This window comes from Dipodomys spectabilis, unplaced genomic scaffold (genome assembly GCF_019054845.1).
Source record: "Dipodomys spectabilis isolate Male_0828 unplaced genomic scaffold, ASM1905484v1 ptg000051l, whole genome shotgun sequence".
Lineage (NCBI taxonomy): Eukaryota > Metazoa > Chordata > Mammalia > Rodentia > Heteromyidae > Dipodomys > Dipodomys spectabilis.
In genome coordinates, this window is record NW_024870728.1 from 7131638 (window position 1) to 7275816 (window position 144179).

General features: G+C 38.1%; 1 protein-coding gene, 1 long non-coding RNA gene, 2 other non-coding genes and 2 pseudogenes across 5 annotated transcripts; 2 read left to right on the plus strand and 4 right to left on the minus strand.

Annotated features, from left to right (window-relative positions):
• Window positions 1–23644: 23644 nt before the first annotated feature.
• On the minus strand, window positions 23645–23748 carry LOC122107587. The gene has a single exon (XR_006147374.1). It is a non-coding gene; the product is annotated as a U6 spliceosomal RNA (small nuclear RNA).
• A 222-nt stretch (window positions 23749–23970) lies between these two features.
• LOC122107324 lies at window positions 23971–24865 on the minus strand. The gene is made up of 3 exons (XR_006147344.1): window positions 24785–24865; window positions 24091–24204; window positions 23971–23999 (listed from the first exon to the last, which is right to left on the minus strand). It is a non-coding gene; the product is annotated as an uncharacterized LOC122107324 (long non-coding RNA).
• A 749-nt stretch (window positions 24866–25614) lies between these two features.
• Window positions 25615–108066, plus strand: Cul3 (cullin 3). Of its 2 annotated transcripts, none has more exons than XM_042678993.1 (16): window positions 25615–25776; window positions 49549–49746; window positions 69022–69135; window positions 82292–82452; window positions 84005–84119; window positions 86135–86363; window positions 87218–87363; window positions 88202–88378; window positions 90178–90348; window positions 91353–91460; window positions 94328–94452; window positions 94887–94983; window positions 96769–96903; window positions 98874–99060; window positions 103090–103235; window positions 106376–108066. In XM_042678993.1, exons 1-16 carry the CDS (start codon window positions 25711–25713, stop codon window positions 106505–106507), a joined length of 2307 nt encoding a protein of 768 aa, XP_042534927.1. In that variant the 5' UTR covers window positions 25615–25710; the 3' UTR covers window positions 106508–108066. The 2 variants fall into 2 exon arrangements, with proteins under 2 accessions (XP_042534927.1, XP_042534928.1); XM_042678994.1 differs by having other exon boundaries at window positions 25693–25776; window positions 49549–49618.
• LOC122107605 lies at window positions 44048–44141 on the minus strand (annotated as a pseudogene).
• Window positions 44069–44192, plus strand: LOC122107606. Its single transcript, XR_006147389.1, has one exon. It is a non-coding gene; the product is annotated as a U6atac minor spliceosomal RNA (small nuclear RNA).
• Window positions 53933–54050, minus strand: LOC122107603 (annotated as a pseudogene).
• Window positions 108067–144179: the final 36113 nt, after the last annotated feature.

The window sequence follows — 144179 nt, forward strand, 5'->3', positions numbered from 1 at the left end:
GGATCAAGAAAATGTGGTATATATACACAATGGAATTCTATGCCTCCATCAAAAAGAATGACATTGCCCCATTTGTTAGGAAATGGAAAAACTTGGAAAAAATTATATTAAGTGAAGTAAGCCAGGCCCAAAGAAACGTAGGTCCCATGGTTTCCCTTATTTGCAATATCTAGTATATGTATGAGTCAAGCGGAAAAGGTCAGATAATGTGATGTCAGGAAAATGAACCCTTAGATATGTATTTTAATGTTTTTTCTTTCATGCATGTGTTTCTAAGGCATTTATAAGATTATCTCTTTGTTGCTTTGTATGTCCTTCCCCCACAGTATAACCCCTGCTTTCACTATATTTGATGTCAGTATAACTTGTGGAGGAGATGGGGAAAAACCAGTTGTTTAAGGATACAGGTGGACCTGTTGCAACAATGAGAAGTACAAGTTGTCATGTCCAAAACGGAGGGGGGGGGAAGGGATGTGATGGGTAAACCAAAGGAGGAGGCTGCAATGCTTGGTAAGAAATGTACACATTATCCTGCCCATGTAATTGTAACCCCTCTGTACAGTATGTTCACAAATAAAAAAATTATTTAAAAAAAAAAGATTTGCATACGTGCCAGGCCCTGTGTGCTGTGTTTAAGATTTCATTTCATGCTCAAGAGAATTGTTTATTAGGTAGGAAGAAGCTGAAACTATGTGTACAGAATGACATTCCTGGTACCACAAGGCTATGGGCTACTCATCCAGGCCTCTTGTACCAGGATCACAGCATTAGCTCTTCTAGTGTCTCTGCCAGCCACCAGTTTTCTACTAGGAAGAGAAGGGAGCTGAATTCTCACCCAGGCTGTGAAAGATAAGGAAGGGAAAGGCACTGGAGGAAAAGAGATAGCAAAGAGGGGAGGAAGCCACCAGCTCTCCTCTACTTCCTCTCCCCAATGCCTCCTTCCCCAAAGCAGACACTCCAAAATCTATGGCTTTGGTTCCTTCTGAAATGTAGTGGAGAGGTTCAGTCCAGAAATTCATATTCTTCCCACTAAAAAATCTTGACCTTATTTCTTACAAAGTAATAACCTAGTCTTAGGATGTAACTTAACCTTGAAGAAAACACATTATACTAGCTTTCCCAAGACAACATGAGGAAGTATTCCATAACACAGAGCACTAAATCACTTTTGCCAACAGAGGGCACAGAGGAAAGGAGGGTAGAAGAGAGGAGTCTTGACATTTCATTCCATAGTTTAAATGCGCAATGAATTTTTATTCCACTTTGATTCAGGGCTGGAGGCATGACTCCTGCTATCCAGGACCAGCCAAAGAGCGAAAGTGTCAAATACTAAGTTCAAGTCTCAGACTCAGAAAGAAAAAAAAAAGAAAAGGAAAAGAAAAAAGAGAAAAAAAATGCCAGGTGCCAGTGGCTCAACCTAAAATCCCAGCTATTCAGGAGGCTGAGATCTGAGGATTGCGGTTCAAAGCCAGCCCAGGCAGGAAAGTCCATGAGACTCTTAGGAAAACCAGACGTGGTGCTGTGACTCAAGTGGTAGAGCTCTTGCCTTGAGCTGAAGAGCTGAGGGACAGTGGCCAGTCCCAGGGTTCGAACCACACAACCCAAAAAAAAAAAAAAGTTGTATAATTTTCATATATAATCAAAGAGGACACAGGCCCACAGAAAGCAAATGTCTAGAAATGTCTGAGATCTCAACCTTGGCTCCACTCCCGGGCACTGTAAGAGTCTATTGATGAGGGTGGATGGAGGGCTGGGTGGGCCACCAGAGAAAGGCCTGCCAAGCAACCCAAGCCTGCTGCCCTCTGAAAGTTATCCACATGATGGTAACAACAGTGGCTTATAAAAGAAATAAAAACAAACAAGGCAAACATACATTCATACATTCATAATGTATTCAGGGTAGAAGCCCATTCAACAGTAATTGCTAAGCCAATTAACTAATTGAAACACCCACAAATTGTGTTTTAGTTGTGGAGTAACATAAGGCAGTGTGTTAAGTACAAACTATGGCTGACCTGAGAGATATTTTTATTTAAGAAGAGGGAGAAATTATGCTTTAAAGCATCCATTTTTAAAGCTCTCTGCCATCTGTTTGGGTGCAAGACTATATAAAGGCCAGTAATCACCATTATCACTAATTATCTTTCACTAAAATCTTTTTCAGCTTACCATTAGCATTAAATTTGAAGCAAGAAACGGGCTTATTAAATCCTGTAGTAGATGTTTATTCTCCACAGAGACATGTAGTTTACAAAACACTTTGATTCTGCAATGTGGACTTCAGGGCTGATAACGCAGTATGCCAGCCTCTCTGCATGGCCCTTAGACTTGAATGGCTGTCCACTCTGGAATCAGTATTTGTTGGATGGCCAGCTCCCAAGCAGATCTGTTTCAGGGATCTAATGGGTAAGTTTAAGGGAGACTTTATCCCTGCCATTCAGACCAAAGGCAACTCTAAATTGAATGTGGGTCCCAAAAGAAAAAGTTAGTATGTTTAATAGACATGTTTAATGAGTATGTTTAATAGTGGACTAAACACTTACTCACTCACCCTACAGCATTCATATAACTGCCCAGAACAATGTTGAGTCCCTAGAAAAAGTGTAGTAAGTGTTGTTTGTAGTTAAAATAAAATGGCTCTGAGCTTCTAACCTTCAGTTTTATTTAGGTTGTTTCTGATCATCTAAATTTATGGCTAAAACATCAGAAAACCAGACAGACTATCTTTCTTACTTACTACCTTACTAAGCAGACTCTTTTTCCAGTTGTCTTATTATCTACACTGTTTTATTTCATGTCTTGATTTCTCTACCAAGAAAAATCTTGTAAAATTCTTACTGTAAAATCAAATTCAACTGCTGATTATGGATCCTAGAACCTACCCAGAACCAAACACATTGCCTAAAAAAAATTCCCCCACAAAATGACAGTTTTCCTCCATGATGTAGCCTCAGACATTAGGGGTACTTTGTCTAAATGTTTCAATCCGTCATTAAATGCCTTAACGATTGGATATCTGGCCATATTTCCAACATGATAACCACATTATTTGTACATGACCTTCAGCTACAATAAATCTAGATGATATAATGGTCCCTTAAACCTTAGTCTAATTCATCTAGAAAATGTACTTAATCTTTATGGAATAACTTTGTTCTGTACTTTTGTCATGTCATTTGCTCTTTCATTAGTGTTGTGGCCATGTTTTAACCATATGTTCCTCTTCTACTCTCAGCTGGGTAAATCATTTGGGGTACAAAGCTAACCCAAACTGGACCAATTAGACTCTTCTCTGGGAATTTGGAATTAGCCAAATCTATTCATGAAGAAAGCTAGGGGAAAGCTCATGGAGGTCTGCTCTTGAGTTAACACCATATCAAGCTAAAGTTTTATACAAAACGAATTTAAGGAGGGGTAGAGGCCAAGAGTTAGCAAAGGAAGCTGGTTGCAGGAGAGCCGTGAGCATTCTTGGAAAACCATGCAGAGGAGAGAATAATGCAGCCATGGAAAGCAACTGAAGTCCCTGGCAACATCCCAGTTTGCAGCTCCACTTCCAGCTGTGTCTCATTTACATGAGAGCCCCAGAATCTAAAAATAAAGCTCTCTTTCAACTTGACTTGAATCAAGTGGTGTTCTGTCTCTTGCATCTATTGAGGTTTGCCTTGAAACCATAACCTCTTCTCAGTTGAAAAGTCTACCATGGTATTTTTCTCAATCAGCCTCAGCTGGGATGATCCTGGCCTTGCTAAGTAACTTGTCACAACCTGCCTGCTTTCCACTCTCTCTTGATCACTGCTCTAAGAGGCCTGAATTTAGAGCAGGTTCTCAACTTGAAGCAATTTAGTTCTCAGGGTGTATTGGACAAAGTCTGTTAATCACACCTCTTAGTTGGGAGAAATGGCATGTAGAGATCTAGGGATCCAAGAATTTCCCTGCCACAAATGTCAATGCAGGGGTTGAAAAATCTTATTTTAGATTATAGAGCAAGTGACACTGGGCAAGATAATTTATGCTTCAGAATCTCCTTCTAGAAAAATACAAATACATTTCCTATGAGGCTATCATAGACTTACTAAGAAGCCCTCTGCATTCTGCCATAGTCACATAAACACAAAGGAAAAAGAGAAGTCATGTATCATGGTAGAACTATTTTTTCTTTTTTATATTTTTGCTTTTAAAAAATTATTATTGTGCTAGGCACCAGTGGCTCTTGCCTATAATCCTAGCTACTCAAGAGGCTGAAATCTGAGGACTGTGGTTCAAAGCCAGCCCGGGCAGGAAAGACTATGAGACTCTTATCTCCAATAAAACATCATAAAACCAGAAGTGGCGCTGAGGCTCAAGTGGAAGAGCGCTAGCCTTGAGCTGAAAAGTTGAGGGACAGAACCCAAGCCCAGAGTTCAAGCCCCACGGCCAAAGCCCCTTCCCCCAAAAAATTGTTATTGTAAAGGTGATGTACAGAGAGGTTACAGTTACACAAGTCAGGTAATGAGTGTATTTCTTTTTGAGCATTGTCAATTCTTCCCTGGCTTTCTCCTAGATTTTCCTTCCCATCCTTCCCCCACAAGTTGTATAGCTCATCGCTGCTGCATTGGTTCACCATTTGTCCCACCATTTCTATAGTCTCCCCTTACCCTCCCCCAAAGAGATAAACTTACATATAAGACAAAAGGTATGGAAGACAAAAACAGCAATAAAGAAGAAAAAAACAAAATAGCAAAAAAACTCTTGTTTCCATTTTTTGTAGGTCCTCTCCATAAATATCATTTTATATGATCATATGCACATAGCTATTGAGCCTTTTTTGATCCTCTCCTAAGAATATTCTTTCTTTATATGTTGTTTATTTTGGAGTTGAAAAAGAGATGATTTACATGTTCATTAATCAAAAGTTTGATTCTGAAAGCTTTAGTTGTATTTTCTTAATTATTTTCAACTGACACTTTTAACTAAAACATTTCTATTGTGATAAAATGTATCATCCTAGTGATTTCTAAGTCTGGTTAAGTACTATTAGGTATACTCATACTATTGAGTAATTATCAGTGCCATCTATACCCAGAACTCTCCCCATCTTGACAACCTGAAACTCAATACTCATTAACCAGTGACTTTCCATTGTTTCTTTCTTTTTTTGGGGGGGGGGGGGGTGTCTGGTCGTGGGGCCTGAACTCTGGGCCTGGGCGCTGTCCCTCAGCTCTTCAGCTCAAGGCTAGCGCTCTACCACTTGAGCCATAGCGCCACTCCAGCTTTTTTCTTTTTGCTTATGTGGTGCTGAGGAATCGAACCCAGGGCCTCAGACATGCAAGACAAGTGCTCTACCACTAAGCCACCTTCCCAGCTCCTTTCCAGTGTTTCTTACCAAGCACAATTCTACTTTCTGTCTCTATGAATTTGGTGAATGCCTTACATACGTGAAAACTCAGTATCAGTGCCTTTACAACTGGTTTATTCATGGATGACCTCAAGATTCATCTATGTTGTAGCATAGATCAGAATTTCCTTCCTTTTGCAGTTGATATTCCATCCTTGATATTAGCCAGATTCTGCTTATCTATTCATCCTCAATGGACACTTGGGTTGATTCAATGATTTATCTTTTGGGAATAACAATTAATAATTGTTCATATGGGCTGGGAAGGTAGCTCAGTGGTAGAGCACTTGACTTGCATGCCTGAGGCAAAAAGAAAAAAGCCGGAAGTGGCGCTGTGGCTCAAGTGGTAGAGCGCTAGCCTTGAGCTGAAGAGCTGAGGGACAGCGTCCAGGCCCAGAGTTCAGGCCCCATGACCGGACCCCCCCAAAAAAATAATTTTTAATAATAGTGAATAATAGTGAATAATTGCAAACATGGGTGTAAAAGTATCTCTATGTGACTCTGCTTTCAATTTTTAGGATATATCCTCAGAAATTAAACTGCTAGACCATATCTGGTAATTCCATTTTAATATTTTTAAGAAAATGCGACACTGCTTCCCACAGTAACTATACCATTTTCAAATTACAACCAATAGTGAAGAAGGGCTTTGTGGGGTTTTTTCCCATTATCTTCTCCAGCAATTGTGCTTTTCTGACACGTTTATTTAGAGTAACAAACTTACTAGGTATGAAGTAGTATCTGTAGTTTCAATTTGCATCTCTTAAAGATTAGTGATACTGAGCATCTTCATTGGCCAATTGTGTTTATCTGTTTGAGTCCTCTTCCCATTTTGGATTCAAGTTATTTGGTTTTTGTTGAGTATCTGCAACACTCCTTGGAGTCTATGTCTTATTCCAGGTTCCTCTCTTGTCTCTCAGTCTGCTTCCTGGCCTATCGTAAGTATGTAGCACTGTTTCACCCTGTTTCCACCATGATGATTCTGTCTTACCTCAGACCCAAAGCAATGAAGCCAGCCAACCACAGATTAAAGCCTGAAAACATGATCCAAAATAAGGAGAAATTTCCTCCTTTTAAGTTGCTTTTCTCAGGTATTTATGACAGCAACAAAGATCTCACTAATATACTGGCCAGGCCTAGGTATAGGACAGCCAGGAAATGTCGTCTCTTTTTTTTTTTTTTTCCCAGTCCTGGGGCTTAAACTCAGGGCCTGGGCACTAACCCTGAGCCTTTTTGTGCTCAAGGCTAGCACTCGACCAGTTGAGTCACAGTGCCACTTCTGGCTTTTTTCTGAGTGGTTTATTAGAGTTAATAATTTCATGGACTTTTCTATCCGGGTCGGGTTCAAACCACAATCCTCAGATGTCAGCTCCCAAGTAACTAGGATTAGGATTACAGCTGTGAGCCACTGATGCCCATGGGGTGTGTGTGTGGGGGGGGGGGGGGTAGGTGTAGTTTGACAACACAGTTGCTCCTTAGTGACTGCTCTACCCCCATACTGGGCAGCATGGCAGTATGATTTGTACAAGCCGTAGTACTCTGAAGTGTAAAAGGCACACCAGAATTGGAAGGCTTAGTATAAAAATACGAATGACTCAGAAGGCTGAGATCTGAGGATCATGGTTCAAAGCCAGCCCTGGCATGAAAGTCCGTGAGACTCTTATCTCCAATAAACCACTAGAAAACCGGAAGTGGCACTGTGGCTCAAGCGGTAGAGTGCTCGCCTTGAGCCGAAGAGCACAGGGACAGCGCCCAAGCCCAGAGTTCAAGCCCCATGATCCACAAATAAATAAATAAATAAGAAAATATCTCGTTGATAACTTAGGTTGATTACACATCAGATGGCAATATTATATAGTACACGAAAAAAATAGATTATTAAAGTTGATTTCTTTCTTATTTTTAACATGACTAGTAGAAAAAATTAATTGCATATGTAGCATACAGATCTCTATTGGATTAAATATCTGTGAAAAGCAGTCTTCTCTCTTTCCTTTGAGTAGGGCACATCCAGGCCACTCACAGAACTAGAAGAAGGAGTTGGGTCTCTGGAATCAAGATGTAGGCTCTCACATTTTTTCCATCTTCCTCACTCACGAGAGCTACATGGCTAATGGTCTCTGTCTTGCAATTTACTGGTTTATGTAATTATCTCTGTCTGTCTCTTTCACCTCTATCCCAAGCTACTGTGGTCAGGAGAGTAGGGGCATATGGCTTGGGACCCATTCCCAGAAACAGGTCCTCAAGAAGGAAGCATGGGCAGGTCAGACAAACTGGGTGGCATGCTTTGCCCAGTATGGAAATTGTGTAACTATCATGGGGCTTGGCAGCTGCCAACATTCTCCAAGTATTGCACTTTAATCTGAGGGTATGTCATTCAACTCATGTCATCACTAAAGAAAACATGTAACTAATCTTTCTTTCTAGGACTTGTACTTGTGCCCAGAACTAGTTAACATCACTAGCAAGCACTGCCTTTCCAACAATGTACCTGGGTTTAATGTAATTCATATAACATCAGCTTTAGCCCACTATACTAGGCTCATCAAAATACATGTATCAATTATATAAAGTTGTAAATATATGTCACTTCTGTCAGATTGGGGCATTTACATTTTAGTGGTTTCCTTTGTAGTTTAAAAAATGTGTCCAAGTAGATGCTATTAGACATATGTAAATGTTCTAAATAGATTTCCAGATGTTTTATATTCTCAGGAAGCATTTATGTTCCATATCATCATGCAAAATCTATTGCATCAGAAATAGATTTTTAGGGTGACATTGATCAAGATGCATTGTATTTTTAAACCCATTTGTTCAACTGAAATCTCTGTTCAACTACTTAAAGATAATAAAAAAGTAAAAATTTTAAAATAGATAAGAAACTATCTTTTCCCAAGACCAATATAAAAATCCAACAGTAACAGAAACAAAAATAAAAAACAAGAACAACAAAGCCCATATAGAATGGAGAAAAGGAGAGCAACTCATGTGGGAAAATATAGTCTATTGTACTTCAGAGTATATCCAGGAAAGTTGAGAGCTTCAGTGGACCTTACAGAGGAACAAAGGGCAATCAGAGTTTGGACTAGAATCCTGAGAGGGAAGGAACCTAAAAGATAGTACAGAAAGATGAGACAGTAGTGTCAACAAATAGATAAGCATCTGTCTTTAAAAAATAAAATTGCTTTATCATTTAAATGAACCTTGAGCTTTAACAATCACATATATATATATGTGAGCTATACATACATGTGTATGTGTGTCTGTATATATATATATATATATGTGTATATATATATATATATATATATATATATATATATATCGAGAGAGAGAGAGAGAGAGAGAGTAGGAATCAGAGATGTTCCTGGAGTTAAAATACAGGCAACTCTAGAGATACCTGTAGAATCATTGTACATAGATTTAGGTCTCTCCAATAAGCTATAATTCCCTACTGGTGCTATTTAGTTAATGGTAGAACTTTCTCTTAATCAAAAGTTAAGTAGCTGTATTAAAATTCATGAGTGTTTCCTTTGGTGGAATTCCATAGTTACTCTAATGTTGATTCACAGGAGTCTGACATAAATGATACATAGTGCTAGAAAATTGAATTTAAGACACATTTCTCTTTTATAGTGTCAGTCCCATTATAGTAGAACAAAAAAAATGGAGTCTAATGCTACCGTGTTACTGACAACTTCAAATAAGATTTAATTAGTTTCTCTGACAGAGCAGTAAATCTTTAAATTAAAGAGTTCAGGAGTGCTTAGTCCCATAAATTCTCAAAGGAAATTTAAATAGGAGTAGGTCTTAAATACATCTTTCTTGGTGCTTCCCATGTGGCAGCCAATATGGCCCCTTGACAAATGTCAAACATAAATATACCTTGAAGGTAAAAGAGTCCATTGCAGGCGTTCAGTAAAACCAAACTTCAGGATGTGAAGGAATTAGTAGTCAGTCTCTGGACTATCGGAGAACGACATAGACAAACTTTCACTCAATAAGTAAATGCCATGTTTCTATAACAACCTCCATGGCCTGTGTTCTGCATGCATTGAACCTTTAAGTGTTTTGCATGTGTTGAATCTTGAATTCTTTATCAGTCCTGAGTGGTTGATGCTATTGTGACTTCTATTTTGCAAATGAGATAAGAAGCATAAAGAGCTATGAGTAACTACCTAAGTGCTCACAGATGGAGACTGTCTGTTGCAAATGCTGAGGGTGTGCTAACTGTATTCCCTTGGTCACTTTCCATATGATGTGTGCCCAGACCTCACTTCCACCTGCCAGGGCCTGATGCTGCCACCTTCATGGTATGCAGGAAAACTAGTAAATCCAAGAACAAAATTAACACCTAGAATAACATCAGCACCTGTGCAATCCTTCAAGCAGGTGGAGTTTGATGAACAATACCCCAGTTCTCTTACCACTCAGGTAGGATCTCTCTGACATTAACATTCTATATCAAGGAATCCCAACTAGGATTAAACTTTAGCTACTTCCAGCCATAACATACTTGGAAATTCATCAGTGACCAACTACTTTTCTTACTTCTTCACCCTTAACAATGTTCAACAAGAAATGTAATCATCACCTTGTAACTGTAACCTCTCTGTACAGCATCTTTACAAGAAAATAAAAATTAATAAAAAAAATTAGTGATCCTAGCATTGCCACACTCATATCCTTGTCTTAAGGTCTATTTCTAGGGGAAACTACACGAAAGAAAGTCCTGGCTAGGATTAGAATGCTGGGAACCCAGCTGCAGAGTCTTGTTCTCTGTGGTATACTGACGGTTCTTCCAAAACCTTGATGTCTATTTTGCAAAAACTTTCAAAAAAGAAAAGGAGGAATAATCTTTGTCTTCCTATGAAATTCGAACCTCTTGTCAAGAACAGTAAAAAATCTAAGCTTTTACTTCTTGGTGGTGAATTAGCCTGCCACAAGTTTGCTGAAGGCTATTAAAAGACATGAGGCTGCTAGGTCAGAGACACAAGACTTTATCACACTCTTTAGCCAGAGTGTCAGCATTGACACTGCTACCCCAAAGCCCATTTCCCATAAGACAATATAGATGAGTTCAGATAAATGGCCAAACACACAGTGGCTTGTTATAGGATGTAGACCCAAGAGTTAGGGAACCCAAATCTTTTACAATGCCAGGCATGTCTGTCCTGTGCTTCAGGGACAGACACTGTCTGTCCTGCAAAATTGTTATACAAAAAATCCTTGTAAAAATAAGCTGTAATAAAGACAATCACTCCAGGACATGGAAACATGAGGTTTTTTCTCTTTGTTTCTGTTTTCTTTTCTTTTTGTCTTGTTTCTTCATTTATCTGTCTTTAGGAGGTTGGGATGTGGTGGTACACAGAAATGGAGAAAGCCTCCAGGTACTATGTTGAAAATGAGCTGTACAACTTGTGGGTAAGGAAGGGAGGGAAAAACTGGGAGAGAACAAGGGAAGGGGTGACACAGTTCGAAAAGAAACGTACTCATTACCTTACTTATATAACTGTGACCCCTCTGAACATAACTTCTGTAATAATAATAAAAAAGCAGTACCATTAGTCAAGATGCAAAGAAATGCCTTCCAACCCTCCTGTGTTCTGAAATCAAGAAAGATGCTCAATTTTATTACACAATAAAACTGTGTGATTATTCCTGATAGAAATACTGTATAAAAAACAAATTACAACATTAAAAAGGTTTTATTGTTAGTTTTTTTCTCTTTTGCTTTTATATGTTTATAAAACATTTCAGCACATTTTCTTTTGATGCTTATAATAAACCTACTATTGGCTATCAGGTTAGTACTTCATAGTTAACGGGAAAATGTCTCAGAAATGTGTCCTTTTGCTTTTGAATGTTTCCCTTTATGTTTTCTTTTTAAACTAGTTTTTTAAACTTCTAGAAATAAGAAACAAAGAAAATCTGCAAAAAAGTCTTGAGAAATATTAGACATAATATATTTACTCAGATAGTTGCAAGATACATTTATTTCAGAATTTCATGCATTTTTTTTTCTGGCCAAGAAGCCTGCATGATTTCAGTGCATTTGAAAACTTAAACTAATGTTACACATTTTAATACATTGTTTATAGAATATGTGCTTCTGTTTGTGGAGTACTTGATACTTGAATAAAAGATATATATCAAATTAAAATAGTTTAAATGTATTTGTTACTTAAAGGAATCTTAAAAAAAATTTTCTTCCATATATATTTTTATTGTAAAAATACTGTACAGAGGGGTTACAGTTACATGAGTAGGGTAATGAATACATTTCTTATCAAGCATGCTCACCTCTTCCTTTGTTTTTCCCCTACCATACCTCCATACCTTCCTGCTCCACTTCCCCAACTCCTCCCTCCTCCCCCATGGAAATCTTAAAGTTTGTTTTCAATATAGCATCTTGCACATCTCATTGTTACAATGGGTCAACCTGTATCCCTATTTCAGTACGTTGTTTTATCCCTTCCCCTTCCAAAATTATAAAAATGTATATGCAAGATGCAGGACACCTGAATCAGATACAGTGAAAACAGGGGTTATATCATGGGGGAAGAACATACAAAAGAAACAAAAGAAAAGGTCATATAAGTTGATGTTAGGGAAGTGAACCCTAAGATATGTATTCAAATGCTTTTTTCTTTCATGCGATTGTTTCTAACACATTTATAAGATGATTTCTTTGTTGCTTTGCATGTCCCTCCCCCACGGTATAACCCCTGCTTTCACTGTATTTGATGTTGTTATAATTTGTGGAGGGGAAGGGAAAAAACAAATCGTTTAAACAGGGATACAGGTGGACCCATTGCAACAATGAAATGTATAAGTCGTTATGTTGAAAATGAACTTTACAACTTTGGTGGTGGGGGGAGGAGGATTGGGTGGGGGGGTGGGAGGAGGATGGGATGGGAAGGGGAAACAAAGGAGGAGGCTACAATGCTTGATAAGAACTGTACTCATTATCTTGCCCATGTAATTGCAACCCCTCTGTTACAGTATTTTCACAAAAAAAAGAAACAAAAGAAACACATAGCTAATTATAAGTACCTTAAAAACAATAACAAAAATGAGAAAGTCACTTGTGTCCCTGTCTTAGGGTTCATTTCACTTAACATCATCTTATAAGGTCATATGTACATAGCTTTTGAGACCTTTTTTACTTCTCCTAGACATGTACTAGTTAATAAAAAAAAAAAAAAGGAAACCATGGGACCTATGTTTCTTTGGGCCTGGCTTACTTCATGTAATATAATTTTTTCCAAGTCTTTCTATTTCCTAACAAATGAGGTGATGTCATTCTTTCTGATGGAGGCATAGAATTCCAGTGTGTGTGTGTGTGTGTGTGTGTGTGTGTGTGTGTGTGTGTGTGTGTGTGTGTGTGTGTGTGTGTAACATTTTCTTGATCCATTCATCTACTGAGGGGCATCTGGATGGTTCCATATCTTAGCTATAGTGAATAATGCTGTGATAAACATGGTTGTGCTGGTAGCTTTGGTATGACCTTGCTTGTGGTCGTTTGAGTAAAGGCACAAAAGTGGGATTGCTAGGTCATAGGGGAGCTCTATGTGGAGTCTTTTGATGAACCTCTATACTGCTTTCCAAAGTTATGATAAAAACTTTAAAAACCTGAAAAAGGAAATTAAAGCAGAACTAAGGGAGTGGAAAATCCTCCCATGCTCCTGGATTGGGAGGATTAACATCGTGAAAATGGCAATGCTGCCAAAGGCTAAATACAAATTCAATGTGATACCTATCAATATCCAACCTCATTCTTCAATGAAATAGAAGAAGCAATCCAAAAATTCATATAGAACAGTAAAAGACCCCAAATAGCAAAAACAATTCTTAGAAGAAATAACAGCACTGGAGAAATATCAATTCCAAATCTCAAACTCTACTACAAAGCCATAGTAATCAAAACAGCTTGGTACTGACACAAGAACAGACCTGAGGACCAATGGAATAGGACTGAAGACCCAGAAATAAATTCACAGACCTATAGCCACCTGATCTTTGACAAGGGAGCTAAAAAAATAGAATGGAAGAAAAACAGCCTTTTCAGTAAATGGTGCTGGCAAAATTGTTTAAACACCTGTAGAAAACTAAAGCTAGATCCATATATATCACCCTGCACCAGAATCAACTCAAAATGGATCAGACCTCGAAATAAAAGCAGACACCCTGAAAACATTACAGGAAGGAATAGGAGAAACTCTAGGGCTCCTTAGCACAGGCTGAAATTTTCTTAATAGAGACTTAAAGGAATCTTAATATGAGTCCTTTTGGTAACAAACAATTGCAATTAAACAGCATGATCAGTGGAAAATGCTTTAATCAAAGAGTAGAAACTCTGAGATGTTATGTTATTTGACTTTTGTGTCCTTTGTATTAAGGAATGGGCAAATTAAATGGGAAAATCTCTAAAGCTTCTGATTCAAATCTCCTTCCCCGATTGCAGTATTTAAAAATATTGGCTGTAGATTCAGAAGGATATGGTCTCGTCTCAGCTGTGCCTCTTGATATTACTTGCACCTCCCACAAACTAGACCTATTTCTTCACTTGGAAAATAATATGTACCTTAAGTGACTTTTGTTAGATAACAAAAGTTCAATAACATTTAAGTGAAATTTTCCATTTCTGCACATTACAGACAATAATCTGCAACCTACATTGCTATTAATTCTACATTTTTTTCATGCATCAATTGCACATAATGTGAGCTTTTTGTTTTTGTTTGGTTATTTTGTTTTTGTGAGGGTTTTTTGTTAGTTGGGACAAGATTTTTGCTAATATAGCCCAGACTAGCCTTGAACCTGTGATCTTACTATCTCAAACTCCTAAGTGCTAGAATTACAGGCAAGTGCCAAGACGCACAGCTCATTTTCTGACCTTTTAATTTAAAATTTGACTCTCAGCTATATAATCCATGTAGTCTATTGTCAAAAATTACACCTCTAAACATACTTTAAATTTGAAAGAATTGTGTTATATATGCCTGTATTGATTCTTAAATGGATGTTTTACTATACTGCTATTATCATATACGTATGTATGTATATATAAATGTACTAAAAATTCTCCCTTTACTAATGATATTCAGATTTAGTTGAAAACATCAGTATACTTTAAATGTCAGCCTGTATATTATGCAATAGATTTCATTACTTGTGCATTTCTTTATCCCTTTTTAGATAAAATTTAACATAAAATTTTAAGTTTATTTTTAAATTTTTGGAGTGATTTACGTATTTTATATTAAAATAGAATTATAGCATAATGCATTGTGATGCCTTTAAAATTCTAGTATTGAATGATAATCTCATATATGGGCTCAACTACATCAATGTGCCTATAGCAAATCAATATCTGTACAGTAATAGAGTGTGATAAAAATAAGAGTTCCATTATAGTGAAAAAAAAAAAACCAATTAAGCACAGATGGATACTAGGCTATCTCTAAATTTTCTGGTGAACTGAGGAAATCTATTTTGTTCCAAAACCTGAAATTGCTGAGTGCTAGTGGGTCAAGCCTGCAACCCCAGCTACTCAGGAGTCTGAGATCTGAGGATCGCAGTTCGAAGCCAGCCTGAGAAGCAAAGTTCATAAGACTCTTATTTCCAATTAGCCACCAGAAAACCAGAAGTGGAGCTGTGCCTCAAAGTGGTAGATCACTTGCCTTAAGCACAAAAGCCCACAGACAGGAACCAGGACCCGAATTCAAGCTGCATGACTGACAAACCAATCAAACTTAATTCCAAACTTTTGTTCCATATCGAAAGTAAAGATATTCAACAAAACTAAATATTTCCTTGTTAGTTTGTATTTTAAAGTACACAGAGGCAACTTTATATGTAAAGATCATAGTAATATAGTTAGAAATAGCAAAGTTTCAGGTGGCATGAAAATTGACTGACTGTACAACCCCCTTCCTACCCTAAATGAAGCTTACAAGAGTGTTTGCTTTATTGGCTTGTTGGTTTGGTTTGGTCTGGTTGTTGCATTCCCAGTTTCATGTCATTTATCTTACTACAGCATGGAAGAGTGAGCCTGATTCTTAAGTTCTGGTTACTTAAAAGTTTTCTATGTATAGTTCTAAAGTCATTTTGGACACATTGTAAATTTTATAGCAGAGGGTAAAGAGATTGGTATGGGGAGGGGTGGTGGTGATTCATAACTGTAATCCTAGTAGTAATTTAGGAGACTGAGATCTGAGGACTACCACTTGAAGTGAACCTGGGCAAGAAATTCTATAAGACTCTTCTCCAATTAACAAGCAAAAAGCTAGGAATGGAGCTGCAGCTCAAGTTGAACAAAAAAAGATAAGGAACAGAGCCCAGATCTAGAGTTCAAGAACCTGTACTGGCACAAAAAGAAGGAGTTTGGTGTAGGTCACGTGTACTTCCTGCCAGAGCTCTACCTTAGTTACACATCTGGGGTAAACTGCTTCATTTTGTGAAGCTATGGGTGTTACTGTGTATTTAGACCATGACTCAAAATTGCAACAAGGTAGTTTGTTGGTTCTTAGGCATATGCTTTCTATTTGTTGTTCATTCACTTAGTTACTTGTAGGCTCAGAATACTCAAAGTGATAACGATTATGTGTGTGTGTGTGTCTGTTTGTGTGTGTCTGTGTGTGCCAACACTAGGACTTTAACTCAGGTCTTAAGCACTGTTTTCTAGCTTTTTCACTCAAGACTGGTGCTCTACCACTTGAGACACAGCTTAACTTCCTGCTTTTTAGTAGTTAACTGGAGATAAGAGTCTCATAGATTTTTCTGCCTGGGCTGGCTTTGAACTATGATCCTAAGATCTCAACCTTCTGAGTATCTAGGTTTACAAGCCTAAACCATCAACAGCCAGGCTCATCAAAGAAAAACTTTTTTTTTTTTTTTTCCTGATCCCAAGCTTTTAGAAGTTTTATTCTATTATCTTGTGCAATTGAATTCAAGTATCCCAAATAAATGGTTCAACAGAAAAAAAATTGACATAGTTGTAAAACATACAAACTCCAGAGTTGGGCAAGACTGCAATTGGTAAAATGGTTTGAATCTCTCTTATGATTTACTTATTGGAGACCTTAAGTAAGATACTTCACCTCTCTTGGCTATGACAAGCTAATTAATCTTTCTGAGATGACTTTCTTACCTGCAGAAAAGAAGATAACAATGAATCAGGAGCAGACATTTTCTAAGTGCTTATTATTTCCAAGGTGCCAAACTGAGAGCATATGTCTTAGTTCATTTTATTCTTACAACTACATCCTAAGGCAGGCACTGCTATTATCCTTTCTTATACAAGCTTACCCAGGGTCATTCAGCTAATTAGTACAGAGCTTAAAGTTAAACCCAGTGTTTTTCCTCACATTGCTAGTAATAGTTGTGTGGAACTCTTAGTGGAAGAAATGAACAAAGCAAAAGTAAAACATGCATGTAGTAGGTGTTCATTCCATTGTACACTTTCCCTTTACAAAAGTTTATGTTAATAAAAAGTCCAGACACTGCATGTTACATGTTCTTACTTTTTATAAGTTGGTAGATGTCTCCTTCCAAAAAAAAAAAGGAGAAGAAGAGAATCATGAAGCACTCATTAAAAAGAGGTCTGACTTGAAATGCCAGCTTCTATTTCCAAAGTCAGTCCCCTGATTACACCAGCTCTTCATATATTTGGAGACATGTACAATTTTTTGAACAAAGAATAAAGATATAATCATGAGTTTGATTGGTTTCACAATGATGGATAAACATTTTTGCTCTATTCGCTTATATTTTTGAGCTGGCCAATCTGATACAACGCTCTCACATACCTGCTCAAAGGGTAAAAAAAAAAAAAAAAATGAAACAATATGTCACATGTTAGCCTTGTGAGATTTCTTGATGAATTTCCTTTGTGACAAGCCAACCTCTCATCAACAAACAGGAAGTGGACTGAAGAACAGAATCCCAAACTCCCTTTCAGGAGCCAAGCTAGAGAAAGAGATGGACTTAAAGGGCCAAGCAAGTTGCAACTTATTATTATTAGTCTCTTGCAACTTATATCTTTTTTCCATGTGTTTCATAGGCAGACATATCTATCCTTATAGATATCTGGAGTAGATAATTTTTTAAGCTTGGGTGTTTTTATGTCTTTTATTTCCTTTTTAAAAAAAAAACTCGTTATGTGGGCTTAATTTTGTGGGTAAAATGGTTGTGCCAGCAGTCTGTTTTCATGCTATCTTTAGCCTCTCTATTTCTATCTGAATTACTATGATTTGCTCAGAAAGACCTAAAGACACAAATTAGTTGGAATGTGAATGTTCTTCATAGGCTCATGTGTTGGGCATTTGATCCCTCACTGGTGGTGATACTCCTGAAACTTTAGGAGGTGGTGACTAGCGGGAGGAGGTAGGACACTGGTAGCATGCCTTTTTTATACCTGATTCCTCCCTCAGCTTCCTGTCCACCAGGAGGTATACAGACTCTCCACATTCTCCCTCCACCAAGATGTTCTGCTCAGCGTCAGCCATCAGTGATCATGAACCAAAGCCTCTGAGACTATGAGCTTACATAAATATTTCTTCCTTTTCAGTTATTCGTGTGAAGTACTTTGTCATCACGCTGCAAAAGGAACTAATAGAATATCAAGAAAATATTCAATATTATTGAGTACATTCTTCTTCCTCTGCTGCAGTAAGGGACTAACATTTCAAGTTTCAGAGCACAATGAGCTTTCTTAATGCGCCAGAAAAGGGACAGTTGTCTGATTGTAAGCACACTTACTTTTTTGTTTTTATCAATTGTGGGGCTTGAACTCTGGGCCTGGGCACTGTCCCTCAGCTTTTTAGCTCAAGGCTAGCACTCTACCAATTGAGCCACAGTGCCAACTTCTGGTTTCTGGTGGTTTATTGGAAATAAGAGTCTCATGGACTTTCCTGCCTAGGCTGGCTTTGATCTCAGATCTCAGCCTCCTTAGTAGCTAGGATTACAGGTGTGAGCCACTGGTGCCCAGTTTACACTTACTTTTTTATGTGTAATCATTAAGGCTAGCACATTGGTAGCTTAATGTAATACTCTTTCCACAAGCATTTACCTTTATAAACAGAAAGAGCCCACTGTTTTATCATAGGGCAGAAGCAGAAAAAGTAGTTGACCATAGTATTAAGAAAGAACACATGTAGAACTCATGTTACATCCCATAGCTTACTATCTAGCCTCATTAAACCTAAGGATAGTTAGGTTCTTCATAATTTTTATTTTGTTGTTAGAGAAGATAATTTTGTAGCCCAAAGAGGTCTTATTGCCACAGGTCAAATGAGAGTATATAGGTAGCAATTTCATTCTCATTTTCCTATTGCTACTCTAATCTATGGGGTACATGAAGATAACAGGGAATAAAATTCTCAAAGTAGCACTAAAAGAGAAACCTTAACTTTATTTTTGAAATAAGCAACCAAAGTGTCTGTATAAACATGCATGCCCATGGCATCATTTCCTGACCTAGCTCTTCTCCTCTGTTACTGGATGTGATGTACTTTTTTTCTCTTGTTTTGGTCTTATCATCTGTGGTGAGAGTTATCTTTCAGTAAAGTTTGGGAACTAAACTTCCTTTCATTAGCTAGCTATTCGCCCCCCCCCCCCTTATACTCCTTCAACTCAGTTGTTTCCATTAGAATCTCTTTTAACATAGATAAATATGCTTCATATCAAGAGATTGTTCCCCAATGACTGCTATTAGCCATACCTATAAGTACTTGCCACTGAATGAGATAAATTGGGCATGTAGTGTTGGCCAATGAGCCATGACAGTGCTTCCTAGGAGCTCCTCTAGGATCAATTTCCTAGATCATAAAGTGGACCCTGTTCCTCTGGTCTGGACAATATTGAGTCTGTAAGGATTAACTATAATGACTGTAGCCAACTGTCATTAGCTTAAGGAGGAGATCAAGAAAACTGCTACAAAGTTGGACCAGAGCCTAGATGTACAATTTCTGGATCCTATCCTAACTCTGGACTTCTTGTTACATGAAACAATAGACCTGATTATTGCTTATGTCAGTTGTAGTTTGGTTTTCTGTTACCTGCAGTGAAAGGCAATGTAGCTGATTCAGATACATTGTATTTTTAATGGACAGCTTTAATAGTTAGCAGTTATCTATAATTGCTCATCTACTATAATGCTTTGCTATTACAATGCAATAATTGCCAATATTCTATCAGTTCAAAAATGTTTAGCTATTGATATAGAGTTTGATAGTCTACTACAACGAACATTTATATTTATTATAATTGATTATATTTAATTAGTTTTTAATCCTCTATCCCTGACCATGGTGACTCATTACTGCATAGCACTGGCTAATGTAATATTACATGGTAGTAGTACGAACTTATCCAAAACAACTAGAAGAAAGTTGATAAAAGTGGAACCACAGGGATCATTCTATGACATCTAAAATCTGAACACAATTACAGAAGAATTGCCTTCTTCACAGGATGAAAATATTTCAGATAAATTAGCATCATTCTTTTCAGTAATTTTTTTTTTTTTTTTTTTTTTGAGGTCTGGTTGTGGGGCCTGAACTCTGGGCCTGGGCGCTGTCCCTCAGCTCTTCAGCTCAAGGCTAACGCTCTACCACTTGAGTGTCAGCCCCACTTCCGGCTTTTTCTGCTTATGTGGTGCTGAGGAATTGAACCTGGGGCCTCATGCATGCAAGTCAAGCACTCTACCACTGAGCCACCTTCCCAGCCCCCTTTTCAGTAATTTCTTAAGGAATTAATTTGCCATATAGTTAAAATGAGTGTGAAATTTGTTACTTTTCTATTGTTATATTGAGGTAAGGTCTAGGTTTACTGCCTTGTTTTACAACACAAAAATTTCATCAGCATAGCTGAGAAGCAATGTAAGAGCAGAAGTAAGAGCAGAAATAATGTTTTGAATTATGTTTCCTATGTAAACTCAAAATTTACAAGTTTTGTTTTGGAGAGAAATAGCACACTATAAGAACAATGATGATACTATGAAGTGAGAGTCAGGGTACACTGATTTGTGTGTTTAATGTTTAAAGGTGGATGTTTTGTCATCCATACAATTAGAGGATCCAGACAGCAAGACGTTTTTGTGTGTCAAGTCCTGGGTCTTGAACTCAGGGCCTGGGCGCCGCCCCTAAGCATTTTTGGTCAAGTCTAGTGCTTTACCACTTGAACCACAGTTCCACTTCCAGCTTTTTTTGTGTGATTAAGTGGAAATAAGAGCCTGACAGACACGCTTGCCTGGGCTAGCTTTGAACCTCAAATCTCAGCCTTCTGAGTAGTCAGGATTATAGGCATGAGTCACCAGCACCTGGCATGACTTTAAACTTAACTAAATTTTAGTTTAATTGCTAGACCCTTTTTGTATGCCTTTTGTCCTTTTAAAGGTAATTATATTTCATGAGGACTGCTTTACCTTACTAAGATTTTTATTCTACCAGGTACATTTATGAAAAAATAGTTTATTGAACAAGTGTAAAGTCAATGCTATTTTATTACATTTGTTGATGGGTATTATTACAATTTAGGCATTTACTAAATTTACCTAAAAACTTGTACTATTTACTTGTTTGGATATTTTTGGTATTTCGTCTCAAACTCAGTTAAATTACTTCACAAAGAGAGAGCTAAAGACTTCCAAATTTTTTTTATAAATTTTACTTGTAAATGAAATGATATATATTACTAACACATGGGGCTGCTTGATACAGTTACTGCTATCACACTATCAATGAAAAGAAATTCATTTCCTCAAAATATAACTACATTTATGAAATGCCTGTAATTGTTGTGAATTTATATTCTGTTATTAGGTTAGGAACATAGTTTTATTTTCAAAGTATTAATTTGCTGGGTAAACATGAAATAAACAGAACACGTCCAGTCAACTAGGAAGTTTCTACAGCTGTCAGTGAAATGATTTTATTTCCCATGACAGTGTGATGAAAAACAGAGGGGCTTTTGTGATATAATCAGACACTGAAGATTCTTCTCTGGTCCAAGATGTAACTTGTTTCATATACTGATATGTCTCATATGCTCCTTGTCTCAATGATATAAGGAAAATAATAACAAGGCAGAAAAAGTACAGAGAAAAAGCCCAGGGTTCCCATATATTTATTTAATGCCTGTGGTTGGATTGTCAATGTTCTACTCTATTCCCCCATCCCAATAGCCTATCCATCATCTCAGTATGCACATTCACATGCTACTACCCTACATGTGTACAAAGCCACAGCTTGTGGCTATAACTTACCAGTTACCTAGTGAGGACAAGCAAGAAAACAGAACATCCAGCCCTTCTATTTAAAAAGCCACTAATATCTCTACATCTTCATCTTCTAGTCTGAAAAAAATTAATCTTCCCTTAACACAGTCTTGGTCTATTCAAAACCGTTGAACAAATCTTTAATTAAACTGGTAGTCTGGGAGCTGGTTTAATAACCAGTATCTTTACAATCAAATCCAAAGGTCTGTAACAGTGATTTCAATGACTTGGTATCTTGAATACTTAAGAACTCATGGCAAAGAAGAGGCCATATTCCCTTTCATTCACCACTTCATGATGCCATTTTTCACATTGGGATGTAGAAAAAAGGTGAGTTCACTGAACTGCCTGTCAGCCTGTGCCTGCTAGAAAGGATAAATGGAAAGGGGCCTCTGTTTTCCCACATTAGGACACTGTCAGCAGGAGTAGAAATACCAACTGTCAGACATGTGGGATCTAGTGAATTCCTATTCCAGTGTGACTTCCTCTGCTGGGTCAGGTGGCAGTTAGCAGAAAAGCAACCATTATGAAAGTTCACTTTCTATTTGCATTCTACTATGGAATACCACTTGGCACAGAACAGTGTTGCATATATAGGCACACACACACATTTGAGGATACTGCCTTCCTCTGATTTCTGTACTGAAGTGTAGAGGAAATTGTTGCTAAATCCATCTTGGACTGTGGGTTCCAAATTTTAAGATGTGAAAAGGGACTATATATTGTGATGGCAGGTCTCAATTATTTTATTCAACCTAGCGAGTAAATGTCTCTCATCTATATTCTAGCCATTCAATAAATCTTTGTTGAATAAATGAATGAGTAAATAAACACACAGTAGATTTCTTAATGACAAATTCTTATTGAAGAATTTTCCTATTTCTTGGTGGCTAAAAGCCTAAGGAAAGTAACAGTTGATAGGGATTCTTTTCAATGTAGCAACATTTTGTGTAAGTATCACTAAGCATATGAAAATGTGGGCTCACAAAAGAAAGGGTGGTAATATTGTGAAATAGAAACAGCACATTTGTAAAAACTTGCCACTGGTGTTTTCTTAGGTTCTTGGTGAAAAGAAAATGTTATCATAAGGCTAAATTCATTAATGTAAAAAAAATTTCTTACTAAAAAATAATGTTCCTCCATTTTTCAGGATATATATATATATATTTTTTTTCTTTCATAAAATAGTCGTGATAGTGTCTGATGCTTGTCCTGTTCATTTCACTTTCTGGCCAAAATAGTCAACCCTTATTGACTTACAGCTTATTGAAAAAAATTTCATTGGTTTTTGAAATCCAAGTTGGAGACTGGCTTTTAGATATGATCTGCTTTATGAAGTTGATGTATTTGTTTCTTTTAGAAACTTACTTGTTGAAGAAAGGAAGATAGCACAACCTTGGCCTTAATGCCCAGAATGCTAGCCAACAGGTCGTGTGTGGCTGCTCTGTGCTGGTATTGCTCTTAGAGCTTTTAAAATGTATTTACTTATTTGAATTTCACAGTTATGGGAGGCGATATTTTTATTGTCTCCATTTTACCCATGAGAAGCTCTAGGCATGGTCAAGTCTTTGCCACCCCCCCTCCCAAGAAAAAAACACAACACAGCTGGTAAAGTGGTACAGCTGAGTCAACCATTTGAGCTGTGCCTGAGAACATATATTCTTATAACAAAACTGACCCATATTGGGTCAGGGTACAGGGTAACTGATAGAAAAAAACCAAAACCAAAAACAACCCACTGTCATTATATCCTAATGGTTATAGACATGGAGACTGAACTAGTATACAGAGTATAAATTCCTATTCAAGATTCATATTACCTTAAATTGAAGTCAGAGCCTCTCCCATTTTACCTTATTGACTCATTCTCAGTGGCCTATTTTTAGCTTAGTGTCTCCACAGATAGTGCTTTAAGTAACATTCTCCCTAAGCTTTTGTTTTGATTAGATTTTTTTAAAAAAGCCAGTGTGAGAGTGTATTCTCTTTAAAAATATGAATGCTTCATAAGTTCACATGTCACCCTTGTGCAGGGGCCATGCCAATATTTATGCTGTTCTAATTTTAGTATATGTACTGCTGAATGGAGCACCATTACAATATGTTTTCAATGGGCCATACCAACCAAGCACAACACTCACAAATTTAGTTATCAAGAATTAATCCAGGGGAAATCTAATCTTTGAGGAAAAAAAAGACGTATTTCAGTTTATTTGTTCAAAGTTTTGTTTTTGTTTTAGTGCCAGTCCTGAGGATTGAACTCAAGGCCTGGGCAATGTCCCCGAGCTTCTTTTGTTCAAAGCTAGTAGTGCTCTTCCACTTGAACCACGGCTCCATTTCCAGCTTAAAAAATATTTTTGGGTAGTTAGTTGGAGACTTTTTTGCCTGGGCTGGCTTCTCAAGTTTGTATTTTGAAAAGTGTTAAAACCCTTACCTTCAAATGTGGACAGTCATCCCAACAGTAGCTTATTCAAAATGGGAAGATCAACAACTTCAAGCAGGAACTCACACATTTCCACTTCAGGAGTTAGAAACGTTAAGTACAACACTAGTTGAACAAGCAGGCAAACCAGGAAGTATGATTCATGATAAAGAAAAAGCAAAAACTAAGTCAAGCTATTTTTTTTTTCCTCACGAAAACGTGACAACCTTCCCCCCCACAGCAACAAAATTCTTCCAAATATCTAACAACTCAATGTTGGCTTTAAAGATCTACAGTGTTCTTGATAATGGTTTTTTTAAAAAAAAAGCATGAGTTGTTTGGCGGATGAAAGGCCAGGTTTGTGATTCCACTTGACATCATTCAGCAAATGCTGGGCTACCCTAAAGAGTGGTCAAATGACAATGCTTCCATGAACACAAAACGCAGGTTTGTATATCTTGTTGTAACTGGTGATCCCTGGGTCCTGAGTGGGAGAAGTGGCGGAGCTCGCGCAGTTTCAGGCAGCTTTGCGGGTAAACCCGCCGCCCCGCAGTCCCGCGAGCAGAGGTGTGCAGTAATGAATACCTTGTCACTAATTTCCGGTGCTGCAGGTAACTCCCTCACACACACTCTCCCTTTAAGTGTCTGGCTTCGGCTCAAGTACCCATCCCTCGTCCGCATGCCCTAGAAAAACACAGCTACCCACCTAGCACCCCACGCTCGTTCCCAGACAATCCTCTCCGGGCGCCAACCCGGTCCGGCCAGCAGCAGCCTATTACAACCTGGCTTTGGCTACCGGAACTTCCCCCGCCCGCTGCCCACGTGACCAGGTTTCTTTGCCTCCGCCCCCTTGGGACTCCACCAATCAGCAGCCGCCTCTGCCCAGAACCGGGTCTCCGAAGCCCCTCTTTCCAAAAGGCCAGCTGGCTTCTCCCGCGGCTGCCGCTCTCAGCCCCGCCCTCTCCCCGCCTCCCCGTCCGCCTGGCTCCGCCCTCTTCTCGACTCGCCCGTCTTCTTCTTCTCCTCTTCCTCCACTCGCGTCGAGCCCTCCCGCTCCCGGGCTTCGCCCCGCCCCGCCCGGAGCGGCGCGCTCGTCCTTTTCTCGCGAGATCTGCGCGTCCCCCCCCCCCCCCCCCCCCCCGCGCCCCCCCCCGCTGGGGCCGCCCGCCTTCCCTCCCGTCCTCCCACCCCCTCCCCCATCTCCACTCCGGCTCTCCTCCCTCCCTCCTCCCCCCTCCACCCTCCGGGCCGGATCTCGTCTCGCTGAGGCGGAGGAGGAGAAGGAGGAGGAGGAGGACGTTCGGCCTGCGCAGTGAGATGTTTGTCCGTCGCCGCCGCCGCCGCCATCGCGGAGGAGCGCGATAAAGGGAGCCGAGCCGGGCGTGAGGGGGCCCCCGCGGAGCCGCCGCGCCAGCGCAGCCCCCAGCCGAGCCCGAGCCGCCGGAGCCCGGGCCGCCGCCGCCGCCGCCCCGCCGCCGCGGCCGCCCAGGGGCCGGCCTGCTCCCCGGCCCAGCCCGGGGGCCGCGCCGCCGCCGCCCCCGGCGTCGCCCCTCGCCTGCCCGTCCGCCTTCAATGTGACACCGGCGCCTCGGAGTGCGACCCGCAGCCGCCGCCGGGGAGGGGACGAGCACCATGTCGAATCTGAGCAAAGGCACGGGCAGCCGGAAGGACACCAAGATGCGGATCCGGGCCTTTCCGGTGAGTCCCTGCTCGGCGCCCGGGACCCTGGGGCCGGGGACCCGGCCGGGAGCCGCACGCGAGGCCCGGGCTGAACTCCCCCCCAACAGGCCGCAGGCCGGCCTCCCCTCCCCCACGCCGCCGGCCGCGGGGCGCGAGCCTTCCCGGCAACGGGGCTGCGCGGGCCCGCCGCGGCCTCCCTCCCGGGCCGTTCCCCGTGCCCAGCGCCCGGGCCCGGTACCGAGCCTTGGGGCGTCGGCGACGGACTGGGCCACCGCCCGGTCCCGGCACCTTCCCGCGTCGATGGGGTGTAGGCCCGGTTCCCTGCACTCCTTCCCGTTCGGCCTCCGCGCCCCGGGCCCTGCAGGGATGGATGGAGACTACCGAAGTCCTGGCGTGGGGCATGTGCGTAACTTTTCGCGTGTGTTTGCACTGCGGCTTCAAGAACGACCCATCTTAGGTCTGAGGGTGATGGAGCGGACTGCCCCCCTCCACCTCCCCCCCTCCGTACGCGGGGTTAAGCCGTCAGCCCATCCCCGACGCCGTGACAGTGGTTCCACGAAATACTCGGTGCTGATCCCCCCCCCCCCCACGCGTCTTTGTGGCCTCTTTCATTTAAGCACTTTACAAACTCTTGTTCAAGGAGTTGCCATGCAGGGCCGGGGGTGGGGGGTGCGGGGGGGGGTGTTGGACCCTTCCCGTGTCTCAGCCATGGAAGCCCCTCAGGAAGGCGGAGTAGCCAGCCACGCAACCTTGCTTTTTACTGTCAGCTTTAGCCACAGCTAAAGTATCCTGTTCCGAAACTTTCTTTTTTCTTTTTGTGGGGCGGGGGGGGGGGGGTGGACATTTCGTTGAGTGGGGTTCAGTCGATGAGGGCCTAACTCTGGATGTCATGCCTTATTCAGCTAGCTCACGGCAAACAATTAAAATGTATTCCTTGGACAAAACTGGACCTACTGGCTCATGTCGCCCCAGTAACAGGTATAGTAAGTCAAGATAGACCAACTGACACTTGAGCTGGAGAGTTTTAAAAGTAAAACTTAGGAGGAAGGTCTTTACCTTGTCAGATTCATTGTATCTTGTGGGAGAGAGAGAGGGCATTTGTAATCATTTTCTAGGCATGCTTTTTCTGAAGTACAGTTTTGAGTGTGTGTGTGTGTGTGTGTGTGTGTGTGTGTGTGTGTGTGTGTGTAGGGTGGGGGGGGTGACTGACCTTCATATGATGGATTGTTTTAATTAAGTAACTTGGTCCTAGAGAACTTGAGGAAGAAGGAAGACTTCGCTAAATTCTTAAAATGTTAAAGAGAAGAAATGCCTGATGCAGAATTCTAAAATTGCAAGGAAAATATTTATGTCAGTGTGTGGAAACTTCTGGCTTTATGTAAATAGGTAGGGTATACTCCAGAAGAAAGGGGGTTTGAGTGTTTGAATTATTTTTTCTGAATAAGTGTGAGAAACTACACCAGTGTGAGAAATGTTGGCAATAGCAGTACTGAAATTCACTAGCATTTGTTTTGTGAGTATTGTTCAACTCCTTACTAAATCAACCACCCTGTTGATGGTCAGATCCTACCTTTTTTTTTTCAGAATTATTTAAAAAAAAATTGATGTGAGTAGTTCAACACCAGATTTTAACCAACTTTTCATTCTCTGTGGACTTGCCAACTTAGTTCTTGCCTATTTTCCTCTGCCATCATTCATTGCTTCAAGGGATACTGAGTAGCATTTTGTTCCTGGGTATTTGGGATTTACCATGATACCTTGAAAGGCTAAGATCTCTTTTCTGAAGCTGATGCTCTTGGGGATAAGAAGCAAAATATTTCATTCTAATCCGGAGTATAGCATTGTTTGATAGGTTAACACAGTACTAGAAATGATTTTTTTTTTTTTTTTAGTTAGCATTAGAGTATAAACTAGCTTGGATCTTTTCTCCACTGTTGCTCCAAATGTTTTTGTAAGATTCTTAATGAAGTCTTTAGTGTTTGGTATTTAGTAGTGAATACTTACTATTTTTTAAAAACTTAAGATTTTTTTCACTATTACCTTGTAAGTATTGACATCACTTACAGGTGATGAAAATAACCATTACATTTCTTAGCAGTTGTTTGAGTTGTCATCATTTAGAATAGATACATGCGTTAATGATAAGGTACTTAACTGATTTAACCTTTGGTAAATGTGTAGATTTACAGATTTTAAAAATTGCTTTATTCACATTAGCAATCTTTGTGTGTAACTATTGCCTGTTTGGATTGCTAATCAGAAGTTGTAAATGAGAAAAGATGTATGCTTATACATATGTACATAATGACAACTCTTGAATCTTACCTGTACCATTTGGATAGGTAGCTCAATGCTTTATTGCAAATTTTCTTTTACAAAATTATGTGAAAGAAATGATACTAAGCTTTGGAATTGTTTGACAAAGTACAAGTAGGTAAACTTACATTTTTCATAGCTGTGTGAAGCTACTCCACGTATAGAGTTCTTCCATCATTAAATCAGGTTGTTTTTTAGTTTTTTGAATGCATATGTTAAGTATGCTATCACTGCTGTTCAAAAGAGTAGAAATTATAACATGGCAGTTTTTTTTGTGTGTGTGTTTTTTTTTTTTTAAGTGTGTGTGGGGTGCTTGTCCTGGGGCTTGAACTCAGGGCCTGGGCACTGTCCCTGAGTGCTTTTGCTCAAGACTAGCACTCTACCACTTGAGCCACAGCTCCACTTCCAGCGTTCTTGGTAACTAATTGAAGATACAGAGTTTCATGGATTCTTCTGCTCAGACTGGCTTCAAACCACAATTCTCAGATCTCAGCCTCCTGAGTAGCTAGGATTTCATGTGTGAACTACCAGCATACAGCCACAGTTGACATTTTTAAGTAAACCTAGAGGAAATGATTTTTGTAAAGATTGAGAACAAGAAGGGAGTTTCTATACTTAAAGACTGTTAACAGAGGAGAACTTTATATTCCTATTTGTAAGCTTTTTCTGTATGACACAGATATACCTTCATTATACCTTTTTGTTAATAATACATAAAATAACAACATAGAGCCTCAAAAAAAAAGATTTATAGTTGTAAAAGACCTGGAACAGATAATTTTACTCCAAGAAATCGTTTCCCTTGTTGCCATTTGTCCTAACTGCTGAGCTTTTGTTTACTCGATAAGCTTGGCTGGAATTGGTTTTGGCGTGTGTGTGTGTGTGTGTGTGTGTGTGTGTGTGTGTGTGTGTGTGTGTGTGTGTGTGTGTGTGTGTGGTGTGTGTGTGTGGTGTGTGTGTGTGTGTGTGTGGTGTGTGTGTGTGGTGCATGGGTTGAACTCAGGGCCTTGCATTTGCAAAGCAGGGACTCAATCCCTTGAACCATGCCTCCAGTGCCTTTTTACATTTGAGGTAAGGTCTTCTTTATGTCTCCAGATCTCTGCTGCCTCTCAAATATCTAGGTTTGAACCACCTGCCCAGCTTTGGAGGGGTAATTTTTGAATGAAAATGCTCTCCTCTCATATTTGCTTTTCTTGGCTTTGCTTTAGAGTTTAGGGGACATTGTGAAAGCTATTGTTTTTCTACAGTGTGATCTAGTCTGCTGCTTAAGACCGACTTCCTTCTTGAGGGTCCAGTTGTTTATGAAACATGATAAATCCATGACAGAGAAGACTTCTTCCACTTAATATTTTAGATGAGCTCCATCTGTACAGCAAATGATAGGATATACAGTTAATTTTTTGGGTGGAACCCAGGGAGTGACAGACAAAAGTGGAAGAAATGTTTTAAAATTATTGGTGATGTACTTAAAGGCATAAAGAGATAAGGACAGATAAGAACAACTTCATAGTTTTTGTTGTTATTGTTTTAACTATATTAATATTAGCCAGATTTGAGGGAACAATTCATCTTCATAGTAGGTTTCTCTTTCTTAGGGAGGTAATAATTGCTTAGAACTAACTACTTAGTGTACATATGCAGAAGAGCTGGAAAATAGTCTTGAAAATCAGAAAGCTGGGAATTAGCAATAAATTTGTTTTCACTCTCTGTGTTACTTTTGAAATTATGGAGTAAGCTATAACAGATTCATGAACGTGTTGCTTACATTTAGACTGACTCTTCTGTTAATAGTTTTGTGACAACCAAGTTATGTCTGTTAGAACTATATTGGCTGTTAGAAGTTAAAAAAGGGAATGTGAAGCTTTATTTTGTTTATTTTGTATAGTTGTCTTAGCCAGTTGAGAGGAGCCTAGAAAATAATAGGAACTTCTAATAGTATAGGCTATCAAGTGAAAAGTGGGCTTTCACATAGTACATTCATTACAAATCTCATTAATCAAACCAAAGTAGAGAAAGCTATTGTATGTCATTTGTTCATTTGATGTAGGTAAGTAGTAACAGAATTTGTCCAGGAAGAATATATAATTATCACTAGAAAAAATAATATGCTTTCTATTTGGAGAAGAGAGGTAATTATTTTTTTCAAGATTGGAAAGTTTAGACAGTTTATAGGTTTAAATAATGCAGCTTTGAAAATATTTTTTGCTTATGGTAAAGTCAAAGTAAAATTATGAGTAAAAACAAATCACTGAGATAAAATAATGAATTGGAATTAGTTTCTCACAAAGTTTATGTTGAAAACTATTCAATTATAGTCTGTCAGGAAATAATTCATTTTAGTAGCTTTTTTAGTTATAAAAGGGACAGAAAACTGGTAAATATCTGATTTAAATAGAAATTACTTGCAATCTTCTTGGAAATAAAAACATTTTGATGGTGCTTTTAATTTTTCATATGCATTTTTATATTTTTTTAAAAATAGCTTCTTATAGTACATATATTTCCATGTTTGTTTTTTCTTTGTGTGTGTGTAAGAGAGAGGGAGGGAGAGAGTTTGAATTTGGGACTTTGTGCTTACTTACCAGGCAAGTGCTCCACTTGAGCCATATCCTCAGCTCTTTTTCCAAATAGGGCTGTTTCCCCTACCTCCTCCCGCTCTAATGGGGGAGACAGGCCTGGATGTCAGTCCTATTTGTGCTTCTTTCCTAGCTGGAACTACAGGTCAAAGATTTTTCTTTTTTGTGATCTGTTTGCTATTGCTTGTCTTCAACTTTTGATCCTCATCTCAGCCTCCAGAGTAACTAGAAAAACAAGCATTAGCCACCACATCCATGCCCGGAAAGGTAGAAAAGGAAAAGCTAACATTCACCGAATACTTATATTTGTGCTTTACTTGGCTAAAGCTACTTAATTCACACATCTCTGTGCAATGTCATGTAATGAAGCCTCTAGTAGTTAAATAACTCACATAAAGTTGATCTGTGCAAGAGGCAGAACTAGAGATTCTAATCCAGGCAGACTGACTTAAAGGTGAATGAATGTCCCAAGGTTGTATCATTTTAAGCTATTACTTTAGCCACATATTATATCTTAACTATCATACTTGAAAAAAAATAATACTTTAATGTTTTAATTTTCATTTCCTTGATTGTTTTTTGGTTTTTGTCGGTTGTGGGCCTGAACTCTGGGCCTGGGCGCTGTCCCTCAGGCTCTTCAGCTCAAGGTTAGCGCTCTACCACTTGAGCCACAGCGCCACTTCCAGCTTTTTCTGCTTATGTGGTGCTGAAGAATCGAACCCAGGGCCTCCTGCATGCAAGGCAAGCGCTCTACCACTGAGCCACCTTCCCAGTCCTCCTTGATTGTTTGTAAGAATAAAATTATGCATAGTCCAGAAGGAGTTTTTATTTTCATTTAAAGTGGCATATTGAGAATATTTGTTACAGGACTATAACAATGGAGAATAAGTTTAGAATCATACCTAGTGCATTGCTTACTTCAACATTGACTGGCAATATCTACATACTAAAAGTGAGTATTGTTTTTTGCAAATCACATTGAAATGCTTCACTTATTTTGATGATGCTCCTCACCTTTTTTGTAAATTTTTACATTTTGAAAAGCCTGCAGAACAACTTTTGAACCACTCTAAGATAATACTAGTCTCATATATATACATATGTATATATATTTATCTGTTAATACTATTTTTTATAAACATGCACATGTACACAAGCTTGGTACTTTGAGGCACTGTGTAGGAATGCTGTTGGTTCTTGTGGGGAGGGAGAGACTTCAAGAGATAATTTCCAGTGATTATTCTCACATAGTGTGAAGATATTTCAGAGGGCATAAGCACTCCTTTACTATGTACATCTTAATTTTCCATTAAATGTTCATCTAAAGTAATCTTCTCTTTTTCTCCCCAAGCCTCCTCCTTTTGTTGTCACTCTGAGTTACAGTAGGTTGTGGCTTTTTGCCCAGTGCTTATACCAGGCACCATGTTGAACCACAGAGCACTTAGCACAGTGTAGGTGGTTAGAGAATGATTGATTAAATGAAAAACTACTAGCCCTCTAAGCTGAACCCTGTAGTACTCGATTGCCAATGCAAATAATGTTCGAAAATGTTAGAATTACCTTTGCAGTGCTGTGAAGTTTTGATTATCGTACTGTCATTAATGATATCGTGGCTTTTTTGCCTTTTTTTTTTAAGGTGGATATTCTCCTTAGTCTCTGAAGTAGTCATGTGTTGGTGTTAACCTCAAATTGAGCATCAGAAGACTAATATCTGATCTCAGTGTTTTTGTATAGTAACTGAACTCACTTCTTCAATCATGACTTTTTCATCTCCTCCCTTTCCGCTACTTCAATTCCCTACTTTCCTTGTAGATTAATAACTTCATTATACATTGTCTGTTCTCAGAATTCTCTGCTTTTTTGCCATGTGAAAGCTGATTTAACTTTACCCTGAGGGGAACAGGCTGATCTTTTTGAAGTGAAGTGCCTGTTTACCTTAAAATCCTTCAGCCTTTTGGCCCCCAATGGTGTTTATTGCCATATCCATCATTCTCTCATTTGGTGGAAGCTCTTGAGAGCTACTATTCTCTTTCAGACCATTCACTAACTTTTTCTCAGGTTCCCTCAGATATTGAAAATGTTGATGCTTTAATCAGACATTGCCAGTCCAGCCAGCCATTTTGTCCATTGTCATGTTTGACTAGAAATTGATTTATTCAACTTTAAATACTTTTATTGTGTTTAGTGTCTGTTAAGTGTCTGTACAGTGGTGAAGAGCCCTGGCCTCTTTGTTGTAGTCTTTGGAGCTTGTCATTCATTCCATTTACCTTCTGCCTGTTGTCACTTTTATAAAAGGAGAAAATGATGGTACCTACCTCTTAAGACTGTTCAAAGATAGTTAATACATGTAAACGTATTAGAATAGTGCCTGGCGCATAATAAACATAGTTATAATACATGTAAGCTGTTAATTATAATTCTGTCCTATTGCTGCTTGTTTCTTTCTCACATGAGTATGTTCTCAAGCCATGGTGCTATTGTTCCTTTTTTCTCTACATCCCCAGAGTAAGGCCAGTCATACCAACAAAAAAAACTCTTTCACTGTTTAATTTTTATTTTAGTATATTCTTAAGGACAAAAATTAACTACATTTTTTAAAATATAAACTTCTTTTTCTCGTTTGCAAAAGCTGTATTATGAGCCTTATAATTTAAAATAGGAAAGAGTTTTTTTTTCAAAAAAGTCAACTCATATTTTTTCTTCTAAACTATAATTCTGGTCACTTTATTTGAATCAATACACACTAAGCAATTTATATATCTAAACGTCAAAAAAACACAATCTAAAATTTTTGTAACTTCTATTTACATACAAGAGGCTCATTTACTTTGAACCTAGTAAAGCTTAAATCTCTCCAAGAGGGACTTTTTTTGCTTTGTTGGTCATTAGACCTGAACTCTGGGCCTGGGCGCTGTCCCTCAGCTCTTCAGCTCAAGGCTAGCGCTCTACCACTTGAGCCACAGTGCCACTTTCGGCTTTTTTCTTTTTGCTTATGTGGTGCTGAGGAATCAAACCCCGGGCCTCAGGCATGCAAGGCAAGCCCTCTACCACTGAGCCACCTTCCCAGCCCTAAGAGAGACTTTTTTCAGAGTACTGCTCTATACTGTATAAGCTTCAAAGCCCCTGGATCTGCTTGTGGTCAATAATTTAAACTACTCTCCATGTTCCTATTAAGGAAGTAAATTAGTTAAAGATCTACAAAACCATTAACAATGTAATCAGGCAGTGTCGTATAAGGGGAAGAATATAGAATTTTCTGTCACACACAATTGCAGCTCTGTCCTTTGCAAAGAGCCTATATACCAGTTTACTGTATCTCTGAACTCCACTGGCATTTACAACAGGACTAACACTAAACCTTAAACTGTTTTGAGAATTTGAGATAATTCAAAATTTCTTTTAAAAAAATAGCCTAACTCAAGGCAGATATTTTACATGTTGTACTTTCTAATCTTAGAAAGGAAGGTCTTTATTGGAGATGAAAAAGGCAAAAAAATAGTTACAACTTTGGAGAGGTTGAAGTAAATAGAAGTGGTTAAGGATGCTAAACGATGCTTTTGATAAGAATAATTTGCATAGCACTATTTTGAAGCTGGTCCTGGGGCCTAAACTCAGGGCCTGTTGCTCAAAACTAGTGCTCTGGCACTTAACCACAGCTCCACTTCTGTCTTTTTTTGGGGGGGGGGGAGGGAGGTGGGTGGGTAGTCGTGGGACCTGAACTCTGGGCCTGGGCACTGTCCCTCAGCTCTTCAGCTCAAGGCTAGTGCTCTACCACTTGAGCCACAGCACCACTTCCAGCTTTTTCTGCTTATGTGGTACTGAGGAATCAAACCCAGGGCCTCATGCATTCAAGGCAAGCCCTCTACCACTGAGCCACCTTCCCAGCCCCTCCACTTCTGTCTTTTTTGTAGTTAATTGGAGATAAGAGTCTCTTGCACTGCGTCCTTTCTACCTGGCTTCAAACCAAGATCCTCAGATCTCAGTTTCCTAAATATCTAGGGTTACAGGCAGTAAGCTACCACCTCTAGAAAAGTAGCTCTAAGAAATCTTGTATTGGGGCTGGGAAGGTGGCTCAGCGGTAGAGCGCTTGCCTTGCATGCATGAGGCCCTGGGTTCGATTCCCCAGCACCACATAAGCAAAAAGAAAAGAAGCCAGACCAAGTGGTAGAGCACTAGCCTTGAGCTGAAGGGCTGAGGGACAACGCCCGGCCCAGGGCCAGAGTTCAGGCCCCACGACTGGACCTAAAAAAAAAGAAAAGAAAAGAAAAGAAATCTTGTATTTTCTTAATGTAGGTAAAAATTCCCCTTTGAAGCTTATTCATTCACTCAGCAGTAAATACCAAAATTGCAATTAAAGAGCAAAGTTGAGTCCATCTACTTTCTCCCTCATTCTGTCCTAAATGATGGAAGTCAAATTAAGTTTTGTGCAGTTCCTACTTGTGTAATAAGAATATCACATTAGTGCATTCACTCAACACGGCTTACTGTATACTGAATACTGTTATACTGCACCAATAAAGACCAATACAAAGAGGATGGGATACCTCCTCTAAGAAAATTACCTTTCTAAAAATTATGTTTTTAAAAGGAGACAGTCAATTCTTTCTTATTTTCTGGACTGTAAAGACTAGTATGGTAATGACCATGATGATGATAATAAGAAAAAGATTGTCTTCCTTCTCTGAGATCAGGGGGAAAAGGTGATATATAGACTGAAGAACATTTAAAAACAAAAACAAAAAAAGATGGCTGAGCTTTTTATCTACCAACATTATTTTTCACAGTGAAACTGTAGTTAAGAGGTTTCTTCAAGAGAGGTAAGAAAATTATCAATAAATAGCTTAAGGACAATGATTAAAATTGCAAAAGGCTCAGCAGGAATAGGGAAAGGGATCTTACAATGAACACAGAAAAATTGCCCTGAAGCACTGACAAGCCAGCTACATTAGAGACCAGGGTCCTTCATATTGTCTCCAGGAGAGAATAGCCTAGAAAGTATGAGCAGTGAAGGCTGATGATTTGGAAGCACAAAGATAGGTACTTCAAATTAATAATTTATTTCTCATTAAAGTGCAAAGATAAAGGAATGCCACAGACAAAGAAGCAACTTATGAAAACAAATTACTTTTCTCATACTTTGGGAAGCCGGGAAGTTCACAGTGAGTTGGTGGTGGTAAGTTCTGTCATCTGTGAGGTCTGTCTTCCCAGGTTGCACTTAGATATGGCATGCTTTGGAGAGGGAGAATGCTGTGTCTCACATTGCAGAAGGCAGAGGGGTCTCCTCCCTAACCCTTTTATGCTATCACCTGGTCTTACTCAGGAGGGCTCTACTCTCACGACTTAGCCTCCTCCTCTTAGCCCTGCCTCTTAACAATGATAATAATTTTTCACTGAGTTTAGAAAAAATCCGTATCTAACAGATGAGGATGTGGAGACAGACTGATTTAGACAAGGAATATGCGCCTGACTTGAATTTATGGAGGAATATGATTTGGGGGAGCCAGGTGCCGGTGGCACCTTGTAATCCTAGCTACTCAGGAGGTGGACATCTGAAGATTGTAGTTGGAAGCCAGCCCAGCAAGAAAAGTCCCTATGAGACTCTTACCTCTAATTAACCACTCCAAAACCTGAAGTGGCGCTAGAGTGCTAGCCTTGAGGTAGCACAAAGAGGCTCTTGGACGGTGTCCAGGCCCTGAGTTCAAGCCCCACAATGGACCAAAACGTGTGTGTGTGTGTGTGTGTGTGTGTGTGTGTGTGTGATTTTTTATTAATAGTTCTTTTCTCCAGACCAGATTCAAATAAGTATAGTCATAGGAACACAGTAACCTAGTTAATTATAAAATAATTTCTTATTATTAAGCTTCTTGATGATTTAAGTTGACATGGACATCTTGAGTGGAAGGACACTTGAGTTAGGTCTCTTGAATTCCTCCATTGCTTTAACTAGCTTTGTGGTCTTTGATAAGCTTTGTTTCAGCTTTAGATTTATCCTTTTTTAAAATAGGAGTAGCGCTGGGTGCTGGTGGCTCATGCCTATAATCCTAGCTACTCAGGAGGCTGAGATCTGAGGATCATGGTTCAGAGCCAGCCCGGGCAGGAAAGTTCCTGTGTCTCTTATTTCCAGTAAAACACCAGAAAACCAGAAATGATGCTGTGGCTCAAGTGGTAGAGCGCTAGCTAGCCTTGAGCTGAAGAGCTGAAGGACAGCACCCAGGCCCAGAGTTTATGCCCTGTGAACGACAACATAAACAAACAAATAGTAGTAGCATATTTCAGTGACGATTGTTAGGTCCTGTTAGCTGGGTTTTGCATACTGTGTGTGTGTGAGAGAATGAGAAAACGAGGGAAGTTTCAAGCAGACTCCATAGCGGAATTTTTAAAATAAGGATTTTATATGATAGTCTGATGACTCATGCCTGTAATACTACCTGCTTGCTAGGCTGATATTGGAAGGATTGTAGTTTGTGGCCAACTCCAGGTAGAAAAATTGATGGGACATCTTCTTAACTGAGGGAGCCTAATACAGGATCAAAATAACAAGCCAAAGACTGGAATTATTTCACTGGTACCAGCACCTGCCTAGCCAGCACTAGATCTGAGCTCAGAAATACTCCCACATCCACTCCCCACTCCTGGTCCAATTTAATATGATGAGCCTTGTCCTGTCATCACATCTGATTACAGTTAGGTTCATTCAAAAACAAACTAACAGTGGTAGTTTATGCTCTTTGACATTTTTCCTTCTCTCTCCCTTTAGGTAATATCTGTAGTTGATTTGAATATATACACAATTTGGTGTTGTCTTAAAAGTTTAAAGTATTTTATTTCTTAGTGATACTTGGATTTGAACTCAGAGCCTTGTTCTTGCTACGTTGTTGCACTAACCACCTAAGTCTGCAAAGCTGTTTTTCTGCTTATTATTATTAGTAGTATATTTTTTGTCAGTTGTGGGACTTGAACTCAGGGCCTGGGCATTATCCCTGAGCCTCTTTGTGCTCTAAGCTAGTGCTTTACCACTTGAGCCACAGTACCACTTCTGGGTTTTGAGTGGTTAATTGGAGATAACAGTCTCACCAGTGCTTCTGCCCCGGCTGGTGTGGAAGCACCTATGGCATGAGCCTCTAGCTCCTGGCCTCATTATTTTTTGAGACAGAGTCTCCTTAGTGTTTTGATACTCACTTTGATCCCTGAGCCTCTGTGATCCACTTGCTTAGGCTTCCTGTCCTTAATGGAATGACAGGTGAGTGCCACTGTGCACAGTTATGGATTGTGAAGGAGTTTCACAAACTTTTCTGCTCAGGTTGGCCTTGAACCACAATAGTAAGGATTACAGACATTAGCTACCAATGTCCATCTCAGTTCATCATAGAAGTTTTCTTTAAGAAAAGCTGGTAAGTTGGTCATTTCCAAAAGCAAACTTTGTTTTTGTTGTGTTTAGCTTGTTGTTGTTTTAAGCTAGAGAGAAAAAAGTAGTAACAGTGATTGTGATTAAAGTGAATAAACTTAGTTACAGAATTCATGTCTTCACCTAGATATGCAAAATTTTCTTCCTCCCTAATATTAGAGCCACTATCAGGAGATTCTATGTAAAGTACCTGATCCCTACTTCTCCATTATTTCTTTTTGTCCGATAAATGCTTAAAGAATAATTTTACACACATGACTTTTTAATAGTAGTGTTTTAGATTTAATAGCATATTATAAAGCGCAGCATTTTGAGTAAGCTTGAAGAATTACAGTCAAATTATTTTGTATGGATACTTTGTGTTCAGGGAGCCCACCCACAATTTTTTATTTCATCTATATTGAAAACACAGATGATAAAAACAGACACCAACAAATTGCCTCAGTGAATATACTATAGTATATTCCCCATCTAATCAATAGGGGACCAAAAATATTTGGGAAAAATGGGGTGTAACAACATGTATAGACTCTTTGTCTTTCCCTGTAATACAACTATTTACATAATATTTACATTGCATTATCTATTAAAGAGTAACCTAGAATTGATTTAATGTATAGGGAGGATGTATGTACACCATTTTATGTAAGGATCTTGAACTCCCTTATCCGCAGGGGTCCTGGATCAACCCTCTACTTATACCAAGGGATGATTTCTTTTTTAAATAGTCATCTTATTTTAGTCTTTTGTCATCTTATTTTAATAGTCATCTTATTTTAGTCATAACATTGGGATTATGAAATGTCACATATCCGTATGTGTATACATACATACATGTGTGTATGGTTAATCATTGTTGGTACTCAAGTCAATTGTTCTGTAATTTAAATGGCCTTTGGTAAACTAATCTGGACACTTGATCTGTTTCTGAAAAAAATAGTACCACATTTCACAAACAGCTTGATTTTAGGATATTCTCATGTATTAAGGATGCTGATTATAATTGAATCTAGTTGATTAAATTTCTCATTATGAATGCTGCTGCTGTCTGTGTATTTAAATGCTTTTAGAGGCCAGTCGAATAGAGCAAGTTTAGTTTATGATTTCATAGAATTGTTCTAAGCTGCTGTGCTATTCCAGTTGATAATCCTTTCCTTCCTTTATCATATTTCCATTCCCATGATTTCTACTGTAACTAAAGAGTCTTCTAAATATTACTATCTTTACATTCATTTTAAGTCATTAATAAAGGCTGTATGTCTGTTGTGTAGTAAAATCCTGTTGCCAAGATCAAATCATGCAGAAAGAAGCAATAGTATTTATTGAGCACATTCTGTATGCCATATGCTTTATAAAACTCTTTAGTTGCTACAGAGTATACCAGCACCCATTCCTCAGGCCAAGAACAGTTGAGGAAGGTGAGGTTTCGGAATTTTTAATAAAGTCCTATTATTAAAGACTGAATGTGCCAAACTGGGCTGTTTACCTCAAAGTCTGGAACTATGGCCATTTTTGATAGTTGACAGTGATTAAGAATTATTGTAGATGTCTTCTGACAAATGATTTGTCATTATGCCATGTATAATAAAAAAGGTAGAGAGACCATACATATTCTGAGCTGGAGCTTTCTTACATAATGTTTGTACTTGACTAGAATACTGCTATTCCTCAGATATTTGTACCAAGGAAATTGTTTTTGAGGCTGAAGCTTGAATTTATGGCCAAGCATTTTTCCTTCCTTATTTTTTTCTAGCTGTGTCATTCTGAATTGCCTGGAATTTCAAATTTTCACCCTTTTCTCCCACCCACCCTGTTTCAAATTTCTTCATGTAGATGATATTCACAAGGGACTAAAGACTTCTTGTGCTTTGTATATAGTGAAGCAAAGAATAGAGTGCTTTTCAGCTCAGATTCAGTTTGTCTTAAGATGTAGTTCTGTACAACTTTTGATAATTACAGAACTGTCATGATGTGTAAGTATGTAATAGATTTATATGCTTTTAAATTTAGGCATTTTGAAGTTTGTTATCCTTTGAGGTAATGTAGATGAACAGCCCAGGTATTTTGAGAGGAAAACTTTTTGAGTTATTCTTTTTGGCACTTACAAATGAGAAAATAACAATTCTGGATTGGGAGGAGGTAAGGTAATTTTAAAGCTAAAGTATTGATTAGTGTTTCAAATTTTTCCTTAATGTTAATCATTTAAGAATAGTTGATATATTTACCTTAAAACATTTATTTATACTCTTACTAAGTGAATTTGCTTGCTTTCTGATTGCTTTATAAGTTGAGCTTCTTGGGGAAGGGTTGCATATGGATCTCATAATTAATTAGTATACATTAAATGTGAATATGTGTATATACATCTTATTTTACTGTTTTGTTTTAAAATAGAACAAAGCTGAAACTTTGGTGTTCATATGCATTCCTTCCTGGAGGTGTGTGTGTCTGTGTCTGTGTCCGTGTGTCTGTCCGTGTCTGTGTCCATGTGTGTCTGTGATCCTGGGCTGGGATCCACAGCTCCACTTCTGGCTTGTTAGCGAGTAACTAGAGATACAACTCTTAAAGAGTTGTCCTGCTGGCTTTAGACCACCATTCTTAGATCTCAGCATCCTGAGGAGCTAGGTTTACAGACTTGAGCCACCAGGTGTATTTTTTACAGTTACTGCAAACCTCATATCAGTGTCACGAATGAGATTAAAATCCTGCTTAAGAGCCGGGCACTGATGGCTCATGCCTGTAATCCTAGTTACTCAGGAGGCTGAGATCTGAGGATCACAGTTCAAAGCCAGCCCAGGCAGGAAAATCCACGAAACTCTTATCTCCAATAAACCACCAGAAAACCAGAAGTGGCACTGTGGCTCAAGTGGTAGTGCTCACTTTGAGCTGAAGAGCTGAAGGACAGCGCCCAGACCCAGCGTTCAAGCCACACGACCTCCCCCAAAAAACCCTGCTTAAATGATTTATTAGACTGCCACTTTATAAGAAAACATACTTTAAAACATACTTAAGTTGAAACCTTTAAGTGTTATCACTTAGTGAAGTACAGCTTAAGTTTTGTTAACTTATTGAGAGTTGAACATTAAATCTTCAAAAAAGCCTTTCCGTTACAGTTAATGTTTCTGTATCGAGGATTGATCAGTAGGAGATTTTAGGCTTATATGTGACAATTATTTTGCTAGTGTTGATGTTTGATGCCAGAACCAAATCGTGTACATGGAGAGATTTCTGCTGGCACCTTATTTCACTTACTCTGTTGTTTTTGGACTTGTTTATTTAGAGAAACAGACTGTAGCTTACTGATCTCTCTTGAAGGGCATATTCTGTTCCGTTTTTTCCAATTAATATTAATACATTTAATATTAATAAATTAACACCCTTCTAAAGCCTTTAAAGTAAATAGGAAAAGAGTGCTTTTGATAGGTGCATTTGAGAATTGTCTACTTTCACTTGAAAATAATTAAACGTTAAGTTGTTACAGACAGGCACATTCAGATGATTTTCTATACCATTGTAACGAGCAACTATCAACATTTTCAAAATTGCATTGGTATATTATGGGCAAAATAGTATTCATTCAGTAGACATTTATCATCATCTAAGAGATGAAGAAAAATGTAAAATACCTTAAGAATCTCATGATCTAGAAGACGTCTATCCTAATATGGGATAGATAAATCATGAGTACTATGGAATTGGTGAGAATAATTAATTTTGAGGATGTCAGGGAACAGTTCAGTTCCTTAGAGATTATGACATCTGAGCTGGGTACAAGAGAACATGTAAAGAGACAGACAGGGGGGCATAAAGTAAATTTTGAATGGGAAGTAAGGGAGGGAGGTTCTGGAACAGCAACAGAAATGAAAAAATGCAACTAGATCTTGCACGATGTATTCCCCTTTAAGGTACTTACTTCCACCTCATCTCTGCTTCATTGAAGGGTTTGGACCAGGAACATTGGGAAGGTTTATGCTTCTATCTTATAAAACTAGGTGGTATGTGTTGTCATAACTAAGTAAGATAATACAGGAGAAAGGTTTGGGCAGGTTTGGATGATGAATTTCCTAAGAATTTGTACACATGTGTCTGGAGCATTTGGAGATATGCAGAGTAGGTAGTTAAATAATTTTAGGTTTTGGGGAAAATCGAGCTGGCCATATAGATAGGAGAGCCATTAACATAAACCAGTAATGTATCTTACTTTTAAGATGTGGGCTAAACTTTGGAAATTTGATTAAAACTCGGTAATCCTGCCAGGTGCTTGCTGGTGGCTATGCCTGTAATCCTAGCTAGTTTGAAGGGTAAAATCTGAAGATTGTGGTTCAAAGCCAGCCTGGGCAGGAAAACCCCCTGAGACTGTTTTTTTTTTTTCCGTGGGTCATGGGGCTTGAACTCTGGACTTGGCCTCTGTCCCTGTGCTCTTCAGCTCAAAGCGAACGCTCGACAGCTTGAGCCACAGTACCACTTCTGGTTTTCTAGTGGTTTATTAGAGATAAGAGTCTCACCAACTTTTGTGCCCGGGCTGGCTTTGAACCACGATCCTCAGATCTCAGTCTCTGAGTAGTTAGGATTACAGGCATGAGCCACTGGCACCCGGCTCCCCTGAGACTCTTATTCCCAATTAATTATGGAAAAATCCAGAAGTAGTGCTGTGGATCAAGTGGTAGAGCAAAAAAGCTCAGGGATTGTGCACGGGCCCTGAGTTCAAGGCCCAGGATCATGCCCCCCCCCCCCCCAAAAAAAAAAATCGCACCTAAAATCCTAAGAATTTTCTTTCTTTTCCAGAAATGAAATGCTGTACATAGTTTAGACTCCCTTGTAGTCAACCTAACGTTTCTTAAGTTTTGGAACTGTACATGCATGGGAAGTTGTAACCATGATATTGAATGAAAATACATAAAGACTCAATGCAAGAATGAAAAGAGGTAGGGATAGAGTAATGGGGCTGAAAATTATTTATATAGGTCTAGGAAAATGAGACAAAAGGGAGAATAATATTTCTGAAAGAAAACTACATTATGTTTTATGTGATAAAGTTATGCTCTTCCTATGTGTTTTTGCTTTAGCTCATATCTATGTATCTGCAAAGCTTAAAAGTACTACATTCCTTTCTGATTATTTGATGAATGTTGATGAGAGTTTAGGAGATTCTGTAGTCAGTCACTCTGTTAGACCTTGTGTGATAGATTATACTGTGTCCTGGGCTTTGCTAAGCCACTTCTACTGACTGTCTTAATTAACCTTCATGACCATCCTTTGAGATTGATAATGTTATTAAACCCATATTACAAATGAGGACATCTAGGTTCACAGGAGCTTAATAATTTGCCCAAGTTCATATGGCTAGTGAGTAATGGTCCATGATATGGATACAGGTCTTTTGATTGCAAAATCTGTATCCTCTGTTATTACACCATACTGTGTTTACTCAGATAATGAGTGAGTCACATTCTGATACTGCTTTTCAATGCAAGTACGGTGATGTACTTGAGTCTAATGGTTGGATTTGGGGGTATTTGAGTTTTAATTCCAGCTCTGTGATTTTTGAGGAAATTATTTAATGTTGTTGAGTTTTTTTCCCCTTCATTAGAGAGTATTTACTTTGGTAGTCACCAGAAGAAATATAGCTATCCTTTGGCCCCAAACATTGCTTTATCTGTAAGACATGAACACAAAATAATAGTACAATATAGTCTTGGAGTATGAAACAACTTTTTTCTTTTTCCTTTTTCTTTTTTTGGTCAGTTGTGGGGCTTGAACTGAGGGCCTGGCTGCTGCCCCTGACCTCTTTTGTGCTTAAAGCTGTGCTATATCACTAGAGCCATATCTCCACTTCCAGCTTTGGTTTTTTTGTTTTTATTTTTTTGGAAGGGGGGCAGGGGTTGCATGGTTAACTGGAAAGAAGAGTCGGGGAATACTCAGATCTCAGCCTCCTTAGTAGCTAGGATCTCAGGGATTAGCCACCAACACCTGGCTTATGAAACAACTCTTTAAAAAATTTTAAACTGTATGGGTGTTGTCAGGCCCAAGGGCATCTTCCATCCTTGTCAAGGGGAGTGCTGACCTTCTCTCCTTTCATACAATGTATATGGTTAAGGCATTGACACCTACTTCGTGGCATCTAACCATCGTTTTTTTTTTTGTTTGTTTGTTTTGTTTGTTTGTTTTTTTGGTCCGGTCATGGGGCCTGAACTCTGGGCCTGGGTGTGTCCCTCAGCTCTTCAGCTCAAGGCTAGCGCTCTACCACTTGAGCCACAGCGCCACTTCCGGCTTTTTTCTTTTTGCTTATGTGGTGCTGAGGAATCGAACCCCGGGCCTTAGGCATGCTAGGCGCCACTTCCGGCTTTTTTCTTTTTGCTTATGTGGTGCTGAGGAATCGAACCCCGGGCCTTAGGCATGCTAGGCGCCACTTCCGGCTTTTTTCTTTTTGCTTATGTGGTGCTGAGGAATCGAACCCCGGGCCTTAGGCATGCAAGGCAAGCGCTCTACCACTGAGCCACCTTCCCAGCCCCTAACCATCGTTTTTATTTGCAATAACCAGTGTATGTCTGAGTCAAGCAGAAAAGGTCAGATAAGTTGATGTTAGGGAAATGAATCCCAAGATAAGTATTCAAATGCTTTTTTTTTTCTTTCATGCAATTGTTTCTAACATATTTATAAGATGATTTTTTTTGTTGCTTTGTATGTCCCTCCCCCACGGTATAACCTCTGCTTTTACTGTATTTGATGTTGGTATAATTTGTGGAGGTGAAGGGAAAAAACAAATGGTTTAAATAGGGATACAGGTGGACACATTGCAACAATGAGATGTACAAGTCGTTATGTCGAAAAACGAACTTTACAACTTTGGTGTGTGGGGGGGAAGGATTGGGTAGCGGGGGTAGGGGAGGTATGGGAAAGGGAAACAAAGGAGGAGGCAACAATGCTTGGTAAGAAATGTACTCATTATCTTGCCTATGTAATTGTAACCCCTCTGTATGGTATTTTCACAATAAAAATAAATAAATAAATTTTTTTAAAAATTATCTTTTAAGTAGTTGTCAAAAGGGATTTCTATTCAGCTTGCCAGTTTTAAGTGCAGTGCATCTTAATCGATATCATCCCTTTCATCATTCTCCCCCATCTCTCCCAACCCTTCCCCTCCCATCAATTTTTCTAGTTTCCTAGGATATGCATTGAGTATTAATCACTTCATTCTTCCTCCTCCTGTTTTCATTCATCTGTCCCTCTCTCTAGTTGACATCCCTCAAACCCCCATCTCAAGTACCAGCTTCCTGGTATTTATTTTGTTGAACTGAACTTTCCTAAGGAATGGATTACACTATTTGAATTCTCTCTTGCATATACTATACTTCAGTTAATATGTTTGTGTACACTTGGATATGTCCTTGTATGTGTGTAATATTCTTAATTTATATTTGTAGAAATTAGTTCTTTTACCGTAATAATATGAGAGTACTTGTATAATACTTGAAGACTCCTGATTATATTTTAAAATTTCTTTAGTTTCTTATAGAAATCTTAGTTAAGCTGAATGGAGACATTTTGTGGTTTTCCTAGCTTATATTGGTCTTTAAAGACCTTAAAAAAATCACTTGAAATGTTGCTCAGCTAGTAGCAATATAGGAATCTCTGTTTTTCATATTCTCCTTTGTATATTGGTTAATTCAATTTCAGGAGAAAATGTCTTAGTTTACTTATAACTTTTATATATTCTGTCAGCAAACTAAAACCAGATTGCACATAGTATTTGAGACCATTGTTGTCATATAGGCTACTTTTTTTTTTTTTTTGTCGGTCTTGGGGCTTGAACTCCGGGCCTGGGTGTTGTCCCTCAGCTCTTCAGCTCAAGGTGAGTGTTCTACTGCTTGAGCCACAGCACCACTTCAGGTTTTCTGAGTGGTTTATTGGAGATAAGTGTCTCACAGACTTTCCTGCCCGGGCTGGTTTTGAACTGCGATCCTCAGATGTCAGCCTCCTGAGTAGCTAAGATTATAGGCATGAGCCACAAGTGTCCCGCTACATGCTCGACTTTTTGGGGGGTGAAAAATTACATAGAGGTCCACACCTTTACCTTTTTACATGAATGTTATTCTGTGTATAAGGGAATCTGGTTTAAAAAATACACAGCACTTTTTAAATGTAGGGGTAGATTTTTTTTTAAGTAACTTGTGTAAAAGTCATTGATGGACTAGGACTTGGGTTAAAAGAAACATCTATTAAAGCCTTAAAAACAAAACTCCACATAAAAGATTAAAATAAGACTTAGTTTGAATCACCTGCTTAAGGATCTTCTTGATTTACAATTGATCTGATCTTTTTCTTTTCTAGCTAGAGTGAGAGAACTTGCTCTTGCACATTCATATCTGTCAATAAATTTTGGCTAGGATTGAGCTAGCTCAATAGTTTTTATTGCGTTCAAGTGAGAAGGTATAATCCCTAATTATATTCTGACTAGTGTTACTTAATTCAAGGTTTTCTTAGTCAGATATCAGCAGAAAGTCACTCAGCAGTGCTTGTTAGGTGTCAGGTGTAGATTTAGCAACTAAGGAATTCAGCTGATAGGTGTCAGGTATAGATAGGAACTAAGGAATTCAGCTGTTTAAGTAAATCATGCCAAGTGCTTGTTATCTTAGCTACTCAGGAGGCTGAGGTCTGGGATCCTGTTTTAAAGCCAGCCTGAGCAGGAGAGTCCTTGAGACTCTTACCTTCAGTTATAAGCCAGAAGTATAACTATGGCTCAAGTGACAGAGTGCCTCAAGCAGCCCAGGCTCTGAGTTCAAGCTATAGGACTGGTGCTTGTGTGTATGTATAAATGTATTTTTCACACATATTCACTGTGTGTGTACATACATACACACATACATGTACACATAGTAAATATGTGCACTTACATTATTCATATATGCATACACATATACATAGTCTTTGTGGAGCTGACATTTGGGGAAGAGAGACCAAGAAAATAAAAAAGAAGTGAGATTGAATTTGGTCTTCAGTAGTGAGGGGATGTTGATACTCTATACATAGAATGGACATTTAAAAATTGATTCTGAGATAACAAGTAGAGGTTTGGTTCATTTGGTCATGCAGATATCCAAGTGAAGAGCATTCTAAAGAGTATCAAATACAAACAGTTTGTGTGTTCTAAAGAATAGTTAGGAGACTGGTGTGTATGAAATGGTGTGAACAAGGAATAAAGAGATGGATTAAGAGGTAAGAACATAGCGGGGTGCTGGTGGCTCAGGCCTGTAATCCTAGCTACTCAGGAGGATGAGATCTGAGGATCGTGATTCAAAGCTAGCCCAGGCAGGAAAGTCAATGAGACTCGTATCTCCAATAAACGACCAGAAAACTGGAAGTGAGACTGTGGCTCAAATGGTAGAGCACTCGCCCTTGAGCTCAAGAGCTGAGGGATAGCACCTAGGCCGAATTCAAGCCCCATGACCAAAAAACAAACAACAACAGCAACAACAAAAGAAGTAATGGCATGAATAAGGTGTTGTGAGACTTTGACTTTAATTCCAAGGGAAATGAAAAGTCATTTGGGGGTAATGAACAGAGGGGTCATAAGATTTCATTTATGTTTTATAGCAGACAGAAAAGTGAAGAGAGTGTTTGCCTAATCTGATGGTGGTTTGGACCATTATGGTGGCAGTGGAAGTAGTGAGAGGGTTATACCCTGGATGTATTTGAAGGTAGAGACAACAGTATTTCTTGTCAGGCTGGAAGTGAGGTGAGAGGGTAAAGATGGTAATCTTTGTCTCCTTAGTAACTAGAATGATGAAGTGTAGACATTTGTTCATTTGGAAAAACTATAAGACAAGAAGACCCTGGGGAAAAAATTAGAACTTACACAGTATTTGGTAAATTTGACAGACTTACTATGCATTCAGTTAGAAATTGAATTGGTAGCTAGGTATATGATTTTGGTGTGCAAGGGAAAAGGCCAACAGGCTATAGAAAATTTGAGGTTAACTTAAAAACCTGAGAATAGAAGAGATCCACTTTACCTAAAAACTGAGTGTTGATAGAGTAATGATCCAGAGATCCAGAACATGAAATTTAGGATTAGAAATTGTAGTAATGAGTAAGAACCAGTAAAATAGACTAACAAAAGTGAGGAAATATTTTTAGGTGGAACTAAAGTTTGAACTCAGTGCCTTGTAGTTATTAGGCTGGCACTTTACCACTCAAGCTATGCCCCTAGCTGGTTTGCTTATGATATTTTTGAAAGAGTCTTCCTTTGTGCCTTAGGCCTTTTGATCCTCTTAATTTATGCTTCTCGAATAGCTAAGATGACAGATGATCCCCAATCAGCTATGGAATGAGAAAGGATCTCAGAAACTTTTTGTCTGCACAGGCCTTGAACCACAATCTCCCAGCCTCCTGGATACTTAGGATTATAAACAGGAAGCGCCCACCCTGGTTGGGGATCTGTTTTAAGGAAGAATGATCAGCTCTGTCAAATGCTGCTGGTATCGGTAAAGTAAAATGAGATTGGGTTAGATTGAGCGATGTAAAAGTCCTGGTGGCCTTCTTGATAGAATTGAAAGCCACCTTATAAGATGGAAGTACTTTGTCAGACTTAATTTTTCCCCTCCCGTGTGTGTGTTTGTGTGTGTGTGTGTGTGTGTGTGTGTGTGTGTGTGTCTGTCTGTCTGTCTGTCTGTCTGTGTCCCCCTGTCCTTGTCATAGTATTCTTGTTTAAATGAAGGCTCTGTTTTTGTGGGGGCCGGGGTGGAGCCTGATATTGTACATTTCAGAAATGTTACTATGAGATTTCTATTTGTGCTCCCTTCTACTTGATTTAAGTACAAGAACTTTGTGCTTTGAACACAAGAACTAGCAGATGATACTGGTATAATCTGACCATATTGAATATGTCGAACTTCATGCAGTGCTTCAGATTGTTTTCTATTTTCCTAGTAGAATAGAAATCACTAATCCTAAAGTGAGCGTATAAGAGATGGTGTGAAATTACCTAGAAGAGTGGAATCAGGAAAAAAAGTAGAATCAGTAGATTAGAAAAGTAGGATTGCAGGAAGGTAAACTTGAGGCTAGTGGTCCTGAATTTAGACCTCAGTTAAATAAATTTGGGTATGTGTTATTTTTAATTGTATAGGTTCATGTCAGGAGCACAAGAGGACATGTGCTATTGGGATTCAGCATTGCAAGTACATGGAATGATAGTGGAAGGGTTGGTACATTTAAGGTACATAGATGAACTATGATTATGTTATTTAAAGTAGAGTTCTGTGGGTAAAAAAATGGAGGAGGTGGTCTTAAAAGACAAGAGAATTGCTTTTACTAGCTTTAGAAACAAATATATTTCTTTTGTTAAAATAGGTTCTAATATCCTTATAAATCATGAGATTTATAATCATAGTCCTATAACAAAATATTTACTATACAGACAAATGCAGAAACATCTCAACCATTGGTTTTTGTTTTTTTTTTTTTTTTGTCTCTTCTCTCTCTTGGATATTACAGATGACCATGGATGAAAAATACGTAAACAGCATTTGGGACCTTCTGAAAAATGCAATTCAAGAAATCCAGCGTAAGAATAACAGTGGTCTTAGTTTTGAGGAGCTATATAGAAATGCATATACAATGGTTTTGCATAAACATGGAGAAAAGCTCTACACTGGACTAAGAGAAGTTGTTACCGAACATCTCATAAATAAGGTATCCAACTTTAAAGGACTGTTGTTAATACAATATTGACTATAGCGAATCCTTTATACCATACTATATTTTGATTGTAATATGATTTTAAAGTCTCCAGGAAGCCTGTAGAATTACTGATTCATACCTGTAATACAACACTTTACTCAGAACTTAAAATTGACTGCATAAGAATTTTTGATAATTGGAGGAAAATGAAGTTTGTAATCTTTGATAATCACACCCAATAAAATATATATTAAGTGATTTACAAGTGTTTATTAATGTTACATAAAATTAGTTTTTCTTAACATTTTAACAAGCTATTTTAGCTCTCCTTTTTAGTATATTTGAAAAATAAACTACAATACAATATAAACTAATAGAAACTAACTTTACTTACTTTAAGTTCTGTGATAAATGAATTTTTTAAGATAAATTAGTGATAGACTAACATTAAAAATGGTTTTATGATCCCAAAAGTATATACCTTTTGGAACAAGTGATTTTGTAGAGCAAACAAACTACAAATAAAATGTTATTTTATCTATAAAATAACTTTACTATAGTGTCTTGCTTTAAGATTGTTAAAATATAACATCACAAATTCCTAGAAACTTTCTATACTTTTTGTTTTAGGGTATTTCTTGAATTTATTTTGAAAAGAGTTTCATGAGTAGTATAAAGAGCTTCTGTGTACTATATTCCATTTGTTAACATTTTGCCACAGTATTGCAACTCCTCCCGTTGTTTTTGTTCTTAACTGCTACTATTTTTGAGTGATAGAGAAAAGTTTTAGATTTTACTTATTGTATATAATGCTTTGTACCTTTTCCCTCAGAATTATAACATTTTATAGTAAATCAAAAAACTGTGATCAAAATCAAGTGTTTTAATATTTATATGGTACTGTTCTACCAGTTATCCTGTGCAGCAGTGATGTCCTTTGTTTTCTGCTCCAGGATTCTATCCAGGATCACATACACAGTTCCTTAGGCTTTCTTTGTCTTTTACCACTTCTACCTTTTTGAAGAGGATATGTCAGGTGTTTTATAGATCATCCCTCAGTTTTGGTTTGTCTGATTGTTTCCTCATGACTAGTTTCAGGTTATGCATTTTTGGCAGGAATAATACATAGTGATGTTGTGTCCTCAGTGCATCACATCAGGAGGCACATGATGTCAGTTTATCCCATTATTGGTGATGTTAACTTTGATCACTTGGTGTTCGCCAGATTTCTTCACTGTGAAGGTACCATTTTTCCCTTTGTAATTAATAATCTGTTTGGTTTTATTCAGAACTTTTTGAATAACCTATTCCTTTAGGACCATATCATGTGATGATTTTAGCAATCATTGATGATTGTTTCATCAGTTATTACTGTGGTAGATATAAAATAGCAACTTTCTACTTCTTCCTGCTATATCACCTTTCTCTTGAAGGGGGCAGGTGGGGGGGGGGGTAGATTTCATGACCCAAGTAGTTTAGTATTTTATGAAATAAGGTGGTTGTGTTCTTCACACAATCATCTTTTTTTGTTGAAGCTTTATTATTTATTCAAAGCTTTCAATTAAGAAATACTGGAACCCAAGGAGATACTTACTATACTAAGCTATCCTGGGATTGTCTATACATTCATGTGAGAGTTGACATATTTAGATAACAGTGTGAAGCACTATGTAAGTGTATGGCAAATAAGATGCATAGATGAATAAATAATTTTAGAATGAAGGAGAAATTACCTGGATTGTCAATACTTAATGGGAAAGGAAGAAACTGAACTAAGCCTTTAAAAAGCAAGAAGGCATTCCAGAGTGGCAGAAGAGCATATGCTTTTAAAGAGGTGAACTTGTTACATTTAGATGGTAAGTGGAGTTTGACAGAGGTACACAATACTTAACAGGGATTCCTGAGTAACAGCGTTACAGAGTACTCCAGGAACAGATTATACAAAATTTTAGTGCCAGGCTAAGAAATTTGGACCAAGTAGTGATTTTTGGAAGTTTTAAAGTGGGTGATAGTGTAACAATATTTGGAGATTAATGTGATAATGATATATATAAATGTAGACTTGAGAGAAGGTTTACTGAAGACAAAACCTGGAGAATTTTTGGCTAAAAGTGATGTTAAGAATGAATAGGTGTCAGAAATTCTAGATTAAGATTGGGCTGAAAATTATGTGAAAATTATGCCCCTCTCCCCAGAAATATTGTGAAGTCCAGAGTGGAAAAAAATGATTTGGAATGACTTGAAGTAATGATAGATTTTATTATGTGTTATTTATGTTATCTTGACAATCGTTATAGTTGGAAAATTCCGTAGAAAAGCATGTTATGTGTGAGAAAAATGGTGAGTCATAAGGATGTTCAAGTACCTGTGTAAAGCTAGAGCAGGAACTCAGGACTAGACAAAGCAATTTGGAATTGGCTATCATATATTGAGAAGTATATGTTAGATTTCAGATAATGAAAAAAGTTGAGAGCCAAGAGAAGTGATTGCTAAAGAGCTTTCACTATGGTGTAAAGAAGATTAATTTGAGAAGTTTAGCAAGTTTAAGAAGTTTAGCATTAAAAATGTAGAGACATCTTTTGCTTAATATCACCTGAGGTCTTAGGTACGGAAAAATTATGGGGTTAACAGTGGAGAAGTAAATATAATATGAAGGAGAGGCATGTTAAATTCTTCTGAAGTTTTAGGGGGAGTGGTTATGTTTCATAACTATTCCTTTGTGTTTGCTGTAGGTTAGGCCCAGTTCTATTGCTTTTATGATTGTTTTGACATACACACATTAAGTTAGGCAGTGATCACAACCTAGTAATAGTGTTACCTCTATTTTACAAAGAAACTATGGCACAGGGAATTGGTAATTTATAACCAACCACAGTTATACATAGTAACCAGCCTAACTGGATATGAGTTCAGGTGTCGTGGCTTCAGGTTGAGCCGTTATACTTCTTTAGATCTGCTCTGAGGAAAGAATGAATTGATCAAAGGATGAGGTGCTTAAGTTGAGGTTGGCAAAGTGCTTCTAAGTTAGTTGAATCTAATAAACCATATCTTTATGGACACAGTTCTACACTTGTAACATGGAGTTTTGGAATAGCTCTTGTGAGTAATATACTAAGGAATTGACAAATGTGTCAATTGAAGTAAATATTAGGAGTTGAATGTATTTTTTTCTTTTTCCTTTTTAAAGCAGTGCTTGTAATCTGGACACATATCTTTGTCATATGTTATGGTTGAGAATTGTTTCATGCAAAATGTGAGAGTGGAGGCCAGAGGTTGAGGTCTGTTTAAGTGAATGATTTTTGAACTTTAACTCATATTTTAGAAGATAATGAACTCGTAATAATGCCATGAGAAATTAGAGATAGAAACTAAGTTGTTTAAAAAGGTCCTATATTTGTCTTAGCTAGAGCTGCCATGATAGATGCTGTCTGATGGCTTAAAAACAAACATTGTTTCTTACAATTCTGAATTCTGGGAAGTCAAAGATCAAAATAGAGAGATGGAGATAGATAGATACATAGATGATAGATAAATAGAGATTTTTTTCTTGTTACTTAGAATAATAGTCCCCCCTAAATGCTCTGCTCCCTTTTAAGGATTAGTGCTTCAGCATAAGAATTTATAGGTGAACATTAACATTCAACTAACATTTCAAAATGTAAATAGATTTTTATAATACATTCCCAAAACATGTATTCAAGTTTGTTTACTAAATTTAGAAGTCTGTATGCTTCTTGAATATATTTCCTTCTTGCATATATTCATTGATAAATCTCTAGCATCTGATATATCTTTTTATTGTTTTTTTTTCCTTTTACACTCATTTGACCAGTTTCTGGGGAAGGTACCAGTTTCTATATTTTTTTTTCTGATTAATTTCCATATGTCAATTAAATTTCTGGAACCAGGTGGTATCCCTGCTTTCATTTTTGTTAAATACACATTTTGACATACACACATATAAAATAATAGTTTATGTGTACATATAAATAGATATGCAGGATCCACCTTTCTATTTCAAAGAATTAAAAGGAAATAGAACTTAAAAATAGAATCAGGGCTGATTTTTCTTGTAGTTTTTGGTAATTTCAAAGTAAGAATAGTGAATCTCCCCCTCCCCCTTTTTTTTAAAGCTTTTACTTCAGAACCAACCTTCAGGAGTTAACAATAGCCTCATCCTTACAACTATTGTAGGAATCATGTTCCTTCGTACATGTACCAAAACTTACTCAACAATGAGTTCTGGGTTACAAGAGAGAATTTACTATTTGCACCTGTCTCTAGGCTTTGTTATAAATTAAAGACACACAGGTGCTACATGAACTTTTTTTAAAATAGTGAACATATTGACATTTTTTTTTTTTTTGTGGTTGTAAAATAGAGCAGGACACCAGCCAGACAACAGGTGATGGGAAGTTCCACAGAGGTCACTGGGGTTACAATAGAAACGGGTACAGAAAACCCAAGTGCTGTTTTTCTAGTTCACTTCTGGTGGTGTATCATTTAAAACAGTGTCGTCTTTGAGGAAACAAACCTAAGGAATTCCGTGACATGTTTGAAACCCAAAGCAAAATACAGGATATGATGTACCCTTTGTACCATGCTGTATGAAAAATCTTATTTTTGTAAATACGGAAACATTTCAGTTTCACAGTCCTCCTTCCTCCTGTTTTCTAAAGAAAGTTACTTAGGAAGCTTGGTTATATTGGAGGAAAAAAATGTTCTTTTCAGATTATAAGAACGTTTATTTGTTACCTTGTCAGCGCCTCAATTATATCCTGATAATTCAGCATCCAAATTTGCTTAATGTTTGCCAGGCTCTGAGTTTGGCATAACACATGTATTGATAAACACAACATACCTGATCACTGCATTCATGGAACAGGTAATAATGATTCTAAAATAAATAATTAAATATAAAAATAGTCTACTGTAATAGAGGAACAAGGGGAAAAAAGATAAGTCATTTACATAGGTCAGGAAAGGGTTATTTCATGCAGTGGTGATGATTAAACTGGATCTTGTAATGAGAAAGTGTGCATTAGAAAAGAGAATTGAGGGGCTGGGAAGGTGGCTCAGTGGTAGAGCGCTTGCCTTGCATGCTCGAGGCCCTGGGTTCGATTCCTCAGCACCACATAAGCAAAAAGAAAAAAGCCGGAAGTGGTGCTGTGGCTCAAGTGGTAGAGCGCTAGCCTTGAGCTGAAGAGCTGAGGGACAGCGCCCAGGCCCAGAGTTCAGGCCCCACAACCGGACCAAAAAAAAAAAGAGAATTGAAGAACATGCCTATAAAGAGCCAGATAGACAGTGTTTAAAGTTTTGGTTTCTTTTCTTCTTTTTGAGTCATGCAGCCTCTGTCACAGTTCCATAGCTTTGCTGCTCTAATACAAAAGCAGCAGTAGACTATATGTTAGTGAGTATGGCAGGATGCCAATAAAACTTTTTTTTTTTTTGTAAAAGGCAGCAGGCCATCCTTCCCAGAGCAGAGCCACTGACAAAAAGTCTGTTAATGGAGAGTTTAAGAGTTGGTAGTAGGGAAGAATGGGACAGATGAGGAAATCATAAGTTCTTATGCCAGGCAGTCCTTGAAGCTGTGGCAGAAGGGTTTTGTACTGCTTATTTGTGTGCATGGTAAGAAGCCATTTTTGAATTTTAAGCAGTACATGCTGTGGTGTAATTTTTAAAATGTTACTGTGGTAGCTGTGCAGAGAACAAGTTAAAGGACTTGAGTGAAGTGTAAGGTACTAGAAAGGAGTAATGCAGTGGCTGAGGTAAGTAATAGTATAATGACAGTGGTAACAGAAAAGCTTTCCGATCCAGGGCATATTTCACACACAGAAGGAATGTGATCCTGCTCATTTATGGTAAACAATTAGACAGGGAAGAATCCAAGATAATTTTTGGTTTTAGAGTTTTGGACAGCTACCTAGGTGATTCTACTTTCTGGACAGATTAGTTTTAAGATGTCTATAAAACTGAATGTGCAAATCCAGTTCTCTGAAGATTGAACTGGAAATGTAAATGTGGGGTTGTAAACATGTATAGATGGTATTTAAGGTGCTATTGGTACTCTGATGACAACAGAGACAAGGAATAGATCCAAGCTGGAACCTGAGGAGTTCAAGTATTTATGTGTTTTGATAGATGAAAGATTGTAGTGGAGACTGAAATTGGCTAGAATGTTATATTAGTGGATGGTTCACACCCCACTCCCACAATTGTGGTTGAATTCAGGGCCTCATGCTTGCTGGACAAGTGCTCTGCCGTTTTTACCATAACCTCAGTCTTTGCTTTACTTTGTTTTTCTAGACAGTGTCCCTAGCTTTTACCTATGGGCCTTGAACAGTGAACCTCCTGCTTTCTACTCCTGAGTAGCTGGGATTACAGTTGTATACTGCCACACCTGGCTCCTAAAGCTTAGTAGTACTTACAAGACTCAGCTCATTTTTCAGTTACAGCTTTTCATGGATATTTTATTTGTGTGTGTTTTAAGTGATGAGAAACAGCAATAACTTCAGAAATACTGATCAGTCCCCTCACTTGTGTACAGTTTAAGGGTAGAGCCGTCTCTTCCATTGCCACTGTACTGTGTATCCCAGGATAGCTCGCGATTTAGCTCCTTTGTTAGTTTCACATTTGCTGGTTTATAGGTGTGAGTCATTTACACTTGGCTTGTTTGTGCTATTGGTACTTAGCAATGTTATAGTTTTTGAAGTTTACCTTCCATATTCTGTGGCGTCATATGAGTAAATTAAAACCATTTCAGTTATTAATTATTTAAGTGAGAGGGGGAACTTTAGTTTTAATTTGGCAAGAACTTTATTATTATTCGTAATGCCCAACACGTTTCTTAGATATGTCATCTTTCAAAGCAACAGTTTGTAGTGCTAATTTAATAGCATGGTAGAATCACAAATGAGCCTATGGAAGCTAATTCATGTACTTGGAAATTTTGTTTTCTTCTGGGAAAAAAATAGCAAAAGAAAAAGGATATTAGCTTTTTAAATCCAGAAGCAGTTTCTTATTGATAAAATGATTTACTTCAATGATTTTTTTCAAAGTCTTCCTATCTATATAGCCTATTTGAGTAATATTTTACAACGATTGAGAAGAAGGCAGAGCATATTTCTTCTGAAAACTGCCAATTGGGGACCTATTAAAGTGCCAGTGACTGATTTAGGCATTTCAATATATCAAGCAAAGATCCCTGCCTTTGTGCAAGTGGTAGGCTTTGGAATACATATTTGGATCTGTGTCTTGGAATCCTAATTTAAATTCCAAGCTCTTTGTTTTGCAGGTAGGGAAAGTGGAACCTGGAAGGGAACCCTTTTTTTTGCTTTGTTTTTTGTGGGTTTTTTTTGATGGTCTGGAGTTTGAACTTAAGGCCTCTTATTTGCTGAGCAGGGGCTTTACCATGGAGACACGCCTCCAGCCTAGTAGTTTGAATTTTTAAGTGGTTTTCTTTAAATTTCTTCCTGAATTGAAAAAATCTTATTTGTAGAACAAATAACATTTTATCTTTTTTTATATGTAGGGATGCTGAAAATGACATCCCTGTGTAAGCTATGTTTTGAATATATTGATTTTTCTCTCCATTTTTAGGAGGGGGAAGGAGAAGAGCAAGTGTTTTAAATGTTACATTCATTTATAGGTAAATTAAGATGGTATGTGAGGGTACTACTAAAGCCTCTGGAAATGAAGTTGGTAACTTCAAGGTAAGCTCTGAACCATTTTGTAGGCCAGTTACTTAAGTAGATTTTTATAATAAAATTTTTTATTGTTCTTCCCTCTCTTGTAGGCAAATATGGATGAGACACTTTTAATGTGCTTTTGTATAATATATAAATCCAATAATAACAGTAAATTAAGAATGTTGATGAGTTAGGAATAAGATTTTTATTAACAAAGGCAGTTTCAGCCTACAACCCCACAGATAATAAATTTCTTTTTTATTTTGGCCACCAGCAAATAAGTAAGATATGATGCCTACAAGTAAGAAACATAGTTTTAGTGTGGTAATCAGAGTTGAAGGGGACTTTGCTGAGGGATTCAGGGTAAGATACAAAGCAGATATCATTTTGGATGGATCTTAGGAGATGTAATCAAAGATAAAACACAGTCCTAGTAGGGAAATATGATGCATACTCAGTAGATCAGTGTAGATACAATATAAAAAGTTAAGTATATTTATAGGAAATGAAAGTGTTAAAAATTAAACTAGGTTGCCAAAGTATTGTTTGGAGGCATTGCTTTTTAACCTTTCAAAGAGATTGACTGTAGTGAAGATGTAGTTAGCATGAGCACCATTTTCAATGCTGCACTGACAATTCAGTTCTCTTGCCATCTTGTCTTGTAATTTTTATCTAACTTACTGATATTAGAAAAAACAAATTATGTTGAATATTGAAGTGATTTTGGGTGATGATAGTAATCAAAGAAAAGAAAGGCTGTGAGCTAAATAAGAAATCTTTTGACAGTATATGGAGTGAGCGGATTGAGTATGAACAGGATAGTCCTCCAAAAAGTAGAGACCATTAGAGAGAGTTGAGAGGATGAATAGCTGCATTCATTGAAGGGTTGGGAGAAAGTTGCTGTTAGGTTAAGAACCAGGTTTTTAGATGTTATTGGTTGATACCAAGAACAAGCCATTCTTTTGTAAAATGTGCTGAGTAGAGGCAAAGGCTGTGAGAACAATTGTTCTCCCACTCCCCCATTTGAGTTGGTGTTTTAGTGATGTTAATAGATGAGTGAATGAGCTATATGACCTTTTGTTCATCTTTGTGTCTCTTGCTCTGTAATTTGCATTGGTTGTCTGTTTAAATGAAAACTCAGGATACCAGTAGTCCAGTATAGAAACCACTGTGGTTTATAACCATAGATTGTTGAGATTCTTTTTATCTTCTGGTATAAAAAAATATTCTACCTCTCCAAGTTAAGTTACAAAATCTAATTACAGTTCAGATACTCAGTATGATATTGGAACTATGTACCTTGGAACTTTTGTTTGTTTTGAGATTCAATTGTTCCTGGTGATTTTGTGAAATTGTGTCTCATTTTTTCCATGGTACGCAAGAGAGTAGAAATGGTAATGGTCAATTTACATGGTTTACATATATATTACTACTTTATTCACACTTACAGTCCGTGTTGCTCAGAGTTTAACTGTAATACGCTTTCAGTGTATCTTTTATTATCTTAATCATTGAATATGTTAAAAATGATCATTTTTAGTGGAATCCATTTGTGAAGAATTATCTTTATTTATTCCTTCATAATCTACAAATTTCTGCCTCCTGACTAGCTGGTATCACAAGCTTGAGCCTCTAGCACCGGGCTTATGATACCATTTTAGACTCAGAGGAGTTGTAGTTTTCTAAGGTCTTTTGTTTGTTTGTTTTTTAAATTTCAATGAACATTTGAACCAAAAATGCATCTTAAAAATTGGCACCAAGGGCTGGGAAGTTGGCTCAGTGGTAGAGCGCTTGCTCTGCATGCCTGAGGCCCTGGGTTCGATTCCTCAGCACCACATAAGCAAAAAGAAAAAAAGCCGGAAGTGGCACTGTGGCTCAAGTGGTAGAGCACTAGCCTTGAGCTGAAGAGCTGAGGGACAGCGCTCAGGCCCAGAGTTCAGGCCCCACAACCGGATCCAAAAAAAAAATTGGCACCAAATTTGCCTATGATGTTGCAGATTATTTATGAATATGAAAAGATATTGGGTACACATACTGTCTGTGTGCCTCCCTGAAGTCATAGCATCTCTTAAGATCACATTAATCCTAATGTTAGGCTCCTCCTCTTTCCCTGTAGAAATTATAAAGTGGATAATTGTATCTTGTATCCTCTCATAGTGCCTACCATCTAGCTTTGCTTGTTGAAAGCAGTTATAAGTATTTGAATTGTAAGTTTGGGGAAAGATTTATCTTTGAGTAATTGATATCTGATATTAGGATTTTGTTTCTTTATGACATTAAAGAAAAGAGTAAGGGTGAAAAGTGAGGCATATTTGATTTGAAATTTAAAGTAATGTGGTCTTCGTAAAATCCTTAAAGCTAAGCTATATTATCAGTTGAGTAAAGTTACAGAAAAATCTTCTGACAGCAATCAGGAAAATAGGACATATGCTATCATAATATTTATATATTCAATTGACTTATGTTTGGTATATGGTCAGTACACGTCTATTGACTATATAAATTGGACTTTGACCATTAAGAATCTCTGAAGAGTTCTTCGAGTCGGGTAGGAATTTCTGTCTTTTAGAGGAAAGGTAGCAGTCATCTGTGATCTTGTGCTGCCACCACTCACTGTGTGTGTGCTTGCTTGTACTCTTTCTATGGAAGTAGGAAGATATGCTCTGTCTTCTTAACCTTTCAAGTAAGGAATTATCACGTTGAGGGAAAGGGCTCTGGAGGAGTTTCTTTCAGTCTGTTTTTGTCAGATTGATAGAGATGGCTTTTATCCCAAGGCTTGCCTCCCATCAGGACTCATTGCTTTAGTAAGCCACTTTTATTGTTAGATCTGTGCCATATTATTCAGGTTTGATAAAGTAGAAACTGTTTTGAGGTCTTTTAGGATTCTTTTACTATACTCTTTGGAAAAATGAAATTTACTAACTTGAAAAATATGTAAAATGACACAAGCTAATCATTACCACACATGATTAGCACAGTAGTCAAATTTAAATGCTGTTACTTGAGATAACTATTTTTATCGATCACAGTAAACGTTGCATAGTGGTATATTACATTGGCTTTATCAGATGAAACAAGCAACATTCTGTAGAGTTAATTTAGGCCAGAAAAGTACTTAGGAGGCATTGAATGGTTCAGATCTTTTAAAATTATAGAAAGACCCTTTAAAATGTTATACAAAACCAATTTAAGGGCTGGGAAGGTGGCTCAGTGTTAGAGTGCTTGCCTAGCATGCATGAAGTCCTGGGTTCGATCCCTCAGTACCACATAAACAGAAAAGGCCAGAAGTGGCGCTGTGGCTCAAGTGGTAGAGTGCTAGCCTTGAGCACAGAGAGGCTCAGGGACGGTGCTCAGGCCCTGAGTTCAAGCCCCAGATTGAAAAAAAAAAAAGCAATTTAAATAATCAGGAGTAATAGAGTCTTCTCTGTTGAGTCAATCATCTAAATAGTTGCACATGATACATTGATCCAATCAGTCACAGTCATATAGGTAAGAAGGGGCATAGACTAAATAGATAAAGTGACTTTAGTCAGGGTCCTAGTTAGTAACTACTCTGTGCACGCTTGTCTACAAATAATAATGTTCATTATTTTGGCTTTTGGGTGAATGTTAAAATACTACAGATTCTACAACTCTTGTACTTTTTTTGTGTGTGGTACTAAGGTTTGAATTCAGGACTTTGTGTTACTAGGCAAGTGCTCTATCACCTGAGCCATACTTTCACTCTATTCTACTTTTTCACTAGCATGTAGTCCATGTTATCCATGTCCTATTCCATGTTTCTAGTGCATAATTTGTTTTTCAGTGTAATGAAATATATAAATAATATAATGTTAGGTATAAATTTCTGTGTTTACAGCTTTGCATGTTTGTCCCAAATTTTGTCTTTTTTGGGTCAGTGATCCATGTGATTATTCATTATATGATCTTGTTATACTTTTGATGAAGTTTAGAATTAAATTCAATAATTTGTGCGATGTGATGATTTCTTTGTTTTAACTCACTTTGTAGTTAAGATTGGATGACTGAAATTTTGCTTGATGTATTCAAATTAAAGGGTGAATGAACATACTTTCACTACGGTAACATTTTGAGTGTTTATAGAGGATGCCTGCTGAAGGCTACTGTGCAGATTAAATCCCTGTTTTCAGCTTTTCATCAATCCATGGAGATGCTTGGATATGAAAACTGAGCAGAGCATGTTCATGCTTGTTCCTACCATCTCTAGTCAGCTCCCATACTCCTTCCCTTACTCATAGATTGATTTAATTTAATATGGATCCTGAAGCTTAGATTTTTTATGTTAGCCAGTATTACTGGGGGAGGGTGTTGAACTCAAGGTTTTACATGCTAGCTTGCCTGGCCCTCTACTATTTGAACCACTTACCCAGCCTGGCTAGTTATTTGGAAGATGGAGTCTCATGTACTTTTTTTTAACTTGGGCTGTCTTTAAACCTCTTTACAGACATAAGCCATTAACACCCAGTTTGGATATTAATTGATCGTGAAGAGGTTTATGTTATTTCAAAATGATTTCCTTTTGTCTTAATGCTACTTTTATTTTTCCTAAGGATGTAATGTTGAAAAAAATGCAAAGGAAAATGCTATATTCATGGAAGGAAGAGTATATAACAAATTTGGATTGTTATGTAGTATACCCAAACTAACAGGTCATTGCTTGGCATTTAAGTTTATAACATAGTTTATGCTAACAGGACTCAACTTGAGAATCATAATTACTAGAAATTTCTAAAGATTAATATGTAACAAAGTTGAATTTTATTTTATGTACAATTATTTGAATTTTAACATGTGGATAACTTCACTATCACCATGAAAATACCTCCAAAGTGCTGTGCCTCTTCCTGCTGTAAAAAAAAAAAAAAGTTTTGTATTTTCAAGAATGTCATATAGGGCTGGGAAGGTGGCTCAGTGGTAGAGGGCTTGCCTTGCATGCTCGAGGCCCTGGGTTCGATTCTTCAGCACCACATAAGTAAAAAGAAAAAAGCCGGAAGTGGCGCTATGGCTCAAGTGGTAGAGCGCTAGCCTTGAGCTGAAGAGCTGAGGGACAGCGCCCAAGCCCAGAGTTCAGGCCCCACGACCGGACCCCCCCCCCCCCCCCCAAAAAAAAGAATGTCATATAAACTTGGCATAGTATTACACACATGTAATCTACTCTGGAGGCAAAGGCAAGATGATTACAAGCTTTATCTGCATACTGAGTGAAGCCTTTGTCACTAGAACAAAACAAGAAGAACCCAAACATTAAAATAATAATAATATCATATAAGTAGAACAACAGTTTGTAATGGTTTGAGACTAGCTTCTTGGCACAGTTGTATGTGTGTGTCTGCGTGAGATTGTGCAGTTAGAACTTAGGGCCTCTGCTGTTTGTGCCAGGCTTCCAGAACCTTATTCAGCACAGTTATCTTGATACTGAGTCAAGTTGTTAGAAATGCCACTGATGCGTTCCTTTTTGTTCTCTTTTTTAAAGCTAAGGGATATGCCTGTGTATGAATGTGTCATTTTGCTTACCCATTTACCTATGTACTTTTTGAAAGACTTTTTAAAAAAAATATGGCTTATTATTGTGCATAGAACTGTTGTGAACATAAATATAAGTTTTCATTTCTCTGAGCTTATATGCTTGTATTTGCTGAGTCATTTGGTAAGTGTATTTAACTTCCTACCTAGGAACAGCCAAACTTTTCCTGTACAGGCTGTACCAATTTGTGCTCACAGTTCCAGTTGCTTCAAATCTTTGCCAGCACTTGATAATGTTAGCTTGCTTTATTTTAGCCATTCTAATGGGTCATCTGGTTTTAATTTGCATCTTCTCATGAGTAATGTTGGACCCATCTGTTGACAGGCAAAATTGCTTTCTGTGTTTTTTCTCAGGGTGAAGTGTCGAAGTCTTTTGCCCATTTTAAAAATTCTATTTTTCTCTTAGTTGATAGCTTTTGTTTCATTTTGTTTTAACAGCATCTCTAGAACAAAGCTTTTTAAAAAAAAAGGTTGGACTCTTAACTCACTATTTTTACATTATGGTTAAATTAACTTGGCAGTTGGTTTTTCATTGTAGTATAGCCTTTTTCTCCTAAAGATGATGCTTTGAAAATATGCTACAAGTAGTTAGTGTTCTCTTGAAGCACAGATTAGTATTAAAGTAATTAATAGCTTTTAAAAACATCAGACACCAAATTGCATGAATGCTGTTACAACAATGTAAAAATACTAATGTTGAAGAAATTATGCAGACTGAAGCAGCAGAAATGAGTAGTGTGATTCTTTCATGCCAGCAGTTTTCTAAACTTGTGTGTTGTGTCAGAATTGCTAAAGTAGCCTTTATAGTCTGTTGTTGGATTTTGGTTGACTCCAAATTGGACTATATTAAGTAGATTTTGTTTTTCAGAGAAATTTTAGTTTACAACCAAATAAAGTGGAAAGTACAGCAATTTCCTGTATTCTTGTGGTACAGTTGTTAACTAGTGAACCTAGTCATTATTAGGCCATAGTTTAACAAAATCCTTAGTTTGCATGAAGTTTGGTGTGAATCTGTTATGTGGGTTTCTAAAATATACTGACTGCTCTGCCTTCATGTCCTAACCTATTACATCCCAATTCTGTTTCCCAGTCCCTTTGTTTTTCCTTTTCCAGAATGTTACTACATAATTGGGATCATATAGATTAGCTTACCTTTCCTCATTGTCTTTTCATGGGTTGTTAATTTCCTTTTACTGCTGAATAATGTTCCATTGTCTGTGTATACTACAGTTTATCCTTTACTGTAGAAAGACATCATAGTTCTTACAGGTTTATTAATAAAGCTGCTATAAACAGTGTTGGGTTTTTGTTTGTCCATGGTTTTCATTTGAGTCAATATGAGGGAGTGTGATTACTTGTATGTATGTTAGCAGCATGTCTTCTAGGTACTATTTCGCATATAAATCGGCAGTGAGTTTGATCCACATCCTTGCCCGCATTTGGTGTTGTCAGTGGTTTTTATATTGGCCATCCTAATACATATACAGTGGAATATTTTCATTTGTAATTCCCTATCCTAATTTTCCATCTACATATTTTTACATAGGTATCTTTTCAGGCCTTTTGTCCATTTGCTAAATTGAATTGTTCATTTTTATTATGTCTTAATACTTCTTTGTATAGTTTTGGTGATAGTCTTCTATAGAAAAATCTTTTCAGTACATATGACCATATAAGATGAACCCCAAGATATGGATACAAGAGGTTTTTCTTTGTTGTTGTTGTTTTTAATGAACTATGTGATTTTTTTTTTTGTTTCTTTTGTATATTCTTTCCCCTGTGGTATATTCCCTGATGTCACTGTATTTGATTTTGGTATCCTGCATCTTGTATAGACATTTATCTAATTTGGGTTGAGGAAGGGGAATAGCACAATGCTGAAATAAGGACACAAGATGACCCATTGCAACAATGAGACTCACGAGACATTATGTTGGAAATGAACTTTACAACTTATGGGGGGCGGGAGGTGGAAGAGGAAGGTAGAAGAGGGAAGGGATGGATAGTAGGAGAAAAAGGACGAGGTAACAATGCTTGACAAGAAATGTACTCATTATCTTACTCATGTAACTATAATCCCTCTCTGTATAGCATCTTTACAATAAACAAAAAAATGTAAAAAATAATCTTTTACAAATATTTCCCTAAGTCTGAGACTTGTCTTCTCATTCTCTAGGCTAAAATTTATTTTAAAAAGTTCTTCAAGCAATCTTAGTTCGCTGCAGATAGAGCTACTGTTCTGTACTACTTTCTCATGGTTCTTTTGGGTACTTATTTCATTGTTTTTCAGTTGGTCCCATCTTTAACCCTCAACCCTTGATCTTGTCTCCTCTTTCAAATTCTAACTGTGTATGTGGATAACCTTAGTATAGGTTTTCTTCCATCATAATGCCAGTAGAACTTATCTCTAGTCCTTTTTATTCTCCAAGATTTCTTACCATTGGTCTTGCTGGTGCAAAATAATAATGGTTAATGGATAATATAGGCATTGTTACTGCACACACTCATCTGTTGCCCCAACTTTCTTTTTCAACTTTGTGGATGATACTAATAAAATTTTTACATGTTTTTTCACTTAATGTACATTTTTGTTTATATGACACTATTTTAAAGCATATTTTACCAATCTTAAAAGCTGAATTTTTGTTTCATCTGGACTTATTCTTCACTTTTTATGTATTAGAAAAAAAATTTTAGGGAAATATTACAGGAAGATTATTTTGCACATAGAATGACTTAGGTAATTAAGAGGGAATTGCAGTAACTTTATAAGGCTTTTTATTTTTAGATATGTTTATGCACATACAAAAATAATAAAGTTAGCTCCTAATTACTATTTTACTGGTAGTTCACTGGTATTGATTAGTCATTTTGACACATTGTGCTAGTTGGTCTCATTTTGTTTTACAGAAATCCAGGTATAAATAGTTATTATATGTATACTTAGTATTTTTTTTTATTCTAAAGTGCTTAAATCAGTGATTTAGGGAATATTTTTATTTTCAGTGGTACTTAGACACTGTGTGGAAAATGAACTATACAACCTGACTTACGTAACTGTAACTGCTCCATACATCACCTTTATCAATAACAGTTTTTTTATTGTGAAAATACCGTACTGAGGGGTTACAATTACATGGGCAAGATAATGAGTTCATTTCTTATCAAGCATGCCTCCTCCTTTGTTTCCCCTTCCCATCCCTTCCCATCTCCTCCCCCCCCATAATAACAATTTTTTTAAGAAAATATTTTTATTTTATACCATCAGGATTTTTTGTTTTTTGATTAGTTTTTTTATTCATTGGACAAATGTGCCAAGTACATTTAGAAATCATTTCCCAACTTAAAATGTGTTCCAAAATCAGAATAACTTTAATATGATTTACATTTAACTTGCTGTTATAACAAAGTATTACATTAAGAATAATTAGATGACAGGGCACTGGTGGAATGGGCCTGTAATCCTAGTTGCTCAGGAGGCTGAGATCTGAGAGATCATAGTTCAAAGCCAGCCCAGACAGGAAAGTGCATGAAACTTACCTCCAATTAACCACCAGAAAACCAGAAGTGCACTGTGGCTCAAAGTGGTAGAGACAGCACCCAGGCCCAGAGTTCAAGCCCCACGACTGACCAAAAAAAACAATTAGATGGTTACATATTCTGGGATCTTCAATATAGTTTTATCTTTGTGTGTATTATAGTATGCAGTAGTTTATTCTAGCAGTGTTGCCCAGGCTGGCCTGGAACTTGAAATCTTTCTGGCTTTTACCTCCTGAGTTCTGGCATTGCAGAGATATAGCACCACACCTAGCTTTCATTGTCACAATTCTAACTTAATTGTTAATCATAAGTTAGTGGTTAAATCCAAATATAAGAAGTCTGGTGAAAACTTTTGTAGGCACCAACTTAGCATGGTTTTTTTGTTTGTTTGTTGTGTCTGTACTATCAGCTACTTTGAAGTTTGTATCTGTTGTTACATTGAGTGCTTTGTATTTTGCTGGTGTCTTGAAATCATTATAAATCAATATATTTATCAATATAGTTTATCAGTTGTATACCCAGTTTTGGTTAAAAGTTTAACATAGTACTGTAAACTATTAACATAGTACTATAAACTATTAACATGAAAGTTTGCCACTTGTTATAGTCAACATATTTATGGAACAGTTACAGGGAGTTAGATTTAGGGAGCTTGGTGCTAGAAACAGTGTGAAATATCTCAATTATGTGGTTTAGTCTAGTAGATTTCATACTGAACACAGTGTAGACTCTGTACTATCGTATCATTAAAATTGAATAATCTATTTCCCAGCCCCACACCCCCAACATATAAGGAAAAAAAAAACTAGCCAGGTTCCCCTGGCTAGTAAATTTTCTCACTGTAAACTTTTTCACTTATAGTTTATTGACTGCTTTCTGAGTCTTTGATGCTTGCATCCATTTATACTTGATTTACGATGGAATGGCATTTTATTGAATCTCAGTACATATAGTGCATGTTTTCAAATAGAACCATGACTTCAGATTGTCCTCATCCTGAAAAGTTTTGATTATTTGTACAGATTATTTGTAATAAACAATATTTGAAGAAAGGCTGGGTGCTATTGTTCTGGCCTGTAATTCCAGCTATTAGGGAAGCAGAAATCTGGAGGGTTGTTGTTTGAGGCCAGCAGAGGCAAAAAGTTTACTCAGATACCTCTCCCCCCATCTCAGCAATTAAGATAGATAACAGTATGTATTCCTGTAATTCTAGCTGTGGAGAAATAGAGCGAGCTGGCCTAAAAAATATAAAATATAAAAGGACTAGGAGTATAGTTCAAGTGGTAAAACACCAAATTTAAACTCTATATTCCTCCCCTCACAAAAAAAAAAATTAAAAGTAGGTCCTGAGATTGGTTGGATTTGAATAATTACAGAAGTTGAGAATATAGTAGTAATCCCTTGGTATTCTCCAGGGATGGTTCCAGGATACCCAAGAAAACTAAAATCCATGAATGCACAGTCCCTTATGTAAATTAGTGAAATACTTGTATATGTCTTGTAGTGCATCCACCTATGTTCTTTAAGTATTAATTACATCTATTCTCTAATACAATGTAACTCCTATATAAAAGCTGTTACATTTGTTGTTTGGGCAATCACGACAAGGAATGTTTAGTAGAGGTGTAGTGTTTTTGATTCCTATTTTGATCTTCAGATGTGGAATTCATGGGTAAGAAGGTGTCTATGTAATCTCAAAGTGCTCAGGAAATTTAGGGCATGGACAGACTGCTTCTTCATTCTGGATCCTGTTTTTCTTGCAGGTTCTCCTTTGGGTTGGCAGCCTGGCAGGAAGGAATAGTTGTCAGGAACCTCTTATTAGAGAGGTTATACTTGAAGAATATGGAAAGAAAACCTTGAAGTTTAAGTAGTCTTTTTTATTAGGGTTGGATTAAGAAAGCATATCAGACTCAGGACTGAGTACTAGAAAGAAAAATTGAGTGTAAGGAAGTTGAGATGGATGGGGATTATTTGGGAATTTGAGAAGAATTAATGAAGAGTGTGTGATTTGAGGCAGGAGAAATGGCATGGCAGTTTCTGCTTATATGTTTGTGTTCACTGAGTATGAGGCATTGTCCTAAGTGTATTCACAATATTATGTGTCCTTAAATCCTACAAAAATGATACCAGTTCACATGCAAGGAAATTGGGGCCCTGAGATTAATTTTTCTTAAGTTACAAGGGTATCAGTACTTTTAAGTTATTATTCAGAGATAGAGGAAGGAAGGTATGGTAGGATATTTAGCTAGAGAAGCATGCTACGAAGTCTGAGTTTATTACACGAGTTAAGAATCTTATTCTAACCCTGATGTTGTTATTTAAAAATGTTAGCAGATTGCTTTGTGTTTCTTAAAGTCAAAAGAGAAAAAGAGAAGTCTGGACTATGTATACATCTGGTAGTTATCACTGTATATTTATAGCTTTCTTGATTTAAAGTTATTAAGCAAATACATATGAATGTTTGTATACGTGTTTTAATGCAGGTGCATAAACTAATGAACTGTTCTATTAATAGGTGCGAGAAGATGTACTAAATTCATTGAATAACAACTTTCTTCAAACACTAAATCAAGCTTGGAATGATCATCAAACAGCTATGGTGATGATTAGAGACATCTTAATGTATATGGTAAGTAGCAATTGTTGGTTATCATTTTTACTTCTTAAGCATCTTAAAACAGTGATTTTTCTGTCAGATTTAGTCAGGTAGTACATTCATTGTGGAAGGTGGTTTTGGTTTTGTTTCTTAAATATTTATAGCAGTATTTCCTTTCCAAGAGCCAACTTCAGCCTGTGTAAATGAAATCTTAGAAAATATGAATTTGTACATAAAACTTTTTATGTTAAATTTTAAAGATACATGTTTACAATAAAGGTAGAGTATTTCAAGTTCTTAAGAACTGAAGAGATAATTTTAAACGCATGGGTAGAGAGTAACTTGGGAAAGAGGAGTTATTACTTGTTTAAGCTATATGGGGAAGTCATCAAGGATTGATAAGGAGGCAAAGTGGAGATAAGCTCTAAAAGTCCTCATCTAAAGTAGAGAGACCATTAGTTTAGGGAGACAGAGCATATAGGTTATTGAGAGTTTACAGAATGTCACAAGCTGAATGAATATGTCAGTGACTATTATCTGGGACCTGGAAATGTTCTTTATGGCAAAAGAAACTTTACAGGTGTGCTTAAGGATCACTAGATGAGATGTCCTCCACTGTTTTCCTTGTCTGGGTATAATCATAGTTGTCTTTACAAGTGGAGCTCAGGAGGAATTAGAAATGGAGGGAAAGGTTAAAATTAAGTCATGACCAAAGTAGAAAAATGGAAAGATGCCCTAAGAAGATGGTAAAGGAACTTCTTCTAACCAAGTAATACAGATGGCTACTAGAAGCTGAAAAAAGATTCCACTCAGCCTCCATAAGGAATCAGAACCTTGACTGTAGTTGACTGACATTGATTTTACCCTTTTCATTTTAGAATTAAAAAGAGAAAGCCACTAAATCTGTTATAATCTTTGATAGCAGCAATAGGAAACTAATAAAAGGGAACAATTTAGGATACCCACTATGCAACAGTGTTAATTAGGTATAAATAAATGGACTCTCTTGTGAGGGTGTAATTTAGGTGCCTCTCAAAAATTTTGAATAGTGGACTCAGTTAGCAGAGGCTGTATTTGTTCTCAGAATACTTGGTAGCCTCCTTACAATAGGATTTCCTATATTGGGGATGAGGGAACACAGTCAGAAGGAGTCAGAATGAGTAGATCTAGAGCTTTGGCAAAAATAAGAGGTTTACTTAAATACAAGATAGAAGAAAAAGATGAACTTCAGTGCCAGAGTGAGGTCTTGCAGTGATGAGATTTAAAGTTTGCTCATGTTGTATTTGTCTGAATGGATTTTGTTGGCATGGGAGTTAAAAATTTAGGCATCTGCCAGAAGTAGGTGAAATTGCTCATCAGTATGACTATCATAATTACCAAAGATAATACATGGCAAGGAGCAGAACTTAGGATACTACTGTAAGCAGTTTGCTGAAGCTATAAAAAATGATTCGTCTTTCCTTCAAGGTCTGAAGATAAGAGAACATGGAGATGATTGGGTTTTTAACTCTGCATTCCTCCTGTATATGTTGATGTATAAATTTTCATTTCGCTATTTGTAATTGTTACTTAATATTTTCAGCTCCAGTTTGAAATAAATAGTACCATAAACACCAGTTTGAAATAAATAGTACCATAAACACCTGAATCTCCCTCTTTTGAACTAAGTTTTGAGTGAATGGTAATGTTTTGTCAGTCCTTGACATTAGGTTTTGGAGGGTCAGGATTCAAGTTGATACTGCTCAGCATGGAGTACGTGATACTCACATTTTTGTTTGACATGGTCTAGCTATGTAGCATAGGCTGGCCTTGAACTGTTTACCCCTGCCTTCCAAATGCTAAGGTTTTTATAGGTGTCTACTGTGCCTGGTCTAAAGTACTTACAGTACTGGGATAAGGGATAGTACTTGATAGGCAGGTGCTCTATTGTTTGAGCCATGACTCCCACCCTTTTACTTAATTACTTAATTTTTTGCTGGGGACAGTTTCTGATTCCTCATCTTCCTACATTCTATGTGTGTGGGTTCACTGGTATACACCATTACTTCAAAGTTACTGATTTAGGTGGGGTTCTCAAAAACCTTATGCCCAATCTCTGCTTCTCAAGTAGCTGGAATCAGAAGTATGAGCCACCATGCCCAGCCTAGAAGAGCTATTGCAATGAAAGACAAGTAGGTCAGACTGCCTCCAATTGATGAGAAGTTTGAAGTAGAATAATATTCAGTGATGAATAATAGACTTCTTTGGCTTTGGCTTTAGTGCTTTAATCTTTCTGGTTAAGACTCTTCCATATCTGTGAAATAAATTTACTAGACAAGAACTCTACTTCTTACCTTTCTGGAATTCAGAATTCTGACTAAGCAATATTTCAAGCACTTTATATTAATTAATCTAATCCTTATTATATGTTCAGTTGTAATTTTAAAGCAATAGTTTGGAAACGCAATAAAAGTTAATTTTTTTGGAAAGTAAAAGTACTTTTCTAAGTATATAACAGCAGCTTATCTTTTTATTGCATTGCTGTATTGATCTGATGTTTTATATTCTTGACCTCTAAGGTGCATATTGTAGTCTTCATTTTGTGGACAAAGAAATTCAGGTTATTGAAAGATTAAGCATTGAGATTAGAGAGGTTGTGTAGGATAGGGGAGATGGAACCTAACCAACTTCTGTCCAGGATGGCCTAAAAACCACACTCCTTCAGATCTCAACTTTGTTAACACCTAGGATTATAAAACATGACCATCTAGGCTTAAGAGGTTTTAATTTTAGTTGGAGGTTTTTAACTTAGAATTGTTGGGTGAAATATTGTATAAATACCAGTTTGGTCAGATTTATTAACAAGGTTTGTTATTTGGGATTTTTGAGTTTTGTTGTTGTTTTTGTTTTTGGTTGGTTGTGGGTCTTAAACTCAGAGCCTGGGTGCTGTCCCTGAGCTCTTTTGGCTCAAGGCTTGCACTCTACCACTTTGAAACACAGCCCCACTTGCGGTTTTTTGAGATCTTAGTTGGAGATAAGAGTCTCATGGGGACTTTTCAGCCAAGACTGGCTTTGAACCTCGATCCTCAGGTCTCAGCCTTCTATGTAGCTAAGATTACAGGTGTGAGCCACCAGCACCCAGCTTAAGAAGGTTTTTACACATTTTTCATATAGCCCATTTTTTTTGGAGTGAGTTCTTTTCTGGAATGTTAATTTCTTGACTGGATTTTAGATTTGTTGCTCTATTATGGGTTTGTGGTTTTGTTAGAAAGCAAATACAAATTTATGGTTGATTAATGTTCCTGTTGACTTTCAGTTTTATAGGTAACTATTGGTTCCCAGTAATACAGTCTGTGTTAACCTAAAACTATATTAACCTTTTGTTAATGTTTCTGCAAGAAAATTTTCTTCCTATCATTTTATCTTTTCTATATTTTCTTAAATGATGCTCATTTGGAAAATGAGTTGTATACGTTTAACTCTGACAATCTTTATTTTTAAATTGAAGTATTTAATTCTTCTTTGTTTGGGGTTTTTTAAATTGATTTTTGTTTTTTTGGTGGCAGTCCTGAGTTTGAGCTCAGAGCCTGAGTGCTATCCCTAAGCTTCTTTGCTCAAGACTAGTGCTCTGCCATTTGAACCACAGCTCCACCTCTGGCTTTTTGGTAGTTAATGGGAACAAAGAGTCTCATGGGTGTTCCTGCCTAAGCTATCTTTGAACCAAGATTCTCAGATCACATTCTCCTGAGTAGCTAGGTTTACAGGCATGAGCCACCCAGCTAGTTCATTTTTATTTAATGTAATTACTGTTAGATTGGGTTTTAATTTATCATCCTATTTTTTCCATAAATCTTAATCTGATCTTTAGCTTTTTTTTCAGCTACTCAAGCCATGTTTTAAGTTTATAAGCATGTTTTATTAACCCAGTTAAAAAGCTCATGGTTTGTGTACTCTTTTAGTTGATATAGTCAGATTTGTGCCTTTCTAAAAAAACTGCTTTCTAGACAGTGGAAAGATCTCAGGACACTGTTTTGTTTGCTCCTTAGTTTTCACAGATTTGATCCTGGGTGGGTGGTTTTTTTGTTCTATTTTATTTTCAGAGGGGGGAAGGATAAGCACGGCAATTTTGTATTGGATGCTAGTATTATACGTAAGAAACTGTGAGGACACTGGATGATACCTTCCTCCCAAAACAATTAAATTCTAGGGATTAGCATGGATACATAACCATGATCTAGTTGAACTTCTATTAGGCTTTGTTAATGCTGACTCATTTTCGGTTTACCTTTTTTTCCACAACATACCTTTACACACAAAATAACCCTTCTGGGAATTCAACTAAAAACCTGCAGTGTTTACCAGATTAAGTTCCACAATACTGTGCCTGTAAAGGTGATGTACGGAGGGGTTGCAGTTCTGTAAGTAAGTCAAGGATTTGTATACATTTCTTTTTCAACAGTATCACCCCCTACCTTCATTTTCTCTGTTTTTTCCCTCCCAACCTCCTTCCCCACTTCAGTCCTCTTATCGCTACAAGTGTGCAATTGTCTGTTTATGTGTTCAGGTTATTAGCCTCCCAGTGCTGCTTTCTATTTGGTGTTTTTGAGGGTCGTTTCTTCCTTCTTCCTTCTCCTCCCTTTGTCTTCATCTTTTTTCCCCATCTTTCAACTCCTCTCCTCTTTCTCCTCTTCCACTTTTTTCCCTTCCTCTTATTCCTTCTTACCTTCACAACCCCAAATCTGGGAGGAAATTTGTTGCAGAAGTTTGTTTCTTTGTATTTCTGTCCTCTTCAAAACATTTGCCTTTAACTTGTAGCTGTCTGGTTGGTAGACCTACAGGCTAGTAACCACTATGACTTTCTTCTGCTTAGCATCCTGGTTTCTATTCCTTTATGTACAGCAAAAACCCAAAGTCAGGATAACATCAAATATGATGCTATTTTAGGTATTCTTACCTCTTCTCCAGAATCTTGTCTTTGTTACTCGATGTTTGCAAACAGTAGAGTATGGGACTTGGTTTTTTAGCTTGTACCACCACCATCCTTCACCAGAACTCTTCATCATGCAGGATTGAAACATTCATTAAACAGTATCTTCCCATTAGTCCCTTCCTCCAACTTTACTAACCATTATCTGTTATGTGTTTATGGATTTGACTGCTGTGAGTGCCTCATTCAGTGGAATCATATAATATTTGTTCTTTTACAAACTTCATTTCACTTATCCAGGTCATGGCATATGTCAGATTCCTTTTCAAATTTGAAAAAATTTGTGTGTATATTTCATTGTATTCTAGTGGTTCATCAGTGGGTAGGTACTTGGATCATTGCCATCTTTTGGCTATTGTGAATAATGCTACTATGAACACTGATATACTAAAAGTAAATTGCTCAATTATATGGTAATTCTGTTTAACTGATGTACTTGTTTCCATAGCAGCTATACCATCTTACATTCCTAGAGCAGTGTGCAAGGGTTCTAGATGTCTGCATTCCTGCCAACACTTGCTGTTTACTGGCTTTTTAAATAGTAATATTTTAATGAATGTGAAATGGTGGCCTTTTATTTTCCTGCAGCTTTTATAGTTGTTCTTGATAGGGGACTAGATCTTAGTAAAATTAAAACAAAACACTTCTATCAGTACTACACACAGAAATATATGGAATGGCATTTGACAATCACGTCATTGAACAGATGAGGAAACACAAATATGATGGTCTGTTTTACATGTTAAGTGAAAAGATAGGACCGATTGTATGAATCAGTGCTCTTAACCATTTAACATTTCTCTCTTCTAAAATACTTATAAGCTCATCTCCCCAAGACTATTTAGATATTTAGAAGTGTTCTTTGGTAATTTTGTTCTGCTTGTAATTTGTAAACCGTTGGAGTGGAAAATAACATTTTTATTTTCTAATGTACAATTTTGCAGCTTTGGCATGTGTAAGAATTGTATTGTCTTGTGCCTTGGTAGACGCTTGTTCAATGGAAATTAATAGGTTTTTTTTTCCCTAACAACTAGCACATTATTTTTATTAAAATCCTTCAGAGCACTGAGAAAGCTCCAAATCTGAGGCAGAACTTCTGAGCCCAGTTTATAGCGTGGAAACTGACTGAGCTTAAGTTCGGTATAAGTCTTTACACAAGATTTTTGTTTTTGTTTTGGTGTATATAGTATTCTATACTGTTCTGTATCAAGTCTATTATATAATTCAGAAATGTTTTCTGTACAGTTTGGTATTCCATTATCTTATTGATACCCTTTTAAAAATACAGTCAAATGCTAACAGTAGTAAATATTGTGTTTTATAAAAATTAATAGAATGAGAATTTTTTTTACTCTTAGTTCTTCAGCATAAATTTTGGTATTAAACTGACTTTCTTTTTTGTTTTCTTTTTCTACCTTCACTGTGTCAAGGTTTCCTTTACCTGTATTTATTTCATGACTTAAAAGTGAACACAGAAAACACTTTATTACTTGTTAATAGAGAAGAGTGCTTGGTGATAAATCTCGGTGAGGCAGGCTCAAATATGCCTGACTGGCTTGCTATAGAGTTGCATCTTAGTTTTGTTTTTAACTGCAAGTTTAACTTCTCAAGTTTAACTTCTCGGGGTTTAGCTGTTTACACAAACAGGATACTAATATTTGTAAGAACTTTCAGCTGTTCGTGTTTCTCTTTTCTTGTTACAAAATAGTGAGAACACAATTTTATGCATACTATGGGAACAAGAAATGATAATCACCATTCACAGTATTTCATAACATTTTAACTGTGTCTGAATAAATAGGTACCATTGGCCATAAGTAGAACCAGCCAGTGAAGTGCAGATGCATGATACTGATACAAACCATCTTTATATTGTATGTATTACATTGTATTGTCAAAAGTAGAAAACTATTGGACTTTAATAACCAGATATTTTCTAAAGATTTCTTTTAAACTTTAAGCTTTTGAACCAAAGGACCATTGAATATTTACAGTTGAGTGAGACCCAAAGGTTGGCTTTAGAATTTGCTTCCTAAGTTCCTATTTTAATCTTGCAAGCTTGCTTGGTCCAAAATGAAGCATTAGGTAAGAGTGATACTGAAAGAACTTATGAGTTATTTCCAAGCATTATTTTTTATGTTAATGCAATGCTTATCTGGCCTACTTACAAAGACATTCATTTGACATTTCTGTAAGTTTGGCTTTCCTAAGAACTGTATCTTTGCATAGTAGTTCTCAACATCCCTGAGCATACTTTTGCATGTGATTTATTCATTTATATATCAGTGAATGATTTAGATACATTGGTGTTTTTGAGCCATTAGAAGGAAACGACATCTTTGCTAAGATCGTGCCAATCACTACTGTGCTTTCTAGAGTTCTCATCTATTAGGGATGCAGGGAACCTGAAACCCTACATAGACATTGGTCCCGGGGTTTCATAAAAGTCACCTTGTTAAGAAGGATCTCTTATTTTTTGGTGGTTGTTCCAGTCCTGGGGTTTGAACTCATTGTCTGGATGCTGTCCCGGGCTTTTTTACTCAAGGATGGGGCTCTGCTACTTTTTGGGTGTTGGTTGTAATTGGAGATAAGTCTTGTGAACTTTGCTGCCCAGCCTGGCTTTGAACTACAGTCCTCAGATCTCAGCCTCCTGAGTAGCTAAGGTTACAGGTGTGAGCCAACAGTACCTGGCTATCTTTCATTTTTTTGGTCCAGTCTTTGTAGCTGTTCTTGTCAGGGAAATTGCTTTTACAGAAGTAATTTTTCCCCCCAAGATTAGAATAGCATTGTGAGATAGAATTATATTACAGATGAAGTATTTGTAAATGGATTTGTCAAACTCAGTTGTCACTGAAATGATTAGAGTCCCACTTCTACCCAGCTTTGTAAGATGAGATTAGTCTACAGGAGGTGGTCACATCATAACATTGGTTCCTTCCTTTTGCTCCAAGATTGAACCTGCCTAATTTGTGGAGGTTCTTGCCCACTTGAAGTCTTGATTTTCAGTGTGTTTATTATCTCTGTGATGATAAACTTTTTATCCGTTATGTAAGTATAGTGTTTGACTCACATAAGGCTTTTGAACATGTCTTTTTATGTCAACAGTGTCTGTACTTTGGCTTTAAAATAAAGCAGCCACTTGCAGATAAGTAGTTGATGTTGGACTCCCACAAAACTACATTTTGGTCTAAGCCTGCGATTAAAGCATTTTTAAGTTAATCTTTAACATATTTTTGGTATTTTGGGATGATTTCTTAATCTTGTCCATTCTATGCCTATCTAGTACTTGGTAGTTAGAAGGTATATAGAGCTGAGACCTTACGAAGTAGAAACATGGAAGAAGAAAAAAAAGCGCTCAGTGATTTCCCAGTTATTTCAAGTGACCAGACGTATAGTAAATAACACTACATTATATAAAATCAGCATTTCAAGAGTATTCTTATGAAAATCTGTTATTAAAATGCTGTTGAAAGGCTGAATGCTCAGTCAGCAAAATAACTCAGTGTTACCACAAGGTTATTTTAACTGTGTGCCTACAGATCTGTTTAACATGTATACATAAATACTCGAAATACTCATGTTATAGCCTTTATTTTACTTGATGGTAATTATGTATGAAACATGATTTTTTTAACAGTAATTTGAAGTATTTTCCTGTTACCTTATTGAGAGTTCTTTTTTTACATTAGCACATGCTGCACAACAGGGTTTCCTTGTGATATTTCTGTGCATGCATACAATATACCATGATCAAATTCACCCACTCCATTACTCTATTCCTCTTCCTCTAGTTTTTTTGTTTACATATCATTTAATGACAATCTCCAGTTGAAAGCAAAGAGGATTGGTTATTATACTACAGTATCTGTTTTTCCCTTTTCCCATAGCTTTAAGTGCTCTATATTTTGTCTACACCCTTTGCTTGTGTTCTTATCATGCCTGACTTCCTGTATTCTCCCTACCCCTTCTCCACCTTTATTTTATTTTATTTTGTCGGTCGTGGGGCTTGAACTCTGGGGCCTGAGCGATATGTCTCTCAGCTCTTCAGCTCAAGGCGAGCACTCTACCACTTGAGCTATGGCTCCACTTCCGATTTTCTGGTGGTTTATTAGAGATAAGAGTTTCACGGACTTTGCTGCCTGGGCTGGCTTTTAACTGCGATCCTCAGATTTCAGCTTCCTGAGTAACAAGGATTACAGGCGTGAGCCACCAGCACCCGGCTCTCCACTTTTGTTATACTCAATCCCTCTCTTCCTTTTTTCCACAAGGCTTGTAGGTAGTCAAGTTCTTATTCATCTTCTATAAGTGGTGGTGGTGGTGGTGGTGGTAGTGCTGGTGGGGGGCGGGGGAGTGTCTTAACCCTATCTGCATGAGTTTTGTTCTGAGGAAACCATTAAAAACTTAAAAGATTATTTCTACTTGCTTTATTTTACTCAGGGCCAGGATGACTTATTCATGACTTATTGAAGGTCTAGTAGTTAACAGAGCCAGCCTAGGATCATATGAAAAATCCATAATTCTATGTTTTTACCATTATTGTAATTTCATATCCAAAATTTTCCTGTAACTGGTATATCCAGTTAGTAAACAGCTTGGTGATTTCTACCAGGCCCAGTAATTCCACTGCTAGAATTCACCAAGGAAAATGAAAGTATATCATCAAAAAGGTTGTACCCAGATTTTTATAGCCACATTAACTATAGTAGACAAAGACAGAAAGAGAAGTGGGGGAGAATAGGAGGGGAGAAAAGAAGAAACAAGCCAAAATGTTCACCAGTAGGGTAGCCAAAATATGGTTATACATGTAGTGGAATACTGTTTAGCACTGTAAAGAACAGAATAGAAGCATTAACAGGCTTTATAAGTGAGATCAGACACAAAGATTACATATCATATGATAATAGTAAAAATGTCCAGAGACATAGAAAGCCATGGTTTCAGGAATGGGAATGGGTATTTACTGCCCTCAGGTTTTGAATGGTGAAATATTGTAAAATTAGATTACAGGAAGGATTGCACAACTACACTTATTTACTGTAAACTATAAGCTGAGTGAGTTTGTGGAACATAAATTAGTTTTATGAAAGTTACATAGCCAAGTGCATTCATGCCTGTAATTTCAGCTACTTTGGATATGGAGAATTGTGGTTTGAGGACAGTCCCAGGCAAAAAGTTTGTGAGACCCTTGAACTCAATAGCTGGGTCATAGCGGTTCATACCTGTAATCTCAGGTATGGAGGATGACCCTCTGTCAAGGCTGAATTGACCAAAAATGGGAGACTCTATCTGAAAATTAATTAAAACAAAAAGGACTGAGATACGGCTCAAATGGTAGAGCACCTTCCTACCAAGTGTGAGGCTCAGAGTTCAACTCCCCCAGTGCTACCAAAAAATTATATCAACGTAAAGCAGTATTAAAAAATAAGCATTAAAATATTGGGCTGGGAAGTTGGCTCAGTGGTAGAGTGCTTGCCTTGCATACTTGAGGCCCTGGATTCGATTCTTCCACACACATAAGCAGAAAAGGCCAGAAGTGGTGCTGTGGCTCAGGTGGTAGAGCACTAGCTTTGAGCTGAAGAGCTGAGGGACAGTGCCCAGGCCCAGAGTTCAGGCCCGTGACCAACTAATAACTAACTAAATAAATATTTTATATATATATATATATATATATAACACTCACTCTGAAGATTGCATTGTATATGCCATTCTGGTAGTATCATTTTAAGTGGTAAGACCTGACCTAGTTACTTGATGATTATCGTAACCTAAACAAGCATATTTGGTTTCTTCAAAAAAAGGTTAGTATCTTAGGTGCATATTAAATTATGTACATAATATATTTTTCTCTCTTCAAAAATTGGCTTTTTGTCCCCTAGACACTTTTCTAGTTGAAACAAAGAATTTGTTATATCTACCAGAACTTTTCTACCTGTAAAACAGGCTGACTGATAAGTTCTTTTACTATTGTTAAGCTACCTTATAGTGAAAGTTTATAGTGTCAGGTAGAGTTTTGTGCATACTGAAATAAAGTTGTCTTTTTTCAAACTTGTTTTTGTTAGTTCTTGTTTTTACATAAAGTCATTTGAAAATGAAATGTCTTTGGCATTGATAAAGGCAAAGGACTACATCTTGATTTGAATGAGGTATGAATAATTAAAAACAGCAATGTAGGACTGGGAAGGTGGCTCAGTGGTAGAGCCCTTGCCTTGCATGCCTGAGGCCCTGGGTTCAATTCCTCAGCACCACATAAGCAAAAAGAAAGAGCCGGAAGTGGCGCTGTGGCTCAAGTGGTAGAGTGCTAGCCTTGAGCTGAAGAGCTGAGGGACAGCGTCTATAAGAGTGTTAAGCAATTTGTTATGTATGTGCATACAAGAAAGAGTGTTGAACTTTGATCACAGGACTCATGTTCAAAGAAAGTCTATATCAGAATTTGGGGATGTTAATTCACTTGTAGATCATGTGTGAGGCCGTGGCTTCTATCCCTAGCACCTTTCCCAAATTGTCTTGGTGTCAGGATAAGTATTTGTATCTTTTAAACTGTGTTCAGGGAGGTGAGGAGGGTGTACACACATGCATGCACATGTAATAATTTCTCTATTTTACTGCCTGTCTTTAGTTAACCAACTAGATACTGCTTTTGCTCACATAAAAAGGATTCTTCTGTATGCTTTTCTGTGCCACAGAAATTTACTTTCAGAAATTTATAAAGTAGTTAATTTAACAATAAACAACTATTATATAATTAAAAGAATGTTTGCTACTTTTTAGGTTATGAGGTTTGTGACAGTTCTTATTGCATAAATCTGACTTACACTGAAAAGACAGAATCAATGTGGCAGGCAGGAAGGGTTGGACCTGAAGGTCACAGAGGGTAAGAGGTTCAGCTGTGCACAATGGCTCAGGCCTGTTATCCTAGCTACTCAGGAGGCTGAGATCTGAGAATCACAATTCAAAGCCAGCCCAGGAAGGAAGAATCTGTGAGACTCTTATCTCCAATAAACTACTCGGAAAAAGTTGGAAGTGGCGCTGCAGTTCAAGTGGTAGAGTGCTAGCCTTGAGCAAAAGAAGACCAGGGACAGTGTCTAGGTCCAGAGTTTTAAGCCCCAGGCCCAGCAGAAAAATAAAAAGGAAGAGGTTAAGAGAGATTGAGAACCATCAAAATAAAGGAGACAAACTTGGAATTTAAGAGCTTGAAGATGGAACTTTAAATAGAAAACTCATCAATGAAAAATTTGAACTCATTATAGTTGATGTCAAAGTTTGTTGATAAAAAGAAGCTTGTGGTAAGATTATATTGAATGTAGAAACAAGAGCACCGAAGGTGCTAATAAAAGGCTTTTCCTTTGGCTTGTAGATGTGTGTCTTAATGTAAGATGCATGGAAAGAAAGGGTTGGAGGATTGATGCTGTATTAAGTGAGTGCTGCACATAGAAAAATTAATTAAATGTTTAGAAGGTTGATCAGTACCATCCCTCTGGTTACACTTAATATCTCTGTTCATGTTCATCCTGTTGCTTTACATATAATGCAGTTTTTCAGAAAGTCCACATATTAGCTTTTTTCATTATACCTATCTCTAAGACTAGTGAAAGCTTATAGACTGTCTTTCCAGTGTATTTATGTGTAAACAAGCGCATAATTTTCTAATATATTTTGGCAGACTGTTGCAATGCTCATAAAAATCTTTGTAAAAAACAGAAATCTTTCCATGCCTTGATACTTGTTTTTCTCCTTATATTTTGGTATAAATATGGATTTCAATTAATGCACTATGCAACAAATAATTCTAGATTATTCTCTGTAAAAGGTGATACCTATAATCATGTTGGTTAAAAGCTTGCAAAATTTCAAGTGACAACTCCCATGTATTAGAATTATGTAATAAGAAATATGTGGTTCTGTAATATTTTTTAGAGCTTTTCAGTGTTTACAAGTGACAGCTAAGTCCTATGGGTCTCTATTTTATTCTGCTTTCACTTTAAGAATGTGTCTTCAGAGTATTTTCAAAGAACCTTTGTAATATAATTAGCTTTAAGAGGGTAGATGTAATTTTAACATGGGAGGTACTATAAATTCCACAATGCTTAAGGTAATTTGAAGTACTTTTCACCAGAGACAAGGTTGTTTTTGAAATATTGCTTTATTTTTTATTGTTGGAGATACCAATAATGATTTTGTTTTAAGGATTATACTTAGGTTTACATTAATTTGTTTTAACTACAGGACCGTGTATATGTACAACAAAATAATGTGGAGAATGTCTACAATTTGGGATTAATTATTTTTCGAGATCAAGTTGTGCGTTATGGGTGTATTAGAGACCATCTTCGACAAACTCTATTGGATATGATTGCTAGAGAGCGAAAAGGAGAAGTCGTAGACAGGTATATCACTTATCTTTACTAATGTAATTTCCTTGTTAGTGGTTATTTCACTGTCATAGATTTATTAAAATAAAAAGAAACTTGAATGTTCAGCACTAGTAAAAATCTTTACAACATGCTATCAGCCTTAACAGTTACCTGGAATTTAAGTACTTCATCTTTTATTTAATACTTGTTGAAACATAATAGCTATATTGACATTTTGTTTCTTTTCTTTTTGTTATGTAGTAACATTTTTATTTCTTAGTGACTTTTCTGGCTATTTTTTTCCTTACTTTTTGGGGGTCTGGGGGTCTTGTTACCTTGCCCAGGTTGATTGGAACTTCTGAGCTTAAGGGATCCTCCTATAGCCTCCCAAGTATCTAGAGAAATTAGCATGTACTGTGATACCTAACTGGCTTTTGTGTAAATCATTCTATTTTTGAACAAAAATTTTAAGTGTAGTCTAAAATGACTAAGAACTACTATTTTCAACATTTACATTTGGTGCCTTTTCCTGAAATGATTTCAATGCTATTTTTATGAAAAGATTTGAAACATAAGAGGGCCTTATTGAGTTCTCTGTTTTCAGAGCAACAGCTAGCTGGAAACATACCATTGTTGATGTATTTTAGCATTGGACTTGATGAGGATTCCCAAAAAGGCATTTAGTGCATAAAGTTAGATTTCCCAGTAGTAGCTGGCAGTTCATTCTAACTTACCTGCCTACCTTCTTCTTCTTTCTTCCTGCTTTGATAACAACCTCTCTGTTTTGGTGGGGTTTTTTTTTCTTGGGTTTTTTTTTTTTAGATTTCCTATTGTTATTATAAAGGTGATATGTAGGAGGGATATATATGTACTATATAGTTAGAGAGATTGTGTCATGTAAAGAGTACATTTCTTTTGGACAGTGCCACCCCTTCCCTTGCTCTCTTCCAGTTTTCCCTGTCATCTTTCCCCACACACAAGTTGTATAGTAGTTCCTTTTCAACATAGTATCTACTGAATGCCACTGCTCTCTCCCTGTTTTTTAAAATTAGTGAAAAGCGAGCGCTAGTGGCTCACGCCTATAATGCTAGCTACTCAGAAGGCTGTGATCGGAGGATTGTGATTTGAAGCCAGCCTGGGCAAGAAAGTCTGTGAGATTCTTTTAACTCCAATTAAACACTAAAAAGCTGGAAATGGAGTTAAGGCTCAAGTGATAGAGCACTACTAATCTTGAGCAAAAAGCTGAGGGACAGTACCAGGCCCTGAGTTAAAGCCCCAGGATCAGCACCAAAAACAAAATCAGTGAAAATATTTGGACATCTTAAATATATTTTCTTCAAAATTTTTGAGTTACAGTAGGGTAAGACAACTTGATAAATAGCTATTTGGTCAAAATCTGCTTTTCAGTTAAAATTTGGTCAAAATCTGCTTTTCAGTTAAAATAACTCCTACATTACACTATTGGGAGATAGGTCACTGATAAAAATTACAGTGTTCTAAAGATATTTGCATCCACTTGCACATTTTTAAATCTTTTGAATCTCTAATGTAATTTTATTATCATGTGATTAACTTCTTTTAACAGGGGCGCAATAAGAAATGCTTGCCAGATGTTAATGATTTTAGGTCTTGAAGGAAGATCAGTCTATGAAGAAGATTTTGAGGCTCCTTTTTTGGAAATGTCTGCAGAATTTTTCCAGGTAACTAGCGAAGATGAAAATAAATTGAATGTAGTAATTAATTTGCAATTTGAGCTTTTTGACTGAAACCTATTGGAGTAGATAGTACAAAAACAGCCTTGTAAGCATTCTGTTCCACACTGTCACACTCAAGTAAATTAACTCTGGTAATAAATTGAAGAATTTGAACTTAACTGTGTTGTTTTAAAAATGGTATGTTGCAAAATAATATAAATTAAAAAGTATGTATAACCCCAGGTCAGCTAAATTCTAAAATTGAGGCTACATTAGAACCAATTTGTAATGAAGTAATGTAATAATGTGTTTAATTATTTATAAAGTACTAGAACTGGTAACTGTTAGGTTTTTAAAAAGAGGTTGCCCAGTAAGAACAGCACCACGCACGTGGTATTTAGGTAAGGGGTAGGTATATTCAGTAGACCTGCTGGGACCAGGCCAGGTTGGCCCTCCACGCGGCTGGGAAAGAGAAGAGAGCTAGAAAAAAGAGAGGAAAGAGCTAGAAAAGAGCAGAGAGAGCTTCTGGACCTGGGCCTTATCTAGGGTATGGGCGGAGAAAGGTGTGGCCACATCAAATTCAGATGTGACCTCAGCCGATGCAGATGTGACCTCTTCCAGGTGTCCCAGTTGCCTAGGTAACACAGGTACTGGGTGGAGACTTTGCTGCGAGGAGGGTGGAATCTGCTAGCCATCCAGGAGCGGACCTTACAGTAACCACACTCCATCTTGAAAGCTGCAACTATCTGAGTGTTTCACAGTTTTGTAGTGTTATCCTGATAGATGTGTAATGATACTAATTTACAGTTTTTAATAATAAACTTTTAAAAAATGAATGTAAAACTATTAACTTAGTAATCAGTGGATCATTCATAAGTGCCACTAGATAAGTGTAAAAATGGAATTCAGGTATCTGTTTATCCATAAAGGATCAAAGGATAGACCTGCTGCTGGCTTTATTCCACATCATTTAATAGTCCATTAAGAAGAATTTTGTGGGCCACTTGTGTGCCTACACTATGCATTATGAACTTAATTTAAACCATAGGAAAGTGTCACCTAGTTATACAAACTTGGGAAATTTGACAGTTCTGATAGGTTATATCATGATAATAAGCTTCAGTGGCAAATGTATTCATGTATTTGTGTGATCACTTGCACATACTGTTTTTAGTAGTTAATGGAGTTGTATATAAGAATTTTGGTGGCTGGGAAGGTGGCTCAGTGGTAGAGTGCTTGCCTTGCATGCATGAGGCCCTGGGTTCAATTCCTCAGCACCACATAACAAAAAGAAAAAAGCTGGAAGTGGCACTATGGCTCAAGTGGTAGAACGCTAGCCTTGAGCTGAAGAGCTGAGGGACAGCGGCCAGGCCCAGAGTTCAGACCCCATGACCAGACCTCCCCCCCCCCCCCCAAAAAAAAAAGAATTTTGTTTAGTTCTTAATGCTTAGAACTTGGTTATTTTTTAAAATGTTAGAACTATTTGCTAAGAAGGTTGAAAATGTTTATATCAGTATTCTTAATAGTCATTTATACGAGTATGAAGTTGGATAAGTCATTGGAATAACGTGAGATTTCTGTAAGGCTGGTATTACAGACAAGATTAATACTGATGTAAATGCTCTTTTTCAAAACTTCAAGTTTATCCTCCTTTAGGATATGATGGGAGTGGGACTTGGTAGACAGCAGTGTACCAGGACAGCTTTTGCCAAATAGTAGTCCTTACTATATTCTTACCATAAAACATAGAAGGAGAACTTCGCATTTCTACATGGGTCGGATATTTCTATTTGAAGTATTTTAGCCACGTTTAAAAACATTGCTTACAGATTTAGTCTTAGGTAAATAAATGCTTAAGGACTATAATCCAAATGTATGATATGAATTTGTTTAATGAGAAATTATATAACATGAATATAGATAGGTCTTATGCTATTTATACTGATTTATGGTAAGCACTATAAAAATTCCACAAAAACAGATACATTGTACTTCTTTTAATGCATACTTTTTAACTGCAGATGGAAAGCCAGAAATTTTTAGCAGAAAACAGTGCTTCAGTATATATAAAGAAAGTAGAAGCTAGAATTAATGAAGAAATAGAACGGGTAATGCACTGCCTTGACAAATCAACTGAAGAGCCCATTGTAAAGGTGGTGGAGAGGGAACTCATTTCTAAGCACATGAAGACTATAGTAGAAATGGAGAACTCTGGTCTAGTACATATGTTGAAAAATGGAAAGACAGAAGGTAAGCGTCTATTGAAAAATTACATTTCTACCAGTAATTTTTGAATTCTCTTAGAATTAAAGTAGATTAGGAATGTCAGTTTTCTAGAAATTGTGAAATATGTCATTAAGTTACTGCTGGTTATGTTGATAAGATTTAATGCTAAAATTTTATACCCCTTAAAACTGAAGATTTCAGACTGGAGCTTTTTTCCCATCATTTGAAGTTCTCTCATTTTGTATTTTTCATAGGGAAGATAATGAGGTTAAATTTGTTCAGGCCAGTAAGCTCCTCTTGAATTCCTATACTTTTTCATGTCATTGGGTTTTGATGCCCTTTATTCCCACATACATTCATATAAGTTTGGTTTTAAAAAAAAATAATATTCTTTTAAAATGTTTTTACCTGTAAATGTAAGTTTTCTTTAGAGATTTAGTGTGGTAAGGGTGCTGAAAAAGCAAAAATCCTGGTGTCTTTCATATTAATATATTTAGATAAGTTAGTAGAAAAAGTATCCATTTTTGAGGTAACACTGACATTTTTGATAATAGCTATTTACTTTCTTTCCTGAAAATGTTTTAGGTAATTGATCAATGTCATAGAAAAATCCTAGATTTCTGATGCTTGCTTTAAAAATTATACTTTTATGAGCTATTTAAAATAAATGTCTCTGCCATTATTATTATTATCACCTTTTAGGCACATTTTAAGAATATTCTATCTACTTACTTTTAGTGAAAGAGACATACCCTACTTTTCACTTCGCTTTTTTAGTAGTCACATAGTCAGCAAATAGTGATAATGGAAACTTGAACACAGATTCACATTTTTCTTCCATTCTCAGTATAGCTAGTTTGTTTTCTTTCTGATTGCAGACCTTGCTTGCATGTACAAGTTATTTAGTCGTGTGCCAAATGGTTTGAAGACAATGTGTGAATGTATGAGTTCCTATTTGAGAGAGCAAGGTAAAGCCCTTGTTTCTGAAGAAGGAGAAGGAAAAAATCCTGTTGACTATATCCAGGTAAATAAGAAAAGATTCTCTTTAAGTTTATGAAAAAAGTCATTTTGACAAGTACATTATATACTAGTACATGTAATTACCCTAAATACTTTAGAATTTGTCAAGGTGTGCAAATTTATGTCAGGGTGCCAAATACAGCTGCTGCTTTTTGTTGTTGACCTTATCGAGATCTTTTAAAAATGTCAGTGAAAGCAAACATATTTTTTTTTGGGGGGGGGGGGTCCGGTTGTGGGGCCTGAACTCTGGGCCTGGGCGCTGTCCTTCAGCTCAAGGCTAGCGCTCTACCACTTGAGCCACAGTGCCACTTCCGGCTTTTTTTTTCCTTTTGCTTATGTGGTGCTGGGGAATCGAACCCAGGGCCTCATGCATGCAAGGCAAGCACTCTTACCACTGAGCCACCTCCCCAGCCCCAAAGCAAACATATTTTATGTGTGCTTTACTATTTATATACCTTAGAATGTTGGAAAAAGCAAAATAGCATTTTAGCCAAATACTTTGTCCCCAAACTCTATTTTTCAAATAGTCCTATGAATAAGTTTTGACAACCGTGATATTCTTATATTAATGCAGTTTCTTTAATCCAGCTAGGAACTTCTTTGTTGCATTTTGTTTACTACAGTGTACGTACCTAGAAAAGATGGACTCTTACCTGTAATCACTGGCATTTTGAATGTAGGCTTAGATACAGTCTGGACAGCAATAAAATAGACTGTATATATAACTCTGAACCCCCGTTTATTACCAAGGAAACTAAGGCAAAACATATGATCAAAAGTATGTTTATTATTAATGGAAAAAGTTTATAATGCATTGTAAATTTCTTTGTTTTGTTTGTAAGGGTTTATTGGATCTGAAGAGTAGGTTTGATCGCTTTCTCCAGGAATCGTTCAATAATGACCGGCTCTTTAAACAGACTATTGCTGGTGACTTTGAGTATTTTCTCAACCTCAACTCCAGGTCTCCTGAATACCTCTCATTATTTATTGATGATAAGCTGAAAAAGGGAGTCAAAGGGGTAAGTAAGTACTAGTGCATTTGAAAATATAATTACAGGAAATAGATTTTATTTGTTGATAAGTTAGGAAATTTAAAAATGAGGGAATTTTATAAATACAAAATTAAGTTATGAACTGTTGAACAGTCATGATGGTCATTAACCATCATGTATACCAGTGTGTAACTGGTATACAGCTAAACAGCCATAGTTGGAAAAGCACAGATGTATTTTTTGGCTGAGAGATGTACCATAAATGACAATCTGAAAAACTCTCTGGTAGTACAGGGTTTTGCTTGCTTCCATCCGGTTTGTAAAGTTTATATATCAGAAATACTTGGATTCTGGGCATTTGTGAGAATAGTTAGAAGCTAACTGAAAATGGTTTAAAATTATGTATTAAAGTTTAGTTTCAGGCACAAGATATCTTTGGGATCTTGAGCTCATTTGGAAGCATAGAAAATCAGATTAAGCATATTTTAATCACATGAGTTCATCTCTTTGGCTTCATCTTGGAATTTGAGATAAAGGGAAAAAAATCAAATAGCTACCAATTACACAGGCAGCAGCTATAAGAAAGTTAAGATTAAGAGTACAAAGTTAAGGATAAGTTAAAAATCGAGATTAAGGATATGTAGTTACAATCTTAATCTTGTTTTTAAAAAAAAAAATTTTTTTGTGCTTGTAGTGGGGCTTGAACTCATGGTTTTATGCTCTTGCCTGAGTTTTTTAACAGGTTAGTTGGAGATAAGAGTCTCATGGATTTGTCTGTCTGGGCCAGCTTTGAACCTTGAGCCTCAGATCTCAACCTCTTTGAGTAGCTAGGATTGTAGATATGAGCCACTGGTCTCCTAGCAGAGTCCCCCCTTCCCCCTCTCGGCTCTCCCCTCCCCCCTACTCTCCCCCTCCCCCCCATCTATCTCTCCCCCCACTCTCTTCCTCCCTCTCCCTCTTCCTCTCAGTCTCCCCCCCCCTTTTAAATATAAGCTTAATATAACCAACCACAATTTCATCCTGCTCTTATTTCTTTTTTTTTTTAATTTTTTTTTTTTATTGTGAAAATACTGTACAGAGGGGTTACAATTACATGGGCAAGATAATGAGTACATTTCAAGCATTGTAGCCTCCTCCTTTCCCCTTCCCATCCCTTCCCATCCTCCCCCGCCCCCCCCCCCCCCAATCCTCCCCATACCTTTCCCCCCCCACACCAAAGTTGTAAAGTTCGTTTTTGACATAACGACTTGTACATCTCATTGTTGCAATGGGTCCACCTGTATCCCTATTTAAACCATTTGTTTTTCCTCTTCCCCTCCACATAGTATACCGACATCAAATACAGTGAAAGCAGGGGTTATACTGTGGGGGAGGGACATACAAAGCAACAAAGAAATAATCTTATAAATGCGTTGGAAACAATCACATGAAAGAAAAAGAACATTGGAATACATATCTTAGGGTTCATTTCCCTAACATCTCCTTATCTGACCTTTTCTGCTTGACTCAGACATATACTAGATATTGCAAATAAGGGAAACCATGCCTGCCCTTATTTCTTAAATAAGGGCAAGGACTCTATTGTTTTGATTTTAAAATTTTTATCCTTCTGTTTGCAAAATTTAAGTGGGTTAAATGAAAGTGTCTTTTTCTACACAAACTTCTTTCTACATATGGTGCAAAAGTTTCTAAAATATTCTTTGTAACGAAAATCTCTATGCCTTCTCAGTTATCCCTTATATATTTATTTGTAGATGAGATGTGATGCTGCTTTCATATAGCTATCAATATATAATTTTTAAGTCATCTTTTAATGAATTTTGCAGCTAACAGAACAAGAAGTAGAAACTATATTGGATAAGGCAATGGTCCTTTTTAGGTTTATGCAAGAAAAAGATGTATTTGAACGTTATTATAAACAACACCTGGCAAGAAGACTTCTCACAAATAAAAGTGTTTCAGATGACTCTGAGAAGAACATGATATCCAAATTAAAGGTAAAATTTATTTTTAAGATGAAAGGAACGTATTTAACTAATTTCACTTTATTATGGAGCACCAGCACTTGGGCTGGAAATTATTGTCTTTTTTTTTAACTTAAAGTATCACTTGTACAAACAGGTTTCATTGTGATGCTTCTATCTACATGATTTTAAATGCTTGTTTCTGAAGCCACTAATGTAGGTTGTGTTTGAACAGGACATATGCTGTACTCCTTTGTTCAAGTTGTGGGATATTCAGAATTCTCTGGAGTTTGTATTGATGTGGTAGGTAGGATCATTCAGAGAGGTCTGCAAGAAGATTAATAGATGTGAAATAGTGTGTTTCATTAAGAATGGTCATGAACTACTTAAAATTGTTTCATTACCTTTTGTATTGTAATGGTGATATACAGAGAGGTTACAGTTACATAAGTCAGGTAATGAATACATTTCTTTTTGAGCAATGTCACCTCTTCCCTTATTTTCTCTCAATTTTTTCCTTCCTGACCTCCTTCCCCAGATTTTGTATAGTTCATGTCCAACAAAGTATCTAGTCAGGATGCATCACTGCTGCATTTGGTCACCGTTTGTCTACCATTTCTGTGCTCTCCCTTACCCTCTCCAAAAGATAAACTTATATATAAGACAAAAGGTGCAGAAACCTAAAACAGAGGGAAAGGCAAAAAAAAAAAAACAAAACCAAGCAAAATAACAAAAAACCTCATTTCTTTTTTTTGGAGTTCATTTCAATAAGATCACATGCACATAGCTATTGAACCTTTATGATCCTCTCTTAAGACTATCTTCCTTTGGTTTCATTGACCATGGTGGCACACACCAGTAATTAACGAGGAGGATAAGGCAGGAGGATCATGAGTTTGAGACCAGCCTGGGCTATACCATTAATCACTTTTGTTTGAATCACCTAAGGAGCTTGTGGAAAGAGCAGTCAGTTTGGAATCTCTGAACAATTGTGAGAAAAGTCCATTCATTTGTATATATGTTTTTTTCCTCTACAGACTGAATGTGGATGTCAATTCACATCAAAACTGGAAGGAATGTTTAGGGATATGAGCATCTCAAACACAACTATGGATGAATTCAGGCAACATCTACAGGCAACTGGGGTAAAGCTGTTTATTTAAAGTTCTTTGTAATGGAAATTTCATAATCAGTCAACTAGTCTGCTAGAATCATTTCTTTAAATGCATTACAGTGTCTATGTCTGCAAGTGCTTAAAAGTATTTTTTCCATATGTCCTCTTTTTCGCTGTGTTCATTAAAATAAAATTTTAAATTCTCCTAAAACTTAAGCTCATTTTTTCCACTTGAAACGAATGCATTGAAAATTTAATGAATTTACTTTTTGTAACCATCATAAATTGTGGAAAGAATACAAGCTTAGAAAGCTTCCTAGAGTTCTTTTCTCCCTTTATCCTGAGGCTGAGTTATTTTGGGATAGTTACCTCAGCTTTTTTACTTCAGTATTTTCATTCTCATTGTAAGTTTAGCATAAGCTCCTCATATCCTCATATCCTAAGGAAAGGAGGGTAATAAACTATAAATTCAAATTTTTGTGTGTCCTCAATGTGGTTTATGTTGTGATTCCTACAAGATGTTGACAAGTTTTATACCTTTGGAGTTCATGGGGGAATTTTATTTCTTTTTATAGCAATTTTCAACTTTTATTTTGTTAGTGAATTCAATAGTCACTTAAAGGTTTCTTTCTAAGAGACCACATATTACTTGGTAGTTAAGGAACTTCAGAATCACAACAGATTTGTGGGCCTTTCTTTAAATATTTAAATAAGAGGTCTTCATTCTTACTGGTAACAGTCCCATCAGATATAAGATAGGAGAAATTAATTCTGTAGTCTGGTCACCTATGTATAGGTAGAAGCATTTTAAATAGTTGTGTAATTTGTCTCATAAATTGAGATTTAATAGTGGAAAAGAATCTAGCAAAGAAGTATATGAGAAGTAGAAATGTGTGTGGACAGGAACTAAGTGATTTATTATCCCAGATTATTTATTTTTCAGTGGTTTTGAGATTTTTACTTGTATATGAACGTATATGAATATATATGTATATGAATGACGTATGAAAATACAAGCATTCATCAGTCTTTCTATTTGCTATAATAATTTTTCTTATGCACACACATATAAACATGCATGTATACATATTGAGCGCTAACCTTGCAAGGATAAATTTTCTATGAAAAATTTGTTGGGGATAGGTCCAGTGCCCTGTTGTTTTGGAAGTGTCTAAATAAACATGTCTATAATAGTTGAGTTACGTGTTTTCCTAAGTTTTGTGTTAAAGTTATTTTATTAAAAATAATATATAAGCAAGTTTTATTTAGAGTGTGCTTTAAGGAATTTAGGGTATTTGTCCATGTTTTTCTTTTCCTCTGTAAGAGGGCAGAAAACCTTCATACTGTCTTGTTACATATTTTTATATCAGCAAGTCATAAAATACCCTGACAGACATTACTGGTACTTTTGTCTTTGTATTGGTTATTTTTCAATATAAGCTAAGTGGTTTCAAAATTGCACTGGGATTGCTAAGAGGAAGAAGAAAACCAGTACAAGAATCATAGTTCTCCTCATTTACTAATTCACCAAGTGTTTGGCAGCTGAGCATTCTTCAGTTTACTGGGGGTATAGCAGTGAATGGGACAAAAGCCTTTGACATGCTAGAGCTCTCATTATAATCACAGACATAAGTATAAGTAAATGAACAGTTGTAGAAGGAAACAGGAAATACCTGGCTTAAAAGTGACGTTTTGACAAAAACATCTTAAAGGAGATTAAGAAACAGAATATGTACATATATAGGAGAAGAAATCAGAGATTTTGTGTTTTCATCTCTGAAATTATGGGTAGATCATATATATTGATGAAGAGTGAATGGATTATTCAGCTAGAAACACACATTGCAGTTTGCAAATTATAAACCATTCACCACCTTGGCTGGTGATAATCAACGAGTCTCTGGTATGATGCTCTCTTTTCAGCACCACCTAAGATTTTTAGGTTCAGTTTCTTTTTTTTGTTGGTCGTGGGGCCTGAACTCTGGGCCTGGGCACTGTCCCTCAGCTCTGCAGCTCACGGGTAGCACCTTACCACTTGAGCCCAAGCTCCACTTCCCGCTTTTTTCTGTTTACGAGGTGCTGAGGAATCGAACCCAGTGCCTCATGCATGCAAGGCAAGCACTCTACCACTGAGCCACCTTCCCAGCCCATAGTTTCAGTTTCTTTAAAGTAGAATAATCATTTAGTAGATAACTTGTGAAGAAATGTGAGTATGGAATGTTTCTTGATCTCCATCACCTACATCTTTATAAAGAAACATTGCTACATTTGCTACATTATCCAAATTGAAAAAAAAAAAGATTAATGATGATGTTATAAATCATAGTGTAGCCATAAAAGTGTATTTTGAAATACTTAACAATTTCTTGAAAATATATTTTGAAAAGAACAAAATACCTGATGAGGTTTCCAGCATATGTTCTAGAAATATTGGAATTATAATGCAGGCATTTATAGCACAACTGCTATAAATGTGTCTTGTGCTAGTCAGCTGCATTAACTGTTAAAACATGTAGTTGAAATTTGGGTGTTAAGAATATGTTACTTATTTGGTATGGTATGAAAAACTAAAGAGAAAGATATTATAGAATTTTGCAATTTACCTAAAAAAATTTAAAAGTACAAAACTTGATGTTTCTAATCCATCCCAGTAGGATACATTATATTTTGTTCACTACTTTTAAGTTAGCAGTTTGTGTAGTAACTATTCTTTGCCAGGATTATTTGACTTCAGGAAATTGTAGATAGGTCCAACCCCCAAAATTGTTTTCATTTACTGTACGTTGGACATGGAGATAATTACTTTGATGCAAGTACTTTGATAATTCTAACACAAATATGGAATGGAAAACAAGCCCTAGTTAATTTTAGGGGCCTGTTTCTTTCTGTTTTGTGTAGGTATCTTTAGGTGGTGTTGATCTTACAGTACGGGTTCTCACAACAGGATACTGGCCCACTCAGTCAGCCACACCAAAGTGCAACATCCCACCAGCACCAAGACATGCTTTTGAGATATTTAGAAGGTAAGTTTAAGTGAGACTTTGCATAAATAACTATCCACAGCCAAAACAGACTTTAGCATACTTGATTCAGAATAAATCACACTTTTAGTACGTAAAAAATGAGTAAAATCTTGTCAGAGGATTATTTTATTTGTTCTTTTTACAATATTAATCATGCATGGTTAGTAGGAAAGTTTTTTTAGTAGAGTTAATGCTTATCAATAGCTTACAATAAAACTGATTATTGGATTACCATGGAGAACGCTGGTCTTACACATATCAGGGATCAACTAATGTGTTGGAGCAAAATCTCTACTTGCCCCTCAGTTTCTTCTCTGTGAAGGGTTGGGAGTAAACTTAATTCATAGGTTTCATGTCTCTTGAATACGTTTGTAAGTTTGTATGTCAGATATGTGAATTGCATGATTCTCTAAACCTGTTTTGATCCACTGAAGGTTCTACTTAGCCAAACACAGTGGTCGACAGCTCACACTCCAGCATCATATGGGTTCTGCCGATCTTAATGCCACCTTTTATGGTCCAGTTAAAAAGGTAAATGTTAATAGTTTGAACATACTGAGTGAATTAAAATAAATCTATATAACTGATCAGAGATTTGTGTGGGTCTGAGTATTCAGAAGAGCTTATTTTCATTGTGTAAGTTTGAACTTATTCAAAAAAGAATTTCTCTATTTCAAATATTGATGTTTTGGCATTGATTTATTCTAGTCCTTCAGTTGCTAACTTCATCTGAAAATATGAAGATACCAATAGTTTTCCTTAACTAATAAAACAGTAACGATGAGGTAAAACTCAAGATCATGTTGCATAAAATAATATGTAGAATTGATTTGATAGCATAAAAGGCATGAGCCCTTTTTCACAGTCTCTTTAAATCTTTGTTTCTAATGAATCAAAACCAAGAGAATGATGATTTGTCAGACATATAAATATTAGTGGAGTCATAAAAATTATAATGCATAGTGGTTGGTTATTTATTTATTTGCTGGTCCTGGGGCTTGAACTCTGGGCTTAGGCACTTTCCCTGAGCTTCTTTTGCTCAAGGCTAGCACTCTACCACTTGAGTCACAGCACCACTTCTAGTTTTTTGAGTAGTTTATTGTAGATAAAGAGTCTCACAGACTTTCCTGCCCAGGCTGGCTTAGAAATGAAATCCTCAGATCTCTACCTCCTGAGTAGCTAGGATTAGAGGCATGAGCCACTGGCACTTGGTAACAATAATATTTTGTAATACCTAAAATAGTGAGGTTTGCAATAATAGGTTATTGTAATTATTTGGTGTGATTCAGATTAATCATTTGCCATAAAAGTGAAAGCTAATACAAAGCCTTCTAGAAAACCATTTTTAAAAATTACCTAGTTGATTTTAATTTTTGAATCTTTATACATAACATATTACTGTAAAAACAAAGTATTATTGTTGGAAGTATATAAGTATCATAATTTTTTCACTTTGAAATGAGTGAAGTCTTTTACAACTTGCCTGGTAGAAAATTATTTGAGCCAGGCACCACTGGTGGCTCACGCCTGTAATCGAAGGCTGAGATCTGAGGATCTCATTTCAAAGCCAGCCCAGACAAGAAAGTCCATGAAAGTCTCATCTCTAGTAAAACCAGATGTGGCAATGTGGCTCAGGTGATAGAGTGCTAGCCTTGAGCTGAAGAGCTGAGGAATACCACCCAGGCCCAGAATTCAAGCCCCACCACTAACAAAAAAAGAAAAGAAAAAGGAAAAAAAAAAACAAAACAGAATTATTTGACATATTTGACTGGGAATGGGAAGCCCAAAACAGAGACTACAGACAGAACTGGAGTTTTTCTAAATAGCACTTTTGACCATTTCTTTAGAAATAATAGATTTTTCAAACATGCCCTTGTTAATTATTGAGGACCTAAGGCTCCACTTTAAACCTCTTAAGTCATAAAGCAGAAATAGTTTTTAGAATGACATTTTTGGTCATTTATTGCTACTACTGGAAAAGAAATAAAATTGTTAGTGGTATTTCATAAGTGGGTTGTGATTATCATCCCACTGTATACGGTTAAAATAATTTGAGCTTTAAATGTAATGGAATTGTTGATTAGTTACTTATTCAGCTACATTAAAATGTTCACAATGGGAAAAATGAAAACGTCCTAAGCAAAGAATGTGTGTGTGTATGGTAGATAATAGATGCCTTTTCATGTAAGAGTAGTAAAATAGTTTTATTTCAGGGAGTAGGAGGAGGAAGGTTATAGGACTGATTTCTGAAACATTGTTACAGTCACCCTGAGATAATTGTATTTTGTTTCTGTTTTTAAAAAACGCATCAAACAGGAAGATGGATCTGAAGTTGGTGTTGGAGGTGCACAAGTTACTGGCTCTAATACACGGAAGCACATATTGCAAGTCTCCACTTTCCAGATGACCATATTAATGCTCTTTAATAATAGAGAAAAATACACATTTGAGGTATGGGTTTTGACTATGTATATTATTGAGTCCTATCTAGAAAGTCGCTTTTGTTTTTATACAAATTATGTGTGATTGAGTATCAAGAATATTGATTAAGCAAGTGTTAAGTATCTTTCTTGAACATTATTTATAGGACTTTTCAAACTGAGATGGAGTTAATTTTTATCTTCAGTAGCTATTTTTTATAGGTATATTTAATCTTCAGGTTCAGTTAACTGTTTGAGCAATTTGAAAAGTTCAGTGCCACATTTTGAGAAATAATATTTCTGGATTATTGGCCTTGTTTAGAACTTGCAGTCTTGCTAAAAGTACAGAAATACATGAACCAAAATAAAATGGGATGCAGTCTCATTCTTTTCTTGTATCATAACAAAAATAGGGAATTCCCCTTAGTTTAATCTTGTCCCTAACATGGGAAATCTGAAGAAATCAATGGAAAAGATCCATCTTATGATGCTTTCATACCTAATACTGGTATGTAAGTGGATGTGTTCATACATACACATTAATATACTAATACATGCCAGATAAAGATGAATGAAGAAAGTCAAAGGTTACATTTTTGAATTGCTATAGTTAGCTCTGTAAGTGATTGTCATTTTAAAATATCACTTAAAATATTTTTAGTTGTTTGAATATGAATAAATACATAAATCACAAAATGTGCATAATATAATTACATCTTAATAATAACTTCAATAATTACACTTTAATTTTTTGAGATTAACTTCTGTTTGAAATGTTTAACATAGTGGTAAAGTGAGGCCCTGTTGGATCACATTTGTAATCCTAGATATTCCAGAGGTTAAGATTTTAGGATCACAGTTCAAAGCTAGTCTGACAGAAAAGTTCACAAGACTCTATCTTCAGTTAACTGGCAAAAAGGCCAAATTGAATTATGGTTCAAGTTTTGTGTGCCAATACCATGTTGGTACACAAAATACATACCTGCCTATGAACACACATACACGTAAGTACATAAGCGCACAAATACATAGTTACAGATGCACAGGTTATTTGAGGCAAAGGAATGTGCATGATCTCTGAAATTTATATTTCTCTGAGTCCTGACTTAAAGTCAGTCACAGAGGACTGCAATTCTCTGGTTGTACTATCAACTTGAGAAGAAAATTGTGAATTAAAAACTGCATGGTGGGGCTGGGAAGGTGGCTCAGTGGTAGAGTGCTTGCCTTGCATGCATGAGGCCCTGGGTTCGATTCCTCAGCACCAGATAAGCAGAAAAAGCGAGAAGTGGCACTGTGACTCAGGTGGTAGAGCGCTAACCTTGAGCTGAAAAGCTGTGGGACATGCCCAGGCCCAGAGTTCCAGCTCCACGACCAACAAAGAAAAACCAAAAAACTGCATGGCATTTTATCCCAAACTGCTTCCCTTTTTCTTTTTGTTGGTGTATGTTATTCATACCCTAAAGTTCTCATCTGGACTTCAAAGCAGATTTCTTAATAGTTTATTGTTTTATTTTACTTTTCAGGTATTGAGGTTGTTTATTTCATCACACAGACAGTAGATATAGTCAATTTAGATTCTAAATTTTGATTTTCTGATAGAAGGCCTGAGCTCATTTGTTTCTACAAACGTATATTGCTAAGCCAAGTAGTAGTGTGAAAAGGCTTGGAAAATAGTAAACTATTTGGAAAAGTGGTTAACAGTGCATTTTTACCTAATTCTGAAGCAAGTTCCTAGTATTGTCTTCAAGGTAACAATTTTAGAGTAGTAATTGTGTTTTCTGAAGCAAAAAATTTTATGTATCTTTAAAAATATTAAGCATTTTTCTATTCATTTTTCTATTCAGATAATCAGATTTTAGTGCCAACTCAATATTCAGAGCATTCTTTGTTGTAAATTATTTAATGTGATTCCCTCTCTTTAGCCACTGCTTGATCAATTTACTTGCTAGTTAATTATAATCTTTCAGAAAGTCTAATTATGTCAATCTGGTGATCTTTCAGGAAATTCAACAGGAGACAGATATCCCTGAAAGAGAGCTTGTTAGAGCCCTACAATCCCTCGCATGTGGCAAACCAACCCAGCGGGTTCTTACGAAAGAACCCAAGTCCAAGGAAATAGAAAATGGTCATATATTCACAGTTAATGATCAGTTCACATCCAAACTACACAGAGTCAAGATTCAAACAGGTATCTGAAATTATTTTTCTCTCTGAAAAATTATATTTTTTTCTGTAGAAAAAATGATGTGTTGGATTTCTTTCCTTAAAAAGTGCTGCTTTTTGTTATAACAAAGGGAATGCTCATGGTGCTGCCTGACACTTAGGCGTGAGAAGTAAAGCAGCTTTCCTTGATGTTTCTGCTGGCACATGCCGCTGAGTCCAAGTGTGGTAAAAGTGATTCATAGTGGGAACGTGGTACTCCATGTGTTCTTCAGCAAATGAAACACAATTTTAAGAGCATGTTAGGACTTACAAGGTAATTTTTCTTCATGGAAGCTAACTTTTACTACACTTGATCTTACACAAAGGGTTGAGAGGCAATGGAACTTACTTTCTAAAGCAGTTCTACAGATTTTTCAGAGTTGAGTTACCTACATGAAGTTTTATCTTTAGATGTAGTATCTTACATTTTGATATTAGAAATTATCTTTCTGACTTAAAAACAAATGACACTGTTTTGAATAATTTTTAACAGTTTTTGCATAGCCTTTTGACACAAAATACCATTACATATGTAACAATGCAAGATTTGTGTTTTCTGTGTATTTAAATAGAAAAGCACTCTTGCAGATATTAAAAATTAATGCATTTTGCTGCTTGGCTTAACTAGTAATAGTACTGCTAACTCCTCCATTATAGCTAATATATCCGTATAATAAAATGCTTTAAATATGTTTAAATTTTACTTGTACATTAAGAAATAGTAAAGATTATCTCATTGTTAATATACATTGACTCAAGAACTTTATAGATACACTTTTAATTTGTTTTCCTTTCTGACCTCCAGTTCTTTCTGTGTGCTTAGTGTACTGGAGTGCTGTCTGTTCAAGCCTTGACTCCTTGTCTCATAGGTACAAAACATAGCATTTTAAACTTAATCCACCCAGATTGGCCCATGTCATTGTGATATATTTGAATGTTAACAATGAAACTGTTAACATGTATGACAGAATTAAGCTTATTTTTTTCCCTTCATTGAAAGACATGGGACTATAGATTTGGGAAATGTGTTTTAGATTTCAGGGCTTACTTATCTTACATTTGGAGTGAATATAGATCAGAAATGCCTACTTTCACCTTGCTTTACTATAAGTAATGTCCCCCATTAATATTATCAGGATCAATACTACCAAAAATTAGTGTCTGTGAATTTTTAGTTTTTATTGTTGAGTTCATACATCCTTTATGTGTATGTGTGTGTGTGTATGTGCGTGTGTGTGTGTGTGTGTGTTGTATGTGCCTATGATAGTTTACTATGTCTCAACCCTAGCTGGGCATTGATGGCTCACATCTATAATCCTAGCTACTCAGGAGACTGTTTTCTAAGGATCAAGATTCAAAGCCAGCCTGGGCAGAGAGGGCCATAAGACTCTTATCTCTAGTCCAATTAACCACCTAAAAAAATGGAAATGGAACTGTGGCTCAAAATGGTAGAGCACTAGCCTTAGGCAAAAGAACTCAGGGACAGTTCAGGCTGAACTCAAATCTCCTAAAAAAAAAAGAAAAAAAAAAATAGAGAGATACAATGCTATAATGAAGGACTTGACTACATAGGTTCTCTTACAGTTCTTTTCAGTGATAAAATTGTGCCCCCCCCCCCCAAAAAAAATGCTTTTCATTTGAAGGATGGTTTTTAGGTGATATTGGCTCATAAATTTTAAGTGAAAACGTTCCTTCATTGGTAAATATTACAACCAATTTCTTAAATAAGCAGCATGAGCAAATAACTCAAATGTATTTATACTGCTTTTACCTTAAATTGCAACAGGTTTTTTAAAGCAATTTTTGAGAACAATTAGATTCCTGGTAATCCTCAGCATTCCCATAGTTGGCCATTGTCTCCATTCCTACTTCCCTTTCAAGCCTGCTGCTCCCAGGGTATAATTCCAGCACTGTGCAGAGGAGTTTAAATATTAGTTTTTTTCTCCAGATTTCTATTTTTTTCTCCCTAATTTCAAACCCATTAAAGCATTTCCACATGAGCCTTCCCCCTGCTTCTCCCTTACCATATGTGTATCATTATTTATTTGTAGGTATGTATGTAGATACATAGATATGTTGGTTACAACAGTTGAAAGTAATGAAGTATAAACATCTTAACACTTTGCTAATACTTCAACACATACCTCCTTAGACTAAGATATCACAGTAATTAATAGTCTCTCAGGAAAATTAACAATCTTCCATTACCTGTATGCCACAAATATTTAGTTAAATAGTTAAATACATTTCAGCTGTTTCAATATTCTTTCTGTTTTACTTTGTAGATCCATGATCCTATGAAGGTTTCCACATTACAGGTTTTTTGGTGGGGTTTTTTGTTTTGTTTTGTTTTGTTGTCGGTTATAGGGCTTGAACTACTGGGCCTGGGCACTGTCAAGGCTAGCACTCTACCACTTGAGCCACAGCACCACTTCCGGTTTTCTGGTGTTTAATTGGAGATAAGCGTCTCACGGACTTTCCGGCCCAGGCTTTGAACCGCGATCCTCAGATCTCAACCTCCTGAGTAGCTAGGATTACAGGCGTGAGCTACCAGCGCCCGGCTTACAGTTTATTTTTATTTTCTTTACTTCCATTAAATTTATGCTATAACTTTTTCACAGAATATTGATTGTTTTGAAGAAAACCTTTTTTTTTTGTTTAGACTATTTTCATCTGATGTGTTCTTTTTTCTAAGATAACTGATTATCTTATCAGAGGTTTACCAGAAGTACTATTCCTCCCCACCCCCACCTCCCACTTCCTGGGTGAACTTTGGGCCTGGGTACTATCTCTGACCTCCTCCCCACTCCTCCTCTCCCCCCTCACCCCCCCAAGGCAAAACACAGATCCACAACCAGCTTTTTGGGTGGTTAACTGGAGATAAGAATCTCATGGACTTCCCATTTAGGCTGGCTTTGAACCATAGTCTTCAGACCTCAGCATCCTGAGTAGCTAAGATCAAAGGCATGAGGCACCATTACCTGACTAAAAGTCCTATTCTTAACAAAAGGACTCTTTAATTAGAAAGAGCTGAATGGTTATGCATACCAGAATGATATTCTAAGTCTATGTCTGCTAATCTTATGGCTTAGATATGTGCCTAGGTTTAAGTCAGCAAAGTTCTAGGTACTTACTTTTTTGTAATCTTCTAGTTTCTATTACCAGAAGCATTACAAATACCTTCTTTTGTGAGCACATAACACACGGAAGTTACCAGTTTTCTTTGTCTACCACTCCAGTTAGAGCAAAGTTGTAAAAGAAAGGGTCTCCTATATTTTATCCTGTAGTAGTTACTTTGCAGATTATAGGGCAGACTATCCTAGAGACTGGAGTACGGTATATGTGTGTGATGATGATGCTGTTACTAGGTTTTGGCAGGAGGTGTAGGTGAATTACTTAACTATTTTTGTTCCTAATCTTTGTGGGACTTTTCAGTTGTTTGTTTAGATGACAAACTCTTGACAATACTTTCCTCAACTTGATGTCTTAGAGTTAGCATTCATTAAACACAGTTACTTACCTATCTGAGCTACTTATGGTGAAATATAACTTGGAGTCGTGGTGGTAAAATACTCCGTGACCAATTGAATGCCATGAAGAAGCCACAAGCAATTCAAAAGTATATTTATTTTATATATTTATTTATTGTATTAATTATGCATTTATTTTCTTTATATATTTTTATATTTATATTATATATTGATAATTATATTTTACTACTGAAAATATCCAGCTACCATTACTGAATTTTTAAAAATTAAGTTCATATTACTATTTATTGAAACAAATTCCAGGAAATCATAGCATGGATTTTTTGATGATGATGGTCATGATAATGGTGTTTGTTTTTGCTTTTGGTTGTTGTTTTGTTTGTTCCTTTTTATATTGTTTGAAGGGCAAAGGGGGAAGTGCAAAACAAATTGACTTTGTTAGCTATTTTACTTTCTTGTTAAGTTTTCATGTAAACTATTTTTTCCCATCATACTTATGGTAAATGCCTTTATTTCTGTTTTAGTTGCTGCCAAACAAGGTGAATCTGACCCAGAAAGGAAAGAAACGAGGCAGAAAGTAGATGATGACAGAAAGCATGAGATAGAAGCTGCTATAGTGAGGATAATGAAATCTAGAAAGAAGATGCAACACAATGTGTTAGTAGCAGAGGTAAGCATGCTGAAAAGACTGATTAGTACTGAAAAGGCAAAATAGCATTAAGGAAGTAATCAGTTCATTGGAACTCATCACATACACTTCACAGATAAACCAAGACACTCATTTGATAGTCTGCATACTATAAGAACTTAAGGTATTCATAATGAAAATGCTAGGAATATGGTCATGTGAAGAATAAAGAAGAATTTCACTGCTATTTAAAAATCTTGGTGTAAACTAATGTACATGTATTTCTGAAAATTAGTACTGGTTACCGCTTATTAAGTACTTCATTTCACATATTAAGAGGAGAAGACCATGAGCCACATTGACATAGTCAGCTAAGAGATGAATAGAAGAGAAAAAATGAGACAGGAATTGAGTTGTTCAGATTTCTGGCCTAAGTGACTAAAGTCTCTTAACACTTGAGAGTTATATATGTTTATAGTCTGGATATCAGTTAATATTTTCGTGTATACTTGACATTATTATACGTTAACATAACAGGAGAGGTATCAATTACATACTGATTGAATGTTGGGGTTGGAGAATGAGGATTAGAAGTGAATTTAACCAGCCGCTAGTAGTTCACACCTGTAATCATGGCTACTCAGGAGGCTGAGATCTGAGGATCACAGTTCAAAGCCAGCCTGAGTAGGAAAGTCCGTGAGACTCTTACCTCCAATTAACCACCAGAAAACTGGAAGTGCACTGTGGCTTAAGTGGTAGAATGCTAGCCTTGAGCTGAAGAGCTCAGAGACAGTGCCCAGGCCTAGAGTTCAAGCCATCCATGATGGGGCTTGAAATAAATAAAAAAATAAATAAAAGTGAATTTACATATGTGCATCTGATCATTTAACTATATAGGAATTTAGTTAACCATTGGGTTAAGTTAAATTTTCAGGGATAGCATGTTCCTTACGACATAAGGAACAATGATAATAGCAAATGGCATTGCCTTTTGAGCAATGGATTTCAAGATACACTTTTTGGCCCAGCTGCACTAAATCACTTGTAAACTTTTAAAATACAGATTCTAAATTTATAACCCAGCTCTGTTAAATCAGAAACCTTAGGGCTAGGGCACAACAATCTGCTTTTAACTAAACATTCTAGGTTATTCTGAAACCTGTTCAAACTTGAGAACACTGCCAAAGAATCAATAAGAAGGATAATATCCTGGGCAGAAGAGAATTGCAAGGAGTTGGGTGGTTAGTAATTTGAAAGAAAAAAAAAAGAACATGAAAGATTAAAGTGAATGAGAACTTGAGACAGATCATCAGTTAGATTATTAGATAACTTACCCAGACAGTTGAAGCCTTGGGAAGTAAATGAGGTGAAAGTAAGGACAGAGAACAGCAATATGGTTAAGTGGTAAGTTAGTGATAAGTAGGGGCTTCTGGACTTTCTTATTCCCCTAAATAGGAGGATATTAAAGCTGTTTATATGCTAAGGATAAAAGAAGGGGATGCTTAAAAAACAAAAGGAATGAAAGAAGAATGAGAAGATACCAACATCTGGGAAAAGAAAGGTGACAATTGGACAGGAATGCGAGTGGTAGACAGTTTTAATGGATATTACTGAACGTACCTCTTCCTAAGAGGGCAAGGCAGGTGTCAACATTGTGTGCTAAGCTGCTGATAAACATAAATATGGAAGCGGGGGTGGGGGAGGACCCCTGGCCGGGAAGGGATTTGAGGGATGTCAAATTGGTCTCTCCTCTGTGTAAAACAGGATGTGAGATTGTCAGGCACAGCACTTAAAGAGCTTAAGGAGCTTGGAAATTGGAAATAGTATCTCTCAAAGAGTGATGCTCAAGAACTTTGCATCTACTATAAGTTTGTGTTAAGCAGTCATTTCCAGAGTTTGGCCAACCTTTTTGTAAATGGCCGGCTGTGGAATGAAAGCAGATACAGACAACACATGATAAATGTGCGTTGCATCTTTCAATGAAACTTTCCAAAAATTAAGCGTGTTTGCACTCTGACTGCAGTGTGTTGATTTCTGATCTATACAGACAGAAATCAGCTTTACTCAGCAGGGACTCCAGTACATTTAACGTGAAATAGTAGGTACAGAATGTGTATTGGATCAAAGGGTGTTTGTGGAATAGGAATCAAGCACATTAACTGTAGCCAAGGTGGTCTAGAATACAACCTAGTCTAGCTGTAAGGAAGGAGCAAAGGTCTAAGAAAGCAGTACATAGCCTGGAAGAAAACAGTGTTAAGAATGAGGAATTCCACTGGACTAAGAGCAAGTTTTGATACTAGAAGAGTAATCCTCTAGAAGGATGATAACTTTGGTATACAGACTAAAGTGTTACTTAGTTTCAGAAATTCAAAGATTTCAGGGCTGGGAAGGTGGCTCAGTGGTAGAGCGCTTGCCTTGCATGCATGAGGCCCTGGGTTTGATTCCTCAGCACCACAAAAGCAGAAAAAGCTGGAAGTGATGCTGTGGCTCAAGTGGTAGAGTGCTAGCCTTGAGCTGAAGAGCTGAGGGACAGCGCCCAGGCCCAGAGTTCAGGCCCCACAAACGGACCCAAAAAGGGAAAAAAAAAAAAAAAAAAAAAAACTAGCTTATGGGATGGATGGATGGGTAGATGGATGGATTATGTACAAGAGAAGCCGATTATTTTGAGGTCCACAAAGGTTTAGATTCATCTCTGCTAGCTCTGTCATTTATTACTTGTTCATGTTTCTCCTGCCTTATTTTCCTCCTTTATTAAATAAGACAGCCTACTTTGTGGGGTAAAGAGAATTAAATAATACAGAATTATTGACACATAATGCATAGGCAGTTTGCTGGTGGTTATACCATCATGTCAGTTCTGTGAACTGGGAGAATAACCAAAATGTCAGTAGATACATTATCAAAATGATTAAATTCTACAGTGGTAGATTATACTAAAATAGTCGAACTAATTCAATTACTAATCTACTTTCATCTTTCACATTCTGATACAAGGGAGTATGTTCTTATCCAGACATTACATTTTCAACTAAAACCTTTTTACATTTTCTATACTTTTAATTCACTAATAACATCCCTAAAGTTTGACAGAATAAATTGCTGTGTGTTTATATGGAAATGTTATAGTTGAAGAAATTTTTCCGGTAAGAATTAGTCTGTGTGCCCCCCCCTTTTTTTTTTAGGTAACTCAGCAGTTAAAGGCTCGATTCTTACCAAGTCCAGTTGTTATTAAGAAACGTATTGAAGGACTTATTGAGAGAGAATATTTGGCACGAACACCTGAGGATCGCAAAGTATACACATACGTAGCATAAAATGCGTTCAGAAATTCAATTAATTCTTGGACTGTACTCTTCGCATGGACTGGGAAGTTCTTTTAAATCATTAATATTAAGACGACCATCTCTTCTATTAAATTGCAGTACATGTTCTAGACCATTCAGATCAAGTCTTTACTCCCTTTGAGAGTTTTCAACATCAATTGATTGAGCTTCAGGCTTTTCAACGTTTATCCCTGTAGAGATCATCTTTACAGTTCCTCGGGAAAATGTGAATGTGCCGCGTTCTGTTCTCAATACTGTGTGAAAGCAGGAAAAAATAAAACAAAAATTTAGAAAATACAGCTCATTAAAATAAAATTGTTGGATTTCATTCCCCAGGTCTTCAGTGTTGATGTAACTGTGTTTCTGTAGTGTTGCTTATTAGCACTTTGCTCATTGTGTAAGTTGGGTAACAGAAACGACAAAAGAGATACAAATTCCTAGTTATCTTGCTCTGCTTATGATGTTTCTTTAGCTAGTCTTGTTTAATTTAAAGGTTTGATTAAATATATACAAAGACCCACGCATTCGATTTGAGCATGCTTTATCCTCCACTTGCACTAACTAATCTTATAGCCTTATGACCAAGAACTTTTGTTTTGGGCTCAGTACATACTCTGATTTGGTTTTTCCCTATTGTAATTTGAGATTTCCCAAATGAAGTCTTACAATGATTAGGTTTTGTTCTGAGTTATTTCTAGAGAAAGAAAATATTTTAGTATGTATAAATTGTACAATAATTTTTTGCTGTTGTACTTAACTGCTAATAGTGGATTGTATAGGGTGGTGTTTTCATTTATTATAGCAAAGAATAAATGAATTTAGGATACACATACCCACTAATTCAAGTATGTCAGAGCACAAGTTGGCAGCTGGTTATATTTAATTCAGCCCCTTTGAAAAGCACATATAGTCTACACATTGTCCATAAATATCTAAGGTCCCTCCCCATACACAGTTTAAATATATATTTTGGTGAAGCTGTGGTACATTATTAATTTTCTGTTTCAAAATGCAGTCTAAAGATGCAATAAATATGATTACCTTGATAGTTTTAATGAAATCTTCCGTTCTTGCAGCTGTGTTTTGGGAAGTGATTGAGCAATATTTTTCAGACCTGATGATTCTTGTCCTCTGACGAGTCATCGTTCCATGTTTTCGAAGATGTGCTTTGTGCTGAAGATTCATGTTGTTCTGTGCTTCCAACTGTCACCAATGTTTTTTTACCTGATTGATCTGCCAAGGATTTTAGTTTGCTTTCACTTCAGAGTATTTTTATCTTAAATTTTATTTAATTTTGTTTCATTTTTGTTCTTGTAAGACAATGTTTCAGATATGTAATTGGGGCAAACCACTATAGTCTTCTGTTAGATAGAAAAATGAAATGTTACTAATAAGTTAAAATAGCCAACCCTCCATTGACTATCAATGCTGTTGATACATTTATTAGAATGTATGTTTCAGACAATGGTTTCTGTTGAAATTTATGGTAAAGTTACAACAACTGAATTCTAATATGGATTAAAAGCTCCACATAAATATTTTCCCCCATGCGTCTTGGATTATAATTTTCCTTTTAGATTTGCTAATATGCTTTTATTGAATACAACTTTGCCTTCATCTGTATTATAAAATTATAAGCTTTATGCTCTCAGCCTCTGCATTTTCCACATTTATATCATGCAATTAAGATACCAATGAAAAATGTCAGACATTACTTCCCATGACATTTAACCATGCCTGAGTGATACCATGAACAGTGAAGAGCTTTGCTCTGTGCCCTTAAGGGAATGTATACTAAAGATTAGTATTTTGTGTTTGAGAAACTTTATTTTTCTTAATTCTCAGTTGGATGATGCATTAACAACTTGGGAAATGATAGAGCTCAGACTGTCAAGTTAATGAACACAGAAGATGTAAAATGTTTAATTACTGTATTGGACATCTCCTAAGTGAGACTAAAATAAGAACTCAAAAGTGCCAATGTAAACCATTAAAAATCATTAAGTTACCATATACTGGTGGCTCATGCCTGTAATGCCAGCTAATCAAGTGACTGAGATCCAGAATATCAAGGTTCAAAGCCAGCCTGAGCAAAAAAGTGTAAGACTATCTCCAAAATAACCATCAAAAAGCTGAGCTGGAGCTGGGCACTGGTGGCTCACGCCTGTAATCCTAGCTACTCAGGAGGCTGAGATCTGAGGATCGTGGTCCAAAGCCAGCCCGGGCAGGAGAGACGGTGAGACTCCTATCTCCAATAAACCACCAGAAAACCAGAAGTGGCGCTGTAGCTCAAGTGGTAGAGTGCTCGCCTTGAGCTGAAGAGCTGAGGGACAGCGCCCAGGCCCAGAATTCAAGCCCCACGACCGACAAAAAAAAAAAGCTGAGCTGGAGGCCTACATCAAGTGGTGAAGCACCAGCAGCTGAGCAAGTGTGAGTCCCTAAGCTTAAACTCCAGTACTGGCAAAATTTTAAAAATGTTAAAAAGTTAAAATTATCACCTCAATGTGGCTGTTGGTACCAGATCTAGGATTTAGAGACTTAGTTCATGCTTGCAGATGCTTAGAACGAACATTTAAACACCAGAATTGAAGTAGAGCTGAGTTGCTATTGAAGGCTGGCCATACTACACTGAAAAAACAGCATACTGAAAATGTTTGTTTTAAACTCCTAAGTACTAAGGTAACATTCTGATGTTTCTTTGGGGCATTGATGGTACTGTGTTCCATTCTGAGTGTTCCAATTTGAAGAGCATTGCACATTCTAGTTGATTTGGTGGGTGTGACTAAATTATTGTGAATTAAAGAATTTTTAAGGGAGGTGTTTATATATTTTCAACTGCAGAAATGAAGCAGTTTCTAACCAGCAATTGTTAAATTATAATTAGAGTCATCTTCATCCTAGAACAGTGTTTATTTTTAACTGTTACCTGAAAATTGAAAACACTGCAGTTGGGAAAACAACCTGGCAGAGTAAGAAGTGGTTGTGAGCCAGGCACTGGTGGCTCATGCCTGTAATCGTAGCTACTCAGGAAGCTGAGATCTGAAGAACGGTATGTGAAGCCCAGGCAAGAAGTTTGTTGAGATTCTTCAGTTAACCACCAAAAAGCTGGAAGAGAAACTGGCTCAAGTGGTAGAATACCAGTCCTGAACAACAAAAACTAAAGGGACTGCAGAAAAACCCAAGCCCTGATTCAGGTCCTTGTACTGGTGCATGCACGCATGCTTGTGTGCACACAGGCAAACACAAAATGGTTGTGATTACAAAGCGATTCTTTTAAATCAGTAAATTTAAAAAGGGAGTGGAGAAGAGATGCATACTGTGATAGAAGGAATATATGTGTGGCCTTGTTATAGAATACATACCTTCCAGATCTAGAGTTGTTTGTTTTTTTTTAGTAAGAATCCTTACCAATAGGGTGCCGGTGGCTCACACCTGTAATCATAGCTACTCAGCAGGCTGAGATCTGAGGATCACATTTCAAAGTTAACCACCCAGGCAGACAAGTCCATGAGACATCTCCAATAACCACCAGAAAACCAGAACTGGCAGTATGGGCCGAAGTGCCCAGGCCCTGAGTAAGCCCAACAACCAAAAACCAACAACAAAAATCCTTACCATAGTGAGGCATTGCTATTCACCGAGTTTGCTGTATAGCAAGAAAGACCGATAGGGACCAATGATCTTAAAATACAATAACTTCATTTCCAGAAGACAAGTATGCTGGCAGCCCAGACTTCTACATATACTATTTAGGTCCTCAACTTAGAAAATATGTTCAAGCAATAGTGTATTTTTTGAGTATTCATATTGAATGATCAGTAACAAGATTTATGGTTGTATTTTGGGAATAGTGTTAAGTTTTCATAAGTTAGAAAATGTACACTGCTAAGTTATCTCAGTCTTGGGAAGAAAGCTGATACCTATCCATTCTAGAACATATATTTTACTATGTGGCTCATAATCCACCAAAAAGTACCCACATTTTGGTGATAATGTGAAAACATTTCAGGTTAGCAAGATTACAATTTCTCCTTCCAAGAGCAGAAATAATCAGAAATTTTGAACTATACAAACAAGGGTAGCCATGTGCCCAGGGACACAGTACTTCCCATAGTTCATTTAGGCATCGCATTGGCAACACAATAGCTGTTGAACCAGCCTTGCCCTGAGTTAGCTACTATTAAAAAGAAAAAGTAATTTGGACCTGGTTTAATAGATTCTGCCCCTCAAAGTTATTTAATTCCATGTTGCAAATGGGCATGACTTCTTATTTTTCAGAATTATTTACATAAAGAGTACAATGTGAGCATCTCAGTAAGGAATTCTGTATGTACTTACGAGTACTAACCTGGCAGGAAAGGAAGCAGGGACAGTGGATGTCTGCTATTCAGCAATTACCCATTTAAAAGAAAGCTAGTCTTCACCCCCTACAGTCTTAGCAAAAGTTTTTACATACCTAAGTGGGTCCTAGATATGTAGATGCTTATGTTCTAATACAAGATTAAGTAGTTGTCCTTATGGTGTGCTTTTTCTACACCAAATCAATTATTTAACAAGAAGGTACAGGACACTTAAGAATGAATGGAATGAATCAAATTGGTTATGAAGCTAGCTCTCAGGAAGAGATGAACAGCCAGAATGTTTTTAAACCCCATTTAATAACTTTAGGAAGTGTACATTTATAAATACCAGTTAAGTGATTTGATCCTCAATAAGTTGTTCAGTGAACTATGCAAAAATATCTTTAAAGTTACACATGAGGAGCACTTAATTTTATAGCAACTTAGTCAAGTACAGTTAACAGAAAACTAATGCATCTGGAAAAGTCTAGCAGTGAGAAGGATTATTCCTATAGTTGGGATTCTTAAATGCATCACCATGGTGTCTGCAAGCAAGCATCCAGGAAAGCTCAGACGAATGATTAGAGTTAAGGTCAAAACACTGAATTTCATAAATTAAATTGTCTTGTGTGACCAACCATACCAGGGATGACCATGATCATAGTACTGAAGCTGGTATTTTTCACTTCGATAAATAAGTTACCTGATCTTTGGTTTTTAACTAGGTTAACACCAGTGATAAGCAGCTGCTTGGGTCATTCCAAATTGCATCGGATACTAACTTCAACACGCTCTTGATGTATCCATAAGCACCTTGCTAAATAAGCCTACCTTACATGTGGCTCATTACACACGGTTTAACTACATTTGATTTTAACAATTCTCATGTGACTTGCACACCTCAGTTGATGCCAAGCAGTCTGACCACCCATGTTCCAGTGAGTTGTGTTGAAAGTCCGCATTCTGAGCGTTTGAGGTAGCCCAGAAGCAGGCTTCTGGGAACCATATTCTCATGGACAGCAAATGGAAATGGGTTCCTATGACATATAACGGCTTGCAGGAGTGCTTTAAATGACTGGTCGTGTGTCTCCAGTAGCTAGTGGTTTGGTCAAGCTAAACGGAACTTGCTATGAACTTGGGTCTTAAGGAAGACTTCGTTGACAAATACTTTGGGAAAGTTCACATTGGCTCATTAGTGTTTTTGATGTATACCTTTTATGGGTCCCGAACTCAAAAAGTTGGTGATGGGCTTTAGCTGTGTATGTCCACTATTTTTTAATAAAAACCCAGGTAATTGACATGCCAATACCCTTAGAATTAACCTTGTTTTACTTTCTATAAAATGCTATTCTTAGTATTCAAGAAATCACCACCAGCCTGATCTTTTAAATAGTGTTGTAGACAAAGTGTGAAGTAGAAAAAAGGGTCTTTTTATTCCAATACAATTCTAGCAATAGGCAGCTACTATATGTGTTTAACTACCAAGGAAGAAGACTGTCCAAAACCTCCAATTTCTACATCTACAATAAGAGGGAGAAGCTGGACAGATAATGGCCTTCAGTGCAAGAAAATTCCTTATTTCCATTATTCTCATCACAGTTAAAAGATTCCCAAGGCTAGAGGTCTGTGTGGTTCAAGTTATAGAACAGTAACCTATGCAAGGATGTGGCTAAATTGGATCCCTAGTACCATAATGAAAAGTAAATACATGAGTTGCCTGCAAACCCTTTTCTGCATTATTCTTCTAAAAATTCTACCTTTTGGCCTGAATTAATGTTATACAAGATTGTGGATGCATATTCATCAGATTGCTCTTGAGCTGATTAGATAGGATGTAGTTATTCTCAAAGACATGAGGGTTTGTAATCTTTATAGTTGTAGTGTGCCATAGACTCAAAATCATTCCAAAAAGGCAGTAGCAGACCTTTTTTCAAACCTAATTTTCTTAGGCAAGTTTTTTGTGGGGTTGTGCATGCGCATGTGTGTGTGTGTCCTTTTTTAATAGACTGAGGCACCTCCATTTGGAAATTTTTAGATTATTTCTGTGACAGTGTTTATAACCAGTTTCACTAATTAGATAAGACTATTCATTTGACAGGATATGCAGCTCGTAAGCTGGTTAAAGCAGCATGTCAACTCAAGGGCTTTGTTAGCCAAGTGGACTAGTTAGTTCAAAGTCAGTTACAGATTACAGGAGTCACAGCAAGCCAACTGTTCTAATACAGTGGGGTCAATTCTAGTGTCTTCGTAACCAAACACAGCCATTTGATTATGATTAAAGTAGGGTCTGAGTTCTTTAATCGGGCATTTTCTCCTATAACAAGTTGAATCTAGAAGTCAAGGTTTCAAAGCTCAGTGATTTCTCTCCCTTGGGTCTAAGTTGGGTAGCACCAATTAAGCAGATGCTTACTGAGCAATTTGGGAATTCTTCCCCCATAAATACTGTCCATTTTGGAAGAACTGAGATGTTTGTGCTGTCAATTTTGTCAGCTCCTGACCATAGTTTAAACCATAGTCTTAGCTGTTGACATTGTAACCAATGTGGTGAAGGGTTTCTAGTGAGCTTGGCCTTGGGTTTGATAGTCATTCATACAATCTGACATGAGGTAACTCCTTTCAGGAGACACTTTCCACTCCCTAATCCCCTAATGTAACTCTTTAACTATTTCCCAATCATGAATTTTTATTTGATCACTTTTTTTTTATTTGATCACACATTTCTTTCTTGTTTTTGAAAGTTTTTGCTCCCCACCCCGACTTCCCGGGATGTCAGTGGCTCACTCCTGTAATCCTAGCTACTCAGGAGGCTGAAATCTGAGGATCGCGGTTCAAAGCCAGCTCAGGCAGCAAAGTCCATAAGACTCTATCTCCAATTAACCATCGACAAGCCAGAAGTAGAGCTGTGGCCCAAGTGGTACAGAACTAGCCATGAGCAAAAAAAAATCTCAAGGATAGCACCCAGGCCTTGAATTCAAAGCCCCAGGATTGGCAACAACAAAAAATAAATACATAAATAACATACACGAAGTGACTCAACACTAACTCATCAGATTGGTGCGTAGATTGTGTAAGGTCTAAGCTCTTCGACAATCTCTGGTTCCCAAGGGTGATGAAACAGAAAGGCTCCCTTTCAGCTTGTACTGTGTTCTCCAAGCATGCTCTAAGCTTCTCTTCAGACACTGGTCACTAAGGGTTCCTGTTCTCAGGTGCTTTGTGGCAGTCATTGTAGCTTCAGCTGTGGATAGATGCACAACCCAGTAATATTTACTTCTCTGCTAACTTCTCATTCTGCATGAGACTCAACTGTGGACCCAGCAGCAAATCTGGTCCATGGGGGCATTGCCTTTCCCATGTGTACTCCTCTTGTATGGTACAGTTAACTCCTGGAAGACCAGAGGCCCAGCTGGTAGTGGCCCTTGGCTTCACATGTGTAAGGCTGGTTTTTGTTGTTGTTGTTGTTGTTGATGTTTTATAAATAATGGCTAACTTCCATGTGACCCACTAAGAATAACAGTATTCATTTATGACACAATAAAGAAACTGAGTGTACTTAAATGTTCCCGTGCATGGTCCCGAGTTGCCTATCGGCCTTAATGCATCATGTTCTACTCAACTGGCTTTATTGCCTGCAAACCTTGATTTAGAAACCAGTCCAGATTAAAGTATTCCCCTCCTTTGTTTTTAGGCAAAATAGAACAGTAACCTATGCAAGGATGTGGCTAAATTGGATCCCTAGTACCATAATGAAAAAATACATGAGTTGCCTGCAAACCCTTTTCTGCATTATTCTTCTAAAAATACTACCTTTTGGCCTGAATTAATGTTATACAAGATTGTGGGTGCATATTCATCTAATGATTTTCTCCATGTATGTGTGTGCATGGTATGTACATCAGGCACGGAATGGGAACTGGATTTAGGAGGTAGCTGAAGGAGAGATCACTTCTGTTATGTATTAGTGCATATAAAGCTCATAAATTGTCAAACCATGTAGTAATAAAATGATTTCAGCCCTTGTTTCATTTCACTACCTTTGCTAGGAAGCCATGTATTACTAAATATCAATTATGTTGCACTAACCAAACTAATGTGCACATACAAATAAACCCACATGCCTGAAGCTTTAGGAAATTTGCTAAGAAATAAAGGATTAATAATTTCCCCTCATTAAGTGTATCATTACTAAATATATTGTGAATACCTCCCTTCTTTAGTTAAAAAAAAAAACTAAACATACTAGAAAAGCAAAAAGCTACATATGTGCAATATGTGTACAAGTTATATGTGTCTAGTACAGCCGAAGATTAACTTACATTCGTGTCCTAATTTCTGGTATAAATTTTTAGCAATTTAAAGTTGCCTCTTCATGTTGAATTGTAATTAAGTTTCCTAAGATTTATTAGGAAAAACTCCTTTAAAAATGAGCAAAGAAGCCAGTTGTCTGTGGCTCATACCTGTAATCTAAGTTACTCAGGAGGCTAAGATGTGAGGATCGTGATTCAAAGCCAATACAGGCAGGAAAGTCCATGCACAAGACTCTTATTTCCAGTTGACCCCCAGGGAATCGATTGTGGTGCTGTGGCTCAAATTGGTAGAATGCTAGCCTTGAGCAAAAATAGTTCAGGGACAGTGTCCAGGCCCTGAGTTGAAGCCCTATGATTAACCAAAAAAGAAAAAAGAACAAAGACCATTGAAATAGGACCACAGTGGGCTGGATGGCGCCCACAAAGAGTTCCAGTTTCTTGCTGACTCAAGACTTCACACCACTCTACGGTACTGTGTATTGAACGTCACCTAGCCTGCTAGTGTGAGGTCTTGGTTGTCCCCAGGCTCAGGAGAATGAGGCTGCTCTAACTCCCTCCTGCAGTGTGTGGGGAGTGTGTGTGTTGGGGTGTGTGTGTTAAATCCCTTCTGCTTGCCCCTTTCCTTCCCTTAACTCACAGTGCCACTTCCAGTGTTCTGGTGGTTAATTGGAGATAAGAGTTTCACAGACTTTCCTGCCGGGGCTGACTTTGAACCATAAGTCTCAGATCTCAGCCTCCTGGGTAGCTAGGATTACAGGCGTGAGCCACCAGTGCCGGGCCTATTTTAAATATTTTAAATTCAATAATTCCTCATTGGTGAGAAGTTGAGAAGATCCTGTAGTGGCAGAGGAGTTAAAATTAACAATTGGCCATGGAAGGAAAAAAAATCAGAATTATAGCAGTATATCATGGACACCAAAAAAAAAAAGCTTATAAAGAACATGACTAGCATATCAAAATTCAATGAGAATTGAGAATTAAACATGGAATTCAGTACCCCTGCCCCACGGAGACTTGTCTTGCTCTCTCTCCCTCTCCCTCCCTCCCTCCCTCCCTCCCTCCCTCCCTCCCTCCCTCCTCCTCTCTTGCTCTCCCTCTCCCTCCCTCCCTCCCTCCCTCTCTCTCTCTCTCTCTCTCTCTCTCTGCCTGTCTCTCTGTCTCTCTGCCTCTGTCTCTCTGTCTCTGTCTCTCTGTCTCTCTCTCTGTCTCTCTGTCTCTCTCTCACACACACACACACACAGCTGGCTTTATCCCTCCTATGATGATCTCCTTTTGGACTTGAAACTCTGAAGTGTGGCTCAAGAGAGAATGCCAGCTTTTAGTGCAAAAGCCAAGCAAGAGGAAGAGGCCCCAAGCTCAAGCCTCAGTACCAGCACCAAAAGCAAAATGTTATCTCATTGCTATGCATGTTTATGCCTATCAACTTTGTAATTGTGGGTTCCTTGTCTCCAGCTAAGCTGAAGTTTCCTGTAAAAAAAACAACAAAAACTTTCCAGAATATGCCTGCTCCCTGTGTAGCTCCATCCTGTCATGGTCTGCATGCGTGTGTGCTCCTCCAAATTCATGTTGAAACTTAAGTGCTTACTAGCACCTTAGTAGGTGAAACTCTGGGGGAGTGATTAAGGCAGATCATGAATGAAAGTACTGCTGTCATGAAAGTCAGGCAGCTCCTTAGACTCCTTGAGGATACAGCAAGGAAGTGCCATCTTTGAAGCATACACCAGGCCTGCCCGCACCTTGATCTTGTTCTTCTCATCCTCTAGAACAGTTTTTTAAAAAAAGAATTTGTTTATAAGCCACCCATTTTATACTGTTTGCTTATAGCAGGTGCAACACACTGAAATATTTTCTCACCATATATAAAAGAACCCAGGACTTGAACACAGTTTAAGGAGCATTGCCAAATCCAGTGATGAATGTGACTCCTTTAGCCACCTTCAATTTGGGTGCTATCGTTTTCCTTGAAAAGTTCTGACCTATACATAGTCACATGGGCATTTTCCCCTAACTTAATGGAAGTCCAACCCTTGTAGATCAATTCCTTGTGATTGAGCTATGAGTTATTTCCTCTGTCAAATACATGTCTCCTTGGGCTGGGAAGGTGGCTCAGTGGTAGACTGCTTGCCTTCCATGCATGAGGCTCTGGATTCAATTCCTCAGCACCACATAAGCAGAAAAAACCAGAAGTGGCGCTGTGGCTCAAATGGTAGGGCACTCTCTTTGAGCTGAAGAGCTGAGGGACAGCGCCCAAGTCCAGAGTTCAGGCTCCACAACTGACAAAAAGAGAGAGAGAGAGAGAACACATGTCTCCTGTGGATCTACATGTCCTTCCTAATTCCTGGAGTCCCTAGATTAACTAGACATCATTAAACACACACACACACACACACACACACACACACACACACACTTTTGCTCTTGTTTACTGTTCTTAATTTAGAGTCTGTCTCAAAACAAAAGTTAATTATTTAATGCTCGCTTGTGCTGAGGGTGCATTTGGCAGCTCTAAGGTAGAACCCACAGCTTCCAGAATCCCTGGCTGCAATAGCTTTCCATGTGCCTGTCTCACTGCTTTTATGCCACATCACTTTCTGTATGACTCACCCCTCTTAACTCCTGTTTCAGGACTCTGTGATTCTTAGTCATGTCTGCTAGATAGTCCTGTGTTCTGGGGGTTAGACTGCAGTCACGATGGAGTAGCCATTGTCCTGCCTGCCACATCCAGGAAACCACTCTTTACTCATCTTTTTATGGCTGTGGACAAGTGCATGCTGTCAGGGGACACATGGTTGCCCCCCACAGTCCCTCCCACTCCATCTTTTCATGCCTTCCCGTTTGCCCACAAACAGATGCTGATTTTTTACTGCCTCTGTAGTTCTCCCAAAAGTCATATGTTGGGGACCCATATAACACGTGGCTTCTCATACTAGTTGGCTTAAAAAAAAAAAAAAAAACAATAATTCGGCGTCTTGGTGCTACACCAAGTAAGCCACATCCCTAGAGCACTTTTTGTTTTACTTGGTTTTCCCAACGAGTGTTATACTTTTCCCCTGACTACCTTGGACAGTGATCCTTCTACCTATGTCTTCCCTGTAGCTGGGCATCACCAGAGCCAGTAGACTTGTAGGATGAGGGGTTATTCTAGTTCCTTCCCCCCCAAAACTGACCTTAAACCACAGTCTTCATTACCTCAGACCACCAAGTGACCAAGACTCCAGGAATGAGCCTTTGTGCCCGGCTGATAGCCCATACTTTCCTCACCCCAGAGTACTATCTTCCATTTTATGGAGGTATCACAGTTCATGAAGGTTATCTTGGTTATGTCCGGATTCTGCAGTAATGGGTAATGCTACTATAAATATTTGTGTGTGGGCTTGGATTGGAATCAAGTTTTCAATGCATTTGGGAAAGGCCAGGGAGGAGGATCTTGTGGTAAGAAACTGCCATACTGCCTTCCAGAGTGGCTGCTCCAGCTTTCGCACCAGCCCTGGGGGAGAGGTTTGGTTGTTGTTTTGGTTTTTAGTTTCTAAGGCGGAATCTCATGGTATAGCCATGACAGCCTCAAACCCTTCTTCCTGCCTCAGCTGGGATTACAGGTGTGCACCATTATACCCAGCTGAATGAGAGCTCCTCATGGACCATATCCTTCTTGATATTTGGGAGGAGGGAGTCATTTCTATTCTAATAGACATGTAATACTGTCATTAAAAATCAAATATATAAAAAACACTAAGTTTAAAAATCTGATTTTTAAAATTTGCTGCTCCATGGTGACAGCTGATGTTGAGTATCCACTCATATGCATATTTTCACCCTCACCCTTCTCTCCCATTTTAAAATTGAGTTTTCTTGTTAAGTGTTCAATTTGCTTCATATGCTTTGGATATAAGTCCTTTATCAGATAAAAATTTTGCAAGTCTTTACTTCTGGTCCACTGGCTCTAACTTTTTATTCTTTAACATTGCATTTGACGGAGCAAAAGTTTTATATTTTAGTAAAGTCCACCTTTGGTTTCCCTCATGGATTGTGGTTTTGGCATTAAATCTAAAAATTCATTGCCAAACCCACGATCACATCAGTTTCCTTCCAAGTTATTTCCAAAAAGCTTTATAGGTTTTCATATGTAATGTATTTGAGCTAATTTTCAAAGTCTATGTCTAGATTCTTTTTTTCTTTGTGCTTTTCACATATTCCACTTCAAGGTCCACTTGTTTTTTTATATTGAATTGCATTTGTTCTGTTGTCAGAAATCAGTGGAGTGTGTTTGCATGAGTACATTCCTGGGCTTTCTGTTTTGTTCCATTGATCTGTGTGTCTATTCTATTCTTTTTTATATTTACTTTATTGTTGTTTTAGAGGTGATACACAGTGGGGTTAGCTATACATACAACACATATTAAGCACATTTCCTTTCTCATAGTGTCACCTGTTCCCTCATTCTCTCCCATTCCCTCCCCTCCCTCTCCACCCACGAGTTGCACAGTTCACTTTCATCAATGACCAGAGCAGCTAGTGTGTTCCTCTGCTGCACTTTTTCTCAGTTTTTCCTCTGATTCTGTGCCCTCCCCCCCACAGATATGCACATGAATACACTCTATATAAAGTAATACAGAGTCATCAAAAAGGAAAAGATAAATTAAGACAAAAGTCCTTTGTTTCAGTATCATTGGAGTTCATTTCAGTATGTATATTATTTCATGGCTATATGAAGAGGTGCTTGGCTATTGCACCTTTGTGATTCTTCCCTAAGACTATCCTCTTTTGGTCTCGCTGCATGTGGGCATCTAGAATTGTCATATCCCAGTGCATTTTAAGTCTAACATCTGCATATCAGAAAACATGCACCATTTATCTCTCTGATCTTGGCTTACCTCACTTAATATGATTTTTTCTAGTTCCATTCCCATTTCCCAGCAAATGACATTATTTTATTGTTCCTGATGGGGCATCTGAGTTGTTCCCATATCTTTGCTATTGTGAATAGTGCAGCAATGAACATGGAGGTACAGGTGTCCTTATCATAGATTGCTCATGATGCTCAAGGTAGATGCCCAGGAGTGGTAGGGCTGGGTCGTAAAGAAGGTCTATGTTTAGTTTTTTGAGGAACCTCCAGACTGCTTTCCAGATTACATTCCCACTAGCAGTGCAGTAGGGTTCCTTTTCCCCCACATCCCCACCAGCATTTGTTGTTTTTAGATTTCAAGATGTTGGCCAGTCTAACTGGGGTAAGACAGTATCTCAGGGTTGTTTTGATTTGTATTTCCTTTATGACCAAGGATGATGAGCATTTGGCAGAATTATTGAATTATTGAAAATTATGCATTTTATTTCTCAGGATAAGGTAAATATTTTGCAAACTAACAAATACATCCAATGGCTTGCCAACCAAGGAGTGACTTTGGGAATATTGTTTACAGTCTTAAATACCAAGTGCAATCTGAGAAGGAACAACAACAACAAAAATTTTCCTGAACTTTCTGTATTAGAAAGATGATGATAACTCATTGCTGAAGACAATTTCAGGCCAGCCATGGAACTTTATAAAACAAATTATTTTAAAGTTCTTCAGCCAAAGGTAAATTATTATTATTATTATTATTTTAAATTGTGCTTGTCCTGGGGCTGTCCCTGAGCATTTTTGCTCAAGGATGGCACTCTATCTCTTGAACCACAGCTGTACTTCTGGCTTTTTAGGTGGTTATTTGGAGATAAGCATCTCATAGACCTACCTGTCTCAGCTGGCCTTGAACCATGATCCTTACACCTCAGCCTCCTGAATAGCTAGGATTAAAAGTGTGAACCACTGGAACAAAGGTAAACTTGAAAACCTTGAGACAATAAAAGATAAAACATCCCAGCGATGATGAACAACAGTGCCTGTGTTCCAATCTAGAACCACTAAATCAGAATCTTTAATTTGACAAATTGCTAGATGGGAAGTTCTGCTCTTGAAACAAGCTAGAGCCAGGCACTGGTGGCTCCTGACTCTTTATCTCCAGTTAACTACCAGAAAACCGGAAGTGATGCTGTGGCCCAAGAGGTAGCCTCAAGGCACTAGCCTTGAGCACAAAGAGGCTCAGCGACAGTGCCCAAGCCCTGAGTTCAAGCCCTACAACTGACCAAAAAACCCCAATAGCAACAACAAAGAAAACCAAGTTTGAACTGCCTTATAACTCCTCTGGCTGACTGGTGGGAAAAAATTTAAATAGTAGTTTGATTAGTTTTATGCCTAAAATCTGCAGGTATACAATGGCCAGGCTTCACTCAACTTAGGAGACATGATTGTGCATTTTTTTTGTTTTGAAATTTTTTTTGTGTGCTAGTATCGGAGCTTGAACTCCGAATTTCTTGCTATCACTTTGTTTTTTCACTCAATATTAGTACTTTCCCACTGGACCTACACCTCCACTTCTGACTGTACTGTCTTGTCATTTCATTCGATCTTTCTTTGTCCAGCATGATCTATCTGCAAGGTCCATGGAATCTCATGCTTTGGGGACTAAAAGGGATACTGAATTGGTCTGTGGGCCTATGCTGGCTGGCATTGTCCCGATTCTCAGCATCCTGGATATGTTTGGCCTCTGGAAGGGATGAATTCATAAGATAGTTTTCTCTTTTTTTTCTTTTATTGGATCCGGTCGTGGGGCCTGAACTCTGGGCCTGGGCGCTGTCCCTCAGCTCTTCAGCTCAAGGCTAGCACTCTACCACTTGAGCCACAGCGCCACTTCTGGCTTTTTTCTTTTTGCTTATGTGGTGCTGAGGAATCGAACCCAGGGCCTCATGCATGCAAGGCAAGCACTCTACCACTGAGCCACCTTCCCATAAGATAGTTTTCTAAGCTTTATTAAGGCCACCCCTCTTTCCTACCTCTCAGCTTCCCTCAATTATCACTGAAGCTGCAGACCCTCCTTCACCCCAGCAGAAGCACTGGCAATCTACAGTACAGCCTTGGTCCTTCCCCAGGGTTTGCCAGCCCAGCATCCCCACTGTCAGAGCTGAACAATCCAAATGTTATGTTACTGCCTGGTCCCACCCCCCCTCCATTTTAATACATAGGGCCCTCCTTTGAGAAGACAGGGCTGGCCTGCCCCTCAAGCTCTTCCTCATCCCAAGTAGGAACTTTACCAGCAAGTTTACAAGTTTCCCTAGCCAATGCATCGTCTTCTTTCCACCTCGGGGCAGCGTCCTTCCAGGCTAATCCCTCAAGGCACAAGAGATTGTTTTCTGTGAACTCTGGGACAATTCTTCATTTTTCTGGGGCAAGCTTAGCATTTGATTCATTGAGGAAAAAAGGAATCTTTTTATTGCATTGTTTTCCACTAACTTTCAAGCTTATTTGCTTGTTTTCTTACTGCAAGATTCCATTTAAATGTCAGAAACTGTAGACCCTTTGTTCATCATTGCGTTTCTTTTTGAAAAAGGAATCCTAACAATCCTAATTATCCGGCATTTTTTTTTTTGATGGTGGATAGTGGATGAACACCTTAGACTCATATATGGAATGGCAGAAGAAATGAACATGCTTTTTAAAAAATATTGCTTTCTGCTACTTAAATTTTACTGTGGAAAGTAAATGATTTTTCTAAGATGGTTATGAAGTTGATGGGTGGTAAAAACAGAAGTTTAAAAATAGGATTGACAGGGTGACAATGTCCAAAAAGAAATGTTCTGTTTACCTGACTTATATAACTGTTATCCCCCTGTATATCACCTTCATACTAACAATAAAAAATTTAAAAATAGGATTGACACAATATAAAAAAGAAGCATTGTAGAAAATTCTTATTGGCCTACTTTCTCTGTTGAGTAGTTAAGTTCAATGTTAATAAAGAAGAAGATAACAAAAACTATTTTTTGTCAGTTGTGAGGCTCAAACTCAGAGCCTGGGCACTGTCCCTGAGCCTTTTTGTGCTCAAGGCTAATGCTCTATCAATTGAGCTATAGCTTCACCACCCAAAAACTAATTCTATATAGAAACTTTAAGACTGCTTTTTCTTTTCTTTTTTTCTATTGTTATTATTGTTGTTGCTGTTGTAGTTGAGATAGGGTCTTACTATGTAGGCTAGGTTCTAACCTAAAAAGGACAAGAATCTGAGTTCAAACCCATCCTCCTAAACTATGAGCTAAACAAAGCTCATTTATACTATCTTAGATATTTTGTTATAGTGATGGAAATCAAAGAAAGACACTTGTTAAAACCAACCATAATGCCTGAACTTCTCTTCATAGTACTAAATAAGAATCTCTGAAGAGTAGACCTAGGAATTTTCAATTTGAACCATATCCACAAAGTTTTCTTTTTTGTTGTTGGTTTTTGTTTTCATTTTTGTTTGTTTAGCCAGTCCTGGGGCTTGAATTCAGGGCCCAAGTGCTGTCCCTGAGCCTTATTGTACTCAAGACTAGTGATCTACCTCTTGAGCCATAGCACTACTTCCAGCATTTTCTGCACAGTTGATTAAAGGTAGAGAGTCTCACGGACTTCCATGCCCCAGCTGGTTTTGAACAGTGATCCTCAGATCTCAGCCTCCTGAGTAGCAGGATTACAGGTGTGAGCCATCAGTGCTCAGCATCACAAAGTTTTCTATTGCTAAAACGTGGCATTACTAATGTGTATATATATATATACACATTATATATATATATATATATATAATGTATATATGTCATGAATATCTTTGACAGTTTGAATGTATGTATAATTTTTTATGGAGAATCTTTTGAATCATTTATCCTATATAAGACTCTGCTTGTTTTATTTTTGGTTGCATTGGGGTTTGAACCCAGATCCTTGTCCTTGCTAGGTAGATACTCTAATGCTGACCCACACTTTAACCCTTTAAGGTGCCAATCATTTTTTAAATATGGTCTCACTTCCTATCTGGGTATACACTTGCACTCCTATTTTAGGCTTCCTATCATAGCTGGGATGACAGATGTATGCCACAATACTAGTTTCTTCCACTGAGATGACAAGTTACAGGCTTTTCTGCCCAAATTGCCCTGGAACCATAAACCTTCTAATCCCAGCTTCCCACATAGCTGACAGCTGTCAGCTACTATACTCAGACATCAGTTGAGAACTTACGGGTCCCTTAAACTTCTCTGCCTGGGCTGGCCAGGAACCCCAATCTTCCTTATCTCAGTTTCTATGTAGCTAGGATGACAGGTGTGAGCCATCAGTACCTAGCTTATATATTCATTTTAAATAGTCATTTTTCTCTTAGACAATTATTTCAAACCCATCAAAATACATATGTGTGTGTCTGTAAATGTATGCATTTATATATGCAAAAAAAATCTGTTCCTCTTCTACTCTACCATAAATAGGGTCAGCCATTCAAGTAGTGGGGTTATATAAATGGGGCTATATAACAGGGAATAAAACGTATGAGGAGAGGAGAACATGGGGAAAACTTTAGAGCCAAGGACTCCATTTTCCCTGGAGTGAAGGTTGGATGGGAAACTTGCTTCTGGGTTGTCAGTCATGGGGAAGACCTATGACTGGGAATATGTGAATAGACAGATTTTCTGAGTGACATGGAGAAGCCTAGAAGACTGATGTTTCAATGCAGAGGCTAATGGTGGAGACTGTCTGGGACTGGTTGTGGTGTGCAATGGGGTAGATAATAGAGAGCCACTCAAATTTTGAAGAGAGACATCAGAATCCCTGGAGAAAGAATTTATGTAAATAAGTGTAAATTCAATCACAGTGAAAGATTAAATGTCCTTTAACAATTATAATTAATTTAAAACATAATTTGGATTTTTTGAAGCATAACAAAGGATTTTATTCCAGAATATTACTGCTCTTTTTTTTAAGTCAATCCATTCTTATTCTAATTATGCTGTCGGTTTCAAAATATAGACTAGCAGACCAGGCTCATGCCTGAAACCCAAGCTCCACAGGAGGCTGAGATATGAGGCTCTCAGTTTGAAGCCAGCCCAGGCAGAAAAGTCTGCGAGACTCTTATTTCCAATTAATCACCGAAAAAAGCTTTTGTTAGTAATTTTAATAGAGACCTTGATCCAAGAACTGCATGGCCCAATCAAGCTCAGATTCTGTGTTACACCCATGTGTTTGTGTTTTCCCAAGGTTTTGAAGACATCAATTTTATATACCTTGGGTGGAGCCTGCCTTTCCTGTTTTGCTACATTCAACACCATGATCTTTTGTCATGCACAGAGTTATGTGACACATTTGCATAACCCGCCCAGCCTCTGAAAGCCTTTGAATCTGTGACTCCTGGAATAAGGTCTATTCTCACTCCAGCCCAGGCCAGAAAGTGAGTCCTTTATTTCCAATTAATCACAGAAAAAGCCAGAGGTGGCACTGTGGCTCAAGTGGCAGAGCCCTAGCCTTGAGCAAAAGAAGCCAAGGGGCAGCACCCAGGCCCAGAGTTCAAGCCCCAGGATTGGCAAAAAAAAAAAAAAGTAATAAACCTAAACAGCTAGAACAACAATATTGATTCTGACAAAATATTTTTATGGGGAAAAAACATATAGATAAAGAATGAAACAACAAATATATGTAATCTTTGTACCCAACCAGACCAAAGCCAATACAAGGTAAGGTCATAGACAACTTACATGTGAGCTAGATGCATAAATTCTCATTAACATCCTGCCCAGTAGACTTCAAGGTAATATAGCTTCAGGAAGCCTGGGGAATGCTTTCAGGCCTTTTTGCCCCCTCTGCTGTTGGATTGTGGTCTATGCCAGTAGGATACCAGCACCACTGGGGGGCACTGTAGGAGGCTGGCAATGACAGCCACACTCTCCCTGAAGTATGTTTTAAAGACATCTCACTGTAAATTGCTCCACTTAAAAATAACATTGTTGTTGGGCTGGGAAGGTGGCTCAGTGGTAGAGTGCTTGCCTTGCATGCATGAAGGGATTCGATTCCTCAGCACTCCATAAGCAGAAAAAGGCAGAAGTAGTGCTGTGGCTCAAGTGGTAGAGCGCTAGGCCTTGAGCTGAAGAGCTGAGGGACAGTGCCCAGGCCCAGAGTTCAGGCCCCATGACCAACCAAAAAGATAAATAAATAAGTAAAAATAACCTTGTTGTTTTGGGATAATTATAGACAATATTAAAATGTTCCGTATACGTGTGTGTGTGTGTGTGTGTGTGTGTGTGTGCGTGTGTGTAAGTAAGAAACTATATAAATAGTCTCAGAGATTCCATTCACTTTTTGCCCAGTTTCCTGTAATGGTTCCATCTTGCAAAACTCTACAATATTATAACCAGGAAGTTAACATTGAAACAAGAAACAGGGCTCTTCCACCACAAGGGGCCATCACGTTGCCCTATAAAATGTTTCCAAAGCCCAGTCATTTGTTTAATCCCATCTACTTGGCCGTTGAGACACTTTGATTAACGAATGTGCTTTAGAAAACATTTTAGTCTTCAGTTGAAGGGGATGTGAAGGAACATCTTACCCTTTGTAAACAGCATCTTTGTTTTGAACTTGGCACTTGTTGGGTCTGTAATGAATATCTATCTGATTTCTTCTTGAGGTCCAAGAAGAAAAATCCCATCAAACGCAGTCTGGTTTTCTTTCTGCCCAGGGCTAGATGGTGCATCTCTGGAAGGCAGAGTCTCTGGACATGGGCACAGGTTCCCAGGGAGATTTGGGGACAGCCTTGCCCAGGGCTTCTCACCTGTGTGGGGGTGTTAAAACGAAGTCCAGTACAACTCCCAAATCCATCCTTCCTATTTTGCTACATGCGCTTGGGTTTATCTGTCTCACCCTCCACTTCTGGCATCGTCTTCTACGTAGATGGGCACTGGGTGGTCCTTCCTTGACCACATGATGTCACTCTAAGAAAATTCATAATCCACACTCAGCCTGGTGGTGACTTTTTAGGTGGAAGAAGCTAAAAAAGCTTGTTATAAACCAAGTAACTCATAAAGTTGTCTGACTCCATTGGGGAGCACATTTAATATGCAATTCTCTCCAGAGAGATGGCCACTACAGCTCTGGCTGAGACCCTAGCTTTTCCCAGGAGAAGATTTTGGGAAGAGGAAGAAGGTACCTCTAATTCAATGATTAGAAAGCAACTGTGGGTCAGACTTGGAAGGGAGCACTCAGAAATATAACTGAAAACTTGAACTCCGATCTCCAGTGTTTCTTTGTCATACCAAATCTATGTTTTGACGTTTACTTTTTTTTTTTTTTAACAATTCATGTCCCTCCAGTGATAGTTTGTTTTTAAATAGTATACATTAGTTATACAGGGCAGATTTCATGGGGACATTTGGAATATTGGCTTTTAAAAGAAAAGCACTTTTTTTTTCTTAAAGATATTATTTCCAGAGCCAATTTTCTTTTGGAAAATCCCAGCCTGCCTCATTTGTTAGGAAAATCAAGGTGTCTGTCTTCTGAGTAGTGGTATAGCTGGCCCCATAGGAAACAGAGAATGGGGGTGGGGTAGAGAAGAACCCTATCTAACAGGAAGAAGTCTGCACGTTTGGGCGAGTCTCTCTTCTGTAAGAGTTAGTGCTGAATGCATTTTAGCATGCAAGAATGCTTTGACATTTTATTGATCTTGGGAGAGAAGGGGAAGAATAAACCAATTAAACAGTGCTACCCGGAGCGCTTCAATACTGGGAACTGCAATGTAGTTCATTCAGGAGAGTGGGTTTCTGAGATGACCTTCACACTCTTTCTGGGGTGGGGAGTGAGTGAGGAAGAACACCTATCCACAGTGCTCTCAGCTGGTGGAGGACCATGAAGGACAAAGCAGGAAAGGCAAGGCATCATTCTGTGCACAACTTGGCAGCTTTGGGTGTAATTGCACTGGGCATGAGAAGCCACAGGTTGTTCAAGAGGTATTGCTTAAGGAGCTGACTCTGTGTGTGTGTGTGTGTGTGTGTGAGAGAGAGAGAGAGAGAGACAGACAGACAGACAGACAGACAGACAGACAGACAGACAGACAGACAGACAGACAGACAGAGACAGAGATTGTGAGACTGCTTGAGGGGATTAGTGAATACTGGGAGAGGAAAAGACAGTGAGGCGATAGTAGATAGTAAATGGTAGACAGTAAACAGCACCGAAATGCACCAAAGATAGCAAATTGAACTCACTGAAGGTTAAATAGCAGAGGGGAGTGGGGAATGGGGAAAATTGGGGTAGTGGAGGGAGGGGGTCTATGCATATGTGCAATACTGGGATGAAACCCCCATGAACAATTAGCATACCCTAAAAATGGATGCTAGGAACGTTACTGTTATTATGGTTCCTGGGAGGCAACAACTGGATGTACTGAAGGTAGGTGGATGCGGTCAAGATACGTTATGGACAATGAAGCCAGGTGAGATGGGTTTGGAATGAGGGAGAGTGACAGGCAGGGAGAGTGAGCAAGGCATATTGCATGCATATAGGAGCAGGTCAACATGAAATCTCCTTGCACAGTTAATCAATGCTAATAAAAAATCGTGAAAGAAAGTGCAAAGGAGAAAGGAGGCCAAGATTAACTGCAGAGGGAATCCTAGTTTCTCTTCTCTGGAGCCCCGGGGAATTCTGCCTGGCTAGCCCCCCTTCTCCAAGGCCCCCATCGGGTATGCCAGGCCTGCATGTTGGGGAGGGGAGGATGGAGGAGTCACCTCCTACACAGGGCTGGAGTAGACCAGAGCCTCGCTGGCTCCACCTCCCACCTGTGGTCCACCTCGGCCAGCGCTGGACCTCAGCAAACTTTGCCCTCTGTCTAGCTCTGCGCTCAGGGGGTCCTCAGCTCTGTCTCAAAGCTGGTGTTAGATTCCCAACTCCATTGGGCTCTTCATTTAAATGCCTTCCAGTACATCTGTCCTGAGCTCAGAGTCGTCCCCCCCCACCGACTGCCTAGAGGTCATGTTACAGGTGACCTTCCACCTCCACGACCATCATAGTGGGCTAGAGACCCGTTCCATGAATGAGTTTTCACCAGGCTGGCCATGGGGAGTCTCACACCTGAGCCCCACCAGTCATCGACCTCAGCCCTGTTTCTTCGCTTTGTGGTTATGATTTGGTCTTCCCCTCCCCACCTCCCACCCCATGCCCAGGTTTCTGGTAAGCTATAGATGTCAGCCTTGTTGCTAGAAGAAAAGGAAAGCAGGAGGGGAAGGTGGTTGGAGGGGAGAGGACTGCCAAGCCGAAGTGAACTTCCTGTGCCTGAACAGCATGTGGTACCTGAGGTGCATGTGGTGCCCAGGATAGCTACCCCCCCAACCTGGGGGGACCAGGTTTGCTTATGAAGGCCACCTGTTACTAATAACTGCTGTAATGCTAACCCAGTGAAAAGAAACATTCAAGTGGAAACTTACCTGTCAAGTTAATGCCTTAGAGAATAATGGTTCAATTTAGAGGGGGGAATCTGTCCCCCGCCCTGAAACCTCATCAACTCTGAGGAGTAGAAAGTACAAGAATGAGAAATTCTAGTTCATTAAAGCAGTTAGGAAAATCGAGGTTCCCAACAAGTATACAATACACAGGAATCATTACTTTATAGCTCTAAGCGGCAGACTATTGAGTAAAATAAAAAGAAAAGGAACATCATGAGAGATCTGGGTAAGAAACAAAATGAACTTGTTTGCATCCTTCCACAATGTCAGAATTTATTGAAAAGCAATAAACTGACAAGCTACATCCATTTCACTGGCTAATCAGTCAAGTACTACTGATTTCCTGAGTTCACTTGGTATTTGTGGCTATTGACAATAACAGGTTCATTCATTTTCATCTTAGTTACCAATGTTAACATTCTACTTCACACTCCACATATACGTATGCACATACATATATACATATTCGTACTTCATATATATGTAATATGTAGGATATATGTTATATATACAGCGTATATATTATAGACACACATTTTCTGTATATTGCATGGTATGCACACATATGTATTACAGAACAGCTAAGAAAGAGTTAAGTAGAGTTCAGAGGTGCTTCCTTACCTAAGGCAAGCGTTGACCTGGTAAGACATGCAAAGAGAGTCACTTGCAGGTGCTTAGATATTAACCTAAGGAACCAGTTCCACAGCGGCTATCGTACAGGGCTGACAAAGCCCAGAAACGGTGCCAGACAAACAGCAATTCAATTGGGAGTGCAGTTCATGGGTTCTGTTGAGCCAGACTCATGCACCAGATCTAACAATGGATTGGGTTGGTGGATAGTGCCATAGCACAGTATTAAAGGCTCCAGGAGGGGGAGGGTATCATTCCTTGGTCTGGTATATTCCATAAGCTCACACGCCTGGTTTTTCTGATATGGTTCTGATATGCTCTTGTGTCCACGTGTCTCTCATGTAATAAGTTCTTAGATGATAATACTTTATTTGCAGAAATAAGTTGTCAGTTTTCCCCATGGTTTGTACTGGACAGATGATGAGTGTTTATTTGTACAAACAAGACATAGTCATTCTGCCTCAGCATTTCTACTCAAACTAACTGCTGTCTTATAAAATGGAGTCACGTAGGGCAAGACACAGCCTGAAAGCTGCGGTTCCGTGCAATATGAAGTAACAGCCTCATCTCCACAGAAAGGGAAAACTTTGTTTTTAAAGCATGGTATCTTGTTCAATGGAGGAGTGAAGAAAGGCAATTATGGGCTGGGAAGGTGGCTCAGTGGTAGAGCGCTTGCCTTGCATGCCTGAGGCCCTGGGTTCGATTCCCCAGCACCACATAAGCAGAAAAAAAAAGCCGGAAGTGGCGCTGTGGCTCAGGTGGTAGAGCACTAGCCTTGAGCTGAAGAGCTGAGGGACAGCGCCCAGGCCCAGAGTTCAGGCCCCACAACTGGACCCCCCCCCCCCAAAAAAAAAAGAAAGAAAGAAAGGCAATTATGTATAAACCCAATTAAGACAATAGTAATATATGTGTATATATGTACATATACATATATACACACATATATATACATATATATATATATACATAAAATCAGTCATGGGGCTTGAACTTAGGGTGTCTGGGCGCTGCTCCTGAACTTTTTTTTTTTTTTTTTTTTGCCGGTTCTGAGGCCTGAACTCTGGGCCTGGGCTCTGTCCCTCTGCTTTTCAGCTCAAGGCTAGTGCTCTACCATTTGAGCCACAGCGCCACTTCCAGCTTTTTCTGCTTATGTAGTGCTGAGGAATTGAACCCAGGGTCTCATGCATGCAAGGCAAGCACTCTACCACTGAGCCACCTTCCCAGTTCCCCTGAACTGTTTTTGCTCAAGGGTAGAGAGTGCTTTACCACTTTGAGCCATAGCTCCACTTGTAGTTTTCTGGAGGTTAATTGGAGAAAAAGAGTCTCACAGCCTTTCCTGCCCTGCTGGCTTGAACTGAGATCCTCTGATCTCAGCCTCTGAGCAGCTAGGATTATAGGTATGAACTACTAGCACCTGGAAAGAATAATTATTCTAATGGATTGGAGAATTGCTTGCTGGCCAATGGTAGGATGTGTGTACGGTTTAAATGATGAACTACGTAATGTGTGATAGAAGCTGAGGATATTTCTTTTCATCTCTCTCTCTTGTGTATGCCTTTGTAGGACATGGAAGTTTGGGTCAAAAGAAATTAATTCAGATCTTGTACTCCTAAATCTGGGTGACCCCAAGGGACAAATTATTGAGCACCTAAGCTTCTGCTAAATCAGATTAGTGGAAGATTTAAATGACATAAAGCACCTGTGCATGCTTGATAAGTACCCCACATAAATTTAGCTGCCAGCCTTAAAATTGTTATACATAACAATAAACTATTTTTATTTCTTTTGCAACTTCTGATTCCTCAAGGCAGTTTTTTATGTGTACTATTTGCTTCCTATAGAGATTCTTTGGGGTAAGAGGACCGTCCAAAGCAGAGTTCTAACAACTTATTCAATCTATGACTCTAGTTTTCTTCCAGAAAATCTTTTTTTAGTGGGAGGAGGAGGTAAGATATAGATAAGACGGTACCAAGAAATATTGTATAGAACTATTTTGTAGAAATTATTATATAGCTTTAATAAACAATATTTTTCCCCTTGGTTCTGGAGTTTGAACTCTGGGCCTGAGTGCTGTCCTTGAGCATTAGTACTCAAGGGTAGAGAGCTCTTATCACATGAACCACACCTCCACTTCTGGTTAACTGGAGGTAAGAGTCTCATGGACTTTCCTGCCAGAGCTGGTTTCAAACCTTGATCCTCAGATCTCAGCTAGGATTTCAAATGTGAGCCATTGGCACCCGGCACACTCAATCATTTAAGAATATAAAGACCACAAGTTCATAAATAATACTACCTTATAAACATACGCTTCCTGTTTTATTTGAAAGACAGTAATTCTCAACTTCAGATGCTGGCTTTCTTTTGTAGTTCTGATTTGTTCTCTTTAAGAATCATAAAAAAAGCCGGGCGCTGGTGGCTCACGCCTATAATCCTAGCTACTCAGGAGGCTGAGAGCTGAGGATTGTGGTTCAAAGCCAGCCCAGGCAGGAAAGTCTGTGAAACTCTTATCTCCAATAAACCACTAGAAAACCGGAAGTGGCGCTGTGGCTCAAGTGGTAGAGCACTCACCTTGAGCTGAAGAGCTGAGGGACAGCGCCCAGGCCCAAAGTTCAAGCCCCACGACTGATGAAAAAAACAAAAGACAAAAAACAAAGAATCATAGAAAAGTTTATATACACTGAAGCCTAAAGAAGCTGGTTACAATTCTACCATCAACCTTAATGGATCAAAACAAAAGCTTGAGAGTGGCAACCTTAGCGGTCCCTGTTAGCAGGATGAGCTTAATCCATGATCATTTCTCAATTTTTTTTCACCTGTTAAGTTCTGTATCTAGCCTTCCCAAGATACAAAGGAGCCATGGAATATCAGGAAAAAGTGGAAGCTTTTTGTCTGTTCCTGGAATCCTTGCATCACAGCTGCTGATGGGAGAAGGAGAAAAGAATTACACAGTAAGTCAATATGGCTCTCATTCACCTCTCAGAAGCCAAGCAATGGAATTGACAGGACAGAGGATGAATTTCCATTATAAAGAAGTCCTGTTGGCATTTTATAACTAAACCCTCTTAGGCAAATGTCTGTGAAAACTTGCCTGGGCTTAAATAAATATCATTTATAAAGCTTTCCAATCGGTCAGGAAAGTAAACAATGATCTGACAAATGTCACTGGAGTAAGCCTCTAAGACATGGTGGTGGAAATGTGTGGCCCGGGAAGCACAGCTGGATGAACGCACAGAACATAGCTTGACCCGGCTGTGAGAGTGGGCAGCAGTGTCTCAGCTGATAGAACTGTTTTAGTGATGTGTGTGTGGAGGTAGGAGGCTTACAGAGAACTTCCCTGGACTGTGAAAAAGAATTAGCTCCCTGCTGGGTGCCCGTGGCTCATGCTTCTAATCCTACCTACTCAGAAGGCTGAGAGCTGAAGATCATGGTTGAAGCCAGTCTGGGCAGGCAAGTCCAGGGATGATGTTTATCAGCTACCTGAGCATCCTGTTAAGTTGATTCTACTGTAGAATTAACCCCACAGTAACCACAAAACGTAGAGTCTATAATATTATAAAGCTGTCCGGGCAATTATGGACCCATTACTTACTATGGAAATGCAGCAGCCTTCCCAGATGCTGTATAAGGGGCTGGTTGATGTGTGGAGTAGAGTCCTTTATTTCATTCTTTACTTTGTGGGGACTTGGAGTCTCTGTTCTGCACGATCGCTGCTGTTACGTGCAGCTGCTGAATCATGCTGATGGCACGATTCCTCTGCCGTCATCTTTCTCCCTGGGTCTCTTTGCAGTCAGCTCTCTGTTTCTTGGGGCCTACTCACATGTCCCTGCCATGAATGGAAGGTAGGGACTCTTCTGTCCAGAGCTTCTCCTTCAGCAAGTGCCCATGGAGTTAACTCATAACAGGGGCTGGAAGTTACCTAGGAGAGTCAGTTCTCAACTCTAAGAGCGAGCTTGGTTCAGGAGTGTGAAGAACTGGTAGTGAGCACCTGCAGGCTACGTGGGTGGCTAGGCACTTCTGAGGGTGTGAGGACAGCGCTCCATCATAACCAGCTCTCTTTGAAAACGACAATTGTACCCAGAGCCCATGTTACAAGAGGTTCGTCACCTGGCAGACACGGGTACGTTACACACCTTCTCTGCTGAGGCAGGTGAGCGGATTGTAACTGGCCATGCTTTATGAGGAAATCTACTCTTGGGAGACAGACTAGTCCATAGCCTAGAAGACTGACCACTTGCTTTGCTTTTTTTCAGATCCTGTGAGACAAGGATGTAGGCGGGGCCCTACTGTTGGCAAAAGGTCATGCCATTCACCGTGTACACCCAGAGGACTCTATGTAGACCAATCTCATCAATACCAGTGAGGCTCAGAGCTCCAAATCTCCATTTGCCTCCGCCTCCTCCTCCTCCTCCTCCGCCTCCCTACTCCTCCTCCTCCCTCCTCCTCCTACCTCCTCCTCCCCCCTCCTCCTCCCCCTCCTCCTCCCCCTCCTCCTCCCCCTCTTCTTCTTCTTCTTCTTCTTCTTCTTCTTCTTCTTCTTCTTCTTCTTCCTTCTTCTTCTTCTTCTTCTTCTTCTTCTTCTTCTTCTTCTTCTTCTTCTTCTTCTTCTTCTTCTTCTTCTTCTTCTTCTTCTTCTTCTTTCTTCTCCTTTCTTCTTCCTCCTTCTTCTTCTTCTTCTTCTTCTTCTTCTTCTTCTTCTTCTTCTTCTTCTTCTTCTTCTTCTTCTTCTTCTTCTTCTTCTTCTTCTTCTTCTTCTTCTTCTTCTTCTTCTTCTTCTTCTTCTTCTTCTTCTTCTTCTTCTTCTTCTTCTTCTTCTTCTTCTTCTTCTTCTTCTTCTTCTTCTTCTTCTTCTTCTTCTTCTTCTTCTTCTTCTTCTTCTTCTTCTTCTTCTTCTTCTTCTTCTTCTTCTTCTTCTTCTTCTTCTTTTGTGGGTCATGGGACCTGAACTCTGGCCCTGGGCGCTGTTCCTCAGCTCTTCAGCTCAAGGCTAGCACTCTACCACTTGAGCCACAGTGCCACCTCCAGCCTCATGCATGCAAGGCAAGCACTCTACCACCAAGCCACCATTTTCCTTCTTATCTTTATTCATTTGCATATGCCTTCCAACTCTTTGTTGCCTGGATTCATTGGATGAACTCTCCAAAAAAAACCCCAAAACATTAGTTATGCCTTCCACATCTTTGTGGAATATAGGCCACATTCTGAGAAAATTCTAGACAAGCTTAAGCTATCAGACTGCTCAGCAGTGAACTCTTTTTTTTTTTTGGTCAGTGATGGGGCTTGAACTCTGGGCTTGAATACTATCCCTCAGCTCTTCAGCTCAAGGTGAGCGCTCTACTGCTTGAAGCGTAGATGTTTTTGGTAAAGTGAATATTTAGATTTAGACTCTTGTTAGAAATCTTAGAGCTGATTTTTCTTTTTCAACTCTTGGTAGAAAAATCCTAGGAAATGTATGAGCTTAAAACTACTTGATGTTGTAACTGGAGCACATGAGACATGTTTGAGTTTTGGTCCTCAGGTGAACATCCCTTGATGCTGTGCCGCCATATGGACTTTATTTTCTGACACAGTGAAGGAGGTACCCCGTAGCAGAACTGACTGTGAACAGGAAGTGGCTTCGTTGACAATTTGGTCATTATAGCGTAACACTCCTCCTTCTGCTAAACTTGAAAGCAGATTCTCTTTTCAAAGATGGCTACCTACTTGGTAACATAATTCGATGCTACAGTGGGAATCTGTTTTGACCTTATAACCATGGACAATTTCACCCTTGCTTTCTTTGGTTCTTCAAGAGGAAATAAATAATTATTATAGGACTGATTCTAATGATCTGGGCTCCCTGGCTTTCTTCAGAAGTAGGCACTGGACAATGAATGTGAACTTCCACTGGGCTGCTATTATAGTAAGTATATTCAGATAGATTCTTTCTTGAGCTTCCATTTCAGTTCAGTGTATTGCTTTTCACTCATTTGCTCTGTATTGTCAGAAAAGTAAGATCATACACATGGCTGTAAAAGCAGTTCTAGTGCTGAAAGGTGTTAGATTTGTGTAGCTGGCATTGGAGCTTGAACTTGGGGCCTTACACTCTTGATCACTCAGCTTTCTTCCTTGAGGTCAGTGCTCTACTACTTGAGCCACACCTCTAGCCCTAAGTTACCTTTGGAGAAGAGTTATTTGATGGCTTTTATTTTAAAGAAGAAAATCCTTGTCATCTTGCTGGCGCTATTAATGTATTCATGTAGGAGCTACAGAATACAAATTCCAATTGCCTATTTCCACTCAAATGCATACTCGGAAAAAATGTGTTAATTAGTGGTGTTTTGTGGCTACGAGTTAGACTTCTTTCTGTGGTTACAACATTAAAATACCTTGGAGTGGATACTATAGGACTTCAATGTCAGAAGACTGCACTATGGACTTTGTGTTTGCTGTTGGCCCCATCCTTGATCTCATTTATACTCAATTATTCCTTAGAGACCTCACTGCAAATGCGTGCACACGGGGTGTGGGGGCGGGTCTGGGAGTCCATTTGAGAATTATGGGGAAGGGACATAAGCATTCTGTCTGTCCCTAGCACAAGATCCACAAAGTGTAGCAGTACTCTGAGTCTCGTCCACTCAGTTCCATCACAACTGGACATCTGCCCTCAGATTCTGTTCCAGATTTGCTTCATGAGATAGGCTTTTGTTTTCCTGAGTACTCTACTAGAAAAGGGAGAAAACAAGGATTTTTGTTTATTTCATCTCTAGAAAAACTATGTGGCACATAGTAAAACTTATTAAGTAGTCACTGAATGAACGAATGAAGGCATGAATGGATTTTTAAGTTAAGAAAGAAAAGGAAGAGATCCAGTTAGAGGGTTTTACTGGTGCTAGTCTTTAAACTTGGGGCCTCGCGTGCATGGATTACTAGCTTGGCTTTTTCACAGATGGTGTTGTACTATTTAAGCCTTGCTTAGAAGCAAGCACAGCATTTTGGTGGTTATTTTGAGGATAAAGTCTTAAGGACTTTTCTGCCTGGATAGGCTTTGAACCTCAATCCTCCAGATCTCAGCCTGCTGTGTAGCAAGGATTAGAAGTGTGATCAATTACAGCTCAACTACAGGCATTTTTGAAAAGGGGTAAAAATAAATTTTCTGAAGAGTGACAAGTTTGTGGAACGTCAAACAAAGGGCTTGCAGAATAACAAGAAAACGATCAGCCTTCCTAGTCTGTTCATTTTCTTTTTTTTTTGGTCTGGTCATGGGGCCTGAACTCTGGGCCTGGGCACTGTCCCTCAGCTCTTCAGCTCAAGGCTAGCACGCTACCACATGAGCCATAGCACCACTTCCAGCTTTTTTTTTTTTTTTCTGCTATGTGGTGCTGAGGAATCGAACCCAGGGCCTCATGCATGCAAGGCAAGCACTTTACCACTGAGCCACCTTCTCAGCCCCTAGTCTGTTCAGTTTTGCACTGAGTATCCAGCCAGGCTTAGGTGGAAGAGTCTAAGAAATAGAAAATATGCTTTTATTGTTTTTGAGGTATTAGATGATTTTTTTTTTTGCCATGGAGATATTTGAAACCTATGATACCAGAGACGATTTCTGTACAATTGAAATGGTTAATCAGTTGCTAAGCTCTTCTTCTTTAGGAATTGTATAATTATGGCTGCCATATTTAATCATTGAATCATTTCCAAAGCCTCTTAAAAGTCTTTTATGAGGGGCTGGGAAGGTGGCTCAGTGGTAGAACGCTTGCCATGCATGCATGAGGCCCTGGGTTTGATTCCTCAGCACCACATAAGCAAAAAGAAAAAAGCCGGAAGTGGCGCTGTGGCTCAAGTGGTAGAGCGCTAGCCTTGAGCTGAAGAGCTGAGGAACAGCGCCCAGGCCCAGAGTTCAGGCCCCACGACCGGACCCCCCCCCCAAAAAAAAAGTCTTTTATGAACAACAGGTTCGTTATAATAACTGTGGGAAATAAATGCCTTAAAAAGTAACTGTTAGGGATGACAGTGCCAGTACCGGGAAGAAAGCATGGACGTCTTGCTCTAAATTGCCATCTTCTTTGGTTTATGCAATATCAGAGGTGTATTTTAATACAGAGAGAATTGAGTGTGATGTTTTAGTACTGTGGTTTGAACTTGGGGCCTTGTTCTCGCTAGGTTGATGCTCTACTGCTTCAGCCATATCTCTAGCCAAGACTTTTATTTCATTTTATTGTAAAGATGCTGTACTGAGGGGTTACAGTTACACGAGTAAGGCAATGCACACATTACTTTTTCATTGTTGTCACCCCTTCCCTTGTTGTCCCATCCCTTCCCTCGCCCACCTCCTGCATTCCCCCCACCCCTGCCGAAGGTGTAAAGTTTGTTTCCAATATACTGTCCTGTGGGTATCCTTGTTGCAATGGGTCAGCCAGTGTCCTTGTTTCACCGTTTGTTATTCCCCTCCCCAGATTAGACAAATGGATATACAAGTTAGCCAAGACTTCTGCTGGCTATCTTGGAGATGGAATCTAGTGGACTTTTCTTCCTTGGACTGGTCCTGAACTATGATCCTCCTGATCTCAGCCTCTTGAGTAGCTGTGCTTGCAGACATGAGCCACTTAACACCTAATCAGAGTGACTTTGGCACCAACTTCCCAGTATCTCTTTTTGTTTCTCCAATGGGTAACAAGGTCTATCGGGTGAGTGTTTACAAAACAGAGCTGATTTTCATGAGCATACTACAGTGCCCAACCATGCCAGGCATTGTCAGGAATAAAGCACAATCACAAGGCCGACTCCTGGACACTTTACAGGTCTCTACTCTCCCAAAGGAGACATTACCACCTGCGGAATGCCCAGCAAATGGTAGAGTAGGAAGGTAGAGTGAGCATATGCTATTTATGGAAATGAGTTGCTCAGAGCTTTGCGTGGGGCCGTATTTCCTCTTGTCAACTCATTCCCTGGCTGATCTCAAGAATCTCCATGGCTCTGTGTAAAGTCTGTACACTGTAGACAGTCAGATGTGTCTCTCACCAAATGTCCTCTCATCTGCCTGCTAAATTTGCATATTCAAATCAGCCTCCTCCTTGACCAAAGGCCCAGTATATGCATCCCCATCTCCCTACCCACTAAGCTGTTCATCCAGAGTGGGAGTATTCTCATTTCTCCCTTTCCCTCACCCCAAGAATAAGCTCTGCCCCCTCTATTCCCAAACAGTTCTGTTTTCCACCATCTCTGGTTTCCTCACACTTGTCTGGTCATTGTTGCAGCATCACCCTGACTGCTCTTCCCACCACACCCCTTCTCCTTCCAGCTGTTGGCGTCAAAGCACAAATCAGATCCTGAAGGCACTGCAGTGCTGTACTACAATGTGAGTATGGGGGTACGACTTCAAGAGCTATAGAAATAAGAGAATGTGGGCCTTGGATGTAGCTCAGGAGTAGAGTGCTTGTCTGGTATGTACAAAGCCCTGAGTTCCGTCCCCAGCATTGACAAAAGAAAGAAAAAATAATAAAATGAAAAATGAGTGCATGTGGATACCACTAAGTTCTGAAGAAAGTCTATGTTCTGGTTAAGAGTGTTGACTCGGTATGTGACCCTTCACGCATACAAGGCGGTGTCATTGGGGAAAGCTGAGCAAAGCTTTGACAGAAGTTGGTACTTCAGTGATTTCGTCTAAAATTTGTTAAAAATTTAAAAGGTTTTCAAAAAACTTGTATAAGTGGAAAGAAACTCTCTCACTGATTTGCCACTGAGACAAATCCAACTGCTTTTCATCGTCTGTAGAAATCATTATTGCCATGACCTTCGTCGGCCTCCTTTCCAACCCCACCCAATGTCTTTCCCCTGTCAGTCCCTTTTCAGCTAAGCTAGATTCCTGGAAGTTCCTAAAACACACCAAATGTCTTCCTGCCCCAGCACATTTGCATATGGTATGCCATGGGTCTAGAGTGCCATTTGTATTGTTGTTTCTTCCCCATCTTTGCAAGAATTCTTTCCTGAAGCTTAAGGCGAGGTAATTCTTCACTTGGCTCTCTTCCTTAAAGGAACTCTTGTCATCTGTACTAACGGTTTTCTTCATTTTGGCACATAGATTCTAGTGTAAGTGCAAAAAGTGGCAAGAGACACCTGTTTTATTTACTTGTATCTCTTTAGACATTGGTAGAGTGCTTAGGTTTTAACCAGTGTTCAATAAAATGTGTAGTTAAACTGGGTGCTGTTAACTCACACCAGTAATCCTAGCTACTAGGGAGGCTGATTTTTCGAGGCTTATGATTCCAATGCAACCAGGTCAGAAAAGTTCAGGAGGTTCCATCTCTAATTAACTAGTAAAATGCCAGGAAGGAGACATGGTTCAAGTGATAGAACACAAGTTTTAAATAAGACAGCCAAGCAAGTGCAAGATACTGAGGTCAAGCCCCAGTACAGTGTGTATATGTGAATACACATGCATATATATCTATCTATATATACACACACACATATACACATATACATACATGTACATATATCAGGGATATCAGGAGATGAGGGCATCAGCTTAACAAAATTGCATTTGAGAACTTATTTTAATTTCAATCAATACTGTGTAGCAAGCCTAAAATCATGAGTTCATACCCTACTACTATTTTTTTTTATTAGAAAATGGTATTTGGTATGGCAAAATACTGGGACATGTGTGCACAATTATGCTGGGCATGGTGGCTCATGCCTGTAAGCCAGTGCTCAGGAGAAAGAGACAGGAGACTCATGAGTTCAAGATCAGCCTGGGCTATAGAGTAAGATCTTGTTATTCATTCACTCACCTTCCCTCCTCAACAAAGATTCTGTCTCATAAATAAATATACAAGCATATCATCAATATACATGGGCATATTGTATGCAGTATTGCATGAACTACATTTTATCTACTTTGAACTCTATTGTATATTTTATCTATACTGAACTAAAATCTGTTGTAAAGCTAATTGCAAAAACTACTCCAAGGCCTAAGTTTTTGATGTCTCATCTACTAAACTTATTTGAACTCTTTATGGTATCTTTATGCAGGATATAAAGGAAGAGGGTAGGTTACTACATTTCATTTAAGGTTACTTCATTTAAGAAATGCATTGGTTTATCCTCCTTAATTTGTGTGTGTGTTTGTGTGTGTGTGTGTTTGTGTTTGTGTATGTGTGTGCTTGGGGGGGGGAGGGTGATTGGAGCTTGAACTCAGGGGCTTCAGCTCTCCCTTGGATTTTTCTACTCAAGGCTGGCACTGGACCACTTGAGCTGCACCCCTACTTCTGGCTTTTTGCTGGTTAATCAGAGATAAGAGTTTCTCAGATGTTCCTGCCTGGGTTGGCTTTGAGCTGCAATTCTCAAATCTCAGCCTCCTGAGTAGCTAGGATAACAGGTGTGAACCACCATCACCTGGCTTCTTAAATTTCTAAATGCACCTTTTAGAGAATTCAGACATGTGGAAAGATAAAAATGAAAAGAAATTACCCAATCATTCACATTTGTATTGTCACACTTTTCTTTCTGGGAATATTATATAGATAATATGGTTTCATCTTAAAAAGTTCATGTTAACGCCAGTGAGTTTTCATCAGTTGGGATGATTTGCAGGCTATCATTCTTTACTATTCTCCTATGGTATAGATGCACTATACTTTATCACAGTATTTGAAACTTAATCTATGTGTTTTGATTTTTTACAAACATTTAGTATGACAAATGTCTCCAGGCACAATTATTTCTCAACATTTCTAGCATTAGTTTAAAATAGCTTTCTAGAAGGGCTTGGGGGGGGGTGGGTAGGCTCAGTGGTAGGGCACTTGCCTGACATGTATGAGGACTTTAGGTTTATGGTCTCAGCCCTACTAAGACAAACAAATAAACAAATGAACATCCACAAAACCAGAGCCAAATAGATAAAAAGGATGGCTGCCAGTTGCTGGTGGCTCACACCTGTCATCATAGTTACTCAGGAAGTTGAAGCCTGAGGATGGAGGTTTGAATCCATCCTGGGCAGGAAATTTCATGAGCCTCTTACTCCAACAAACCACCAAAAAGCTGAAAGTAGAAAAGTTGCTAAAGTGGTATAGCCTCTGTCTTGAGACAATAAAACAAAACAACCCCCCCAAAAAAAACCCACAAAAAAACCATGGGAGAGCTCAAGTCCATGAGTTCAAGAGTCAGTACTAGCACAACAAAATAAAACAAGGAAAGAATAGCTTCCAAGAAAGAGATTAGAGTCAAAGAGTATGAACAGTTATCAAGAAGTCGTTTTCCAGGAAAATTACATGTCCATTTCTGCTACTTTAACATTCTTCTTTAGGCTGAAATCTGAGCAAATTAAACTCATCTTGGATTCCTGCTAGAAGTGTGTTACTAAGATATAAGCATGCCTCCATTCTGGAGAGGTCTTCATCCAGAATGATCTGGAAGCGTGGATACACAATGGCAGTATTCTCCCGTCTCCTACATACTTATTTTCTTTATTATTTGAGAAAGAAGGATGAGCCTTCAAGTCTGGTTGTCTGAGCTTTATGTTGGAGGAAAAGACCTGGGAGGCAGGTTGATTTAAATTCTGAGAGCATTCCATCATATCATGAAAAGCTACACTTTTTAAATAGATACCTGTATTTTAGCCGGTCTTCCCAGGGCCTGAAGAATTTAGGGCATGATTAAAAGAGATGAGAGGAAACCTGCCAAAGTCCTAGGAAATCTAGTGTGTGGGTTAGAAAATCAGATCTCCACATCCACAGCTGGGCATCTTGTCACACGCAGGTCAAGGGGTAAATATTGTCGGAAGCCGATGTCCAACTTGACATTTAAGAAAAAAAAAAAAAAGCTAAAAAAAATAAAAATAAATTCTTTTTTAAAAATTTAAAAAAAAAAAAGCCGGGCACTGGAGGCTCACATCCATAATCCTAGCTACTCAGGAGGCTGAGATCAGAGGATCACAGTTCAAAACCAGCCTGGGCAGCAAAGTCCCTAAGACTCTTATCTCCAATAAACCACCAGAAACTGGAAGTGGTGCTGTGGCTCAAATGGTAGAGTGATAGCCTTGAGCTGAAGTGCTGAGGGACAGCGCCCAGTCTCAGAGTTCAAGCCCATTACTGACCAGAAGAAAGAAAGAAGGAAAGGAAGAAAGCAAGCAAGAAAGAAAAAAAAAAAACAAACAAGGGCACAATGATTCCAAGGGGCTGAGAAGTTTTCTGGGAAGTAGCCATTTTATTCTTCATGGGATGGGCTATGACCCTAGAGTCCAGTGCATATTTTTGGCTCTTCTGTGGCTTACGTATTTAATTTCAGCCTCTTATTGACTGAGCACAATGAGAAACTGCTCAGGGCTTTGATGTAGTGAAAGACAGAGAATTAGCAACAAGTCAGTCAGGTCTTTGTGTTGTATATGTGTCTGTGTGTGTCTTTGTACATACTGGATGTGCCTGTGGGTCTGTGTGTGTTGTATCTGTATAGTGAATGTGTGTCTGTGTGTCTCTCTCTGTGTCTGTGTGTCATGTATGTATTATATTTGTGTGTGCCTGTGTGTGGGTCAGTGTGACCGTGTCTTTGTGTCTGTATGTATCTTTGGGTGTGCTTTGTGGTGCATCTGTGCTGTGTTCTTTGCATGTATGTATATGTCTGTTTGTCTAGGTCCTGTGTCTCTATGTATAACAGTGGGTATGTCTGTGTCATGGTCTGCGTTTGTGACTGTATCTTGTCTCTGTGTGTTTCTCTGTGTGTCTGTGTATATCTCTGTGTATGTGTCTGCATGTTGTGTGTGTATTATATATGTCTGTGTGCCTGTGTCTGTGTGAGTGTGCCTGTCCCCGTGGATGTGTTGTGTTACGTGTGTGCATGCACAGACACACTGTGCATTCTGTAGAGCAGGCAGTACAGGGCAAGCAGGCAGGTTGGCAGCTTCCTCTTGGGCATCTTGCCAGTCTGCGTGGTGACGGAAGGACTGGAGCACCTCCTCAGCACGGACTTGGCCCAGTCCCTTGGGAACAGAGCAGCGACTGCAGTGGGCGGGGTCAAGTGCACAGCATTGTGTTCCTGCTGTTCTAGTCCTAGCTGGGCCTGGAGACCCAGTCACTGGGCTCACGCCTGGAGACCCAG

Coding starts and splice junctions, on each gene's coding strand:
- Cul3 (XM_042678993.1), top strand. CDS start 25,711: ATGTCGAATCTGAGCAAAGGCACGGGCAGCCGGAAGGACACCAAGATG. Junction 84,120..86,134: donor TGTCTGCAGAATTTTTCCAG/GTAACTAGCGAA, acceptor TTTTAACTGCAG/ATGGAAAGCCAGAAATTTTT. Junction 86,364..87,217: donor GAAAAATGGAAAGACAGAAG/GTAAGCGTCTAT, acceptor TTCTGATTGCAG/ACCTTGCTTGCATGTACAAG.